Source organism: Pseudorca crassidens, chromosome 1, assembly GCF_039906515.1.
Source record: "Pseudorca crassidens isolate mPseCra1 chromosome 1, mPseCra1.hap1, whole genome shotgun sequence".
Classification (NCBI taxonomy): domain Eukaryota; kingdom Metazoa; phylum Chordata; class Mammalia; order Artiodactyla; family Delphinidae; genus Pseudorca; species Pseudorca crassidens.
The window spans coordinates 94,588,180-94,732,358 of NC_090296.1; the positions used below are offsets into that span (position 1 = coordinate 94,588,180).

The window sequence follows — 144,179 nt, forward strand, 5'->3', positions numbered from 1 at the left end:
CTCTGCATCTATTGAGATGATCATATGGTTTTTCTCCTTCAGTTTGTTAAGATGGTGTATCACGTTGATTGATTTGCATATATTGAAGAATCCTTGCATTCCTGGAATAAACCCCACTTGATCATGGTGTATGATCCTTTTAATGTGCTGTTGGATTCTGTTTGCTACTATTTTGTTGAGGATTTTTGTATCTATGTTCATCAGTGATATTGGCCTGTAGTTTTCTTTCTTTGTGACATCCTTGTCTGGTTTTGGTATCAGGGTGATGGTGGCCTCGTAGAATGAGTTTGGGAGTGTTCCTCCCTCTGCTATATTTTGGAAGAGTTTGAGAAGGATAGCTGTTAGCTCTTCTCTAAATGTTTGATAGAATTCGCCTGTGAAGCCATCTGGTCCTGGGCTTTTGTTTGTTGGAAGATTTTTAATCACAGTTTCAACTTCAGTGCTTGTGATTGGTCTGTTCATATTTTCTACTTCTTCCTGATTCAGTCTTGGCAGGTTGTGCATTTCTAAGAATTCCTTCCAGGTTGTCCATTTTATTGGCATAGAGTTGCTTGTAGTAATCTCTCATGATCCTTTGTATTTCTGCAGTGTCAGTTGTTACTTCTCCTTTTTCATTTCTAATTCTATTGATTTGAGTCTTCTCCCTTTTTTTCTTGATGAGTCTGGCTAATGGTTTATCAATTTTGTTTATTTTCTCAAAGAACCAGCTTTTGGTTTTACTGATCTTTGCTACCGTTTCCTTCATTTCCTTTTCATTTATTTCTGATCTGATTTTTATGATTTCCTTCCTTCTGCTAACTTTGGGGTTTTTTTGTTCTTCTTTCTCTAATTGCTTTAGGTGCAAGGTTAGGTTGTTTATTCAAGATGTTTCCTGTTTCTTAAGGTAGGATTGTATTGCTATAAACTTCCCTCTTAGAACTGCTTTTGCTGCATCCCATAGGTTTTGGGTCGTTGTGTCTCCATTGTCATTTGTTTCTAGGTATTTTTTTTATTTCCTCTTTGATTTCTTCAGTGATCACTTAGTTATTAAATAGTGTATTGTTTAGCCTCCATGTGTTTGTATTTTTTACAGATCTTTTCCCGTAATTGATATCTAGTCTCATAGCGTTGTGGTCGGAAAAGATACTTGATAGAATTTCAATGTTCTTAAATTTACCAAGGCTTGATTTGTGACCCAAGATATGATCTATCCTGGAGAATGTTCCATGAGAACTTGAGAAAGATGTGTATTCTGTTGTTTTTGGATGGAATGTCCTATAAATATCAATTAAGTCCATCTTGTTTAATGTATCATTTAAAGCTTGTGTTTCCTTATTTATTTTCATTTTGGATGATCTGTCCATTGGTGAAAGTGGGGTTTTGAAGTCCCCTACTATGAATGTGTTACTGTCGATTTCCCTTTTTATGGCTGTTAGTATTTTCCTCATGTACTGAGGTGCTCCTATGTTGGGTGCATAAATCTTTACAATTGTTATATCTTCTTCTTGGATCGATCCCTTGATCATTATGTAGTGTCCTTCTTTGTCTCTTCTAATAGTCTTTATTTTAAAGTCTATTTTGTCTGATATGAGAATTGCTACTCCAGCTTTCTTTTGGTTTCCATTTACATGGAATATCTTTTTCCATCCCCTTACTTTCAGTCTGTATGTGTCTCTAGGTCTGAAGTGGGTCTCTTGTAGACAGCATATAGATGGGTCTTGTTTTTGTATCCATTCAGCCAATCTGTGTCTTTTGGTGGGAGCATTTAGTCCATTTACATTTAAGGTAATTATCGATATGTATGTTCCTATTCCCATTTTCTTAATTGTTTTGGGTTCGTTATTGTAGGTCTTTTCCTTCTCTTGTGTTTCTTGCCTAGAGAAGTTCCTTTAGCATTTGTTGTAAAGCTGGTTTGGTGGGGCTGAACTCTCAGCTTTTGCTTGTCTGTAAAGGTTTTAATTTCTCCATCAAATCTGAATGAGATCCTTGCTGGGTAGAGTAACCTTGGTTGCAGGTTTTTCTCTTTCATCACTTTAAATATGTCCTGCCAGTCCCTTCTGGCTTGGAGTTTCTGCTGAAAGATCAGCTGTTAACCTTATGGGGATTCCCTTGTGTGTTATTTGTTGTTTTTTCCCTTGCTGCTTTTAATATGTTTTCTTTGTATTTAATTTTTAACAGTTTGATTAATATGTGTCTTGGCGTATTTCTTGTTGGATTTATCCTGTATGGAACTCTCTATGCTTCCTGGACTTTATTAACTATTTCCTTTCCCATATTAGGGAAGTTTTCAACTATAATCTCTTCAAATATTTTCTCAGTCCCCTTCTTTATCTCTTCTTCTTCTGGAACCCCTATAATTCGAATGTTGGTGCGTTTAATGTTGTCCCAGAGGTCTCTGAGACTGTCCTTAATTCTTTTCATTCTTTTTTCTTTATTCTGCTCTGCAGTAGTTATTTCCACTACTTTATCTTCCAGGTCACTTATCCATTCTTCTGCCTCAGTTATTCTGCTATTGATCCCATCTAGAGTACTTCTAATTTCATTTATTGTGTTGTTCATCGTTGCTTGTTTCATCTTTAGTTCTTCTAGGTCCTTGTTAAATGTTTCTTGCATTTTGTCTATTTTATTTCCAAGATTTTGGATCATCTTTACTATCGTTATTCTGAATTCTTTTTCAGGTAGACTGCCTATTTCCTCTTCATTTGTTAGGTCTGGTGGGTTTTTATCTTGCTCCTTCATCTGCTGTGTGTTTTTCTGTCTCCTCATTTTGCTTATCTTACTGTGTTTGGGGTCTCCTTTTTGTAGGCTGCAGGTTGATAGTTCCCGTTGTTTTTGGTGTCTGTCCCCAGTGGCTAAAGTTGGCTCAGTGGGTTGTGTAGGCTTCCTGGTGGAGGGGACTAGTACCTGTGTTCTGGTGGATGAGGCTGGATCTTGTCTTTCTGGTGGGCAGGTCCACATCTGGTGGTGTGTTTTGGGGTGTCTGTGGACTTATTATGATTTTAGGCAGCCTCTCTGCTAATGGGTGAGGTTGTGTTCCTGTCTTGCTAGTTGTTTGTCATAGGGTGTCCCGCACTGTAGCTTGCTGGTTGTTGAGTGAAGCTGGGTGCTGATGTTGAGATGGAGATCTCTGGGAGATTTTCGCCATTTCATATTATGTGGAGGTGGGAGGTCTCTTGTGGACCAGTGTCCTGAAGTTGGCTCTCCCACCTCAGAGGCACAGCACTGACTCCTGGCTGTAGCACCAAGAACCTTTCATCCACACGGCTCAGAATAAAAGGGAGAAAAAGTAGAAAGAAAGAAAGAAAGAAAGAGAGAGAGAGAGAGGGAGGGAGGGAGGGAGGAAGCCAGGCAGGCGGGAAGGAAGGAAAGAAAGAAAGAACTAAAGAAGATAAAATAAAATAAAGTAAGATAAAATAAAATAAAGTTATTAAAATAAAAAATAATTATTAAGAAAAAAACATTTTTTTTAAAAAGAAAAAAAAAAGGACGGATAGAACCCTAGGACAAATGGTGGAAGCAAAGCTATACAGACAAAATCTCACACAGAAGCATACACATACACACAAAAAGAGGATAAGGGGAAAAAATAATAAATCTTGCTCTCAAAGTCCACCTCCTCAATTTGGGATGATTCGTTGTCTATTCATATATTCCACAGATGCAGGGTACATCAAGTTGATTGTGGAGCTTTAATCCACTGCTTCTGAGGCTGCTGGGAGAGATTTCCCTTTCTCTTCTTTGTTCTCACAGCTCCCAGGGCTCAGCTTTGGATTTGGCCCGGCCTCTGCGTGTAGGTTGCCGGAGGGCGTCTGTTCTTCGCTCAGACAGGACGGGGTTAAAGGAGCCACTGATTCAGGGCCTCCAGCTCACTCAGGCGGGGGGCAGGGAGGGGTACGGAGTGCGGGCGTGACATTGCACCAGCCTGAGGTGCACCGTGCGTTCTCCCGGGGAAGTTGTCCTTGGATCCCGGGACCCTGGCAGTGGCGAGGTGCACAGGCTTCCTGGAAGGGGGGTGTGAATAGTGACCTGTGCTCGCACACGGGCTTCTTGGTGGCGGCTGCAGCAGCCTTAGCGTCTCATGCCCGTCTCTGGGGTCAGCGCTTTTAGCCGCGGTTCGCGCCCGTCTCTGGAGCTCCTTTAAGCAGTGCTCTTAATCTCCTCTCCTCGTGCACCAGGAAACAAAGCGGGAAGAAAAAGTCTCTTGCCTCTTCGGCAGGTCCAGACTTTTCCCCGGACTCCCTCCCGGCTAGCCGTGGTGCACTAACCCCCTGCAGGCTGTGTTCACGCCGCCAACCCCAGTCCTCTCCCTGCACTCCGACCGAAGCCGAGCCTCAGCTCCCAGCCCCACCCGCCCCGGCGGGTGAGCAGACAAGCCTCTCGGGCTGGTGAGTGCTGGTCGGCACCGATCCTCTGTGTGGGAATCTCCCCAATTTGACCTCCGCACCCCTGTTGCTGCGCTCTCCTGCGCGGCTCCGAAGCTTTCCCCCGCCACCACCCGCAGTCTCCACCCGCGAAGGGGCTTCCTAGTGTGTGGAAACCTTTCATCCTTCACAGCTCCCTCCCACTGGTGCAGGGCCCGTCCCTATTCTTTGTCTCTGTTTATTCTTTTTTCTTTTGCCCTACCCAGGTACGTGGGGACTTTCTTGCCTTTTGGGAGGTCTGAGGTCTTCTGCCAGTGTTCAGTAGGTGTTCTGTAGGAGTTGTTCCACGTGTAGATGTATTTCTGGTGTATCTGTGGGGAGGAAAGTGGTCGCCGCGTCTTACTCTTCTGCCATCTTCCTCTCGTCCTCTCAGTATTTTTATACATTATGAAATGGTCACCACTATGAGTCTAGTTACCATCTATCACCTTACAAGTTATCACAATATTATTGGCTATGTTCCCTGTGCTGTACAGAACATCCCCATGACTTATTTTGTAACTGTAAGTTTGTACCTCTTAATCCTCTTTACCTATTTTGCCCATCCTCCCACTCCCCTCTCCTTTGGCAACCACTAGTTTGTTCTCTGTATCTGATCTATTTCTGTTTTGTTATGTTTGTTCTTTTATTTTATTTTTTTAGATTCCATGTATAAGTGATATCGTATGGTATTTGTCTTTCTCTGTCTGAATTATTTCACTTAGCATAATTTTGAAGAATGAATTTAAGTTGGGCAAATAGAGAAGGGAAGAAGGACAAAACAGGCTAGAGATGAGCGGTGCTATGGCAGGGAGCAGGGAAGGAGAAGGTACCTCCCGGAAGCTGGAAGAAGGAATATAAGGTACAGTGTGGAATGGTGAGAGACAGGCCAGAGGGAATAGGCAGGGGTCAGATCATGGGGGGCCCTGTATGAACCATGCCAGCAAGTTTGTTTTTCACTTTGAAGGCAATAGGAAGCAACCGAAATATTTTAAGCAAGGGAGTGACATGATCAGATTTGTATGATAAACATATCACTGGGACTGAAGAGTCAAATATAGGTGCATTAACTAGCAGACTGGGAACAGGAAGAGCATTAGGGAAAGTGCTGCAGTAGTCTGGTTGAGGCATGATGGGGACCCAAATTAAGGCACAGGGCAGAGAGGAAGGAAGGGGTATAAGGAATATCAAGTGGGGAAAGGATTCGTATACACACACACACACACACACACACACACACACACACACACACATACATGCAATTGATTGATAAAATATTTTTTAAAACCTTGCCATCACTAATAAAGCAATAAAAAGTAAAATGGTATGCTGTTTCCTTCCATCAGCTTGATAAGGGTTTTTGTTTTGTTTGAGGGAATAAAGGAGCAGGAGACTTGGGGAAAGTTTGGATGTGTTGAGTTTGAGGTCACTGTGGGCCTCCAGGTGGAGACAATTGGTAGTTGGCTCTGTGGGTCTAGAGCTCAAAAGAGAAGCCTAGGCTACAGACAGAGTTTGGGAGTCCTCCATGGTAGGTGGTGGTCGGAAGCTTTGGAAGTAGGTGAAGTCACCAAGAGAGAGTCTACAGAGAGGCTGTAAGGCAAAACCCAGGAGAATACTGGCCATCAAGGTGAACAGAGGTTGAAGAGCAGTTGAAGGAGGCTGAGAAGGAATGGTCAGAGAAATAGGAGGAAAACTAGAAGAAAGTAATGTCATGGAAGCCAAGGGAGGAAGGAGTGACAAGAAGGAGGGATTGATGAAGAGTGCCAAATGTTGCAGTGAGGTCAAACAAGACTGACCTTTAGGCTGAAAAGTATGTATTGTATTTAGCAAACAAGTCATCAGTGACTTCTTTTATTTCACTTAATGTTCATTATTTATTTCATCCCTCTCCCCCATTTCCTTTGTATTAATTAACTCAAGTTGCTGTTCAATTCTTTTATTTTCCTTGTTAGTTTGGGAGCTGTACTCTTCCATTCTACCAGCTGCCTCCTTTGTGTCACTCAGTCAGACCCATTATATGAAGATGTGTCCAACTATTTCCTCCAGATTCTCTATTCTCCTGCTGTTCTTCCTCCTCTGCAGGATGAAATCTTTAGAATGCGTTCACTTCCCACTCTCACACAGCAACATGAGACCTGTGGAAAACTTTTACTTCCCCTCTTTCTTCTTCAGTACTTTTAGTTCCAGGTTTTTTCCCTTGAAATATGTCTCTTCTATTTTGAGCACTTCTCTTACACATTTCTAAATGGTCTTTTATTATCCATCCAAATATAACTAATTATTGTACAGATTCTTGCTCAACATTATTTGTTTTCTTTTCCATCCTCCCTCTATCCTGAAGCCTTTAAGCTGATTCATTTATTGTTTGGTTAGATCGTTTCTTAACATCTTTTTCTCTGATAAAAGATGTGGGTGACATGTCCTTTGAATCCTTGCATATCCTCAAATATATTCCTATCCCTCTGACAGGGGAGTAAGACCTTGCTACAGTATTCTCAGTATACAGGTTTTTTTTTTCTGGTAATCTTTGCATGATTCACTCCAGTCTTCTCTGCCTCAAGTGTTATAGATAAGAAAGTTGATGCCCCCATGATACTTCTTCCTCTGTAAGTAACTTGTACTTTCTTTCTGGAAGAGTATAGGTTTTCTTTTTATTCTCAGACCAGTAATTTACCAAGCTATGACTCATTTGTCTTGCCCACAACTTACTGAAACCTTCCAACCAGCAGACTCAGTCCTTTAATTTAGCTTGGAAATTTTACTTCCTATTACTTAAGTACTACCTCTTTTCCATCTACTTAATTTGTCTGCAGATCTTATCTTCTGGTTTCAGAAAGTCTTTTTATGCTCTACTGCAATCTTTACATCCTGATCTTATTTTTAAAGTTATCATTGTTCTCTACTATTGGTTTGGTTTCATGCAAGCCTCTTCTAAGTATTGCTCGTCCCTCTTATGGTAGTCTTTTCTTATGTCTGCTCTCTGGGCTCCGTTCCAGCCGCTAGGGTACCTTAAGAAGGAGCAGACCCACAAATGGTGGGTATTAGTCCCCTTATCAAGGCCACAGGAGGAAGACTCTCATTTCCCAGTTTTCTCACATCTCCTACTCTCAGGAACAAAGATAAACTCAGTGCACCTGTATGATTCCTCTCCCTCTCATCTAGCCAGGTCCCTTTGCCAGGATACCTACTGATGCCAGATACTGGTGCCTTCTTATGAACACAGAAGAAGGGGCAATTTAGAGATCAGGTGCTTACATGCCCAGCTTTAAGAAAGCCGGATGATTCCATTCAAGAAGTCATCTCAGAGTAATATCTGAGATGGATCCAGAGTAGGAAGACCTGGGCCCTCCTTCCCCCCACAAACACACCAATTCAGCAGCAATTCATGGACAGATTCTCTCAGTGAGAAATCCAGAAACCAACTGAAAGTCTCATGCACCCCAGGCAAACAGTAAGCCAGACTTGCTGAAGCTACTAGGGACACCCTTTTGCCAGAATTGCTACCCCCAGCACAGCTCTATATGATCAAGAAGAAAAACCTTAGCTCCCAGTTTCTCCTAGGAAGGAAAAGAGTTGTTTCACATGTCCAGTGCCCCAACTTTTCTGAGGGGGCTTCCCATAGAACTGGCTTCCATCTTGCCAGTCTTGGAGCTCTGATGTATCCAGCACAGTCTAACCACACAGAGGAGAACAGAGACAGCTATGTGGACTGGTAGATACCATGGCTTCTCCCCTCTACTCAGCACAGAGTGAACAAACAAAAGCCATAGCTGCCTGATTCTCCTTGGCAAGGGAAAGATTTCTTCAGGCTTCTAATACCACAACTTTCTGGGGGTTTCCTACAGGACTGGCATCTGACTTGCTTGTCTTGGAATGTTGATGTGACCTGGCAAAATCTAGCCACTTGGGGGCTAGTGAGAACAGAGAGAGATTTGGGCTGGCAGTCACCATAGTATCCTTTCATGTTTCAGCATAGAGCAAGCAGGTTTTTTTAAAAAACCCAGTTCCCAGATTCTCCCTGTGGAGCGAAGAAGTTGGACAGAGTGTCCAATGACCCTAGACACCTGGAGACTGCAAAGAACAAAAGAAATGGACTAGGTTAGCATGAAAGACTGAGAGGCCCTCAGAATTGCTGGCCAGGCTGACTGGTGGGAGTCTCCTCCTGTACAAGGCCAGTCTGCTTTGTCTAGTGCACAGACACTAACACAGAAAGCCAAGGAAAAGGTGTGCCAAACAATGTAACAACATAAATCTCCAGAGAACTACCCTAATGAAATGGAATTATATGATCTATCTGACAGAGAATTAAAAATAACTGTCATAAAGGTACTTACTGGGGTCAAGAGAACAATGCATGAACAAAATTATAATTTTAACTAAGAGATAGAAAATGTTAAGAAAAGGACCAAACAGGAATCATGGAGCTGAAGAACACAATAACTGAACTGAGAAATTTACTAGAGGAGCTCAGCAACTCACTAGATTAAATAGAAAAAAGGATCAGTGAACTCAAAGACAAGTCATTGAAAATAATTCAGTCAGAAGAGCAAAAAGAAAAACAGAATGAAAAAGAGTGTAGAAAGCTTTAGGGACTTATGGGACATTATTAAATAGACCAATAGATGCATTGTGAGAATCCCAGAAGGATCAAAGAGAGAATGGACTAGAAAGCTTATTCAAAGAAATAATGGCTGAATACTTCCCAAATATGGGGAAGGAAATAGACATCCAGATCCAAGAAACCCAAAACACATCAAATAAGGTGAACCAAAAAAAAAAAAAACCCACAAAACCCCACATTAGGCACATTATAATCAAATTGTCAAAAGTCAAAGACAAAGAATTTTAAAAGCAGCAAGAGGAAAGCAACTTGTCACATACAAGTGAGCCACCATAAAACAATCAGTGATTTCTCAGCAGAAACTTTGCAGGCCAAAAGGGAATGGTATGATATATTCATAGTGCTCAAAGGAAAAAACTGCCACCAAAAATACTACACCTGGCAAAAACTGCCCTTCAGAAATGAAGATAAGGGACTTCCCTGGCCGTTCAGTGGTTAAGACTCCACGCTTCCGCTGCAGGGGGGTGTGGGTTCGATCCCTGGTCGGGGAACTAAGATCCTGCATGCCGTATAGTGCAGCAAATAAAGAAAGAAAGAAAGAAAGAATTTCCGGACAAACAAAAGCTGAGGGAGTTCATCACCACTAGACCTCCTAATAATAAATGCTAAAGGGAAGTTCTTCAAATTGAAATAAAAGGGTACTAAAAACAACACAATAGTATAAGAAAGCATGAAAATCTTGGTAAAGGTAAATATATACACAAATGCAGAGTTCTGTATTACTGTAATGGTGGTGGGTAAATCATTTTTAATTCTCGTATATAAGTTAAAAAACAAAAGTACTAAAAATAACTATAACTAAAAAATATGTTAAAAGAGATACAACATGAATACATGTAAATTGTGACAACAGTAACATAAGGAGGGTCAGGAGAAGTTAAAGGGTGGAGTCTTTGTATGTGATTGAATTTAAGTTATCAGCTTAAAATAGATTGTTATAACTATGAGATATTTTATGTAAGCCTCAAAGTAACCATAGACACAAAAATACCTAAAGTTACACAAAAGAAAAAGGAATCAAGGCCTATCAATACAAAAATAAAAATCAACAAAATACAAAGTAAGACAGCAAGAGAGGAAAAAGACAGGCAAAAGAATTACAAGATTAACAGAAAACAATTAACATAATGGTCATAGGAAATCCTTCCCTATAAATAATTACTTTAAATGTAAATGGATTAAACTCTTCAATCAAAAGACAAAGAGTGACTAGATGGATAAGAAAACAAGACCCAACTACATGCTGTCTGCAAGAAACTCAGTTTAGATTAAGGGCATACGTAGCTGAAAATGAAGAGATTGAAAAAGATATTCCATACAAATGGTAACCAAAAGAGAGTAAAAGTGGCTAAGCTTCTATCAGACAAAATAAACTTTAAGGCAAAAATTGTTACAAGAGACAAATAAGTATATAAGATAAAAGTGTCAATCTACCAGGAAGATATAACAATATATATACATATATACACACCCAACATCAGAGCACTTCAACATATAAGTAAACATCAACAGAACTGAAGGGGAAAATAGAAAGCAATAGAAAAATGGTAGAATATTTCAGTACCTCACTTTCAATAATGGATAGAACATTCAGACAGAAGATTGATAAGAAAACATGGGACTTGAACAACACTATAGACCAAATGACCCTAACAGATATACACAGAACATTCTGCCCAACAGCAGAACACACATTCTTCTCAAGTACACATTGAACTTTCTCCAGGGTAGATCACATGTTAGGTCACAAAACAAGTCTTAACAGATTTAAGATTATTATCTTTTCTGACCACAATGGAATTAAACTAGAAATCAATACCAGAAGGAAAACTGGAAAATTCACAAATGTCTGGAAATTAAACAACACACTCTTAAACAACAATTAATTCAAAGAAGAGATCAAAAAGAAAATTAGAAAACTACCTCAAGACAAACAGAAACAAAATACAATATACTGAAACATACGGGATGTAGCAAAAAAAATACTAAGAGGAAATTTTATTGAGATAAATGCCTACACTATAAATGAAGGAAGATATCAAATAAAAACCTAACTTTACACCTCAAGAAAAACAATGAACAAACTAAGGCCAGAGTTAGTCAAAGAATGGAAATAAAGATTAGAGCAGAAATAAATAGAGTATAGAAAATCAACAGGAAAAAACAACAAAACTAAGAACTGGTTCTTTGAAATGATAAACCCTAAGCTAGACTAAGAACAAAAGAGAGAAGACTCAAATAAATAAAATCAGCAATGAAAGAGGAGACATTACCACCCATGCCACAGAAATAAAAGGATCAAAAGAGACTACTGTGAATAATCATACACCAACAAATTGGATGACCTAGAAGAAATTGGTAAGTTTCTAGAAACATACACTCATGTATGTTTCATGAGACTGAATCATGAAGACAAGAATCAAGACTGAATCATGAAGACATAGAAAATATGAATAGACCTGTAACTCGTAGAGCGATTGAATGAGTAATCAAAAACCTCCCAAAAAAGTAAAGCCTAGGACCAGACGGCTTCACTGGTGAATTCTACCAAACATTTAAAGTAGTATTAATGCCAATCCTTCTCAAAGTCTTCCAAAAGATTTAAAAGGAGGGAGCATTTCCACACTCATTTTATGAGGCCAACATTACCCTGATAACAAAGGCAGATAAAGACACCGCAAAAAAAAAAAAAAAAAAACCTGCAGGTTAACCTCCATGATAAATATAGATGTAAAAATCCTCAACAAAATACTAGCAAATTGAATCCAACAGCACATTAAAAGAATCATACACCATAACCAAATGGAATTTATCTCTGGGTTGCTAAAATCTTTCAACAGATGGAAATTAATTAATGTGTGCCACCACATAACAGAATAAAGGAAAAAAATCTCATGATTGTTGCAATAGATACAGAATAATATTTGACAGATTCAACATTCTTTCATGATAACAACCCCTCAACAAACTAAGAACAGCATAAAAGTACCTCCATATAATAAAGGTCATATACGAGAAGCCCACAGCTAACATCATACTCAATAGTGAAGAACTAAAGCTTTTCCTCTAAGATCAGAAACAAGGTAAGTATGCCTACATTCACCACTTTTAGTCAACATAGTACTGGAAGTCCTACCAGAGCAAATAGGTAAGAAAAGAAACAAAAGACATCCAAACTGGAAGGAAAGAAATAAAGTTGACCTTGTTTGCAGAAAACACAATTTTATAAATAGAAAACCCTAAAGACTCCATTAGAAACGGTTAGAATAAACAAATTCAGTAAAGATACAAAAATCAGTTGTGTTTCTATACACGAAGAGCAAACTATCTGAAAAGGAAATTAAGAGAACAGTCCCTTTACAATAGCACAAGATAATAAAATACTTAGGAATAAATTTAACTAAGGAAGTAAAAGACTTACATACTGAAAACTATAAAACTGGTGAAAGAAATCAAAGAAAATATACACAAATGGAAAGACAGTTTGTGATCACGGATTAGAAGACTTAATGTTGTTAAAATGTCCATAGTACCCAAAGTTATCTACAGATTCAATCCCTATCAAAATCCCAATGGCAGTTTTTTACAGAAATAGGATAAACAATTCTAAAATTCATATGGACCCACAAAAGACCATGAATAGCCAAATCAATCTTGAGAAAGAAGCACAAAGCTGGAGGCATCACACTTCCTGATTTCAACATATATTACAAAACTATAGTAGTCAAAACAGTATGGTACTGGCATGAAGACAGAAGTATAGACAATGAACCAGAATAGAGATCCCTGAAATAAATTCATGCATATACAATCAATTGATCTTTGACAAGTGTGCTGAGAAATACACAAAGGGAAAATTATAGTCTCTTCAACAAATGGTGTTGTGAAAACTGGATATATATATATATATAAAAGAATGAAATTGGACCCTTATATCATACACAAAAAGCAACTCAAAATTTATTAAAGACTTAAATGTAAGACCTGAAACTCTGTAACTTCTAGAAGAAAACATAGTGGAAATTCTTCATGATATTGGTCTTGGTAATGATTTCATGGATCTAACACAAAAAGCACAGGCAGCAGAAGCAAAATAGACAAGTGAGACTACATCCAACTAAAAAGCTTCTGCACAGCAAAAGAAACAATCAACAGAGTAAAAAGGCAACATATGGAATGGGAAAAAATATTTGCAAACCATATGTCTGATAAGGGGTTAATCTCCAAACTATATAAGGAACTCCTACAACTCCATAGCACAAAAACTAATAACCCGATTAAAGAAATGGGCTAACTACTTAAATAGACATTTCTCCAAATAATACAAACAGATGGCCAACAGGTACATGAAAAACTGCTCAGCATCACTAATCATCATGAAAATGCAAATCTAAACCATAATGAGATATCATTTCACACTGGCTATCATCAAAAAACCAAAAGTCAACAGTGTTGGTGAGAATGTAGAGAAACTGAAACCTTTGTACACTGTTGGTAGGATTGTAAAATGGTACAGCTGCTATGGTACAGTATGAAGTTTCCTCAGAAAGTTAAAAATAGGACTATCACATGATCCAGCAATCCCACTCTTGAGTATTCACCCAAAAGAATTGAAATCAGGATCTCAAGGAGATTTCTGCACTTCTGTGTTCATTGTAGCATTATTCACAATAGCCAAGATGTGGAAACAACCTAAATGTCCATCAACAGATGAATGGATAAAGAAAATGTGGTATATACATACAATGGAACATTATACAGCCTTTAAAAAAGAAAGAAATTCTGCAATATGAGACAACATGGATGAGCCTTGAGGACATTATGCTAAAAAGGCATTATGAAAAAAGTCATCATGAAAGACAAATACTACATGATTTCATTTATGTGAGGTATCTAAAATAGTCAAGTTCATAGAAACAAAGAGTGGAATGGTGGTTGCCAGAGACTGGGGATGAGCCAGGGAAGATGAAATAGAGAGTTACTAATCAAAGGATGTAATATTTTAGTTAAGCAAGATGAATACATCCTAGAGATCTGCTGTATAACATTGTACCTATAGTCAGCAATACTGTATCATATACTTAAAACTTTGTAAAGCAGGTAGAGCTCATGTTAAGTGTTTTTACCACGATAACATGTTTTGAAAGAAGGTAAAATGACACACAAGAATAATTCATTCCTAGTTGTTTTGTAAGATCGTGAAAAAAAGAATGAGAGAGAGAGAGAAGGATGGGAGAGATAAAGCCCAGTATCACAGCTGTGCACATCTCTTAGAAAAAAAGAAAAAGAAGTCATCGCAGTCAGGCTCTGTAGTCTGATCTGCACTCCCCCTGGCTGGGGACAGTCCTCCAATGCCTGGCTTCAGTCCCCTGGCTCTGTAGATGTAGTGCCATCTTCTCCAGTCTTGATATTGGCAGGAATCCCTTTTGGTCCCTCCCACTTAGCGTCTGGAGAGATGAGGCATATATAATCTTGCTTGTCACTCTGGCTTCTGATCCCAGGAAGAAAAGGTCCTGGGCTCTCAGACTCCTACTTAACCTTTCGTTCAGGTTCACTATTCATCTCTGAGATTCAGAGATGATGGTTCCACTACCTAGTCTCCAGGAAATCATATTCTGACATCATTGCTCTCTGTGAACCCTCCATAAAATGTTAGACTGGGGACTGGTTTCCTCTCCCTTGTGAAGCTCACACATTCTAGCATTCAGTGCTTACGCCGCCTTTGTTTTTAAGCCTTGGAGCCAAGTGCCACTCTAAGCCCTTTTCCATTTCATCAAATTGAATCCTTTCCCTGCCCTATTTTCCCCTACTTTCTGCCCATGATCTTGAGCATTCCTAACTGGCCAAAATTTGGGCCAAGAAGGTTCCCACTTTCAATGAAGAGGGCATGGATAAATGCTGGTGAGGTTACAACAGGATGATCTTGAGCAAGGCACTTAACCCCACCTGAGCCTTGCTTTTCCATCTGTGAAATGGTTGTAAGACTTACCCTGCTCACTTCACAGGCTTATTATGGGGTTCAAATGACATGAGAAAGTACTTTGGAAACTGAACTGCTCTACACATATAAAGCTTTGTTTTGTCCTTGCAAAAACAGCGGTTCAAGTTTCTTAAGTGTGGCTTTGCAGTATTATCTTACTTCCACGGATATAGCCATTTCAAAGCCAGTCTTGGAGCTCCTCTTCATATTTTTCCTTCAGCCTCTGAAAACAATCACTTTTTTTATGTACTGAAAGGCCATAACTCCAGATGAAAAAGAAGACTTTTCTCAACAGTCTGACAAGGTTACAATTAAGAGTCTACTAATGTTGGAATTTGGGGACCTGTCTGTCACTAATCAGGTGGAAATGTGGACATGGAGATGTGCCCATGTCCCCCTTCAAGGAAGGACTTGCTGCAGGGAGTGAGGTCAAGGTGTGCCTCAGCTTCAAGAGCTGCCTGGCCCAAGGCCACACCCTCCCCAGGGCAGCCCACATCTGCCCTGTGACCCAGAGAGAAGAGGGAGGAAGCCCAGTCATTCTGGCCTGACACAGGACACTGATGGGCAATGCTCAATCCAGAGCTTCCCAGTGGGCTGGCCAAGGCTTGGCAGAACTGCACTGAGTTGGACTTCTCCTTCTGCCCAATCCTACTTCCTCTTTCTTTCCTTCATAGGTGCTGATCCCTAATATATATCTTGCACCCCAAATTGTATCTCAGTATCTGCTTCAGGGAACCCAGTCTGTGACAATTGGCTACCATGTGCTAAAAGGGCAGGATGGGATGGGGGGGTATGTTTACCTGTAAACAAAGGAAACAAAGCACAGAAAGGGTAGAGGGGAAATTTGAGATAGCACTGCTGTACAACCTTGGATAGCTCCATGTCCAACAATAATTGGGCTGCTCAAAGGCCTAAGAAACTCTAACTATGATAGGTGGAAATCTGTTACCTGATCAACTTAGACCAAAATCTCATAAGGGAAGCAATATCATCTAGCCTTATTCCTAACCCTAGGCATAACCTGATGTGGTGGTCTCAGCCTGAAGCACCAAAGGCTGACTTCTCAGAAAATGCAAATATCTGCTGGGTATTATATAAAAATCCCAGCTAGTATCAAGATTAGCCAAATCATCTCAATGTTAGTTGCAGTTATATTTTTCAACTACCTTTAAATGTACAGTGAAAGAGAAAGTGGCACTTTCTAGAACTCAATGTTTTCTTATTTCATTTGGAAAAGTGGGTTTAAAGGCTGAGATTTAGCCTGGTGTGGGTCAGAGATCATACATAGTTTCTGTAGTGACAGGAGCCACTGCAAACCCTGCAAGAAAAGGTAATCTTTGAAAACGAAACACTGCCATCTGTCATCCACCAAACCAACCCCCCCCACACACACATACACTTAAAACCCCTCACTGGCTTCCCACTCCTCTAACAGTAAAGACCCCAGCCCTACAAAGTCCCACCCACAGAGACTGGCCCCTAACTCTGTCTCCAGCCTCATTTCACTCCCTCCCCTCCTTGCTTCCAGTGCTCTCCATGCTGCAGCCACATTGGCCTTCTTAATGGTTCCTCAAATAAGCCATGGTACCTCCTGTTATAGGGCCTCACACATGCTCTCCCCTCTGCCTGCAACTCTCCCACCCAAACTGTTACCTAGTTAATGACGACTCACCTTTAGTTTCCAACTCAAGCACCATCAGTTCCTCTGGGAAGCCTTCCCTGGCACCACACTCCACGTCTAGGACAGGTACCTCGGTGATATAATCTCACAGAATCACACTCCTTTATTTCAGGGCATCCATCTCATCATCTCATTTAGAATTATACCCTCTCATCTGTGAGTACTTGGTTTATCTGTCTCCCCTCTTAGACTGTAGGCTTCAGGAAGGCAGGAATGGTGTCTGGGTTTGCTCTCTATCTTATTCCTAGTTCCTGGCACAGTTCCTGGCAGATAGTAAGCACTCGATTTGTTGAATAAGTGGATAAATGAATCGTTAAATGAATGAACAAACAAGGAAAATGAGAGAATTTCTAACTTTGGTTGGGTGGCTTGAAGTTTCTTGGGGTTAAAATGTAGAAATGGGGAGTTAAAACCAGAGGTGGTTGGGCGGAAGATAGACGTACATGCTGGCAATTATTAGAGAGACTTTCTCCCTAACCGGTGGCAAAGAGGAAGGGTGGGGCTGGGGAGGCAGCAAAGCACCATCAGAAGTCACAACATAGCTGCCAACCTTTGGACCAAAATACCCAAGTGCCAGGCCTTAAAGTAAATGAAAATTATTCACTTCACAATCAGGAGAAAATGCCATGGAATTAAAGTTGGAGCATATTCTTGAATTGGATTGTATTCTCCAGGGCCCTAAAGTTAACCAGCTGGAATCATTTTCTAAGGACCATTCTATTTAACCTTTGGAAACGAAGCATCTGCCTTTTAATGGAAAAACTACTTCTCACCGTAAAGATAGCACATGATGTTCTTGGCTTCTTTGGTCTCCAGAAAAGGAAACTCAGATATCTCCCCATGTCCTCGCTGTATCTTGAACCCCCTATATCAACAAAACAGGCCAGATTAATAGCTAACTTTATTTTTTAATAATAAGTAGAATGTACCAGCTCATCCAGAGAATACTAGACAGGGCAGCCTACACAGACATATCAGCCTCTCAAAAAGTCTCAGGAGGCTTAGGAAGCCACAGATTGAAGCGCCCCACATAACCAATCTCAAAGTCACTGTATTCAGACAAAAGGCCAAGTTTACCACCCACTCAAAGTTCTGTTCCTTAAAAAGCATTGACAATCAATTAATCAAATATTACTACTTTGCACAAGTCCATGCTGTGATGGACACAGTGAAGAGAGGTCCCTTCCTTAAGCATACTATAACCCAACTAAAGAACTAAGATCTGGAAGAACTAAGAAGTTGGTCAACAGCACAGGCACAGTATATGGATATCAGCAAGTTCAGACAGCCCATAGCCAACCACACTAAAGTCCATTGAACATCTTCTACTGCCTGTGGGCTCTGAACCAGAAAGGGTGGGGATGTGTGTGTCAGGCTACTTTCACTCTCCTGACCATTAGACAGGCAGCCTTCCAAGGAAGGTGGGGCCTGTTCTGTGGCATAAGCAGGGTTTCATTCTTAAGCCCTACCACCACTACACACACATCATTTAACATAGCCTTGCCCTCACCATACAGCCTTTCATTCGTTTGTTAATTTGCTCATTTAACAGGTAATTATTGAATGGCCATTTTAAGTGAGGGACTGTGCTGGTTGTTGGGGGGAGACAGGGTTAAACAGGATGTGACCCCTAACCTCAGGAGCTGTGTACTCTGTTGTTAATGGTGGGCATTGGTGACAGATGGTCTGGCAATAGAAACTGTATGAATGTTAGGCTAAAGAGAAGCTCAGGAGGCTCCATGGGACTCCAACTGCTTACACTGAAAAAGCTGCTTGTCTTGTTCATTTCTGTACCTCCAACACCCATTACTGTGCCCAGCACACGGTAGGAGCTCAGTAAGTTTTTAGTGACATAATGAAAATCTTACTGGAGCCGACCAACCTCCAACTCTGTCTCTCCATGGCTTCTCCCCATTGGTCCTAAGCCTGACAGTTGGCATCCTATGCCTAGATGAAAAGAGATGAGGGCACATGGCAGTTCTTCCAATAGGTCATAATATGTTGGAGTTGGGAGGAACTGGACAACATTTTCTGTATCACCCCCATCCCCTCCCATACATCATGTCCCCATAGTTGAGGTCCTTCATGAACCACTTGGGCCTTCATGCTTTCCTGATTCCTCATCCTGGATGTTCTTTTAAGAATATGCAAGTTGGTCAATGTCCCAATTAAAACTCAGGAATCCAGACCTTGACACAGAACCTTGAAGCTCCAGCTGGCTCAGTGGCAGGGAGCCACCTCCTTCTCTGAGATAATGGGCTGTGGAAACCGCAATTTTGTCTTCTAGTTGTGGCTTCCCACACGACCAGGGCCTCCTGCAGGCCCTGGGGCCCCAGGGAGGCAGAGCCATTCTAGAGAAAGCTGAGAAAAATAGGGATGAAGAGGTCCTTGGAGGAGACTGAGAAGTGACCTCAGTCACTTGGGGGGGGGGGGGACAGTGGCCCTTGAGGCACAGCAAGCAAATGAGCTAACAGGAAATGGTGGGGGCTGTGAAGGGGTAGCCAGGAGGTATGAGGCAACTGCCCCCTCAAGTAAGACAGGCTAAGTAAGGTAAGGTCCAGCAGGGACCCAGAGTCCCAACCCTTCAGCCAGAAAGCACTTCAGAATCAGTCCAGAGTGGTCTTGGGACATGTCAAAGCCCCCCAGCTGGCTAGCAGCATGATAGGGTTTGAACCAGTTCTCCTGATTTCCACTCTGGAGTTTTTTTTCTGATCACCTTGCTACCTCCCAGATATGGGTCTCATGGGAGAGTTCTTGGCCTGTCACATCCTGAATAATCTCCCTTCACAGATGATTCCTGCTTGTCATGCAGGGCTGGGCTTTTCTGGATGGGTGGCTTTTTTAACCCTCCAATGCCAGCTGTTGCCCTGTCTCTAGCCATTCCCTTCCTAGGAAAGATCGAGTGGGGTCTTCAGTGGCCACATGAGGCCTTATGACCCTGGGGAGGAATGATAGGCAGCCTGGGACCCAGCCCAGCAGCAGACCTCCCAGGGACAGTGGGCACATGCCTTGGCATCTGGGCATGCTGATCCTTTTCTCCAGAGAGGGCAGTGTGGGGGGAGGAGGGGGTGGAATCCAGCGACTTCTCAGGCCATAAGAATTCCTGCTCTCCCCCTCAGTCTGACCCTCGTTCTGCCCGTCTGGGCCACGGCAATGCCCACGTGCAGGGCAGCGGGGGAAAAGGAAGGAGAGACGGGTTTGCTGGTTTGCTTGGCCGGGCACCAGGAGCGTGAGCCCTGCCCCCCTCCGCGGACTGTCTCCACTTGCTCCTCTCCCCCTCTCCGCCTGCCTGTCCCTCCGGGCTGCTCGGGCGCCACCACTACTGTCCCCAACCCGCCCCGCCAGCCAGGCCAAAGGGCGGCGTGACTCACGGCGCTGCCACCAGCCCACAGCTTGCCCACAGCGTATAAAGGCTGCGGGGTTGAAAGGTGGCAGAGCCTTGCCCGACCTGGCCCGAGGCGCACAGAGTATGGCCGGAGGCGCGGAGCGAGGCCGCGGGGACGCGGGCTGGGGGCTGCGCGGCGCCCTGGCCGCCGTGGCCCTGCTCTCGGCGCTCAATGCTGTGGGCACGGTGTTCGCGCTGTGCCAGTGGCGCGGGCTGAGCGCGGCGCTGCGAGCGCTGGAGGCGCAGCGTGGCCGGGAGCAGCGCGAGGACAGCGCCCTGCGCGCCTTCCTGGCGGAGCTGAGTCACGCACCTCGCCGGGCGCCCGCGCCACCGCCAGATCCTGTGAGCGCCGCGCGCAACAAGCGCAGCCACGGCGGGGAGCCGGCGCAGCAAATCCGCGCCGAGAGCCACGACATGCTGTTGATGATGACCTACTCCATGGTGCCGGTAGGCGGGGTCTCAGCTCCCCTTGACGCCCCCGCCGGGGTGAGCGGCGTACAGTGTGGGGAGAGAGCCCTAGACGCCCTCTCCTCCCCCGGCCAGACGGCAAGGTGCCGTGGGGAGAGGTCCTGGGTGTGAGCCCTCTGGGGAAGTCACCTTGGCAAGCACCTTAACCCTCTGGGGTCAGTTTCTTCATTGTTAAATGGGGGAGGGAGTGAAGGGGTAAGTCTTCCACCTCTGACGTCGTTCAGTCTGCAGATAAATGAGCGGAGTAGGCAGTGTTTTTAAGAGCCTGCTTCCTAACTTTGGACATAAGTTTTCACCTTCTGGTGTGCCAGGAGCCACAGCAGCCCCGGGCTGTGCCTGTGCAATTCGTAGGGGCCCCCTGAGAGCACGGAGGTAGCATTTCTGAGAGAGCGCAGGCTTCTTCAATAAAGGGATTCTTTCCCTGGCATGATCTAGTGGTCTGGCGTTTCACCTGGCCTCGGCTCATCAGCACAAGACTGCCGACCTAATAGTCTCTGTTTAAGTGAAAACAATCAGCCCTAATTTTACCAACCCCGGGAACTTTCTACGGAGAAACTTAATCTTGTGTCTAAAGTGCTTAAAAATAGTGGAAATCAACATAGCGCAATTTTCTTAAAACGCAATGTCAAAGCTGAGGTTCATCATATGGGCTCTAAAAAGTCTATGGAACTTCAGAAAATGTCAGCGTGTGCTCTCGCAGGCGCGTGCATCTAGGGAGAGTCCATAGCTTTTCGTTAGATTTTCAAAGGGGCTCCATTGCACTACCCCCAGAAGGTTTAAGAAACACTGCTGTTAAAAAAAGTATTTAAAGCAAAGCCTCAGAAATCTGTTTTCTAGTGTTAACTTTCTTTGCTTTTGCTGATTTTAACTCAGTAATTATACATTTAGATCACATTGCAGTTCCCCATTTCATTTCATTATCCGTTACAACCACTATGGTCTTATTTCACTTTAAAATTACAAAGATTTCAGTTCTGTCACCTCAAGTCAAGTGTGAGCCATATTTTGGAATCCTAGGTATTTGAAGATAAATCCACTTAAACCTGTTATAGAAGTTTAAAAATATCTTACATGAGCTGAAGTGCTTTTAAAACTACATGGAGGACTTCCCTGGTGGCCCAGTGGTTGGGAGTCCGCCTGCCAATGCGAGGGGGGAGGGGGGAGGGGAGGAGGAGGGTGGGGGAAGAGTTCGTGTCCTGGTCCGGCAGGATCCCACATGCGGCATAGCGGCTGGGCCCCTGCACCACGGCTGCTGAGCCTGCGCTCTGGAGCCCCTGCGTGAGCCACAACTAGTGAGCCTGGGAGCCACAACTGCTGAGGCCCGCGCGCCTGGAGCCCATGCTCTGAGGCAGGAGGGGACCCTGCAATGAGGGGCCCGAGCACCGCGGCTGAGAGTGGCCCCGGCTCGCCGCGGCTGGAGAGGGCCCGTGGGCAGCGGCAGGGACCCAACGCAGCCAAAAATCAATCAATCAATCAAGGAGTATTTTATATAAAAAAGATAAAGTAAAACTACATGGAAGTACTACACACTTCAAACACATCTTTTGAGAAAGATCACATTTTCCATTCCTGGATTCAGTTTTTACCCACGTTATCATTTAGAAATCTGGGCCCAAGCAAAAATTTCGAAAAAAAGAACTCTGTGAAACAAAGAGATCTCCTTAAGAGAATTCACTCTTTCTTGGCTCTCCACCACGCATTTTGAGAGGTTTTTGAAATCATCTGAGAAGGATGCATCTGAACATCAACATTTTATATTTTTAATCCTGCTTTTAAGGTAGAGGCTTATGTATCCAAATTGCATCCTGTTCGGTCGCTAACCCAAGAGAACGCAGAGACTCATTTCTGTGTCAATATGAAAGCTGATTTAACTACCACCACCTGCTCTGTTGCAAGTCAGCAGAAACATTACATTTGTCAGGCTGAGAAGCACTTGTAGATTATCCCCAACTCATCTTCCACTTGCAATGGGTGTGCTTTGACCTTTTGGAGTCACTGAGGGACTTTCTATGCAGGCCAGGAGAAAGCCACTATCATATTCCTCTTGGGAGTAGTTCTCAAACAGTAGGCTTAGGGATCACCTGGGAACATATTAAAAATGCAGATTTCAGGGCCCCACCCTCAGATTTGTAGAATTATAATCTCCAGAATTGGCTTCCTTCCTGATCCCCATTTCCCCCACCTTCCCAACCCCTTGATGAGTTTCATACAGGTGGTCTAGGTGCCACACTTTGAGAAAAGCTCCTCTAGCCCATGGCTTCTTTAATGCGCATGTGAATATTTTGGGGATCTTGTTAAAATACAGATTCTGATTCAGAAGGTCTAAGTTGGGGCCTGAGCTTCTGCGTTTGTAGCAAGTTCCCGCTGACATCAGTGCTGCTGGTCTGAGAAAAACACTTTGAATAACACCGTTCCAGAGCAGTGGTTGCACATTGAAATCATATGGGGAGTTTAAACATGACTGATACCTAGGCCCCACCTCCCAGAGATTCTGAATTAATTGATAGGGGTGGTGCCCACTCACCAACACAAAGGACCTTGGCATGCCTTCCTGATGACGGTCAGCTGTGTTAAGCATCGCACGCTCATCAGTTCTCCCTTGAGGCCTCTACTTTGGGCAGAGGAACCAACTTAATTGGTGAAAAGCCCTTTACATACTTTATTTTAGCAACACTCTCACCATTCACCTTTGCAGATTTTTCTCATTTTTACTCTCTGTTTTTCTCAGAACAGAGCATTATTCACATGAGGAAACAATTTTTAAGAACTTTCTCAGGGCACCTTGAGTAGAAAAGCTGCTAAGAGAACTATTTAGTGTACAGCATGGAGTTCAATGTGCCCACTTTTGAAGGTTGAAGTCTACACTTTCCCTTGCCCTTTTATATAGCACCAGTAGGTCTTGAATGAGGGTGAAATCAGAAGCCCCATGTCCTTAGAGATCTAGGAACAAAGAAGTAAGCTGTATGCAGACTAATTTCAGCATTTCAAAAAGTCTTCCAAAAAAGTCTTCTTAAGCCAACTGACACTTCTAAGTTCTGTGCTTTTGGCTGAAAGTACATCAACTCAGCGTGGTCATTCTGGTTAGCACAGTCTGACCGGAAACTGATTGGCAGCTGTAAATGACTTTGTTGAAAGGGCAACATAACTAATTATTACTTAAGTACAGTTAGTTTGGTACGGCCAAACACATTAAATCTTTAAAAGTAAGTGGCTACTTTGGAGAAAAGTAATAAAAGGGGCCCTGGGTACCAGTGAGTAATGGAACCCATCTGCCAGGAACTCCTGCAGGAGATGCTGCTTCTGTTTAGTCTCCACTCCCTCACCACCCCTCTTCTCCCTCTTCCTCTCATCAGTTGCTCTTTCTCACCCATTCTTCAGATCTCACTCTTATTGATGTTCTGGTAGCTTTATCATCCTCCCTGAAATCTTAGGTCGAGCACCCAAGAAAGTTTCACTTCTCACAATGTGCACCTTAACAAGCTTTAAATAGATCAAAGATTTACATTTAAAAAATGAAACTCTAAAATTGCTAGAAGAAAATATGAGTAAATTCATTTTTAATTTTGGAATGGGGAATACCTTTCTTTCAAACTATAACTCAAAAGCCTGAAGCAAACAATGAAATAAGTAAATTTAACCACATTTAAAAGGCACACACAACAACAAAACTGCATCACAAACAATAAAAACAAATGCATACACCATAAACAGAGGCAAAAGATAAATGACAAACTGGAAAGAAATATTTGCAGCTCATATCATAGGTACAGGGCTACTCTTCTGAATATATATAGCAGTTCTAGAAGTTGATTTAAAAAGATAAGAATTTAATAGGGAAATCTGCAACAGAAATAGGAATTCAGTAGGAGTATGGAACAGATAGTTCTCAGGAAAAGAAATACAAATTTCTCTTAAAAACACAGGAAAAGAACTCTTGATTCAAAAATGCAAATTACAACTGCTCTGAAATATAATTTTTACCTGTCAGAATGGCAACTGCAAAGGTTTGTCGACATATTCTGTTGGGGAAACTGAAGGGAAACAGACATGCTCTTGCATTGCTGTTTGGAGTGCAAAATGCTACAACCCATATGGAAGCCAATTTGGCAATACCTTTGGATTACAAACCCATTTACCCTCTGACCCAGTAATCTTGCTTGTGGGAATTTATCCTGCACAACAGACTTTATCACCTCTGAAATGACGTATGCACATGGTTATTCATTGCAGAATATTTGTAAAAAGAGAAGACTATTAACCTGTGTCCACTACAGGACTAGTTAAATAAACTGACCTATACATCCACTGGGATACGAGGTAGCTGTAAAACAAGAATAAGTAAATTCTCTGTGTTCTGCTATGGGAACAATCCCCAGGATATATTTTAAGTGACAAAAGTGTAAGGAAGAAGGGGGAAAAAATAAATGAAATTAACAAAAGTATTTACTTAGGGAGGGTGGGGATGAGGTGGGAATGAGCCTTTCACTGCATAGCTTTGTGCATCATTTTGACTTTTGAACCATGTGATTGTGTTACTCTTATCGTGAGTGAAAAGGCCATAAGCACAAGGTTGCATGGCAGCTGCCCCTGGGCTGGGGGCCATAGGGCATGGTAGGGACTGCTCCAGCCCACGGTTCATGTGCTGTGTCTATAGGGGAGGCTTTTGCTGTGGCTGCTGTATGAGAACGAGAGCCCAGTGTGCCTGATCTTTTAATTTTGTCAAGAAAAGTAAAAAATCTGACATTTTATGTGAAATCTCTTGGCTTTGAAGTATTGACAAAAATTCCCTCAAAATGTTTTTGAATTGACTGGCAGTGTGTTGGGCAAACAACACTCACATTGTTAGGGGCCATGTTAGGACTTCCAAGCTTAGTTTGCAGCAGGCTCACCTCATAATAATGAGTAGTTTTGAACAAAAATGGCTTTATTTAGTTCCAGCACAACCTCCACCCCCACCACTGATTTCCCAGCCTGGTTCTGAAAGGATAGTGGTATCTAGGCCATTGTTATCATTATTGGTGGTTAAATGGAGATGGTTTTTTGCATTCAGTTTGGTTTGGTTTGTTTCATTTTGTTTTGTTTCTGGCTGTCTCTAAACATTAACTCCACCTTCGGAGGATGGAGATTTCCTGTCACTATGGCTTTTCACAAACATGTGTTCTGAAGGTCATTCTCAAGGAGGAGATTCCAGCTATGTTAAGCAGTAATGCATTATAGCAAACAGAACTTTTCATGATGATTGCTATGAGGTACACTTATATGGATCTATGCATTATCTTGTTTACAGGGGACAAAAATTACATTACCTGTAGTTACAACTTCTGCTTGTATGGATGCTATATTTCCTTGAAGGAAAGGAAGGTAACCCCTGCCTTTCCCACTCGAACTGGGTCACTTCCAGGGTGTAAAAGCTGAGGATTTAGACCAGGGGTTAACAAACTATGGCCTAAGGTCAAATCAAGGCTGCTACTTGTTTTTGTGCAGCCCATGACTTAAGAATGATTTTTAAATTTATAAATGGATAGGAAAAAAAAAATAAAAAGAGGAATAATATTTCACGACACCTGAACATTATATGAAATTCAGGTTTCAGTAACCATAAATACAGTTTTACTGGAATACATCCATGCCCACTTGTTTATGTACTGTCTGTGGCTGCTTGACACATGACAACCGGAGAACTGAGTAGTTGCGCCAGAGACCATACGGCCCACGAAGCCTAATATATTTTCTGTCTTGTCCTTTGCAGAAAACTTTGCCAACCTCTCATTTAGACAGTGGTCCATGGGAACGGAGGGGTGCTAGGGATGGTTCCTTTGGAGAGCTAATTTAGTAAAATCAGGGTTCTTCTAGCATAGGGTTAACCCTGGAGTTTAAGACCTCCCACAAGGAAACAGAGCCCAGGACAGAGCTGCCCTGAGACTGTGGTTTCACTCTAGAGGGAGGCTGTGGGGCTGAACCAGCCCTTAAGCCTTTGCTCCCCATAAGCTGACTTCCCAAGTCAAGGGCAGTCAGTGTTAGGACAGCTTTTAGCCACCCATTTAACCCCACATCTAGGCCTTGTTTCACACCCCATCTATTCTCTTCAGTTGAAGGGGAGAAACATATACCCCATTAGGTCCTGTCACATGAAGTGGACCCTAATGAGAGCTCAGAGGCCTGATAGAGCAGAACAAAAAAAGACTGGGCAGCCAAAGTAATAACCCACACGGAGAGACTGGGAGGTGGGTTTCTGTGGCCTTCCTCATAGCAGCATGTGCACGTGGGCACTTGGGATGTCACACCTGACACTGTGGGGTTAATTTGCATGTTAGAAGCCATTTCCAGGTATCAAGGGTAAGAGAGAATTTGAAGCTACATCTCTGCTAAGACTGTGTCTGGTATTGGTACTGTGAACACACCCATAAACTTCACTCACATATCAGGTCATGATGGTATGTGAGGAAGACAGGAGAGAGTTGGCCCCTTAGCTACATCCTTCAGACACTTTCTTCATTGACACATATTTTGCACACATGAAAATAAAGCATTCAGTGTAGATGTACAGTTGTCATGATTCTCTAAGGATTTATGTGAGAAACAAATGGGTCAAGACTGAGCATCTGGACCCGTAGGGACAGGGAAGTTGTGTTGACCACATGAAAGGCATTAAACCATTTGGACCTGCTCTCAGGTCCTGTGGCTATTCAAAAGTTCCTAGCTTCTTTCTAGCCAAAGCAGCAGAGGTGAGGGCAACAGGAACAAGCCTGCTGAGCCTTTACAGCCTGAGCAGGATGGACCTGCTTGGGCCTGGTGAATTGTCCACTCTCATCTTTTTCTGCTGTTTCCCTGCCTTTCCTTCAACCTTCACTGCCACTGTGCCAAGGATAAAATGAACTCAAAGTCATGGTCCCCCCCTGGAAAAGTGCCACTCCACTCTGGGGAGACAGCAGAATCCCTCAGACCTGCCTGTCATTTTGTACCACTGCCCACTAGATGACAGGCTGAGATCCTTGGGCGGAGAGCCCTGTCTGGGTGAGTTGCAGAACAACTGCTCAGATCACGGGTCTTCCAATGCCAAGGGGCTGTTCATCCTCTGTAAAGCCCATGTCTCAGGATCCATCTTTGGCTGTTCCAAGCTCACCTCCACATGGCGCTACTGCCACCTTCAGCCATTGTGTTCCTGCCCTTAACTTGAGAGACCTGGGATTCCTTCTTCACAGTCAGGTTTGCAGCCCAATTCTCTCTCCCTGATGCTTCCCTGAGGTATGTTGTGGCAGTCGTCTGATGCACGAGTCAGACGGATTCTCATCCCGGGCCCACAGCTTGGTAGCTGGGTGACCTTGGGCCAGTCTTTTAATTTCCCCAACCCTCAGTTTCCTCCTCTGTAAGATTAAGATAATAGCATGCACTTCATAGGGCTGTTAGGAGGTTTAAGGGAAATAATGTAGGTAAAGGAGAGTGCCTGGTATAGTCAGATTTCCAGTAAGTGTTCATTGTTGCTGTTACTGAGATTAATCACTATGACTTTATCATGCAGCCCTCCTTGTCCAAAGCCCTCAGTATCTTGTTTCTGGGTTTACTCTTCATCTCCACTTTCTTCAGAATGCCAAGTTGTCTGATCATATGTGCTTTTATCAGCTGCTGCTTCGGGATCATATTTGGCCTTTTGAAGCCTAGGGTGGCATCACACCAACCTAAATCATCTTGTCATTGAAAACAAAACAGAATTAGCCTTGATATGGGAACAAGCCTTCTTCAACAGTTCAGGCTTTCCTGGGGCCTCACCCCTTCTTCATGGCCACTGATGACGAGGTTTGACACCCACTAGAAGAGAGTCACATTCACCCCATTTCTGACTGGCGTAGCTGTTGTTAACTCCTGCTGATTCCTGTTGGTGGCAGTCCTGAAAAAAGTTTTGGGTGCTTTCATTTGGAAAATTGACAAAATGTGAGTGGAAGGTAGAGCAAAAAACTTCTAAGAAAGGAGAACAATTTACTTCTTAGGGGTCTCATGTTCTCTAGGATGTAAGTACCTATGTGAGAACTATCAAAATAGTCTTTATATCTGATAAAACATACTTATCTGGAAAAAAAGACGTTTAAAAAAATCTACATTATTCAAACTCTCCTTCCCTCCCTCCCCCCGCACCAGAAAAAATCCTTGGCCAAATCTAGTTGACATTCAAGCTTCATTTACATGCATTTTATCTACAGACTAAAGGTCATGTTGTGTAAAACAAGATGATGATTTTAGGTTGTAATTCTTCTACAAAGGGAGCATTTTTCAGCCCATCAGTTGCTTTTTTTTTTTATGTAGCTCTTTGGGTTTTAATAGCTCTATATTTTAAGTAGATATAATTTACTTCTAGTCTGACTAAAGTTGAGACACAATTTTCTTTACTGAAAGGTAGAGTTAAAACAACAAGGCCAACTAAAGATCACTTAAAATGCAATTTGTTCTGAACACAATAGGTAGAATAACCCCTTCATCTTGCCACTCAGAAAGTTTCTTGTGCTTATCAAAGTGCTGGGAACTTTGGAGATCCTGCATTGGCTGTATGTAAAAACTGAGAAGGACTTGGAAATGCATTGTGGATAACTGTACCCAAGCTAAAATGATGAGCTGGCAGCTGCAAAATAATTCCCCAGTTTTTCAGTAATTTAGTGTGATTGGGGTCTGGAATCCTTTCTCTCAAAGGTAGAAAAGGCCTTCTCCCTTTAGGCAGCATTTGAGGACCTTGGAATCAATCCCTGTGAACAGGAAGACCTTTAGAGAAAAATCCTTTACAGTAAGCATCAGGGCAGTGACAAAGAGAGAAAATCAATCCTCACTAAAGTGATGAAGGCAGGTTTCATGGAGGAGACAGAACTTGTAATGGGCAATGAAGAGTTGGTGAGATTTGAGCAGGCAAGGAGGGAAAATCATTCCAAGTTCAGGTAATAACTTGAGCCAAGGTCTAGGGACAGGAATGAACGTAGTACAAGGCTTGGAAGAGCAAGAAGCTTTCCTGCACTGGGGAGTTTGGGCTGTGGGAGAGGAATTAAGATGGCTACATGAGAGAGAGCCTTGAATTTCTACTTTTGAAAAGTTGAGAATGAATCTGATGGGCAATTGGGAGAATTTTTCAAGGGGCAATCATGAAGAATGTGGTTTTATAGGACAGGTCTGTCTGTACAATGCAGGAAGGACTGCACAGGGGAGAGACAAGAGACAGGAAGAAAGTTAGGAAATTATTGCATTAGTCCAGGCAGGAAATGGTTCTGTCTGGCTAAGGTGATGGCATCAGAAATGGAGAAGATATAGATCCTAGAAATACCAAGAAATAAGGATGCATTGAAGTTGGGAACTAATTGGATATAAGAAAGAGAAAGGAGCCACCTGGTCCAGATCCATCCAAAGATGGTAGCATCATGGACAGAATTGAGGAACTTAAAGTGGGTTAGTTTAGAAGTGAGGATGCTAAATTTGTTTTGAGACTGAATATGAGAGGAAAAAGAGGGAAGGAAAACTGAAGGGTAAAAGAATATTCAAGGAAAGGAGAACCCATTTCTTCCAAGAAGAATTCTGTCTTCTCTATGAGAGGTCTTTACAAGTCTAAAAATTAAAAGGCAGACCCGAAAGCCTTTATGTGTGTTTACTCCTAGCTCCCCTCTTAGCTGTGTGACCTTTAACAGATCACTCAACCTCTCTGAATCTCAGTTTCCTCATTCTTAAGAAGGCAATGACAGTAGTATCTACCTTAGGTGTTATCATAAGGATTCAATTCAATAATCTATGTGAAGTCCTTAGCATGGTGCCTAGAACTCAATATATGTTAGCTTGTTGTTACTGATATTTAGTATTTCTCAAATCCTTCCTTTTTGTGCTTCAGGGACTTTTGAAGCCTTGTAATTAAAACAATGGAGATTGAATCAATAGAACTTGCCAGAGAAAGGGCAGGTTCTAGAATAACTCCAAGGTCTGGCGTCTCGGGTGCCATAAGGGAAACACACAGACTTCTAGAAAGAATGTTATTTCCCAGATAGTCATTTTTATGGTTCATGGGTTCAATATATATGCTTGGTATTGAATTTAGGGACGTTAATTATACTAAGGATAATTTGCAAATATTTTATTCATGTTCAAGGTGAACTCATGCATTTATCCTTTCATAGACCAAATCTTTTGAACCCCATAGGAACAGCATGTTTGTCAAACCAACAGTTCCATCCATCCAGTGTTCTGATGCTAACATCATCAACAATTATTTTGTGGGTGAGCATCTCAACCCAAGGGCATCCTCTAAATATTTTCTGGGCTAACCACTTGTAGCTATTCTCTGAGCGGAGGGAGAAGGAGACTGAGCAGGGAGTAGGTTGACAAAACATCTTCACAAATGTTTTTGCTATGTACAAAGAATGCCAAAGGGCAGAGTTTGGGATAATGGATTAATTTTTTGTCCATTCCCCCAACATTGGACAAGTTACTTAACTATGGTTTATGTATACTTTTCTGACTATAAGGTGAAGATAAGAATGCTTAGATAAAAATCAAAAATTAACTGAAGATGCTTCTTGAAGGAAACAATGTGAGCACAAAATATTGTTATTAACAGTTAGTGAGAGATTATTCCAGCAGTACTCCTGCTTCAGAAAACTCCATTAGAGACCTGGGGGAGACAAGTGATTCTTAGCTCACTTCAAAACACTCATCTCTTCCACCCCTAACCTCTTCTGCACTTATTGTCTGTATCACACAACTAAAACTTTGTTTGTGTACAGTTTTGGTCTCTAATTTGTCATCTTTGGTCACCTTGTCTCTTTAAATATATCTCCACTCTTCGCTAGACCTCTAGTGAGGTATTTGATGAATACCTCTTCACTCATAAAATGCATCCACAACTCAGCAAGGGCAAATATAGACTAAGGTATCTGACAGTCTCTGAACCTAGTTCCTTTTCATACTAAGAGTTTTGGAGGTGTGTGTTAGTTTCGGCATGTAGTTACTGAGCACCTACTATATCACAGGCACAACTGTGGGTGCACAAGAAACAGTATGAACAAACCATGCAAATCCCTGTCCTGTTGGGGCTTATGTTCAGTGGGGGAAGAGGGGAGGAGCTGACAAGAACCAAAGTAAGTAAATTATCTACAATATTAGAAAGTGATGAGTGCTGTGAAGAGCAATAAAGCAGCGTTGAGGACTAGGGAGCAGGAAGGGGAAGATGCAACTGGAAGTCTTCTGGGTGGGGAAGGCCTCACTAAGAAGGTGACATTTGAGCAAAAACTTGAAGGAGGTGAGGGAGTGAGCCATGTGGAAATCTAGGGGCGGGCTGTTTAGGCAGAGGGAACAGCAAGTGCAAAGACCCTGAGATAGGAGAGTGTCCCCAGAGCACAAGGAACAGCAAGAAGACTGGGAGAGGATAACTGGGGGAAGGAAAGACAAGAGGACCAGTTCAAGTAGGGCCTTGCAGGCTGTTGTAAAGCCTTTATGGGGAGTCTTTGGAGGATTTTAGGCAGAGGAGTGATATGATCTGACCTGCCTTTTCAAAGGATCACTATGATGGGACTAGACTCTCTGTGTGGGGAGGGTGGGCAGTGGTAGCAGGGAGGCCATTTATTTAGCTACTGCAGTAAAAAAAGACAGTGGCTGAGGCCAGGGTGGTAGCAGTAGATATCTGATATCTATATATCAGATATATCAGATATATCTGATGTCCAGCTGATGGAATTTGCTGACAGCTTGAATATGAGGGGGGGAAAAAAGGAGTTCAGTGACTTCAGGGTTAGTGGCCAAGCAGTGGAAAGATGGAATTGCCATTAATGAGATAGAAGAATTGCAGATGGAATAGTTTTGAGGGGAATATCAGGAGTTCAGTTTGGGGTATGTTGACATTGAGATTTCTGTTAGATGTTCAAGTGAAGATATTGAAGAGGCAGCTGAATACCAGAGTCTGGGAGGGAAGGAATTCCAGTTGGAGGTATACCCAGGAAATAGTGGAGATGCTGAGCATGATAATACTCATGACCTGGACACAGGGAGTTTCTAACCAAGAGTCTATCTACTTATTATTAAACCCAGATTATTTTCCTTAAAACTCTTGTATAAACAACAAATTATATTAATTAACTATATTGCAAGCTTTTTGTACCCAGAGATTGTCTTACCTTTATAAACATAGGGCCCAACTTATCAAGTATTTGTTAATGAATAAATAGGTACTTCTAAGTCGTCAGAAATACCTTGGAAAGAAGTTTAAAAGAAATCTTTCAGGGATTAGGTAATATGTAAGTCAGTATAACAGATGCTAAGCGCCTGTTCCAGGCAGTGTGGGTGCACACTGTGGTGATAGGAAAAACAAGAAAGGAGCCCTCAGGGAACTCATCAGCTAGTGGGAGGGGAAAATCCTCAAGCACATATGACAGAACGAAGGATAGTAAGACCCGAAGAGAAGTAAGAATAAAATCCAATGGGCAATCAAGAAAGGTTTCAAGAAGAAGGTGGCATTTGAGCTGAAACTTGGGAGATGGGCATGGCTTCAGAAAGGGAAAAAGGCCCTTGAACGGCAGGTGGTTCATTTTAGGTGGAGCATGATAGAGGGAGATGTAAGAAATGTCTGAAGTCCTGGCCTTCATTCTTGAAAATTATTTTGAATATAGAATTGAGAATGTTTCCCTTTTAGTACTTGAAAGACGTCACCCCACTATCTTCTCACTTGCCTGTTTGCAATGAGAAGCCTGCTGTTCTTGTCTTTGTTCCTCTCTGTGGGTTGTGTCTTTTCTTCCTCTGGCTGCTCCTAAGATTTACCCTTTACTGAATGTTTTAAGCAGTTTTATTATTATATGCCTTAGTGTCATTTTCTTCATGTTTCTTTTGCTTGTGTTTTGCTGAGCTTATTGGAAATGTGGGTTTATAGTTCTCATTAAAATTGGGAAATTTTCTGCCATTATTTCTTCAGATATTTTTCTGCCCACCCTGCCAGCCAGGGACTCTAATTACACATGTATTGGGCTACTTTAAGTTTTTCCACAGCTCACTGATGACCTGTTTGCTTTTTAAGTTTTTTTTCTCCATGTGTTCCATTTTGTCTAGTTTCTATTGTTATGTCTTCAAATTCATTAATCTTTCTTCTGCTCTTAGTCCCACTCAGTGTACTTTTCACCTCAGACATTCTAACTTTCATTTCTATAAATTGGAATTGGGTGTTTTTTAATATTTTTTAATTTGCTATTTAACATGTTCAGTCTTCCCTCTAGCTTCTTTTTTTTTTTTTGTGGTACGCAGTCCTCTCACTGTTGTGGCCTCTCCAGTTGCGGAGCACAGGCTCCGGATGCGCAGGCTCAGTGGCCATGGCTCACGGGCCCAGCCGCTCCGCGGCATGTGGGATCTTCCCGGACCGGGGCACGAACCCGTGTCCCCTGCACTGGCAGGCGGACTCTCAACCACTGCGCCACCAGGGAAGCCTGCCTCTAGCTTCTTGAATGTTCTCTTTCCTGCTGAGGAATGAAGAATTCATTCATTCACAGCTTACTATGTGGAAAGCTATTGGCTATGTGTTGAGGTTATAAAAATAAACAAGATATATACTTCCCCTCCCCAAAGTGCTTACAATTAGTGGGGAACAAACAAGTAACCAGGCGATGACAAGAGTGCCCTGATGGGAGAAGTGAGGGATGCTGTGGGGGAGATAAGAACATCTCCAACCTGAGATGGGGAAGAAAGACTTTTGGGAAAGCGACATCAGAGCTACCGCTAGAATGATATACGAAGTGTGAGAATGACTAGGAGTTTTGCAACTTTTTTCTGATTGTTAATGTTTCCATTATAGTAACTTGGAAAATACAGAAAGATATAAAAACTCTAATTTTAAAAGTGGTTTGCACGTCAATAAGTTAACAAAGCATGGTGACTTATGGAGAAATTACCCTGTGATCCTTTCTGGTTTTTTTTTTTTTTTTAATTGCTGAAGAATCATCAGGAGAAGAACAAAAAGAGCCCCACCTCATTAGTCAGGACTCTGTTCTCAAGGTCTGAGTTCTTAGGGAGTTTTCTGGGAGAGGAAAACAGAGAGAGAGAGAGACTGCAGGAACTGAAAGACGCTGGAACAAGCCCTTGTTTTTGATGGTACAGGGTAGAACTTCTCAAAGTGTGGGTGGGGGTCATCTTCATCAAAGAGACCTGGGAGCATCTGTTTAAAAATGCTGATGTCTGGGCTACATTCTGGATCTGCTGAGTCAGAATCAGTAGAGGTTGAGTCTGGAAATCTGTATGTAGATTACACTCTAGGTGATTCTAATACATCCTAAATTGGAGAATCATTGGCCAGATCAGGTGGGAGAAGATATTAGAGGCTTGGTAGTTTGATGTTTAAAAGAGGAGGGCCCAGGAGAGGGTTCAAGGTGGCAGCATAGGAAGATCCTGAACTCACCTCCACCTACAGACACAATAAATCTACAACTACATACGGAATAATTCCCTCTAAAAAGGACATGAAAACTGGATGAACAGAGTCTCCAGAACAAAAGGTAAAAGGACAACATCAAGGCGAACAAGAGAAACAGAAATATGGTCATGCCAAGGAAAAAAACCACACCCTAGCCATGGAAATCCACAATCGGGAAGGATCACAAAGGCAGAGTTTTTTCTGAGGAGCAAGGGATTTGAGCTCCACATGAGGTACCCCAGCCCTTAGATCATGCACAGGAGAGATGAGCACCCAAAACACCTGGCTTTGAAAACCAACAGGAAATATGTCCAGGAAAATTATGGAACTCCAGAGAACAGAAAACCACAGCTTAAAGAGCTCATGCACAGACTCACTCAACCTGAAAATCAGTGCAAAAACACCAGATTGAAAGTGCCTGGACCATAAGTGAGGGGGACCCACTTACAAATCTTGAAGTATCTGCCAAAGAGGCAGGAACCAGTTGGGACACTACCCTGGGACTGAGACACTGACGAGAGCCATTTTTGTGATCTCAGGCTGCCTTGCTAATACTGACACTGGAGGGCACCATTTTGGAAATCTCTATATAACCTGTTAGCATCAATGGCCAGGCCCCACCAAGAGCCCTGCCTACCCCTGTGCCTTGGCCAGGCCTTACAGCCAGCTGTGCAATAACTCATCCACCAGTGCATGGAAGCCACCGTGGCAGCCACACAGCCATTTCAAGGACTAGCCCCACCCACCAGCATACAACAGCCACCACAACCAGGCTGCACAACCATTCATGGGTCCAGCTCCACCCACCAATGTACCGCAGGAGTAGCTACAACCTGGACACAACAGGAGGGCACATGCAGCCCACATAGGGGACACCCCTGATTACTGGCACTGGTGGCCAGGTGGGATTGCACTTCTGAGCCTCACAGGACATCTCCCACATAAGGCTACTTCTTCAAGACTGGGAAAGGTAGCTGATACATAGAAACAAACACAGAAAATTAGGCAAAATGAGGAGACAGAGGAATATGTTCCAATTAAAAGAACAAGGCAAAACCTCAAAATAGGAACTAAGTGAAATGGAGATAAGCAATATACCTGATCAAGTGTTCATAATAATGATCATAAAGATGCTCACTGAACTCAGGAGAAGAATGGACAAATGCAGTGAGAATTTCACAAAAAGATAGAATATATAAGAAAATACCAAACAGAAGTTGTAAATGAATTGAAAAAAATCCACTAGAGGGGTTCAACAGCAGATTGGATGAGGTAGAAGAAGAAATCAGTGAACTGGAAGACAAAGCAATGGAACTCACCCAAACAGAGCAGCAAAATGAAAAAAATAATTTAAAAAAATGAAGAATACCCTAAGAGAACTTTGGGACAACATCAAGTGGAATAACATTTGCATTATAGGGATTCCAAAAGGAGAAGAGAGAGAGAAAAGGCCAGAATAATTATTTGAAGGAATTGTGGCTGAAAACTTTCCTAATCTGCAGAAGGAAACAGACATTCAAGACCAGGGAGCCTAGAGAGTTCCAAATAAGATGAACCCAAAGAGACACACACTAAGATACATTATGATTAAAATGGTAAAAGTTAAGGATAAAGAGAGAATCTTAAAATCAGCAAGGGAAAAACAACTTGTTAAATACAAGAAGAACCCCATATGACTATCAGCAGATTTTTCAGCAGAAACCTTATGGGCCAGAAGGGAGTGGCATAACATATTCAAAGTGTTGAAAGGAAAAAGCTTCCAATCAAGAATTCTCTACCAAGCAAGGCGATCATTCAAAATTGAAGGAAAAATTGAGTTTTCCAGTTAAGCAAAAGCTAAAGACATTCACCACCACTAAACTGGCTCTATAAGAAATATTAAAGTGACTTCTTTAAGCTGAGAAAATGGCACTAATTAATTATATGAAAACGTATGAAAGTAAAAGATTTCACTGGAAAAAGTAAATATTATATGAAACTGGTGGATAATCACCTATAAAGCAACCAGGAATGTTAAAAATACAGAAGTAGTAAAATTAACTACAATTAAAATAATTAGTTAAGGGATACATAAAATTAAAAGATTTAAAATGTCTCATCACAAGTATAAATGTGGAGGGGTGTAAAAATATAAAGTTTTGGAATGTGTTCACATTTAAGTTGCTACCAACTTGGAACAGACTGCTACTTACATAGGATGTTGTATGTGAACCTCATGGTAACCACAGGGGAAAAACTTACAGTAAATACCCAAAAGAAAATGAGAAATGAATTGAAATATACCGCTAAAGAAAACCACCAAAACACAAGGATAGAAAGAGAAGAAGAAAGGAACAAATAGGAACCACAAAAACAGCCAGAAAACAATTAACAAAATGGCAATAAGTAAATACCTATCAATAATTACTTTAAATGTAGATGGAATAAATTTTCCAATCAAAAGACAAAGTAGCTGAATGGATTGAAAAAAACAAACAAACAAGACTCATCTATAAACTGCCTACAAGAGACTCACTTCAGAAGTAAGTACACACACACACTACTATATTTAAAAAGGATAATCAACAAGGACCTACTGTATAGCACAGGGAACTCTGCTTAATGTTATGTGGCAGCCTGGATGGGAGGGGAGTCTGGGGGAGAATGGATATGTGTATGTGTATGTCTGAGTTGCTTTGCTGTGCATCTGAAACTATCACAACATTATTAATTGGCTACACTCCAGCATAAAATAAAAAGTTTAAAAAAAGTGCAACAAAAAAATAAGAAGAAGAGGTAAGATTTTTGGAAAAAAAAAAAAAAAACAGAAGAAGAAGTAAGTACACACACAGACCAAAGTTGAAGGATGGAAAAAATATTCTATGTAAATGGAAAAGAAAAGAAAGCTGGAGTAGATATACTCATATCAGACAAAATAGGCATTAAACAAAGACTGTAATAAAAGACAAAGAAGGGCATTAGATAATGATAAAGGGGTCAATCCAGTAAGAAGATGTAACATTTATAAATGTATATGCACCCAACAGAGGAGCACTAAGATATATAAAGCAAATAGTAATGGACTTAAAGGGAGAAATTAAAAGTAATATAATAATAGTAGGGAACTATAACACCCCATTTACATCAATGGATAAACCATACAGAAATAAAATCAATAAGGAAACAGCAGACTTAAATGACACATTAAACCAGATGTATTTTATTTTTTAACATCTTTATTGTAATTGCTTCACAATATTGTGCTAGTTTATGCTGTACAGCAAAGTGAATCAGCCACATGCACACATACATCCCCATATCTCCTCCCTCATGTGTCTCCCTCCCACCCTCCCTATCCCACCCCTCTTAGCACCGAGCTGATCTCCCTGTGCCATGCAGCTGCCTCCCACCAGCTATCCACTTCACATTTTAGACTAGATATATTTTAATACAATAGATGCAGAAAAAGCATTTGTCAAAATTCAACATCCATTAATGATAAAAAAACTCTCAACAAAGTAGGTATAAAAGGAACATACCTCAGCATAATAAAGGCCATATATGACAGACCCACAACTAACATCACACTCAACAACAAAAAGCTGAAAACTTTTCTTCTAAGATCATAAACAAGACAAGGATGCCCACTCTAACCACTGTTGCTCAACATAGTATTGGAAGTTCTAGCCATAGAAACTTGGCAAGAAAAATTAATAAAAGGTATACAAATAGGAAAGGAAGAAGTAAAAACTGTCACTATTTCCAGATGACATGACAATATACATAGAAAACCCTAGACTCTACCAAAAAATTGTTGGAACTAATAAATGAATTCAGAACAGTAGCAGGATACAAAATCAATATATAAAAATCTGTGGTGGGAATTCCCTGGCAGTCCAGTGGTTAGGATTCTGCGCTTCCACTGCAGGAGGCCCAGGTTCGATCCCTGGTCAGGAAACTAAGATCCCTCAGAGCTGCTTGGTGTGGGCAAAAAAAAAAAAAAAAATCTGTGACATATCTATACACTAAGAACAAACTATCCGAAAGAGAAATTAAGAAAACAAACCCATTAGCAATGCAAACCCAAATCAAAAAGAATAAAATACCTAGGAATAAAATTAACCAAGGAGGGGCTTCCCTGGTGGTGCAGTGGTTTAGAATCTGCCTGCCAATGCAGGGGACACGGGTTGGAGCCCTGGTCCAGGAAGATCCCACATGCCGTGGAGCAACTAAGCCCATGTACCACAACTACTGAGCCTGCGCTCTAGAGCCCATGAGCCACAACTACTGAAGCCCGTGCACTTAGAGCCCGTGCTCCTCTGCAAGAGAAGCCACCACAATAAGAAGCCTGTGCACCACAATGAAGAGTAGCCCCCACTTGCCACAACTAGAGAAAGCCTGTGTGCAGCAACAAAGACCCAACACAACCAAAAATAAATATAAATAAAATAAATAAATTTATATTAAAAAATTAACCAAGGAGGTAAAAGACCTATATGTTGAAAACTACAAGACATTAATGAAAGAAATTGAAGGAGTCATAAATAAGTGGAAAGATATTCTGTGCTCATGGATTGCAATAATTAATATTGTTAAAGTGTCCAAACTACCCAAAGCAATCTACAGATTCAACGCAATCACTATCAAAATGTCAATGGCAAATTTCACAGAACTTAAACAAATAATTCTAAAATTTGTACAGAACTACAAAAGACCCTGAATAGCCAAAATAATCTTGATAAAGAAGAACAAAGCTGGGGAAGTATCACATTCCCTGATTTCAAACTATACTATACTATACTATACTATACTATACTATACTATACTATACTATACTATACTGTACTATACTATACTATACTATACTATACTGATACTGGCACAAAAACTGACACATAGATCAGTGGAACAGAATTAAGAACTAAGAAATTAACCTACACATATATAGACAATTAATATATGACAAAGGAGGAGTAGGGAACATACAATGGAGAAAGACAGTCTCTTCAGTAAATATTGTTGTGAAAACTGGACAGCCATATGCCAAAAAAAAAAAGGAAGAAAGAAACTAGACCACTATCTTACACCATACACAAAAATTAACTCAAAATAGATTAAAGACTTGAAAGAAAGACCTGAAACCATAACCATTACTAGAAGAAAACATAGGCAGTAACCTGATTGACGTCAGTCTTAGCTATGTTTTTGTGGATCTTACTCCAAAGGCAAGGGCAACAAAGCAAAAATAAACAAATGGGACCAAATCAAACTAAAAAGCTTCTGCACAGCAAAGGGAACCATCAACAAAACGAAGAACAATCTACTGAATGGTAGAAGTTATTTGCAAATCATATATCCGATAAGGGGTTATTTTCCAAAATATATTTAAAAACTCCTACATCAACAACAACAAAAACCTGATTCAAGAAATGGACAGAGGATCTGAATAGACATTTTTCCAAAGAAGATACAGAGAAGGCCAACAGGCACATGAAAAAAATGTTCAACATCACTGGTTATCAGGGAAATACAAATCAAAACCACAATGAGATATCACCTCATGCCTGTTAGAATGGCTATTATTGAAAATACAGGTAATAATAAATATTGGGGAGGATGTGGAGAAAAGGGAACCCTTATGCACTGTTGGTGGGACTGTAAATTGGTGCAGCCACTATGGAAATTAGTATGGAGATTCATCAAGAAATTAAAAATATAACTACCATATGACCCAGCTATTCTGCTTCTGGGTATTTACCCAAAGAACACAAAAGCACTAATTTGAAAAGATATATGCACCCTTTTGTTCATTGCAGCATTATTTACAATAGCCAAGATATGGAAACAACCTAAGTGCCCATCGATGAATGAATGGATAAAGAAGATGGAATGGAATACTATTCAGCCATAAAACATTATGTAGTCATGCCATTTGTGATAACATAGATGGACCTTGAGAGTATTATACTAAGTGAAATTAGATGGAGAAAGACAGATACCATATGATTTCACTCAAGTGTGAAATCTTAAACAAAAAACCCAAGAAACAAAATAAAACAAACTCATAGATACAGAGAAGAGATTAGTGATTACCAGAGGCGAAGGAGGTTGGAGGGTTGGGTGAAAGTAGTCAACTGTGTATTGATGGATGGTAACTAGACTTATGGTAGTCTACTCTACTGTATACAGATGTTGAACTATAATACTGTACACCTGAAACACAAGTTTTTGAAAGGAAGAATTAGTTGAATTGTAGGACACTAAGTAAATAAATAAATAAGTGGGACCCAACCCTGGGACAGGTTGCATCCCTAACATCAGGGAGGGGGCTGCAGGTGTTTGATTACAGTGAGGATGAATTTTTTTTTCATATGTTTATTGGTGATCTGAAGTCATTGTGGGAGATTTTTCATGTTTTAACTCATTTTTTAATTTGTTTTTAAAAATTTTTTCTTACTAACTTACAAATACCTTTTATATAGAAAAACTATTTGCTTTTAGTGTATTACACATGTTGCAATATTTTTCCCTTAGTAATGATTATAACATTTATTGAGAACCTAAAACTTGCCAGGCACTATGCTAAGAGCATTACATATGTGTGTCAAAAAAGTTCTTATCCTAGTAACAACCTTATGAGGTAGTTGCTATTATTATCATTATTATGATTATTCCCATTTTACAGACAGGTCGCTGAGGCTTAGAGAGCATCCTGCTCAAGGACACAGAGCCAGTGAGTGAAGGAATTGGCACTCAGATCAGACTTAGCTGTATCTGACTCCCAAAACTCATGTTCTTTACACCACACCGTTCAGCCCTGGGTGTTATTTTTTAATTTTGTTTGCTGGGGGTTTTTTTGGTGGGAAGTATTTAAAATTTTCCATTTTCATGTAGTCAAATCTATAAAGTCCTTCATTTATGGGTTCTTCTTTTGCTTTTATGCTTAAAATGTTCTTTCCTACCTCAGGTCTCAAGATCAAATAGTTACCAATATTTTCTCATAGTTACATATAATTTCACTTGAAAGCTGTTCCATTACATTTGCATGTGTTTAAAATACACAGAGATAGAAAGAGCTTTTCCCCTTTAAGAAACAACTCGCCAGAATAAATTGTACAATTGCTGGGCTTGAAAATAGGCAATTCAATACAAAACAACTTCTTAAAGTTGGATTTGAACTTAGTAACTTGATTTTTAGCTGCTACTTCTTCTTATGATTGGGAGAGAACTGTGTCAGGATGAGATGCAGTATAAGTACATAAAACATCATGTTGTCTCCATGTTTGGGTCTATCTCCGACCTGGAGGAAGAAAGGTGTGAGCACAGGAGGTAGTGGGAGAAGGCGTTCTGAGCCTCCTCTGAGAGTGGCCCATCACTCCTGGTTCTGGAGCCGGGTCAGCATGTTAGCGTGAGGAGTCCAGGCTGTCAGCAGCTCCCAACTAAGCAGGCGACAGAAGGAAATGCAAAAGGACAGGCCATTCCTGAGAGGCAGCTGCTTGAACTGCAGACAGGACAAGGCTGAGAACTGGGGCTTGCTGGCACCTGAGGGGCTCCTGGTGGGAGAAGGGAATGGTTTAGGAAGAGAGTTATAATACCAATCGAGGCTTATATTTAATGGGTTAGGGCAATTATCAATTTATATCTGGCTATTTCTATAAATCCTACTCTGTTTTACATTTCGAAGCTAGTAATCAGGCTTTGATTAAAATAGTATGAATTGACGATTTTTTAAAAAGCAGAATCAGCTGATTTACATTCAAATCATGAGAAATCATGTTTATGTAACACTAGTACGAACACCAAAAAGCTGTTTTTATAAGGACTCCTTCATTTACTCCTCACAGCCACTCCCTGGGGTAAGTATTGCCATGAGTCCTGTTTTGTCAAGGGGCTGGGGAGCTAGTAGGGGATCCTGCTCAGCCAACAAGAAGCAAGTCACTCATCTCCCCCATCAGGTCAGACCTAAAGAAGGCCTCCAAGCACAGCCGGGGAAGGAATTGCTCCTTCAGGGACTTCTGTCATGCATTTTTAGGTGTCCCCAGGGTTAATAAATGTCACAGGGCTGTTCCCCCAGGCCCTGATCTGAGCTGAAAGTAATCTTGCCGGAGACACTGGGTGAGGGCATTTGCTGGAACTGCCCCTTCCAACTGGGATTGCTGAGGAGGCCTGGGCCCAGCCTGAGCTGCCTCAACTTCTGTGACTCCCCAGCCTTTGTGTGCAAGAGGGCTGGCCAAGGCTGTGGGTGGACTCTAAAGCAATACATGTTAACTGTTGGTTCAGCATTTTATTAGAGAATCCAGGCAATTACTGAGGCAGGGTGAGAAAGAGGGCAATGGGAGGCCGCACCGTCACTAGCAATTCAGTTCAGCCCTTGTAAGCTACTCAGGAAAATAAATGCCTTAGGGACAAGTAGTCTGAGACCCCTGCTCCTTGGAGGGCAGGCTGGTCTTCAACTCCATTCTGATCTACTTAGCAAAGCAGGAAGAGCTGGGGAATACCATGTTTTCCCTATGGCATTGCATTTTCATTGATGTTTGAGACTCCTTTTCATTCAGCACCCCAGTCTCTACCTGGCCAACTCAGCCCTAACCAGGTATTTCTACTTAAGACAGCATGAAGTGTTTCTGTTATTTTCTGTTAGCCATGTATCAGGGACCCTATAGGATAACCCTAGCATCTCCAAGCTCCTATTTTCTAAGGATTAGTGGAGTGTTTGCCAAAAAGTTTATCTTAAGCAAACGGGCACAAAGAGAAACAGGTAACCACATGCTAGATGTTCGGTTCCCATATACTGCTGGTGAAAAAAGGAATAATATCTTTGGTTGAAGAGCACATTCCCCTCCCAATTGATTGAGTAGTCAATAATGAAGTATTTATTGAATATCTACTATGTGCTCAATGCCATTCTAATGCTGGCAAAGGGACCAGATGAGTGAATGCGGTGTACAGGAAGAGTACGTCTCTACCAATAGGAGCCTATCTGGTTGAGGAGCCCGAAAAACATGACAGAGCGTGCCAACAAGCAGCCATGTGGTGATGCTGCTGGGCTGTAAAGGGGGCAGTTAGTGGGAATGGGTGTCTTTGGGGAAGACTCGTTAGGATTTAGCTGGGCTCCGAGGATACCAGTTTCAACTGACAAGAGCACTCGGCCCCAGGCCATTAGTGTGGGATGGCCAGGGTTTGTTCACTTGCGACAAATGCCTAGACCTTTGGCTGATCTTCCTGTGAAGCTGCAGGAAGAAGGTCGTGACTCAGTATTTCACCCCGTACATAGCAAACCCCACCTTCCTGTTGGGGTTTGCAGATTGTCATCACCACGTCTTGGTCCCAGTGTGAATTCCTGCCTTTCAGAGGGATGAGTCCAGGGTAGCTCACCGCAGCTTCAGACCCCATGAGGGCTTCCGCCAATACCTGTGGTCTAAACCTGCAGCAGCTGGGCCACCACATTCATAGCTCAATGTTTTCTAAAGGATCATTTGTGTACACAAAATAACAGCAATTTGCATAATTAAGGAGCACCATAAAGGGTATTCAGTTGTCTAAGAAAATGGAATTTAAGTTACAAAATAGGTCAGATCTGAAAGGTGACTTGGAATTTAAACATTGTTCCCCCCAGCAAACCAGAACCTGTACTTGGGGAACTTCAGAGGAGCCATGACAGGACACATTATTTTAGCAATACATAAACTGGTGATGACAGGCAGGTTTGCTCCCTTACTTTTTCGTGAATCAGTCCTGAGAGTAAAAGGTGAGAGGAAGGGAGTTCAAGAGGGAGGCCAGCCAACCACCTGAGGTTTTGTGTTCCGATGATCAGTGGCAGCACACGGCATTTAGCTCTATTCATTCTGATGAGAAACACTTTTGATTAAACCTTTCTCTTTTGCACAGAAGAGATTTCTTGAAGTTGATGCATAATCAACTGGTAAAAATCTAATATCTTATTCACATTCAAAGTAAACTAAAGCAAAAATTTGCATTTCCTGTTGAATTTCAGACAATTCCTTTTGCAAAGGCTAAATGGTATGAAAAAGTAGATGCGGAGGAAAAACAGGACTCTATTCTGGAACCAGCTAGGGGAGGCTGGGCCAGCTACTTCACTTGCTTTCTTTGGACCTCAGCTTTCTTATCCCTCCTCCCCTGACTCTAGGTCTCCAGGTGTCCCTCCCCACTTCCTCCCCTGATTCCTCCTGGGAGCAGAGTTTGAAATCATCTATCTAGTCCAACCCTCTCATTTTACAGATAAGTTAACCCAGACTAGCTTCATTCTATTTGTTTTTTTATTTGGAGGGTTGGCAATTTATGTGGGAAAAAGAAAAATCTCATGACTAATGAACAATTTGAAACTCACTAGACAGCTGTTCTAGTTCATTCTATGTCCATTTGTCTAGAAGCAACAGAGATCTGTCCAGGTTATTCCAAGTGATGGGGGTTATTGTGAAGGCATGATATTTGGATTCCCAGGAAAGCTGGATCATTAGACCCATCTTTTGGCTTCATATAATGCTTGCATGCTCTCTTCTCTCTCTCTGAATTATTAAAAGCATAGCAAAGTAAAATTCACCCATAATCCCAACATATCTTTTAAAACAATACAAACTAAGAAATGAAAATCCCCCTTTTATCTCCTGGTCTCAGTCTCCAGGAGAAAAAAAATCTGTTAATGGTTTGGTTCATGAGCCTTCCAACTTTTCTCTGTGCTTATCCAGACATATCTAAATATTCTTTTTCAACCAAAAAGTTGTATTGTGTTATATGGCTTGGGCTGCACCTTGCTTTTATCACTTAACAGTATGCCAAGGCCATCTTTCCAGATTAGTACATATAGATCTACTTCATTCTTTCTCATCTGTTTAACAAGTGCCTTACTGGTGAACATTTAGATTTTTTGCATGCCTTTGCCATCACAATGTTGCAATAAGCATTCTTGCCCAGATATCCTTGTATAAGCTTCCTGCAAGTGAGATTCCCAGTTCATAGCATTTTCTTTCTCATAGAGGCTGCCAAATTAGTCCCATCTATTTTTAGTTTGAATTAGATCCAGCTCAAGCCATCTGATGCCAGATTAGCAAGAAGTCCATTACTTTTCTTCAGGGGCCCCTTCCTTGCCCATGAATTTCCTAAGATCCCATGAGTCCTACTGATCCAGTGAGACCAGTTCTGTATCCAGAGAGAAAACTGGAAGGTCTGGTCAGGCCACTAATGGGACCCATTTTGGCTGTCTTTTCTCCCATTGCTGCCATATGTTGTCAAAGCTGAAAACAAGTCCCCATGCCTTATAAGGCATGGCAAAGACCAGTGATGATGGCCAGTGTGATTGGAGCAGAACAATGGGGGAGAGCAGGGGGAGATGGCCTCGACAAGGGGCAGGGCCACCTCCTGGATGGGTCCTGCCTGACACCCCCAGGACAATGAGCTCTAAGACCTCTTCCAGCTTCACCGTTCTCAAATCCTAAATCAAGATCTAGGAAGCCTTGTATACCAAATGTGACTCCTTAATTTGACAAGCTAGATTTTGTGACTTTCAATTTTGACTTTTCTTATTTTCTTCCAAACTCTTAATCATTATTATCAGGAAAAAAAAAAAAGTTTCTGATTTTCTTATGGCCATACCTTTTCATACCATGTTTTACCTTGGTACAATCTTATATAGACCATGTTTGTTAAAAGAATATTCCCGAGTGAAGATTAACACAATTTATCTAAATTAACTTTTAGCATATAAATGAAGCCAAAAGATCAGGGAATGAAAACTCCTTCTTCATCATTTTTTATAGAAGCTGTGCCAACTGCAGACCAGTGATGAGCATAAAAGAGAGAAAGGTTAATTTTCCCTATTGATGCTTCTGTTGTTTCTAACTACTCCTTCTGCTGTGATCCCCCAGGCAACAGATGAAGCATTGTGAAGCCTCTAATGGTCCTCTCAATGGACAATTATACATTTTTTAAGATGATAAATTTTGTAGTGCAGCTGATTGCATTAATTTATGAGCGTGACTAAACACAGTGTATCGAAATTTCTTCTGGTTACGTTAAGATACTCATCAGAGCCATAATAGAAAGTGCAGTAAACCTGGAATCAGGAAACCTGGAGCTGAGCCTGTCTTTTCCAAGACCAAGCTGTGTGACCGAATAAATGACCTCACCTCGCTAAGCCTCTCTGTTGCTATCTGTACAAAAGGGAGAGTTTCATGGCCCAATATACTTCAGCTCAGGGAGTGGTTGTGTCTGGGAGGGAAGGGTGTGTTTTCTGAGGGGCACCTGGGATGCTCTAAAGCCTTGCTTAGCTGAAGGTGGTGTATACATGTTTGTTTTATTATTCATCTTTAAACTGTTGGCACACCTTTCATATTTTTGTGACATGTATGATATATTTCACAATAAATTTCTAAAGCAGTTAGTAAGCACCTGCTGACACACTTCACAAAAAGTAAATACCGTACAAGTTTCCCTCTGGATCTCCTAGCAAACAAAATAAACCTAGGTAGAAGACAAAACAAATTTTCCCTTCAAACCAAAACATGTTCTTTTTACAAAGAGTTTAATTGAGAGAGAAATCAGCGAAAATTTTGAATAAAACAGAAGGGCCAATCATGCTTAGTATAGCTCCCTCTGACCCTGGCTCTCTACTGCTCCTTACTTGAGGAGGAGTTTTTAGGTTTCAGTTCTCCTTCTTAGGTTTCTCTCCAGAAATATTCTAGAAAGTCAAAGACAAAGAGAGAATCTGGAAAGCAGCAAGAGAGAAGCATAAAGTAGCATTTTCGTATGTACTACTTTTTTTATATAAATGAAAGGACACTATACATACTGTTCTGTACCTTGTATTTTTTCGTTTATCTTGGAGATCTTTCAATATCAGCTTTATGGATTTAAATTTACTCTTTTTCACAGTATTTCCTTATGTGAATATGCTACAATTTCTCTAACCAGACCTCACTGATAATTATTTAGGTTGTTTCTAGTTTTTGCTTTTGCCCACATTTTTGCAACAACCATCTTTGTACTTACATCTTCTCATGCATATATGAGTGTATCTGTAGAATAAATCTCAAAGTGTAATTGATGAGTCAAAATGTAGATCCATTTAAATTTTAGTAGATATTGTCAAAATGCCATCCAAAGAGGCAGTATCCCTTTACATTTCCATCAACACAATATGAGAGTGCTACTTTCCTGACACCCTTGTGAGAAGTGCTCTGTTATTCTTTTTATTAGCAAACCTAAGAAGTAAAAATAGTATTTCATTATTTGATGTTTTTCTTCAACTGTAAGTGAAGATAAGGCACTATTTTTTTTTCTTTGAACTTTCTGCCTGGTTCCAATGCCCATTTTCCTTTGTTTTTGTTTTTTTCCCTTTACTTATTGCTTTGTAACAGCTCTTTATATACAAGCCCTTTGCAATTATTTTTCTAAGTTTGTGTTTCTCCTTTGTTATTGTTTGTAATATTTTACCTCTTGCAGAAATTTTTAATTATTAGACAGTTGAATTTATCACATTTTTCCTATATATAGCATGAGGGTTGTTTCTTTCTTAGAAAAGTCTTTCCTACTCTAATACCATTATAAATATTTTTCCCAAGGTTTCCTTCAGTATTTTCACTAGTTTGTTTTTAACTTTGAATTTTTTGATTAATGGGGCTCACTTAACTTGTTTAGTGTAAGGAGTGCAATAGGGATCCATCTTTTTAATTTTTCCGCACATTTCTATCCAGCTGTCTCAACTCCATTTCCCAACTAATAATGTTTCTTCCCACAGTTTTGAAATGCCACATTATTTGGGTCTAAAAATTGCTCTATGTATAAATTTTAAATTCTTGGATGGTAAATTGATAAATTAACTAAGTCATTCCAGGCATATCCAAGGAACCATCAAAAGAGTAGCATAAATAGAGTTTGCTTATCATATGCCGGGCCCTGTTGTAAGAGTATTGCATGTATTCACTCATTTATCCACATAACCATGCTTTAAGTAAGGTAGGTACTGTTAACTCCATTTACAGACAAGGACACTGCAGCACAGAGAGGTTAAGTAATTTTCCCAAGGTCACACTGCTTGTGAATGGCAAAGCCATGATTAGAACACAAGCAGTTTGACTTCAGGATTCATGCCTCTATCTGCACTCTCTGCTGCCTCCACAAAACAGAAAACACTTTTGTGTGTGCTTCCTACATGCCAGGCACTGTTCTAAGAGCTTCACATATAACTCCACTAAAGCTTCACAACAATCCTAAGATGTAAGTACTACAAATATCCCCATTTTACAGATGAGCAAACTGAGGCAGAGTAGAACTATAGAACAGAAAGGGAGGGGGGAATGGTGTGAGCTGAGGCCGGAGAAGGAGGAATTTTGCTGTATCTTCAGAGCAGCAAGGAGTCACAAAAGTGTTTGAAGCAGGACTGACCTGATCAGATTTGGGTTTTGTGAAGCTCATTAGCAGCAGCGTGGAAAATGCATGGGGGGAGGAGTGTAAAGTGGTGTGTGAGAACCAGGTGTAAGGATGGTACCACAGTGCAGTGACCATGTATTCCAGGTGGCCATCCAGTGGCAAGTAGGCAGTGTCCACATGGCATGAGAATCACTCCTCTAAGGGCAGTTTCCACATGCCAGACATGGAGCTGCCTAACCCTCAAGACAGCTACTCATATAATCTACAATTTCAGAGGACACCAAAGTGTCAAGGAGTTAAGTACCTCACCCGTACTCACTCAGATAGTTAAGTGTTTGCTTCTGACTGCTAAGCTCACCAGCCCTCTTTATTCAGATTGAGCCCTTCAGACACTGTGGGGGCCAGCCTGGCTGTAGATTTGGTGATTCCTTCCCCATCCTCGGCCTTCTCAGAGTTTGGTAGAAATCAAGGAGATTCTGTTGACAATGTTGATAGATGAGCTGCAGATATAAAAAAAATCTTTAGATCTTTTAAGGGTTTCTTTTCAGTTTTAGGTTAACTTTTCCTCAGACTTCTACATATTCTCCTGAAGTTATTTTGTTAATTTTTATCATTGCTTTCTGCTTGTCTGAATAAAGGGCAAGTTCAGGGTCCACTGCCTACCATACCGCTATTAATGGTTCTCTCTTCCTGCAGATCCGAGTGATGGTGGACCTGTGCAACAGCACCAGGGGTATCTGCCTGACAGGTAGGCTGGCCGAGCACTGACCAAGAGCAGCTTATGTGGGAAACACATATGCTGGCCAAAGGGCTGGGGCAGAATGAACGCCTAGGAACTCCTTAGGTTATAAAAATATATGTTGGTTTACTTGTATACCAGATGTTTTCAATGGGCTGAAAATCAATAGTAATATAATTTTGAAAAATAATAATATTTTTGGTATTGCCACAGAAATACAGCCATGGAAAATAACTAGGTCTTGGGTAATTAGAAATATTGTGGTACCCTGAACTGAGGCCATTGATGTTTTCCTTATTTCCATTAGTTTTTTAAAGGGGAAAAGAAAGGAAAAAGACCTTGCTAAATAGTAGAGAGCTCTTACCAGAAGTAATTATTCCCCTATATCATACATACAGCTTGAATGGGAAGCTCTAGATGCAAACCGCTAATTAGTTAAGAAAATACTTTTTATGAAGAGTGCTTTGTGTGGTGCCTACTATGTGCTGGGTGGGACTGGAGGTTGGTCATACTCTGTCCCGCTCCACGCAGTGAATCAAGGACAAGTAGAAAGGAGGGAGGGAATTAACCTCAAGGCACGTCAAGCCTTAGGACCTGGAATGGCTGGTGGATGGGGCAGGGGAAGAGCACAGTGGTCTTTTGTCTTGTTTTCTTTTGGCTGCTCAAGGTCTTAGTTCCCTGACCAGAGATTGAACCCACACCCCCTGCAGTGGAAGCACAGTCTTAACCACTGGACCGCCAGGGAAGTCCCAGGGGAATGGTCTTGATGTGATTATTCCAGAGTCTGAGAGAGACCAGCCTCTTGTCTCAGGGCAGGGACGCCTGCCTCCTGCCCTTCAGAAGCTCATGTGGGGAGCACCTTTGCTGGCCAATGGTCCAGGGACAGAATGAATACCTAGGAACTCTTTAGGTTATGAAAATACGTGTTGGTTTGCTTTTACCATATGTTTTTACTGGGCTAAAAACCAATTATAATGTAATTATGAAAAATAATATTTTCAATATGGCCATGGAAAATAACTTGATCTTGGGTAATTAGAAATGTGTGGTACCTTGTGCTGAGGCCAGTCACCCAATTCATCACCCTCTGCCCCAGCCAGGCACTAACCAGGCCCAAGGATGGGCCTATGGTGCCTAATTTCAGACACTGCATTTCCTGCCTCTGAGAAGGGGGTGTAGCATTCTGAGGAAACAGAGGGAAATTATTTTTGCATTAAATGTGTATTATGGAGAGGTCCACATCCAGAGGGCAGAGTGGGAAGACCCTGAGCTCACTCCCTCCCAAAGACACACCGAAACTACAATTACTTATAGAACAACTATCTCTGAGAACCACCTGAAGACTAGCAGAACAGATTTTCTAAACTAAGAATAGAAAGCAAAGGACGCAGTGAGACAGGCAGGACTGACAGAGACACAGTCTAGTCCAACCCACACCCCCAGTGCAGCAACCCACACACAGGAGGGATGTCACAGCCACAGAGATTCCCCCTGAGGAGCAAGGGCTACAAGCCCCACATCAGGCTCCCCAGCCTGGGAGATGTGTACTGGGAAGACAAGCCCCCATAATGCCTGGCTTTGCAAACCAGTAAGGTTTACGTTTAGGCGAGTGGAAGGGCTGTGGGAGACTGAGACTCTCCTGAGGGGCTTTCACACACATTCATTCACTCTGACTCCCAGCACAGAGGCAGCAGCTTGAAAGTGCTTGGGTCACATGAGAAGGAGACTCACTGATGAATTTTAAGCCGTGTGCTGGAGGGGCAGGGTTCTGGGGATGGAAGCACTGGCAGGCACCATTTCTGTCACTGTCCATCAACCTGACTAACACTGTGTGCCCCACCCTGACTTTCCCCTGAGGACCCACTCCAGCTGGTCCCTCCAAAACACTTTCTGCCCTGCCCCAACCGCTGGGCAGCCCTGGCTGGCACCAGCATCCCTCCAAAGTGGCTCCCACTCCAGGGGGCCAGCCCCGTACCACAGAGCACCCACAATAGTCCCAGACTGGCCTCGAAGTCAGTTGCACTGAGGCCAGTCCCGTGCATCAGCATGCCCACAGCAGTGCTCTGGTGACCAGGGGGGATTGCACCACTGAGCCCCACAGGACACCTTTCACATAAGGCCACTCTTGCAAGACTAGGAGATTTAGCCAACATCCCTAATACATAGAAACAAACACAGAGAGTTAGGCAAAATAAAGAGACAAAGGAATACCTTCCAAATGAAAAAACAAGACAAAACATCAGAAAAGGAACTAAATTAAACAGAGATAAGCAATTTATAAGATAAAGAGCTCAGAGTAATAGTCATAAAGATACCCACTGACTCTAGAGAACAATGGATGAACTCAGTGAGAATTTCAACAAAGAGAAAGAAAATATAAAAAAGAACCAATCAGAACTGAAGGATACAATAATTGAAATGAAAAATACACTAGAATGAATCAATAACAGATTAGAGGATGCAGAACAGATCAGCAATCTGGAAGACAGAATAGTGAAAATCACCTAATCAAAACAATGAAAAGAAAAAGAATTTTAAACAATGAGATAATTTAAGGGACCTCTGGGTCAAGCAAACATTTGAATTACAGGGGTCCCATAGGAAGAAGAGAGAGAGAGAGAAAGGGACAGAAAGCCTACTTGAAGAAATAATATCTGAAAACTTCCCTAACTTGGCAAAGGAAATAGACATCCAAGTCCAGGAGGCACAGGGAATCCCCAGAAAGATGAACCCAAAGAGGCCCACACCAAGACACATTATAATTAAAATGTCAAAAGTTAAAGAATCTTATAAGCAGCAATAAAAAACTAGTTATGTACAGGGAACCCCCCATAAGACTACCAGCTGATTTTTCAGCAGAAACTTCATAGCCAGAAGGAACCCCTATGTTCATTGCAGCATTATTTACAATATCCAAAATATGAAAGCAACCTAAGTGCCCATTGATAGATGAATGGCTAAAGAAGATGTGGTATATATATACAATGGAATACTACTCAGCCACTAAAAAAGAATGAGGGCTTCCCTGGTGGCTCAGTGGTTGAGAGTCCGCCTGCCGATGCAGGAGACACGGGTTCGTGCCCCGGTCTGGGAAGATCCCACATGCCGCGGAGCGGCTGGGCCCGTGAGCCATGGCCGATGAGCCTGCGCGTCCTGAGCCTGTGCTCTGCAACAGGAGAGGCCACAACAGTGAGAGGCCAGCGTACCACAAAAAAAAAAAAAAAAAAAGAATGAGATTTTGCCATTTGCGGCAAAATGGATGGACCTAGAGGGTAATATGCTAAGTGAAATAAGTCTGACAGAGAAAGACAAATATTGTATGATTTCACTTATATGTGGAAACTAGAAAACAAAACAAATGAACAAACATAAAACAGAAACAGACTCACATATATAGAGAACAAACAGGGAGGAAAGGGGGGTTAGGGGGTAAGTGAAATAAGTGAGGGAGATTAAGGGGTACAAACTTCCAGTTATAAAATAAATGAGTCATGGGGATGTAGTGTCCAGCATAGGGAATATAGTCAATATTATTGCAGTAACTTTGTACTGTGACAAATTACTAGACTTATGGTGATCAATTTATAATGTATATAAATGTCGAATCACTATGTAGTGTACCTGAAACTAATACAATATTGTAGGTCAACTCTACTTCAATTTAAAAAAGAAAGAAAAAATCCTTTTATGGAGTAAATGCACAGCTCTCATGGACTTTAAAGATAACCACAAGACTTTGAAGCCATCTGAAGCTTGTGTTGGATCTCCTCAGTCTATGGCCCCAGGCTCTGGGGAGGTCCTGGTCACTTCACAGTGCACAGTGTGTGTGCAGTTGTAAGAAACCTCTTCTGCAATATTCTCCCCAGTACCTCTCGTTACCTGCTGTGTGTTAGGAGCTCAACTCTGGTTGAGTCTGTTGAATGACGAAACCTGTGATTTATGTAAGTGATTAATAGGAGTGGTGGGCTGGTAAGAAAGATGCTTCTCTGAGGAACTCTGTGTCCAGGTCTGACTCTTGTTCGCTTAGTTTAGCCTCAGAGAGAAAAGCCATAATCCTGTGGCTTCTTAGAAAATGCTAATTGAGTTACTCAAGTCACATTTCAGCCCTCACAGAAAATTAAATATCTTCAGAACAGCTTGATCCTTTATTCTGAAACCCTTGTGGCTTAAGCACCTTTCTTCCATCTCCGGGAGTCCCTTTTCAGCGTTCCCGTGTGTGATAGTAATGAGCGCTAGAGAAATGCTCAAATGGATGGAATTACAGGCACAAAAGCCCTGTTGAGAGGCACAGGAAAAGCCTCTTTCTTTCTGAATTTTATAGTGATAGAATGAGAGCCAAGCTGTTCAGTGAATGTGGGCTGGAGCTATTGAGACCACTTAGGAGAGACTGGCGGGATCGCATCTATGCTGGAAATGGGTTGAGGAGGTTATTCTTTGGCACCTAAAAATGCTTTTCAAATGCCAGCCCCTTCATTTTTCATGATAGCTTGAAATTGGGCCTCCTTTTACACAGAAAGCCCTTCAATTAAAACTTAGGTGTGAAAAGTGCAAGTTGAAAGGCAAGGAGGTACCTAGGGATAGGCCAAGCTGCCTGGATTGGGGGCGGGGAGATGACAGGACCCAGGACTGAATTGGGGAACTTCGGGGAGAGGGGCAGAGAGCCTTGGTCCAGAACTCCCAGAAAATGCCTTCAGGAAGGATTGCCAGGGCAGACCCTGGGCTTGGGGCCTGAGAACAAGATGTAGCTCCACACTGGATTCATCTTTAAAAAAGCAGGTGCATGTGACTTGAGGCTAGTCCAGCTGTGACCATGAAACCCCATTCCTGTCCCTTTCCCAGGACTCAGCTGTGGTTGCTCTGGGGACAAAGACAGATGCCGTGTAGTTTTGTGCATCTGGTGACCTCTCAGGTGAATAGTGAGGGCACTTCACTAGCTAGAGTAGTCTGGGGTTTTTGCTAGTGCAGAGTTTGTCAAATGACATGTGGTTTTCTGGATGCATCTTACCCCTGAGCCCAGGTTTCCTTGGGACCCCAGAAGCATATCTGCTGGAAGAGCAGATATCTTGAAGAAGGCAGGTCTTGGGTAATTCTTCACCTCCAGTGGCCTCCACGTAGGGGCTTGTTGGAAAATCTCTAAACCATAATATTGCTGAACTGCTTGTTGCAACAGAGTTGCTTGAAATCCACAGTGCCCATTCTCCTTGCAGCCACAAGACTCCAACCCAGTGATAACACTTCTTATCCTATTTCCAGGCAGACATCAATAGTGGATCACAGTTGCTGCCAAGCATGGCCTCGGGTCTCAGGTCATTCTTTTCTGGTGTTGCAGAAAGTTGTACTAATTGATTAGAATTGGCACTTGAAATAAAAGCTATTTGCTGGAACTTCCCTCGTGGTCCAGTGGTAAAGAATCCGCCTTCCAATGCAGGGGACACGGGTTCGATTCCTGGTCAGGGAACTAAGATGCCACGGGGCAACTAAGTCCACGCACCACAACTACTGAGCTCACACGCCTCAACTAGAGAGCCTGCGTGCTGCAAACTACAGAGCCCACGCACTCTGGAACCCACCCGCCACAACTACAGAGCCCACACGCCCTGGAGCCTGCACGCCACAGCTAAAGAAGAGAAAACCCGCACGCCACAACTAGAGAGAGAAAACCCACACGCCACAACTAGAGAGAAGCCCATGCACCGCAACAAAGAGCTCGCGTGCCGCAACTAAGACCCAACATGGCAAAAAAAAAATGAAATTAAAAACAAAAAAACGTATTTGCCATCCCTACTGTACTCATTTTTAAGGTTGCCATGGTCATAATCCAAAGTTGAAATGCACCAAATAAATGAGATTGGACCAAAGCTTCAGTTTAATGGGGGCATGTGAGGAAAGATACATACTTTCCCATGTCAGGTGCCCTGGGACTGGCAGAATAGCTGGCAGCAGGGGTGGTTGCAGAGGATGGACCAGCAACACAGAGGGTGGGAACTGAGGCCTCAAATCTGTAGACAGTTCAACCCTTGGTAAACAAATGGATAGGCCATTCTCAGAACAGCTAGTGTAGCTGATGATGTTCTCACTCAACTGGCCTCACTGAGCAAACTAGCAAGTTGTTTTAGTGTTGGTGGATTCGGGCTCCAAATGTGGATTCGGGCTTGGACCCTGTCAGGCCATCCCGTAAGGAAAGCCAAGCATGCCTGCCTCCCAAGGGAAAGAGGGGATCACCCCCACTCTGGCCAGAGCTCCTCTCTGGCACTGAAGCTGTGGCTCGCATGAATCCTGAGCCCCAGGGAGTCCTTGCTGGGAGCAGGAGTAGGAAAGAGTCAAGACTACAGACCTCGGAGGTGTTCCAGGCCTGGAAATATCAGGTTTATGAAGTTGCATCTTTCACTAGCTCTTCCTTTGGCAGCAGAACCAGGCCTTACTTTCTTTTCTTTTTTTTTTAACATCATTATTGGAGTATAATTGCTTTACAATGTTGTGTTAGTTTCTGCTGTATAACAAAGTGCATCAGCTATACGTATACATATATCCCCATATATTCTCCCTGTTGCGTCTCCCTCCCACCCTCCCTATCCCACCCCTCTAGGTGGTCACAAAGCACCGAATTGATCTCCCTGTGCTTTGCAGCTGCTTCCAACTAGCTATCTATTTTACACTTGGTTGTGTATATATGTCAGTGCTACTCGGTTACTTCGTCCCAGCTTGCCCTTCCCCCTCCCCATGTCCTCAAGTCCATTCTCTACGTCTACAACTTTATTTCTGTCCTGCCCCTAGGTTCGTCAGAACCATTTTTTTTTAGATTCCATATATATGTGTTAGCATACGGTTATTTGTTTTTCTTTCTGACTTAACTTCACTCTATATGGCAGACTCTAGGCACATCCACCTCACTACAAATAACTCAATTTCACTTCTTTTTGTGGCTGAGTAATATTCCATTGTATATATATGCCACATCTTCTTTATCCATTCATCTGTCAATGGACTCTTAGGTTGCTTCCATGTCCTGGTTATTGTAAATAGAGCTGCAATGAACACTGTGGTACATGTCTCCTTTTTCTTTTTTAATAATTTAACTTTTTTAAACATCTTTATTGGAGTATAATTGCTTTACAATGTTGTGTTAGTTTCTGCTGTATAACAAATCAGTTATATGTATACATATATCCCCATATCTCCTCCCTCTTGCGTTTCCCTCCCACCCTCCCTATCTCACCCTCCTAGGTGGTCACAAAGCACTGAGCTGATCTCCCTGTGCTATGCAGCTGCTTCCCACTAGCTAGCTATTTTACATTTGGTAGTGTATATATGTCCATGCCACTCTCTCACTTCATCCCAGCTTACCCTTCCCCCTCCCCTTGTCCTCAAGTCCATTCTCTACGTCTGCATCTTTATTCCTGTCCTGCCCCTAGGTTCTTCAGAACCTTTTTTTTTTTTTTTTTTAGATTCCATATATGTGTGTTAGCATACAATATTTGTTTTTCTCTTTCTGACTTACTTCACTCTGTATGACAGACTGTAGATCCTTCCACCTCACTACAAATAACTCAATTTCGTTTCTTTTTATGGCTGAGTAATATTCCATTGTATATATATGCCACATCTTTTTTATCCATTCATCTGTCAATTGGACACTTAGGTTGCTTCCATGTCCTGACTACTGTAAATAGTGCTGCAGTGAACATTGTGGTACATGACTCTTTTTGAATTTTGGTTTTCTCAGGGTATTGCTGGGTCTTATGGTAGTTCTATTTTTAGTTTTTTAAGGAACCTCCATACTATTATCCATAGTGGCTGTATCAATTTACATTCCCACCAACAGTGTAAGAGGGTTCCCTTTTCTCCACACCCTCTCCAGCATTTATTGTTTGTAGATTTTTGGTGATGGCCATTCTGACTGGTGTGAGGTGACACCTCATTGTGGTTGTGATTTGCATTTCTTTAATGATTAATGATGTTGAGCATCCTTTCACATGTTTGTTGGCAATCGGTATATCTTCTTTGGAGAAATGTCTGTTTAGGTCTTCCACCCATTTTTGGATTGGGTTGTTTGTTTTCTTGACATTGAATTGCATGAGTTGCTTGTATATTTTGGAGATTAATCCTTTGTCAGTTGCTTCATCTGCAAATATTTTCTCCCATTCTAGGGTTGTCTTTTCATCTTGTTTATGTTTTCCTTCACTGTGAAAAAGCTTTTAGGTTTCATTAGGTCTCATTTGTTTTTGTTTTTATTTCCATTTCTCTAGGAGGTGGGTCAAAAAAGACCTTGCTATGATTTATGTCATAGCATGTTCTGCCTATGTTTTCCTCTAAGAGTTTGATAGTGTCTGGCCTTACATTTAGGTCTCTAATCCATTTTGAGTTTATTTTTGTGTATGGTGTTAGGAAGTGTTCTAATTTAATTCTTTTACATGTAGCTGTCTAGTTTACCCAGCACTACTTATTGAAGAGGCTGTATTTTCTCCATTGTTTATTATTGCCTCCTTTATCAAAGATAAGGTGACCATATGTGCGTGGGTTTATCTCTGGGCTTTCTATCCTGTTCCATTGATCTATCTTTCTGTTTTTGTGCCAGTACCATATTGTCTTGATTACTGTAGCTTTGTAGTATAGTCTGAAGTCAGGGAGCCTGATTCCTCCAGCTCTGTTTTTCGTTCTCAAGATTGCTTTGGCTATTCAGAGTCTTTTGTGTTTCCATACAAACTGTGAAATTTCTTGTTCTAGTTCTGTGAAAAATGCCATTGGTAGTCTGATAGGGTTTGCATTGAATCTGTAGATTGCTTTGGGTAGTATAGTCATTTTCACAATGTTGATTCTTCAATCCAAGAACATGGTATATCTCTCCATCTGTTTGTATCATCTTTAATTTCTTTCATCAGTGTCTTATAGTTTTATGCATATAGGTCTTTTGTGCCCTTAGGTAGGTTTATGCCTATGTGTTTTATTCTTTTTGTTGCAATGATAAATCTATTTGGATTTTTTGGCTTCTTATTTTCCTCTACCAGCAAGGCTTTGGGAAATGTGTAGCCACTTCCTCTGTGGTCATTGATGTGCTAAGCAGGTCACTTGGGTCAGGCAACATCAGTTCTGACACCAATCCAGGGTGAAAAGGGAGGCTACTAAATGGAAATTAGAGATAAACATCTTCTCCTATGACTTGGAATGGCTGTGGTGGGAGGATCCAAGGAGTCAGGTTTTTCAGAAGCCTGTAGCCACTGGTCAGCGCCTGCCCTTGAAGACAGGAAGTGAGACTTACACTTCTTTATTGTTCACTCCCCATAACTCTGGTGCCTATATATCCTGTCTCGATTAAGATTCTATTGTTTGCTTGTAGCAGGGACCCATTAGAGCTTATCTGAGGAAAAGTGGGTGAGAGATTATAAATTATTAAAAAGATAGAGGGATGTATTTGTCAAGCTAGGTTTGGTCATGCTCTGGTAAAAATTAAACCTTAAAATCTCAGCGGCTTAACATAGCAAAGGCTTATTTCCCACTGCACAAAGTCCAGCGAAATTTGGGTGACTCTCCTAGGCAGTTCTGGGGACTCAGAGATCCAAGTGCTGCTGTCTTGTAGCTCCATCATCTGAGCACCAGGCACCAAGGTCACTCCCAAGGGAAGAGAGGAGAACAAAGGATGGCACCCATTGGGTGCTTTAAAAGGTCAGGCCTGGAGGTATCTCACTTCCCCACCCCCACCATGGAAGGAAGGCAGGGAAACGCAGTCTGTCTGTGGGTCCAGGAAGATGACAATGAAACCCAGTCTGGTGAAAACAAAGCTTGCCTCATGAGACAGAAGGGTATCTCACAGACAGACCAGGAGGGCAGTGGGAGCAGCCTGACCCAGGGAGCTGGAGCCAGGAACTGGAAAGCCACTGGGAACCCACACAGCTCCTCTCTCAGCCTTTCTGACTCTCTAGCAGACACCCAGTCCCTCATCTCTGCTTCTCTCTCCTTCATTTTCTTCTCTCTGCAGACTGACAGTTTTCACTGTGCATGGCCGTCCACAGACCTCTACTTTACATAAGTAAGGACATTGTGGGTCAACTTTAGACTGCAAGGAGAAAAAAATCTAAGTGGTTCAGCTCCTACCATGCATCTACCCAATTCTAATCAACTCCAGCTAGGAGTGTTGGGTGGGGTAATCACCCAACCATTTGCAGGGCCCAGTGCAAAATGAAAATGCAGGGTCCCTTGTTCATGAAGCAGGAAAAAGGCTTTTTCCTGTCGTCCACAACCTCTCTTGACCTGCCATGGTGGGGCTTTTTATTTGCTACTTAATGTTGTACTCCTTGAGGCATGGGCTACTCACCGCATGAGTACAGACCCTCACAGGCATAGGGGCTCCCTGGGACAAAAGCATGCAGGGCACACACCCAACGCTAGCCTCCCCTGCACTCGAGCCTGGGCCCCCACTGGGGTGGCAGGTGGCAGCAGACACTGATGGGGCAGGGAGTGGGGAGGACACGTCAAGGGGCACAGGAGCAGGCAGTGGAAAATCTGTCCTAGGGAGGCAGGGAGGAGATAGGAGGCAGGGCCACATACCAACCAAGACTCAAAGCCCCTGGGCCGTGCTCCACTGTCCCATCAGACTTCACTTACAAAGCACAAATTCAAAGAAAAAATGGTTAAGAATGTCCAAACGGCAACTGCAGAGCATTTAAACCCAAGCAGGGAGCTCCCTTCTTAGCATGGAGTCCTGTGTAGCTGCACTGCTGGCAGGCCCAGGAAACAGCCCTGCGTACAGTGTTAACATGAATGTGGCTGCCCACACGTGTTCCTAGAGGGTCTGTTATTCCAGAAGAGGAGAAGGGTCAGGAGCTAAAAAAAATTCTGAAAGATGGTTTGCTAAATAGCTAGTAGGCACACATTTGACATTTGACATTATTATAATGACTTATATTTGGGGCTTCTTCTGGGTGTAAGGGGCCGTGAGCAGCTCAGTTGGCGTCCCAGGATATTGGGACAGTCATCATCACTGTAGCACTCTGCTCCTGAGCTCTTTGGAACCATTTGTCATCCTTTCTCTTCTGAAATTCTCTAGCTTCAAGGCATGAGACCTGCTGGCTTCCCTCCTCCATCTTCAGATCACTCTCTCTTTCCTGGTGCTTCTTCTATCACCTGCCTCCCTCCAGATGGGGTATGTCCCCCTCTCTACATCCCCAAATTTGGCTCAGACATTTCACTCTTACCTGAAGGCTAGTAGCTCCCAATATTTCTAAGGTCAGGAACCCCTTTAAGGAGAGTGACTGACTCTTTTCCCAGAAATTTTTCACATCAGGTCGAGGGGACCCAGGACCAACTGCATCCCATGGTGCTTGGTAAAAATGCCAGTTCCTGGGCCTTACTCTAAATCCAAACCAAATCAGAATCTCCAGATGGGGCCTAGGTATCTGCATTTTTACAAGCATTCTAGTTGATTTTGTGGCCTCAAATGTGTAAAAACTGTAGCCATAGGGTATCAAGGATCTCAGGTCAGTCAGTGTCAAGAAACCCTAATCTAAACACTTCATCATAGTGATACCCTTGGCCATAACTAATGTGTCCTAAGTATACAGCTCCAGCCAGGCCCTCTCTCCAATACTCCACTGCATGGAAATGGTTATTGGACTGTCCTCTTTTTTTTAAATTAATTTTTATTGGAGTATAGTTGATTTACAATGTTGTGTTAGTTTCTGCTGTACAGCAAAGTAAATCAGTTATGCATATACATATATCCACTCGTTTTTAGATTCTATTCCCATATAGATCATTACAGAGTATTGAGTAGAGTTCCCTGTGCTCTACAGCAGTTTCTTATTAGTTATCTATTTTATATATAGTAGTGTGTATATTGTCAGTCCCAATCTCCCAATTTATCCCTCCCTGAGAACTCTTGAAACCTACTATATACAGTTGATTCTTGCTTGTTTACCTTTTTCTACCAATCTGCACATCTGAATTTGGCTCCATCTGCAGTCGGGACTGACGATTGATTGATTTCTTCTGACAGCTCTCAAAGGGCCATATCACCTCCTTACCAGGGCATGTGTGTGCCATCTGGCGGTAAACTGACCACACTGACTACAGGCTACACTGACCCTAGAAAATGCTGTGCCGTTTTCAGCAAATCATTTTTGCCCAACATAGGACTGTATGTATTGAAAGCATACCTTCAAACACTTATTCTTCCAAAAGTTTTCATGTCTGTCAAATAGGCTCATCAGTATCCAGGCTCAGTCGTCTGAGAGGCCTCCTCAGCTGTCTCCTACCCAATCAGACATGGACATGTCCTGCCCATTCTTCTGCTGAAATACCTCTCGAATGTCTAGCTCCCTCTAGAACTCTACAGTCACCAACCGCATTTATCTACAACCTTGTCCCAAACTTTAACTACAAAGATCCTCTGGATATTTTCTCCCTGCCCCACCCCCTTCCTTCCCTGTCTCTTTCTCTCTCTCATCTCATTCCCTAGTTCTATTCCACATCCATCTACGGAGAGGATATCAAACACACGCAGATATCAGTGTCATCCCCCGCTGCTTAAGAATCTACTGTAGCTCCGCACTGCCTTGCACATACCGTCTACACCCCTCCACTTGGTCTTTAAGTGCTGCTGCCCCACATCCCTCTGCCAAGTATACACTTCAGCCTCATCTCTACACACTCCAGCTGAGCCATTCTTCCTCCTTTCTCTCACCCTGAATCACGCAAGCTCCCACCCCTGTACCTTTTCTCCAGCTGGTCTCCTGCATGGGATGCCCAGCCCTCACCCCTGCAGCCATCTCAGGCCACTGTGTCTTCAGAGCCACAGCTCAAGGCTCACTCTCTCTGAGGGCCTTCTCTGACTGCCATGTGCCCAGACTTCCCCGGTACCTCTGTAGGGGTTTGCTTCTCTGTAGCTCCCTCATCTCATTGTGGTTTCAAAGTATTCACCTTCCTCAGATAGGTTGCAAACACAGCAGACACAAGGATCAAGATTTCTACTTATGGGAAGATTTTGGTGCACACAGAAGTGCTTAGTAAATGGTGGTTTTCTTTTATATATATATATATATACACACACATAGATATATATGTGTATATATATATATTCTTATTGGCGTATAACTGCTATTCAATGTTGTGTGTGTTAGTTTCTGCTGTACAACAAAGTGAATCAGCTGTATGTATACATATACCTCCATATCTCCTCCCTCTTGCGTCTCCCTCCCTCCCACCCTCCCTATCCCACCCCTCTAGGTGGTCACAAAGTACCGAGCTGATCTCCCTGTGCTATGCAGCTGCTTCCCTCTAGCTATCTATTTTACATTTAGTAGTGTATATATGTCAGTGCTACTCTCTTACTTCGTCCCAGCTTACCCTTCCCCCATAGTGTCCTCAAGTCCATTCTCTACATCTGCATTTTTATTCCTGCCCTGCCACTAGGTTCATCAGTATAAATGGTGGTTTTCTGAAGAGTCACAGGCTTGGATCTTTAGAAAGACCTACCCACTCCAATATTGGTGATTGTTATATGTGTTCCGGAGAAACAAAAGACCCTCAACTGTTCATGTTGCGACCTCACTGGCTTGTCCGAGTGCTTAAATGGAATAATTGACACTAAGACTATTTGTGGAAGCAAAATTATTGTGTTAGATTATGTGTAAATTATTCACGTGAACCCCTTAGATCCTTGGGTAATTACACACTAAGAAAGGTATCTGTTACCTGATCTGGGCCCTCGAGTTTTCTCAGGCTATTTTATGCAACAAAATAGAGACCAAGCAAACCAGCTTCTGCTCTCAATTCCCCTTGGTGGCCTAGAAGAGACAGGCTGGCTGGATGAGCGTGTTTGGGGCTGCTCCTGGGACACCTGGATCTCAGCCATGCAAAAGCAGCACTTCCTGACACCTACCTGTGCCAGGGCTTCACTAGTGCCCACCCACATTGTCACCAAACCTCATTTAATTACATTGATTGCTTGAGAGATGACTGATTTATGAGTCTATAGTGAAGCCACTTAGAAATTATTCTTAGTCCATTGGAACTTCAGCAAAAGTGGTTTTGATTGGCAAACGGGTCTTTGTTGAATTGTTTTTAAGAATCTTTGGGCAAATATACTGAGTTCTAAATAAAAGGCATGAGGTGGTTCCTTAGGGCCCATAGATGATTAGTACGTTTTAAGAGGGGGAAGGTGCTCTTTGTTTTTTGGGTTGTGGTGTTGGCTTCACTTTCTTCCATCTGTGGTTTATCATCTAAATTTCTTTTTCTGTTGTAGGACCACCTGGCCCAGCAGGTAAGAGCCCATGGATTTTCCAAGTTCATGGGAAGGATATGGGTGGCTGGCCCCCCAGGATCACTCATAAGGGACTGAGGCAGGGAAGGAAGAAGAGTCTGAAGGCAGCCTTGACTATCACTGTGTCCCCCTCCTCTCTGCCCCAATCACCAGCTCTCCTGTTCCCTCCCACTTGAGAACTTGCTGTCACCATTCCCCACCTGTCACTGCTTCAGGCGGGGGCAGGGAAGGTAGAGAAGGAAAAGAAGAAGCAGGAGAAGATCTGGAAGAGGCGTCAATGCCTGGCCAGTTTCACTGTCTAAAGGAAGTCATGTTAACTTCTGTTAAGATTTTTTTAAATGTTCCCATTTCCCGTGTTTTGATGCAGGACCTCCAGGAATTGGTGGGTTACCAGGACACAATGGATCAGATGGACGGCCTGGTCCCCAGGGCCCAAAAGGCGAAAAAGGAGCAAATGGAAAAAGAGGAAAAATGGGTATTTTGTCACTCTTCTAATTCATTTCCTTGTTTTTTGTCTCCATCATTGCATTTTGGATGAACCAAAGTTGGCACAGTGGGGGAAAAGTGCTGCATCTCTGAATGCAAGGCTGGTTAATGCTTGCCTGGAAGCTGCTGTGTTCTGGGGCAACAAGGGCCTTCTCTTTGGTCCAACCCTGATAAGATTTATATCCAGTCTGCCCGAGAGAAGCAGTATACCTGAGAGCTGATGTCCACTCCTCTGCTTGCTCTGATGCAGACAGACAGATGGAAGGGGCAAGAGTGAGCAGTCCTGGGGAGGGGCACTACACGGGCTGTGAAGGCTGTCTGTGCTGGTACCCCAAGTTCTCTCAAGGGTCGTTCCCGCCCGACCCTCTCACTGCCTGCTCCTGCCCAGCAGATTTTTGTGTTTGACTGAAAATCAGTTGACTGATACTGACCTCTAGGTTTTCCTGGCTGGAGGAATCACTAGAATGATTTGAGTAGAAAGGCAGCATCCAGGCTGACACTCAGGTTGTGTGGTCCCAGCTGTCAGGGTCTCCTGTCCAGGGGTCACAGGACTATTAAGAAGATGTGGCTGGCATCTCTGAGAGACCTCCTGTGCCCTGCTGTGAGTGGTGGCATTGCCACCACCCAAGCAAAGACCTGGAAACACCAAGGTGTCAGATGTGTCAGGGAGCAGTGACCAGCAGGGGCTCAGGTAAGGCCTGGCAGGGTCTGGGGGCTGGGGCAGGGTGAGTTCTGAGGGGCTCTGAGCACCAGTCCTGGGAAGTCCATGGGGAAGGCCGGGGCAGAGTCACCTGAAGAGAGCTGTCACATGGCACAGTGGAGGCTTGAGGGCAGGGGTTAGAGACTCCTCAGGACGCTTCAAGGAAGGCGTGGTTCTTAGCCACAGCTGAGGGTGGAGGCTCCACTAACCCTCTTATCTATTTTCAATCTCTTGGTTACACTGCCCTAACTCACCTGGACAGGCCCCAGGCTAGAAGAACCACTAGAACAACTCTTCCAGACAACACAGGAACCCCTTCCAGCGTTTCTGCTCTTAAACAATTTGAGTGAGAGCCAGTGGAAAGGGAGAAAATTGTTGAGGGGCTCTGCCACTTGCCAAAAGCCTGCATACCTGTGCTCCCAGGGGCAGCCTCTGTGAAAATGGGCCCACGCAGCCCATGTCAACTCCGTCCCCAGAAGTCCAGCAGTTACAGCCAGAACTGCAGAGCAGAATGGACCCTTACATGTCAGATAATAACTATAATTATAAATGAATATCAGCATCAGTTAATGATGACCGTCAGTGTTCAGGCACTTGGTTTATCCCAGAAAGACCCCAGAAATGTGATCCAGTCCTGAGGATTCAGTAATGAGTATTATGAGAGCCAACAGTGAGGGGGAGGGACCACCATGCAGCACTGGATGTGGGTCAGGTGAGAAAGGGGTAGCTACAAAAAGGTCTGAGACAGATCTCTAGCTTTGAAGAGATATGCTTAGCATGCAGCCCACAACCCAGTGAGGGCAGAAAAGAAAAAGTCTATTTATTTCTGTAAGACATATTTATGTGGCAGGTATTATTCTAGATGCTGGAGATCCAGAAATGAAAAAGCTGACAACATCTCTGCCCTCATGAGGCTGACATCCTAGTCTGGGCGGACGGACAATCAACAAGAGAAATAAGTAGAATATATTGTCTGTTATGCGGTGCTAAGTGCTAAACAGAAAAATAGAGCAAGGGGAAGGGATAGGAAGTGTGTAGGGTGGGGCGTGACTGTAGGCTGGGAGGCCAGGTGAGCCCCCTGAGAAGGGACCTTTGAGCAGACACCTGGAGGAGAGGAGAGCGCAGGTGGCGGACTGTCTGGGGGAGAGGGTTCCAGTGGAGCCTGTAAGTCCAGTGTACCTGCAGACGCTGAGGAGTGGCAGGGAAGCCAGCGTAGCCGTACAGAAAGGATGAGAGGTGAGCATGGTCAAGTTGAAACCAGAGAGGTAACAAGACCAAATCAGGTTAGCCCTGAGCATTTTAAGAACTGGGGTTTGTACTCAGACACCTGCCCTGCACACCTCCCTGGCAGCCACACAAAGGAGCCTGCAGGAGGGAAAGGAGGAGGTTTTGAAAAGGCTACCTCTATGAATAGGTTGTTGGAAGCATTACTCAGCCCTCGGCCAGCTCAGACTCTAGCCTGGACCATCCGACGCCAGAGCAAGGGCTGTGCTGTCCCCGTCACCCTGCCAAAGCCGCATAGCTATGCTTTCCCTCCCCTGATCCCTTCCTGAGCCCAGGATGGATTCCCATCCCACCCAGCAATCAACAGAATTGCAGGAAGTGGGAGGCAGGACGAGAGCTGGCAGGCCCACGGAGGGGAATTGGCTTTATTCCAGGAGCCATGAGAAGCCACGAAGGGGTTTCAGGTAGGAGAGTGACATGATCACATCTGCCTTTCTGTAATACCCCCGCCGCTGCTGGTGGGGGACACACTGGAGTGAGCGCACAGGCGCTGCTGTTAGGGAAACAGGGCAGAAGCTACTCAGCGTGAGGGCGGAAGGGATGCAGGTGGGGTGTGCAAAGGCCGATGAGCTGAGTGACATTTGGGGGTGAAATCAACAGGACTTGGGGGAAGGTAGATATGAGAAGGAAGGGGAAGGGGTCACCAAGACTGACTGTGAGATTTTCATCCTGCCTGACTGCTCTTCCCTGAGGTGAGGGGCCCCAGACCGGCTCAGGTCCAGGGAGACAGTCATGGCTCAGCATGGGATGTGCTGACTTTGAAATGCCTTGAAACACCCAGGAGGAGGGGGGCCTTGAAGATGCAGGTCTGCAGTTGGAGAAGTCCCTGGGGCTAGAGGTATACATTAGGGTGTCACCCAAGGCAATGGGCTTGTGGGCCAGGGTGCAGTCCCTTAGGGAGGGAGCTACCAGCAGAGGAGAGCCTGGGTCAAGCCCTGAGAAGTAACAGCGTCTAGTGACCAAGTAGAAGGGGAGGAGCCAGCAAAGGAGGCCAAGGACAGACTGAGCAGCAGGAAGAACAGCAGGAGAGGATGGGAACATTCATCAGCAAATACTTATTGAGAGGGTTCCAAGTACTAGTGGGGAAACAAAATAGACGTAGCCCCTATTGTGGAACTTTCCATCTTTGGTGGGGAGGCAGACATAAATAGTCAACGCAAATACATCTGTAATCACAATGTGAGGTGCACATTTGAAGGAAAGATCAGGGTGTTATAAGCTACAGTGCAGAGAGGGCGGGTCGGGAGGTAACGTCTGAGGTCAGACCTGAGGGATGAGGGCGAGGCAGAGGGTGGCCCAGGTGGAGGGCACACACCTGCCAAGGCCCTGCTGGGGCAGCTGGGGGAGGGGGCGTGCAGCAAGGTGAGATGGGAGGCGGGGGCCAGGCCCTTCCAGAGCCTTCAGGTTAGTGGTCTGGGGTCTCTCTGTCAGCCACAGGGACTCATGCAGGATGTGACCTGCTGGGCCAGGATCATGGCTGTGGAGAACGAAGAGCCGTCATTTCAGCTGAGAGTTCCAGGATCGTTAGTGGTTTGCCAGGCAAGGGGTGGGAGAGGGGAGGAGTGGGCGTGCGTTCCAGAAAGAGGGAACAACAAGTGCTATTACCAAAATCAGGAAAAAGAGACTGTGTTCCACAGAGATAGGACTGGGTTAGGCTGGACCATGCCCTCTAGCAGTGATCCTCTGGACAATAGTAAATAGCTGACATTTACTGTCAGGCACACTACCTAGTCCTCTCTACACTCACCTCATTTAGTCTTCACAACAACCCCAAGGAGATGGGTATTTTTACCAGCCATATTTTTCCCAGATGAAGAAACCTTATCTTTCTGTTTTCCAAACAGGTCAGGCCCACCCTTGTCCCAGGGCCTTTGCACTGCTGTGGCCCGGCCCTTCCTGAGGCCCGTCCTTCCCACAGAGCAGATCTCAGCTTATAAGTCACCTCCTCTTCAAGATCGTCCCTGACCTCTGTGTCTGGCCCCTGCCTCACCAACTCAGTCACATTCCCTGCTCTTTTCCAATAACATATCCCTCCCTGAAATTCTCTCCCAGTGTTGCCTGTTGATATGCTGATGGTCTGACTCCCTAGGGAGAACGTGAGGTCCATGAGAACCAGGCCATGTCACTCTCGCTTAGACTCAACCTCCAGAGCCTGGAACAGCCAGCGAAAGAGGGCAATCAAGTCATGGTTGAACTGATGGACGTAATTTGTCCAATGTCCAAAAGCTAATAAGTGGAGGAGGTGGGATTTGAACCCAGGCCTCTCTGACTCCTGGACCCCTGCTCTTAAACACGACTGCACTAAACGTCTAGGCTTGAGGGGGTCGGGCCCAAGCTGTGAGAGCGGCATTAGCCCGAGCCGAGGGAAGGAAGGCTGGGCCTTGGGAGCTAGTGCTGTTAATTGTCGAAGGATGATGCTGAGTCTGACCCTGAGTCTTCCCGGGAGGCTGGGAGAGCGCCAGCCCTTCAGAGAGGCCCGCAGGACGTGTGCAGGAACGCACAGTTCAATGAGTACTAACCTGTCAGGCAGAAAGAATGGTCCCTGCTCTCCTGGCAGAGGGGAGCCAGGAAAGGAGTTCCGGGAGCACCTGCCTCGAACCCCGACTGGCTCTGAGGCCTTGGGTAGGTCAGTCCCTCATCGGGCCTTGGTCTCCTCTGTACGCTAAGGAGGTTGTCTTCCAACAACTCTAGCATGGCTTCCGGTTTTTAAACAGCCTGCTCTAGTGTTTGCCTATGAAGGAGAGACTATTACTTGGCATAGCTCTCAGCCAACCCCAGCTGAGGCTCAGTAAATAATTAATGAGTGAAAAATGAAGGAATGCATGAATGAGAAGAATAGAACATAATTTCTGTCCATAAGAGCTTACAGTCCTGTTGAAAGAGAAGATATAGTGTATATACAGGATGAATTCAACAACTGGTTATTCTGATATGAAGATGCTTTATACTACACACCAGAGAATACTGCTGGAAGAAAAATCTGAACTTTGCTGTGCAGATAATGAACAAATAGGATCCAGTGTAGAGGACGGATTGTACAGTAGAGACAAGTGTAAAGGACAAGAGATAAGTGTGATCAACATCTTGGACACAAACAGAGGGGAGATGGGGAGGGAACTGCAGGGGGGAGAACAGAAAGGCCACGCTCGGAGGAACTTCTAAGGAGGCTGCCCCTGCGTATAAGAGGGGACCCAGGTGAGCCTGGGGTGGGGTCAGGGCCTTTAGCTCCATGTCTGCTGGAGGCCGCCGGGAGCCACTGTGGGCTCTTGAGAAGAAGACTAACCTGACGAAACCAGAGTTTAGAGCTTTAGACCAACAGTTGTTTCCAGGATATTGAAATATGAAGATAACCCTCAATGTCTGACCTTAGGGATGCTAAGAACAAGGGTGCAGTAGGCCAGAGCCAGAGCTTGAAGTCTTGGTTTGGGTCCCGGATCTTCCGCTTACTAGCTGTGTGCACTTGGGCAAGTTACTTAATCACTCTGTTTCCTTATCTGTAAAATGAGAACAGTCATAGTATCAGCCTCATAGTGTTGTAAGGAAGATTACATTAATTAATATATATATAAAGTGCTTAGAATAGGGCCTGACACATAGCAAGTGCTATGTTAGTGTTAGATATTACTGTTGTTGTTGTTTCCAAGGGTAAGAAGGAAATCTGAGTGGAAATGCCTGTATTTATTTGAAAACACCGACTTAGATTTAGAGAGAAGAATTGGACTTACATGTTGTCAATTATGCAACTAGCGTCTTTTTCGAAGTTTGACGTGCTATGCCTCAAAAGCAAGCATTTTCTTTCCCTCCATCTGCCTCTCACTTTCTCACTCAAGAGTTAATGCCTCAGTGTCTTCTCTAAGAATCGAATCTCCACCAAAACAGAAATAAACGCCCTCCTCCTTATTCATCCCAGTCTTGGGTCTGGGTTTTTCCCAACACCCTTGGCTCCGTTTCCTTTGCCTCAGTCGGTCACAGATGGTCCTGCCAAAAATAAGATGTCCTCCCTCACCCCTTGCAGTGAAGATGATGGCGTTGACCCCAGCTGGTCACACAACCCCAAACTCTAAAGCTGGGAAAACAGCTTGTTTTGAGTGGGCGCCACCGGGGAAGGAGAAGAGCAGAAAGCCACACCCAGCGCCCGAGCAAAGCAAGAGGAATCTGGCCTTTCTTTCCTGGCAGAATGTGCTGACTCAAAGCCTGCCAGGAATCACGGGACAACAATGCCGAGGTCCAGGCCACACAATGTTTAACAGTGTCCCTGTGCACAGCTGAGTCAGGGGAAGGTAGAAAGTGCCACATTCAAGTCCTCTGATGAGGTGGCGGTATACTTCTGACACACCATGGCCAGTGCGTGGCAAGACAAGGGAAAACTTTGTGGAGGCAGCAAAGACGGTACGTAGTCAAAACATCCCCTACCCTTTCTTAATGAAAGCTTAAAAATTATCATGCAGACATAGCTGAGAGTCAGAATACATCCATAAGCAAAGGTCCTTAATATCCTGAGCTTTAAACACCTGCCCCTGTGCAGGCTGCATTATAGCAGCTGCATTACAGTATGAACGTTTTTCTATTTCACACCTTGCCTTTTTGAGAAAGGGGGAAAAATGCATAAGAGGAAGGAATAAAAGAAAAGAAGGGGAAATAAAACGATGATGCAGAGAGGCTCTTTGTGACTAGAATAAATGCCTGAAAAAGAAACCCCTTAAGTAACTAGAAGATACCATTTCCCTGAGCATTGCTGAATGTAGGTCATGTGACACCTTTAGAAGGTATCAGTTATACTTGGTGCATTGTGCTGGCTGGACACTATGGCAACGTTCTCTTTTGTGTCCTTCAGATAATGTGCTAAATTGCCTATTTAAAATACTGACAAAAGAACATGTGCTCATGCAGAGGTCCCTGATTAAGAGAGGTCCCTGCTCTTCTTCACATCCTCTTCCACTGTGTCCCCAGCAACTCCATCAGTGCAAGATGACACCCAAGATCACCCCTGGCAGAGGCAGGGAACCAGGGGCTTCTGACCCCCATCTACAGCTGAATTGCATGGTTTCCACTGAGTTGTTTTTTTTAGTAGTTGGCTGAAATCTAGTGAATGTTTCTTTGTTCACCACATTTTTTAACAGTGATCAACACTTTAAGTTTCTTTCATATACTGCTGACTTCCTTGGGATGGTCTGTGTAGGGTGCCTTGAGTCTGGCAGTCCTTATCATTCCCTCGGCATAAGGGAAAGCTGCTAAGAGCTCCAGATGTATGTTTTAGGGAATAATGGCCTCCGATGGCAGTGCAGAGTATTCCAGCGCGATCTGTGGTGTGATGTGATATAATAACCTCCCCATTGCTGCAAGGGCTTGAAAGGAGCCAGTCGGGTGGTGGAGAGGGGCTTTCAGGGTTGGATGGGAGGTTAATTTAAGTGACCCCTAAGGTGCCTTCCGATCTGGAATTCTATGATTCTCTTCGGACAGCTGTATAGGAATCCTATGGGGCTGGTAGGAAGTTGGGGGTAGGGTTCAGAATTGGTCTTAAATCTGGGGGGAAGACAATTGCAATGGCACAGAATGACAATTGGAGAATGGGGATTGGCCGAGTTGATGGGGCACAGGAGAGGGGTGAATGGGCAGTCACTCAGCCAGAACCTATAAGAAGGGGCTTGGGACTGGCAAGGTAATTAGAAAAAACAATGAATGCTAAGCCCTCTTGGTTAAAGAGGTTGAGAGAAACTGAAGTTTTGCACTAAAACTTGCCTCTGGCTCTTCCCTATTGCCTGAAATCTCTGCCCCTTTGAAAAATATCTCTATTGAGCAGTATCTCCAGGAGGCTCTTGTCAAAATGAGCAAATGATCCCTGCAATAGGATATCGTATTAACTGATCCATATCTGGCAATACCTTTGCACAATAGTAAGTAATCACTTTCCCTCTCAGTGTGCCTAGGTGCTCATGAGTTCTAGCAACCTTTTTGTAGATTTTCTACATAAATAATCATGTCGTCTGCATATAAAGGCAATTTTAATTCATCCTTTCTAATCTGTTTGCCTTTATTTCTTTTTCTTTGCTTTATTGCACTGGCTAGAACCTCCAGTACAGTGTGAAATAAAAGTGATGAGAATAGATACCATTGTCTTTTTCCTGATCTTAGGGGGAAATCATTTAGTCTTTCATCATTAGGGATGATGTTAGCTGTAGGTTTTTTCATAGATGCCCTTTTTCAGATTGAGGAAGTTTCCTTCTATTCCTCTTTTTTTTTCATAAATTTTTATTTATTCATTTGTTTTTGGCTGCTTGGCTGCTTTGGGTCTTCATTGCTACGCGCGGGCTTTCTCTAGTTGTGGCGAGTGGGGGCTACTGTTCGTTGTGGTGTGCAGGCTTCTCATTGCAGCGGCTTCTCTTGTTGCGGAGCACAGGCTCTAGGCACACGGGATTCAGTAGTTGCAGCACACGGGCTCAGTTGTTGTGGCACGTGGGCTCGGTAGTTGTGGCTTGCAGGCTCTAGAGAGCAGGCTCAGTAGTTGTGGCGCACAGGCTTAGTTGCTCCGCGGCATGTGGGATCTTCCTGGACCAGGGCTCGAACCTGTGTCCCCTGCATTGGCAGGTGGATTCTTAACCACTGCACCACCAGGGAAGTCCCCTTCTATTCCTCATTTGATGAGAATTTTTATTAAGAATGGGTGTTGTATTTTATCAAATGTCTTTTCTGCCTCCACCAAGATGGTCATATAATTTTTTTCTTGCTTAAATTATTAATATGCTACATTACTTTGACTAAATGATTAAACTACTTTCAGTAGTTTAAACTACAGTTTAGAGACATCTGGCTGGGTAGTTAAACTACTTTCTGCTCAGTTTAATCCTTTTGAAGCTTGTTTTTAAGCTTTGTTATGATAGATCCACGGCAGCCTTGACTCTTGGGCTAATTTAGCCTCAGTACTAAGAGAAGACTTTCCAAGGACTCGACCTAACAGCGCACCATTCTCTGAGATCTCTCTGCTTTGACTGGTGGGAATGAGAACCTTTCCCTGTGCAAGCTCTGAGAGTTGTGTAGTGAGTGGCTTTCTTTTCATTCTTTTCCCTACCTTGTAGATTTTCACCCTGCACAGACTATTACTCTGACAAAGACTTGAGGAAACACCTCTGAAGTTCTCCAGAGCTCTTTCTACATGATTACCCCCTCTCTCATATTCTGTCTCATGAATCCTAGCCACCTTTATCTCCCCAAACTCTACTTTTTGTCTCCTCACCTCAGTGAAATTGGTGGGCCTTGTTTAGGTTCCCCGTCCCTGAGCTGCTGTGTGGAAACTACTATGAGCCGAGGCAATCATATTATGCATGTTGTTTGCTTCCTTTCTCCCAGGCATCAGAATACTAACTATGCTGCTGTCGTACAATGCTGAGATGAGTCACTGCATAGATCTTGACTATTCCTAGCTGTGGGTGGTAGGACTGTAGTTCCTATAGTGATGCCTCCCTGTGAGCAGAGACAGAGATTTCCTCCATTATATTTTGTTCACACTATCACCATCCCTTGTAATGCTTGTCCTAAAGCAGCTTTACCTGTTTTGCTACTTTGATTAAAAGCATTTTGCATTGGAATGTCACAGAAAAGGGCATTGGAGTTGGAATCAAGATTTTTGCTTCTCACTTAGCATCAACTGTAACCCCTGAGGCCTTAGTTCCGACTTCTGTAAAATGAGAGTAAGGATAACTGACCAGCCTACCACTCCCATGTTGTGAGGAATATACCAGATAATGCAGAGGACAACATCCACCCTTATGGTGCCAAACAAACCCCTCTGAGTTCTCAGTCCTTCCTGCTGGGGTGAGGAGGGCGTGGGGTGGGGGAGGGCAGACTTCCAATTAGGCTTTACCTTCTTTCTGCTCTTGCTGTGACTGTCCTTCTAGGGGTTCACTCCTCTCCAACCTGTTGGCCCAGCCAAATGTCTCTAAAAAGAATTCAACAGAACCACCTGGAGATACTATTCGTTCATGAATTGAGAACATGCTGCTGTCCTAAAATGGTTATGAAGTGTTATGTATTTGGTTTCTGAAGCTACTTCACCTTAAAAATACAAAGTACGATATTACAAAGTAGTTAGTGTGCCAGAATTCCCTGCACAACAGGCTAATAAATCATTTTTTTCTCAGGGCCACCTGGAGCCACAGGAACTCCAGGGGAAAAGGGAGACCCTGGTGAGCTGGGCTTGACTGGAAACGAGGGCCCAGCAGGGCAGAAGGGTGACAAGGGAGACAAAGGGGACGTGTCTAATGATGTACTTCCTTCAGGTAAGGGGCTGGCGCTCAGGCTCTCTCCCAGGGTGAATGGGCCCAGAACTTGGCCTGGCTTCTAGCACCAAGGCTGCTCCGGGTCTTCTCTCCTTAGCTGCCTATGTGCCCATCTGTTTCTCAGCATGTTTTAGAGTTCTGTGCTTTCAACAAGGAGAGAACCATGCATGTAAGCCCAATGTTTGTTGGTGAGACCAAATCTGATATCTAAGCATGAGCAGTTGAGATAATGCAGGTCTAAGTGTCATGGCTGGATGGATTTCGGATGAAGGAAGCTTTCTTTTTCCAAATAGCTATTAAATCCAGCACAATCCAGAACAAGACAAGTAAGCGAGCAATTTCAAATACCTCAGAGGACAACAGACAGAAAGCACAGCTTCAGAGTTGAGCTAGAGCCATCCTCAGGCCCTTATCCTAAGACTTTTGACATAGAATTGGGGGAGACATCGTTGCTGATCTTCTTTTTCTGGTTTCCAGCCCAGGTTAAAAACAGATAATTGCTGTCTATGGGGGGGGAGGTGGAGGCACAGCAAGCCTCAGAAAGACAATTACATGGTGGAAAGAGTAGGCGACAGCTGATGGTCATGGCACAGAAAGAGACAGAAGAATTTTAAAAGCACACTACTTTGGAGACCATTTATACCATAAAAACATAACTATCCTATTAATGTGGTCAATAAGCATTTTTTAATATCAGAGAACACCATTTATGAATTAGGGATTTTGGTAGTAGCTGGAAATAGGAATATGAAAATGAGTTAAGACATAATATCTGTCCTCAAGAAGCTAGGATGATAGATGTTCAGAACAATGACCCTGAATCAGTTGCGCATCCAGCCATTCAAAATTTATTGAGCATCTGCTATTTGCCAGGTACTGTGCTAAGACCAAAGCACCAAGGAAAGATCAAATTAGGTTTAGCATGCTTTGTTTAACAAACAGGGAAGTTGCCATGCAAAATACGTAAAATGTAATAAGTGTTTTGACAGGATCATATATATGTGAATATACTTTGAAAATATAAGGTCATGTTATACTCAGTTATACGGGAAATCTACACATCCAGAATACCACACTCCCCTATACTACCAGACAAGTGAGGGTGACCACAAACCATTCAGGAAAGCAACATCTCTGAGTGTACCCCAGTTCTAGAGAACAGGCCAGAGCTAAGTGTCCTCTTGGCCAGAGAGCAGAGAAGGAATAGGAGGGTTGGATTGTGTTTGCCCTGCCTGCAGATCTCTGCCCCTTCCACAGTGGGCTTAGACCCACTGTTAGCCTCTGTGACCCCTGCTTGCCCACTCCAAAGCAACTGAAAGTGCTTATTTGGTGGGGCTGGGAGGAGGCAGCTAAAGAGATCTTAGATCACCAGTCAGCCCAGGAAAGGAGGGTAGAACAAAAGGACTGAATATCCCAGCCTAGCGACATCTTTATGAAAGTTCCATAACCAATGGCCCCTGCAAAGGGCTGTACCCACACTGGCCACCTGAAGCTGGAAGTGTGTAGGGATTCCACCTGCTGATGTGTAGAGAATCCAACTGTCCGAGCACTCACCCCGATGACTTCAGTGGATTCTCACAAGTCAGGACAGGGAGTATGAGACAATCTGGAAATGAAGAACCAGTCTCGGAGGGTTAAGCTGCCTGCCCAAGGTCACAGAGCAGGACAGGAGCCCCTGATTTCTTCTACCACATAGAGGCATGTTTCTCATACCTGACATCTTAGGAAGAAAACATCTTAGGAAGAAAACATCTTAGGCAGTTTTTAAAAATACAGATGACCAGCTTCCCCACCATTTTGATCTAATTGATCCGGGAGGGGGCCCAGGCATTAGAATTGTGTTTGAGCCCCTTGGGTGATTCTAATAAGTAGTCAGGGTTGAGCCTTCCCAACATCAGCCAATGAAAAAAGGTTGAGCTTAGGAGCAAGACACCCCTAAGGGTGAGTCCCAGCACTATTCCAGTTGTGACCTGGGGCAAAGCACTGAACTTCCCTGAGACTCGGGTCACTGCGGAACCGCTGATACTATCTCACAGAGTGGCTGAAAAGGACAAAGGGGAGGAGATTTATAAAATTCCTAGCACAATTTCTGGCACATAGTTGGAACTCAGCCCCTGCTATGGGTGCTCCCTCGACTCTGTGTGAACAAGTGCTGGAGGACATCTGTGTCTGGGAAGGGGGACTCAGCAAGCCTTCCTGGAGATGCTGGGTCCCCTTCTCCCTTGTTTGAAGCCCATCTCTGCCAATGGCTCTTTAATCAACCCCCATCCCTTCTTCTCTCTCTCTTTCTCCAGGTGCCAAAGGTGACCAAGGCCCACCCGGCCCACCTGGGCCCCCGGGCCCTCCGGGTCCCCCAGGGCCCCCCGGAAGCAGAAGATCCAAAGGCCCTCGTCAGCCAAACATGTTCAACGGCCAGTGCCCAGGTCACCCACCCCTGCCCCAGGGAACCACCTCTTCAGTTAATGATCCCAAACTCTCAGGCTTCACCCAGGCTTTGTGACCAGATTTGTTTTAAACAGAGGGAAATTTTGCCCAAAGTGAGTGTCCCCACCTTGCGACATGTTCCTGGGAGGCCTGAGCAGTCTGCCTGGGGTGAGGACTGGCGGCAGGTTTAGAATTGGGCCTCCCACCCCCTGGCCTCATCCCTCTCCCTTCACTTATCACCAGACTCTTTGCTCCTCCCTGCCAGATCCGCCATCCCTGGAGCATGAAGGGCTTGACTGATGCTGGGGAGATGGAGATGATGGGGAGATTCAGATCGGCTAACTTCCCACAACACCCCAGTACTACCATGACCACCACTAATGTTGATGTTCCAGGCACAGGGCTAAGCGCTCAGTTCATTTAATTCTACAACAGTCCTATGATATAGGAGTCGTATTCTTACCAGTTTACAGATACAAAGCTGAAACCCCAGGGAACTACATAGCCTGTCCACGGTCACTCAGTTAGTAAGTGACAGAGCTAGGATTCAAACCCAGATGTGCCTGCTTGTAAAGCCCCTGCTTAGAGCATCTTCCTTTCAGAGACGGAAGTCCACACTTTGAGAATAAGGCAGTCAAGGCCAAGGGACACCTGGTCTCTGGCAGGCCTGGACGGTTTGTTCTTCGGCCAGTTGTTACAGGGGTGGCCATGGGGTTGAAAGCTAAGGAGAAATCAAGGGCCCTATTAACGGGAAATCCTTCTAGGGTAGAGCTAGAACTTCTCCCTACAGTGGTGACCGGGGACTAATTCACCTAACTTAGGCCGTGAGAAAGCACAACTTGATGCCTTGCTTCCTGGCAGAGAGGAGGGTCCTGACTGGAGTTTCTTTGTCACTTGCTGTGGATTTCATTGCCACTTTCTTAAACCGTCTTTCATTCTGTCTGGTGCACTGTTCTTTCTGGAAGACATTTGGGGAGCACACACAGTCAGAGTGGGTGAATCTGAGCTTTCAAAGATGTTACCACCCCCAGTAAATGGAGCCTAATTACATCCTGCCCAGCAGTTATCTGCCTGTTAAATCACCACAGAGCTGCTTCCGCCCCGGGTCAGTGCCACCCCCTCCATTAGCATCACCCTTTGTTCAGCCTCCCTTGGACTGTGAGCTCAGTGGGAACCTTCCCCCGAGTGGAGGCGAGGTCTGACCTTGCTCTTTGGGAATTCTGATTTGCCAGAGGCTCTGTCAGCAGCGAGAGGGGTGCTGGAGAGGTGCTCTCCTCCACCCCGCCTGTCCACCAAGAGGCTGGTCTGCAGGGGATGGGCTCCAGGGTTGTGAAAACTGCTTTAAAAGAGAGCCCATTATCTTCCACTCTTCCTCCTGGAAATGAGTCCTCCTTGCACCCAGCATCTGAACTTGACCCTCTCTCCTGCTCCAACTCCCTTGCTTTAACCCCCATCCCACTCCCACAGCCTTAGAAGCTGGTGGGCGCTACATGACTTAATGAGGGCCTTTTCTTCAGACTAAGAATGGGAGGGTCTCTCTGTCCCCCTCTTGTGCAAAGCCCAAGCCCCTAAGAGGAAACTCCAGACGAAACCCAGGACAGCAGCATTGCGTGGTGGTGGGGAAGTCTAACAGATCCCGAGACTGCTCTCTTTGGGTGACAAAGGGCTTCAGAGAGACACAGGCTCATCCAGCTAAAGGAAGATTAGAGACCACGGAGGGTCCTGCCTCCTTATTTTGCCGATAAAGAAACCTCTCTAGTTTATTCTGGGAGTTTCCCTAGTGACAGTTGAGGTGCTCCTTTCTATCAAGCAACCACAGGGTGATTGGAAATCCTCAGAATTTGTCTAGGGAAGTGGGCCTGGCCTTTCTCAGAAAGCCTGATTTGCCCCAACCTGCCCCCAGGTAGGGGGTCCTTACCCCCAGGCAGTCCACTCCCTCTCATCTTCACAATGACCATATTCCTCCCTGCCTCCTGTCCTGCTTCTGCCACCCCGAGCCACCTCTCCACCAAAGGTCTGAATTAAGCCTGTTTGCTAAGGGGAACAATGACAAGCCAAGGAGGATGATTTTGAGCTCAGTTGTAGCCTCAAACCAACTATGGATCAGGTGCCCCTCAAGGACCTGGGTCCTACAGGCCTTCAAGCAGAAACAGGTGGGAAATGGGGTGGGAAGGGGCTCAAATCTCTCTGTGCTGGGCTGCCTCTAGGCTCCTTCTTCCTCTGTGATTCTACTCCCTGGCAGTTCAGGAAGACAGGGTAAAGTGGGTCATCCCATCATGAGACTGCTCCCTCATCCCCATCAGCTTCCCTGAAAGTGAAAATCCCTCCAGAAAAATGCAGACTGTGATAGATTCCCACTGGCCCAGAGGGACCAGGAACATATCAGTAAGCCTGTCTTTCTCCCAGGTTGCTCAGGGCTTGGATGGCTGACTCAGGTGACATTTTCCTGATTGTAGTATCTTAGCAACTATTGTCATGGAACGCTTGTTGGAAACTCCCCGGGGAGGGGAAAAAATTTGGAAGTGTATGACTTGGGGCTTAAAAGCAAGCAAGCAAAAACCTCGGTGAGCCTATTGTAAAGGATGCTTATGGAACTAGAGTCTGGATTGAGGTTATGTAACCAGTTATAAAGCTATATATATCTCACTGTGCCAACTAGTTTGCTCTGATTATCATTGTTGTTGTTTTAGGTGAGACGTGTGCTGTACCAAATGATGATACCTTGGTTGGAAAAGCTGATGAGAAAGTCAGTGAACACCATTCCCTGCAAGCAGGTACAGAAACAAAGCATCCTGTTTTAAAATTCAGAAATCAGATGGCTAAAAGTCATAATTGGTAGGTGGGTAACTTTCCTTTCTCTTCTTTTGGTAGAATCCATGATCACGTCCATTGGAAACCCAACACAAGTTTTGAAAGTTAAAGAGACGTTTGGGACTTGGATAAGAGAGTCTGCTAACAAGAGTGATGAACGGATCTGGGTTACTGAACATTTTTCAGGTGCTTTCACTTGGCGGATGATCCATATCTGTGTTGTAATTGTACCTTTCATCAGTTGCCCCCTTTCAGGCTTATCCTATTTCTGTGTCTGAAGTCCCTGCTAATTGGTGTAACAGACTTGCTCTTTATTTTAGAAAGCCCAAATGAGTAGGCAGAATACTTTTCTCAGTTGAGCACACTGGTGACAAGACTTGCAGTTCAGGTCACAGGGGCATGACCAGGGCACCCTCAGTGTAGCTTATTCCAATTTTCAGCAAAGTGTCCAGAAGGAAACAAATAGCATTATGACTTATGGGTTTATAAACCCCAAAAACCGTAATGTGGAAGAAATGTCGGAGACAAATTCTTCTGCATGGTCTATCTTTCTTTAAGGAGAGTACTTTTGGCCACTTTTCTAAGATATCCGTGGGCAGAGAGCCCAGGGGAGAGGGTGAAGTGTCATCTTGCAGGTCTGCTGCATCTGAGCATGACCCTGGTCACACTGCCTCAAAGGAATGTGGTCTGGAATTGCCAGTGGTAGTAGCAGTGGCCCCATGACAGAAGAGGCCTGGCCATACCTACTAGTCAGAGCAATAGCTGAGATACGCTGCTTCATTTCATCAAGGCTCACACGTCAGCTGGCAGTGACTGCCTGGATGACCAGCTGAGAAGGATTCTGTGGCTCAAAAGGAAAGAACAAGGTCATGAGTCAGCATGGCCACTGTGGAGTGCAAGAGGCAGAAGGTGACTGCACGGTGCTCTTCCCGATACAGGCCTATGTCAGCCTGATAGAAAATGTTATAAAATCGTAGGGGAGAGGGTGATGCCGTTTTCCTGGGAGGATCAAAGCCAACTCTGTGGTTACTATGTTGAAAAGATGGTTCGGAAAAAGAAACAAAACTGAGTTATTTGTAGTGAGGTGGCAGGAGCTAGAGTCTGTCATACAGAGTGAAGTAAGTCAGAAAGAGAAAAACGAATACCGTACGCTAACGCATATATATGGAATCTAAAAAAAAATGGTTCTGAAGAACCTAGGGGCAGGACAGGAATAAAGACGCAGACGTAGAGAATGGACTTGAGGACACGGAGAGGGGGAAGGATAAGCTGGGATGAAGTGAGAGTGGCATTGACATATATACACTACCAAATGTAAAATAGCTAGCTAGTGGGAAGCAGCTGCATAGCACAGGGAGATCAGCTCGGTGCTTTGTGACCACCTAGAGGAGTGGGATAGGGAGGGTGGGAGGGAGACACAAGAGGAGGGGGATATGGGGATATACGTATGCATATAGCTGATTCACTTCGTTATACAGCAGAAACCAACACACCACTGTAAAGCAATTATACTCCAGTAAAGACGTTAAAAAAAAAAACTAAAAAAAAACGATGGTTTGGGAATCCATAGAAGAGAATTGGCCTTTGAGTTTAAGAGCCTGAGACTCTTGAAAGTGGACAGCACCCTTACAGGACATCTCACTCTCACCTTCCATCCTTTTAACTTCCTCCCCCGACTCACTGCCAAGCTGTGATTGCCTTTCGCTGGCTTCCCTCCTGCAGGCCTCAGGGTGAAGGAATTCCAGGACCAGCCCTCACTGCTGAACGGCAGTTACACGCTCATCCACCTCCCGCACTATTTCCATGGCTGTGGGCACACCGTTCACAACAACTCTCTCTACTACCACAAAGGAGGCTCCAACACCATAGTGAGGTGAGTCCCCTGGGGCCCCTGGCACCCTCCTCTCTGCCCCACAGCCCATCCTTCAACGACTTAGGGGAAGGGACTGGTTCCATCATCTTTATGTCCCCAGGGGTGACACACAGCCAGAGATCAGTGAGGGTTTGCTGACCAAATGAACCACAGGACACGATGAGTGAGCCCCATATCTGCATTTATTGCCGGTCTGGACACCAAGAGTAAGGTCAGGGCCAGAGAGAAGGAGGCCTGGAGTGATAACAGCAGGAGCTTTCTCATCCTTTGGGAAAGGAAGCAGTGGAACCCTGAGCTCCCTCTAGCAGGAAGGTATCATACCCTGAAATCAGTTTTGCTCTGAAAAATGTTGGGTATGAAGAATTTCATGTCACGGCTGAGATCACCGAGGACTAGAGACTGCAAGGCAAAGTCAGGGTTCCCGCCTTCAGATCGCTCTGTCATCCTGACGGAGCCCTCGCCAGGCCACCTCCCCTGCTCCCTCCGCTTTCCCACGGGGAGGGGAGGTGGCCACACGGGTAGTCGGTGCCCAGGGCAGCAGCCCAAGCTTCCTGGCTTCACACAAGAATTGCTGAAAGTTGTCTGCATGGCTCCGGAAGAAATTGAGTTCTGGGCTTTAGAGGCAGAAGCAGGTCATCTTGGGCAAATCAAGAGGGCAGTGAACTCAAGTTCCAACTCTCCTGCCTACTTACTCGTGGCCTCAGGGGAGAGACTCCGCCTCCTATGATCTCCATGTCCTCATTAAAAATGCAAAGGCGGACCAGAGCCTCTGCAGCCCTCCACTCTGAAATGACAATTCCAGTGTTACGAAAGCCATGGTCCTCGTCATTCCAAACAAGAGACAAGGATCTTGAGGGAGGACTGGGTCCCTTCTCTCTCTCCCTCTGTGAGATCCAGCTTCAGCAACCTTGTTGGTGCTGCAGAGCTAGGCTAGGATTGGGGCAGGTCTCCTAGTACATCGTGCAGTTAAACCAGCCACATTAGACACACGTGTCAGCCGTGGCTGCAAGCATCCCCTCCTGTGCCTCTTACCCCCCTCTACTGGGCTTCTGCACTACCTCGTCATCTGGACAGCATCTTGCGCTAACAGAACAAGATAACTGACCCTCCTCTCGTTGAGAGGCCCTCTCTCCCCAGACACACTCCTTTCTGTGACATTTGTTTTCATTCAATCCTGTGGCTCCCGGGGACCGCTGTTACATGGGGTGGTAGGAGGGGAGCTCTGGGGTAAATGAGCCCAAAGGAGGACTGGCCACCCTAAGAAAGAGTCTTCTAATGACACTAAGTTTGCGTGAGGCACTGGTTAGGAGACCTATGCTGGGGCCCTGCTCCAGTGCCAGGCCACAGACTGGGAGGAGAAGGAGAGGCAGACTGGAATTAGACGCTTTTTTTGCTGGGAGAGGCAAGCCTCATCAAGGAATGCAGTTGTAGGTGCCAGTACTAGTCAGGAACCCAATGGCAGTCCTGAATCCCGGGCATTCAGAGGAAGGAGAACCCCGAGAGCTGAGATGGGCAAGCAGGGCCTTCTCAAGCCCTCACTCTTGTTTCTTTTCAAGCTTACTTCAGGGTTTCTTGATTGGTTTCAAGGTCGCTATGTTCCAGTGCATACCCGCAGCTTCACACCCTTCACAGTTCTTCTGCTGCTCAATGGCGCCCTCTAGTGTTTTTTCTTTTCCTTTATAAAGCCTAAAGTTCCTGAATTTTCATTCCTGCAGTTGAATCATAATCCACTTTTGATATGATCTAGATGTGGAGTCTGCCAAATCAGACGGTCTCTGGGAGCTGAGGGGCATGGGCTTTCATGCCGTCACTTCATTGATCCAGTCACTTACCAGACAAGAAAAATGACGTCACAGCCATGACTTTGCTGCTTTGCTTCTCAGTTGGTGACTTCCTTCGTTGAGCCTCCTGTGAAACTTTTGTCTTAAAACTCCAGCATGGAGTAGACGAAGAACCCCCAAACTTGGAGTCAAAAGCCTGAGTTTAAACTCTGGCTCTGATACTTACCTGTGTTCCTGGGCCAGTCACTTCTCCTTTTCTCATTAGTAAAATGAAACGACTGGACTAGATTATCTTTTAAGGCCCCTTGCAACTTTGAGAGGGCATTTCAGGAGGTCAGCAAACACCTGAGGATTCAGGAGGTTAAGGAATTTTATCGGGGTCACATGGCTAGTAGGTGGACACTGAGATGTAGTCACCATCCTCTACATCCTTGCTGCTCACAGCACTGCAGATGGAACAGTAGAATGAGCACAACCTGGGAACTTACTAGAAATGCAGTATCTCAGGCCCCACCCCAGTTTAATGGAGGAGCCTAAAAAACCACTCTTGTCCACAAAAATGGTGGCTCATATCTACTTTTTTATACATTTCAGATTTGAATTTGGCAAAGAGACATCCCAAACTCTGAAGCTTGAAAATGCCTTGTATTTTGATCGAAAATACCTCTTTGCAAATTCCAAGACGTACTTCAATTTAGCTGTAGATGAAAAGGGCCTTTGGATTATCTATGCTTCCAGTGTGGATGGCTCGAGCATCCTTGTCGCACAGCTGGACGAGAGGACCTTCTCTGTGGTGCAGCACATCAACACCACGTACCCCAAATCCAAGGCTGGCAACGCCTTCATTGCCCGAGGGATCCTCTATGTCACGGACACCAAAGATATGAGGATAACATTTGCCTTTGATTTGTTAGGAGGGAAACAGATCAATGCAAACTTCGATTTAAGAACTTCCCCATCTGTTCTTGCCATGTTATCATACAATATGAGAGACCAGAATTTATATTCTTGGGAAGATGGCCATTTAATGCTTTATCCTGTACAGTTTTTGTCAGCTACATTAAACCAGTGATGGTATGCATTCTATTCCCCTCAGTAAATTTCAGCTGTTCTCTGGTACCATGCATATCCCAATAGAAAACTTGTCTTTAAGGGTGGTCAGGTACTTAGCTGTCATAATCACATGACATGGGTATTTATATGGTTGGTGACCCACTTTTAATTCAGATTCTGTAGGAGAAAATAACAGATTGGAACTCAAAAATGACTGATATTTGGTGATTCCTTTACAAACTAGCTGGGCAAGTTACCTCTCCCTCTTTAGGTTTTGTTTTCCCCACTGGTAATTTGAAAGGGCTGGCTAAGATGATAGGTAAGATTTCCTCAAGTTGTAGGGAATTCTGTGATTCTTAGTTGTTGCCGCTCTCACAACTTTTACATATTTGGTTTTGTTTTTTTGGTTTTTAGCTACATGCTGAGCAATTTTACCTCTGAGTTGATCAGCCTGATTGCTTGAGCAACAAATTCCTTAGTGATGACTTGGTGCCTTGGAAGCTGCACTGACCCCTTAAGGCTGCTGAGGTACCTTATTACCCCTAATGTATTACCTTTCTCTGCATCTGCACCTGCTGCCAGATCACCAGAGTGGCCATTATCCTCAGCTCCTGATTACCACTCCAAGATTAGCAAAAGCCAGGAACAGCTACCTGCTCGTGTTTCCTAATGAAACAGAAACAGGCCCTTCCAGGTTCCTATCAATTTTTGATCATGCTGATACGCAGGTTGGGTCATAAACATTGAATCCTCAGGTCTTGCAGGGTTCTTCTGCCACAGATATGGATCTGCTATCAGAGTAAATTCTGTGCTAGTGGGCATTACTCTGGCGAGAACCTTGGGAAGCACTTTGCAGTTTTCAGAAGAGAGGCACCATTCGTGGTTATTATCTAGAAGAGGGATGAGCAAACTATGACCCTCAGGCCAAAGACAGCCCATCGTCTGTTTTTGTAAACAAAGTTTTATTCCACACGGTCACAGGCATTTGGTTATGTATTATAGTATATGACTACTTTTCCTCGACACTGGCAGAGCTGAATCACTGCGAGAAAGTTGAGTAACAGCCCAAAAAACCTAAAACATTTACTCTCTGGCCCTTTACAGCAGAAGTTTGCCAACCCCTGATCTAGACTATAAAGTGAGCCTGATTCTTGAAAGGGCTTATTCACCTGAGCCTGTTTGTTATATTTTGTTTTGTTCCAGATGAAAAAGTGGTCATTTATATGGCTTGAGTTTTTGGTAAAGAAGAAGGGTGAGAACAGCATAAAATTAAGTGGCCCTCCCAAAAAGTAGTTAATGAACTGTTCTTACCCTAATATAATTTTAAAGAATGTGATCTGGTTCCTTCGGATGCAAGGAGAAAATATAATTTAACCTGCTCCTAAATGCCCTTAGATACGCATATTTTCTGCCAATTCAGTTCTTCGAACATCCTTCAGCCCAGCACTGAGGCCCAGGCAGCGCCACTGAGAGTCGAAAGGAATCTGGAAAGTTTCTGCGGTCCTGCAGCCAGGAAAGAGACCTAGGGAAATACTTATGTAAAGATTTTTCAGCAACTTGCCCTCACTGAGTACATGAATGTATTGGGGGGAGAGCTTCTGAAACTTTTTCACTGGAGCCAAATCGATTCTCAGTGGCCCTGAGTCCTGGTTTTATACCTTATTAATAGAAGCATTTTAAAACTTAGGGAATGTACAGATTTAAATATTTAAATCTCCCCACACCCTGCATAAACGTAGGCAGCTATTAGGGAATTTATTATTGTTGTGTTCTCAAAATAATGGGTATTTGAAACTTTTTTCCTCACTTTTTAATTAGATTGGTTGTGCCATGTCATCACAGCTTTTAAAAAATACTCTCTTCAGATTCATGTTTTATAACAAAGTAAAATAGAGTTTCATGTTCAGGATCAATGTGTTTAATATATACTAGTCTTCTTTTAAACTATTTAAAAATATGCATTGCTGTTTCTGGACATAGGGGACCTGAATATGTATATAATTTCATAGTGATAGTTGTAATAGTAATATATACAATACTAATTGTATATACAGTAGCAGCCAAAAGAGGTTACTTATTGAGTTAGCACATATTTCTTTTAGAAAAAAAGTTTTAGAAACCCTAGTCTTTATATTTGAACTATCTTAGCACCCTTAATTTTTGGTAAGGAATCATATACTCACTCACTCACATATACTCACATATAGCGAAGTTTATACTGGGATTTCTCTCTCTCTCTCTCTCTCTCTCTCTTTTGCTATGGCAGAGTAATATAAGGACAACTGAGTTTGACCAACAAACAAAAATGAGTAATTTCATAATAAGGGTGACAAGTTTGTCTTTACAGAGTGAGAAGAAATCAGATTTTACTAATTCTTTCCTGCAAACAGTGTTTGATTTAAAAAAAATAAAAGAGAGAAAGGTTTGAGCTCACTGCTAAAATAGAATGTACCACCTAATGTTTTTAAGTCAAGATATCATTTTAGCAGTTTACATTGTCACTTATAACCAAAGTTACTTTTAAAGCACTTTCCAAATGTTTGCACTTCTGATGTCAGAATCAAACCAGATAATTCTCTAATTCTTCTTTAATCTAAAGCAGATAGCTTCCCACCAGGAAGTAAATAAAACCACCCCTCCCAACCTCAAATGTGGGTGAACCCTATTTCAAAGCATTTTCTTGCAAACTGATAATGTGTCCTATTGAAGCCATGTGGTGGTTATGGGCTCAACGTATCACTAAGCACAGGTGTTACGACAAAGAAAGAGTCCTGGGGGAAAAGTTTTAAAATGAGGAATTCCGATCTTAGGTACCTTCACAGTCTCTTACCTTCCAAGTTTGCAAGATAAAAAAGTCAAACGAGACACCAAAATGCTTGAAGAACCAGGTGTCATTTTATAGCTGCGCAGACTACACTTTGGCTGTGACTGGCTGTTCACAAACCAGATGAAGGAGAAGTTCGTGATCAGGCTTTTCAGTCTTCATGAAGCTGCTGTGACCTGGTGTACCACACTGCATTCAAAGCCATAATATCCAGTCTGTAACGACAGATTCTGAACTATTCTGAACAACAAATGAATCATGGTGAATGTCTCGTTTTTGGTTGGAATTTATTTGACTTTAATCTAATTAGTCAATAAAAATAATCATTGCTGAACACAATCACGTGTTGAAACAAGTGTAGTGTTATCTTTACCTCTTATTAATTTACATGTAACATTTAAAAGAAATAACAACCAAAAACCAATATTGTGGTAGAGTTATATTTGTTGCTCCTCTGTTCAAACTCTCACAGTTTGCTAGCTCTTTTGAATATTGAAAAAAATCATTGATATGGACTATGTTTTCTCTATAGGAAAACATGAAAAAGGTACAACTAGTTACTAAAACTAGATACTTACAGACATAAATGCAATGAATATTTGCTAACTTATTGGCTTAGGTGAGGCAACTACAAAGGACATGACTTTTTAGGCTAAAAATAAAGAAGAAGAAATTTTTTAAATTGGATTTGTGTGAATTTGGGCAAGTCTCTCAATCCCTCAGAGCCTCTGTTTCATATGTAAAATGTGGATAATAGTACTATGTACCTCCTTTGATTTTTCTATGTGAAATGAGAAACGCTCTAAAAATTATATGATTCTTAATAAATTATAAATGCAACTTTTATAGTTCATCCCTACAGGGAACCAGGGTGACCCTGTTATTCTTACAGCCTTATTCAAGGGCTGCAGAGATGAGTGAGGGGCACAGCATCAACAGTTTCTATCTATTGGTCTGTTTGATGAGGTAGTTAACACTTCATGTCACCAAAAAATAGTCCCTTAGTCACACAACAAATTTACAATAAAACTGCCCTCAAATAATGAAAAAACAATTCAAGGACCTGCTGCCTTGATCTACACAGCTTCTTTATAACCTTCCCTAGAAGTGTCTCTGTTACTGGGAGGCCCACGCATGCGCTAATGATGACTTTTGTCTTTAAAATAATACAAAGCAAAAAAGAAATAAAAGCCCATGAAGAACATAGCCTTGCCCCTTTAATTGAACCATTCAGACCTTGCATGGGATGTTAACATATCCAATCTTATAGCTGTTCACTCTGAGATTTAAAATAAGAAAGAAATTAACTTGTCTTCCTACCTTTCCCTCCAAGCAATTTGCCATGATCAGTCTCAAAAACTGAGCTACTTGAAAAGTGGTGGTTAAACTACTTTCTAAAATCTAAAAAATTAATTTTAAAATTGCTGAAGTCTTGTGTCTAGCAACCTGGCATGGTCAGTGTCCCAAACTCATTTGCCAAGAGGCCACATACACAATCACAGGATTACAAATGGTCAACACTAGATAGAACCTTCACAGAATACCCACTCCAACCCCCTCTCATTTAAAAGCCTAGAAAAGTGAGGCCAGAGAAGATTCACCCAACATCACAGCTTAAGTGCCAAGGTAAACATGAGACACTGTTTGCTGACTTTATGATCAAGTTTTCCACCTAACTCTGCCACTTTCAAAGGAAAGATCTGGTCTCTGTAACAGGAAAGAGAAAATAATTAACTTTGAAGATTGTTTCAAAAGGCATTCCTTTTTGAAAAGCTCTATCTAGAGGAAAATGCCAAATCAAGCCTAGTCAGGCAGAGAACACTCCCCACCAAAGAATTTCTCAACAGTCATCACCTTCTGACTGTTGGTAGATAAGCATGCTGAAGCAGCACCACCTGTTACTCTAAAAACTGCCCCACCACTGGACAATCCTTCCCGCCCAAAGTTTTAGAGACATCAACACAACTACTGCCTGTTGTTTACCAGCTATGGGCCATGGTCTCTTCTAGGCAATCTGAACACATTATTTCACTTAATCATAGATGCTCAAGTGGAAAAGTCCTTAAATATCATCTGTTCTCTCTGCTCAATGTTTTAATCCTCTCTCCAAGCGTAGTAGACACTGTGATGCACTCACCGCATGGATTCCACTTCAGGAAAGACTTTCTGCCCCTGGTGCTGGGAGTGCTGTTGGCATTATAGCCTTCAGCCATCAGTCCCTTCAGGAATTGCCTCGTCTGCAGAGATCCCCTCCATCCAGAAAGCACTCCCTCATCCAATGACGGATCAGTGTGAGTATAAGGGCCTGGACAGCTCAGCCCAACTTGGAACTACTCTAAAGGGCCATTCTAGTGCCAGAGATCCCCAGGGCTCAGCCAAATCTGTCACTGGACCTGCATCACAGACTGACATTTCCTTCTGCCCTCTTGCTTCCTTCTCCTCCAATCATTCCAAAGGTACTGATAAAAAGGGCACTCTTTAATGACATCCTACTAGCTAAACTCCATCTCAGAGTTTGCTTCCTGAGGAACACAACCTGTTGTAGAGATACTAGGTGAAATACAGGATGCCCAGCTAAATTTTAATTTCAGGTAAAGAACAACAATTTTTTAAGTATATAAATATGTCCCGGATAAGGCATGGGATATACTTACACTAAAAAATTTTGTTTTTCCGAAATTCTTACTTAACTGAGAGTCCTGTATTTACATTTACCAAGTCTGGGAACCCTAACCATATGTGGTCCCAGAATGAAGCCACTGATGGGGCTTTGGAGCTGAGTGCTTCACCACCCTGTTTGCAATAAGGACCTCATGGCTGAGAGTAGATTGAGCACAGATAGCCACTGGAACAATGTGGTGGTCCAGTCATTAGAACTTTCATTGGTGGGAAGCTGGACTTGGTATAGCAGTGGAAAGAAATACATCAGCTAATGTTTTATATCAGGTGTTTGAGATCATGGAGAAATAGGGACTAAAAGGATAATGAAATCAGGTGGCTATTGCTAAGCTTGATTGACCCTCTAAAAGGAAAAAGATAATAAAAAGCTGAGAGCAATTAATTGCCAACTGAAAGCTATGTGGGAAAGCTCAGGGCCTCCTTAGCAGTGCACAAAAAGGCTCTTGTCTCCTGAAGTAGAAGGGCAGAAAAAGCTGAGGACCAGACCCCAGTCTTGAAGATCAGCTCCAAAGAAGCTTTTTGCCACGCTCCAAAGAAGATTAACCTCCCAACAGAAGAAAGTCGCTATACCCAGGTGAGGACCTGGCCAGAGGAAGATTGGGACTCTGCCATTTGGGATGGAGATAATCTGGGTCGGCAGTTTCCAAGTTGCAGTTTGTGTAGTGTTTGTGGTCATTTAGAAACAAGGGGGAAGTTCAAGGATGCATTAAATCAAGCTTGTTGGCAAATTTTTTTCTGTGAAAGGTCTGATAATAAATATATTAGGCTTTGTGGGGCACGCGGTCTCTGAACTGTTGCAACTCCTGAACTCTGCTGTTGTGGCTGAAAACACTCAGACAGTACGCCAATGAGTAAGCATAGCTGATTCCAATACAACTTATGGACACTGAAATTTGAATGTTATCATTTTCATGTGTCACAAAATGGTTTTAACTATTTAAAAACATAAAAAGCATTCTTAGCTTGCAGACTGCACAAAAAAGGTGTGGGCCAGATTTCACCTACACCTGGTTTCAAGTTGCTGAAACCTGGTGTGATCTTGTGATTTATAATAAGAAATATATATTAGTCTTTGTCTCCTTTCTGGCACGGAGCTCCTAGACCTCAGAATTTCTTGTGATGAGAGCCATAAAGGTGTCTTTTGTTGTTAATGAAGTGACTTTTGGAAAGCCCCTAGCATAGGGTAACATAGCATAGTGGCAGGTTGCCATTATCGCCAACCATGATTAGAGGGTTGGAACTTTCAGTCCCACACCAACCCCTGGGGAGGGGAGAGGGGCTGGAGGTTGAATCAATCACCAATGATTTAATTATGTAGTCATAATTTAATCAATCATGCCTGTATAATGAAGTCTCCATAAGAAAACCAAAAAGACAAGGTTTGGAGAACTTCTGGGTTGGTGAACGTGTGGAGATTTGGGGACAGTGGTGCCCTCAGGGCATGAAAGCTCCAAGTCCTTTTTCCATACCTTGCCCTATGCTTCTCCTCCAACTGGCTATTCCTGAGTTTTATCATTTTATAATAAACTGGTGATCTAGTAAGGAAAATGTTTCTCTGAATTCTGTGAGATGCTGTAGCAAATTAATCAAAACCAAAGAGGAAGTCATTGGAACTTCTGATCTATAGCCGGTTAGTCAGAAGCACAGGTAACAATGTGGACTTGCAATTGGCATCTGAAGCAGGGGCAACCTTGTAGGACTGAGCCTTTATCCTGTGGGCTCTCATGCTATCTCCAGGTAGATAATGTCAGAATTGAGTTGAATTTTAAGACACCAACCAGTATCCAAGAATTTCATAGTGGGAGAAAACTCCCACACATCTGGTGTCAGAAGTATTGTGTGTTGTAGGAGTGTGAGAGTAAAGGGGAAATGTGGAAAACTGAGTTTTTCCTTATTCACCTGGGTTAAGTCATGCCACCCCAAATGGTACTTTTTTTTACATATACATATATCCACTCTTTTTTAGGTTCTTTTCCCATAGAGTTCATTCCAGAGTATTGAGTAGAGTTCTCTGTACTATATAGTAGGTCCTTATTAGTTATCTATTTTCCAAATGGTACTTATATTTAAGAACATTTTACTCCTACAGGATGGGGGTCATTGTGTCAACTTAAAGATTGTTGCACAAACAGGATACAATGCTTCATTTTCTCCAAAGGAATACCACAGTGGTTGGCAACATCAGTGTCATCATCATAGTTCACATTTATTAAGTACTGACTATGTGCCAGGTGCTGTACTAAATGCTTCACATGTATTAACTCATGTAATTCTCATGGGAAGCCCATAAGGTACAAATCTTATCCCCATTTTCCAGATTAAAAGAGAGAAATTCACTCACTCTCACTCGGTTTGTAAATGGTAAAATTAAGATTCAAATTCAGGCAGTCTGACACAAGAGCCCACACTGTTAGTAACTATTCTTCACTGCCTCTCAGAAAGAAGCTTAGTATTCCTCCATTCTTTCCAGCTCCTTTGACCCTTCTAGTACAGTAGCAAGGGCTAAAGGCACACCCACATGAAGGAGGTTCGACGAGTCCTTTTCTGTCTTACTTGGTTGGCCCCATTCCTAGGAGTCTGGCATTGAAATACGTATTGGCAACCTGATCCATTGGGCAGAAGATGTAGCTATCTTTCTGCTTGCTAACTCTCTTTGCACTGTATCCCTCTTTTTGCTCTCCAGGTGTACTCTGGCTAATATTAACATAGGCCCTCCAGCTTTCTTTTGATTCATATTAACATGGTATATCTTTTTCCATCCTTTTACTTTTAATCGGTAGGTATCATGTTAAAATATTTTTTTGTAGGCAGCATATATTTAGGTCTTGCTTTTTTCCCCAATCTATTTCTGTCTTTGAATTGAGGTAAACAAGGGACTAGTAAACTATGGCCTGCTGTGCTGCCTGTTTTTGTAAATGTTTTATTGGAACACAGCCACATCTATTTCTCTATGTATTGACTGTGGCTGCTTTTGTGCTACAACAGCAGAGTTAGGTAGTGACAACAGAGACTTTATAACTTGCAAAGGTAAAATATGTACTATATGGCCTTTAAGAAAATGTTTGCTGATCTGTGGTTTACAACATTTATGTATGATGTAATTGTTGATATGATTGGTTTAAATCTACCATCTTGCTATGGTCTCATCTGTCTTTTGTTCCTTTTTTTCTCTCCTTCTGCTACCTTGTGGACTAATGAAAACTTTTTTATAATTTCACTTTACTTCCTTTCTTCGCTTATTAGTTACATTATTTTGTGTTATTTTACTTTAGTTTATACTGTTTATCACAGTCTATCTTCAAGCAATACACCATTTTACACATAGTGTAAGAACTTTTTGACAATATACTTTCATTCTTCTCTCCTACTCTTTGTGATATTTTTGTCATGTATTTCACCAGTACATAGGTTATAAAACCAGAAGTATATTTTTATTATTTTTGCTTCAAGCAATCAATTGTCTTTTTTTTTATTGGAGTATAGCTGTTTTACAATGTGTTAGTTTCTGCTGTACAGCAGTGAATCAGCCACACGTATACGTATATCCCCTCTTCCTTGGATTTCCTTCCCATTTAGGTCACCACATAGCATTGAGCAGAGTTCCCTGTGCTATACAGTCGGTTTTCATTTGTTATCTATTTTATACATAGTAGTGTATATATTCAGTTGTCTTTTAAAGAGATATAAATAGTGAGGTAAAAGTCTTTATATAATTTATCTATATAGTTACCGCTACTGGTGCTCTTCACTCTTTTGTGTAGATCCAAACATCCATCTGGTATCATTTTCTTTTGGTTTCAAAGACTGACTGCCTTTACATTCCTTTTACATTTCTTATTGTACAGATCTGCTGGTGACATTGACCTTTAGCACATTTAAGTCTTTATTTCACATTTGGGGGGAACAGGCAATCATTGGTTTGGTTGGTTTTTTCCCCTCCAGTTTTATTGAGATATAATTGACATATAGCATTAGTTTTAGGTGTACAACATAATGATTTGATAAATGTATGTATATGTATATATAATGCAAAATGATTATCACAGTAAGTTTAGTTAACATCCATCACCTCACATAGTTAAAACTTTTTTTTCCTTGTGAGAAGTTTTAAGATCTACTGTCTTAGCAGCTTAAAAAAATGTAATACAGTATTATTAACTATACTCAGCATGTTGTACATTACATCCTCAGGACTTATTATATAAATGGAAGTTTGTATCTTTTCAACACCTTCTTCTATTCCCCCACCACCACAACACCCTCCTCTGGCAACCACCAGTCAGTTCTCTGTATCTATTAGTTTGGGATTTATATTTTCCACTTTTAAGAAATCATATGGTACTTGTATTTCTGTCTGACTTATTTCACTTAGCATAATGCTGGTGAGGTCCATCCATGTTGTCAAAATTGGCAAGATTTCATTCTTTTCATGGCTAAATAATATTCCATTGTATGTATATCACATTTTCCTTATCCATTCGTCTAACAGTAGACACTTAGGTGGCTTCCATATCTTGGCTGTTGTAAATAAGGCTGTAATGAATATAGGGGTGTATATATCTTTTTGAGTTAGTGTTTTCATTTTCTCAGCTAAATACCCAGAAGTAGAATTGCTGGATCATATGGTAGTTCTATTTTTAATTTTTTGAGGAACCCTCATACTGTTTTCCATAGTGGCTGCACAAATTTACATTCCCACCAACAGTGCAAGAGTGTTCCTGCTCCACATCCTCACTAACACTTGTTACCGCTTGTCTTTTTGAAAATAGCCATTCTGAGAAGTGTGAGGTAATATCTCATCATGGTTTTAATTTGCATTTATCTGATGATTAGTGATGTTCAACATATTTTCCTGTACCTATTGGCCATCTGTATATCTTCTTTGAAAAAATATCTACTCAGATCTTCTGCCAATTTTTAATCAGTTTTGTGTTTTTTTGCTATTGAGTTTGTTCTTTATTTATTTTGGATATTAATCCCTTATCAGATGTATGATTTGAAATATTTTCTCCCATTCAGTAGGTTGCCTGTTCATTTTGTTAATGGTTTCTTTTGCTGTATAGAAGTTTTTCAGTTTGATGAAAAACTTGTTTTTCATTCCTGTTTGTTTTTGCTTTTGTTGCCTTTGCTTTTAGTGTCAAATCCAAGAAAATCATTGCCAAGACCTATATCAAGGAACTTACCACCTATGTTTTCTTCTAGGAGTTTTATGATTTCAGGTCTTATATTCAAGTCTTTAATCCATTTTGAGTTGATTTTTGTGTATAGTATAAGATAGTAGTCTAGTTTCATTCTTTTGCATGTTGCTGTCCAGTTTTTCCAAAACCATTTATTGCAGAGACTGCCTTTTTTCCACTGCCTATTCTTGGCTCCTCTGTCATAAATTAGTTAACCATATGTGGTTGGGTTTATTTCTGGGCTCTCCATTCTGTTAACTTATTAACTTATCTCTCCATTAACCTACGTGTCCGTTTTTATTCCAATACCATACTGTTTTTATTACTATAGCTCTGTAATATAGTTTGACATCAGTAAGTGTGATGCCTCCAGTGTTGTTCCTCTTTCTCAGGATTGCTTTGACTATTAGGGGTCTTCAGTGGTTCCATATAAATTTTAGGATTATTTGTTCTATTTCTGTGAAAAGATGTCCTTGGAATTTTTATAGGAATTTCAATGAATCAGTAGGTTGCTTTGTGTAGAGCAGACATTTTAACAATATTGATTCTTCTAATCCATGAGCACAGAATTTATTTGTACCTTCAATTTCTTTTTTTTAATTTTTCTTTTATATTGGAGCATAGTTGATTAACAGTGTTGTTAAACTAACAGTGTTAGTTTCAGGTGTACAGCAAAGTGATTCAGTTATACATATACATGTATCTATTCTTTTTCAAATTATTTTCCCATTTAGGTTATAACAGGATACTGAACAGAGTTCCCTGTGCTATACAGTAGGTCCTTGTTGGTTTTCTATTTTAAATATAGTAGTGTGTGTGCATGTCAATCCCAAACTCCCAATCTATCCCTCCCCCCAACAATTGCCCCCGATAAGCATAAGTTCATTCTCTAAGTCTTTGAGTCTGTTTCTGTTTTGTAAATAGGTTCATTTGTATCATTTTTTAAATTACACATATAAAAGATATCATATGATATTTGTCTTTCTCTGACTTACTTAACTTAGTGTGATAATCTCCAGCTCCATCCATGTTACTGTAAATAGCATTATTTCATTTTTTATGCCTGAGTAATATTCCATTGTATATATGTACCACACTTTTATACATATATCTGTTGACGGACATTTAGGTTGCTTCTGTGTCTTGGCTATTGTAAACAGCGCTGCAATGAATATTGGAGTGGATGTATCCTTTCGAACCATGTTTTTCTCCAGATATATGCCCAGGAGTGGGATTGCTGGATCATAGAGTAGCTCTATTTTTAGTTTCCTAAGGAACATCCATACTGTTCTTCATAGTGGCTATACCAGTTTACATTCCCACCAACAATATAAGAGGGTTCCCTTTTCTCCACACCCTCTCCAGCATTTATTGTGTGTAGACCTTTTGATGATGGCCATTCTGACCAGTGAGAGGTTGAATCTCATTGTAGTTTTGATCTGCATTTCTCTAATAATTAGTAATGTTGAGCATTTTTCATGTACCTCTTGGTCATCTGTATGTCTTTGGAGAAATATTTATTTAGGTCTTTTGCCCATTTTTCAATTGGTTGTTTTTTTGATATTGAGCTGCATGAGCTGTGTGGAAATTTTGGAAATTAATCTAGGTCTCATTGTTTGCAAATATTTTCCTTCATTCTGTGGGTTGTCTTTTCATTTTGTGTATGGTTTCTTTTCCTCTGCAAAAGCTTTTGAGTTTAATTAGGTCCCTTTTGTTTATTTTTGTTTTTATTTCCACTACTCTAGAAGACAGATCAAAAAAGATATTGCTGAGATTTACGTTGAAGTGTGTTCAGCCTATAATACTCTAAGAGTTTTATAATATCTGGTTTTACATTTAGGTATTTAATCCATTTTGAGTTTATTTTTGTGTATGGTGTTAGGGAGTGTTCTAACTTCATTCTTTTACATGTAGCTGTCCAGTTTTCCCAGCACCATTTATTGAAGAGGCTGTCTTTTCTCCATTTTATATTCTTGCCTCCTTTTCAAAAATAAGGTAACCATATGTGCGTGGGTTTATCTCTGGGCTTTCTATCCTGTTCCATTGATCTACATTTCTGTTTTTGTGCCAGTACCATACTGTCTTTATTACTGTAACTTTGTAGTATAGTTGGAAGTCAGGGAGGCTGATTCGTCTAGCTCTGTTTTTCTTTCTCATGATTGCTTTGGCTCTTCAGGGTCTTTCGTGTTTCCATACAAATTTTAAAAAATTTTGTTCTAGTTCTGTGAACAATGTCATTGGTAATTTGATAGGGATTGCATTGAATCTGTACATTGTCTTGGGTGATGTAGTCATTTTGACAATATTGATTCTTCCAGTCCAAGAACATAGTATATCTTTCCATCTGTTTGTGTCATCTTTGATTTCTTTCATCAATGTCTTATAGTTTTTGGAGTACAGGTTTTTGCCTCCTCAGGTAGGTTTATTCCTAGGTATTTTATTATTTTTGATGCAATGGTAAATGGCATTGTTCCTTTAATTTCTCTTTCTGATCTTTCATTGTTAGTGTATAGAAATGCAACAGATCTCTGTATTTATTTTGTATCCTGCAACTTTGCCAAATGCATTGATGAGCTCTAGCAGTTTTCTGGTAGCATCTTTAGGATTTTCTCTGTATAGTATCATGTCATCTGCAAACAGCGACAGTTTTCCTTCTTCTTTTCCAATTTGGATTTCTTTTATTTCTATTTCTTATCTGATTGCTGAGGATACAATTTCCAAAAATATGTTGCATAACAGTGGAAAGAGTGCACATCTATGTCTTGTTCCTGATCTTAGAGGAAATGCTTTCAGTTTTTGAGAATGATGTGAGCTGTGGGTTTGTCATACATGACCTTTATTATGCTGAGGTAGGTTCCTTCTATGCCCACTTTCAGGAGAGTTTTTATCATAAATCAGTGTTGAATTTTGTCAAATTTTTTTTCTGCATCTATTGAGATGATCACATGGTTTTTATTCTTCAAGTTGTTGATGTGGTGAATCATGCTGAGTGATTTGCAGATATTGAAAAATATTTGCATCCCTGGGATAAATCTCCACTTAAATCATACACCACTTGATCATGGTGTATGATCCTTTAAATGTATTATTGGATTCAGTTTCCTACTGTTTTGTTGTGGATTTTTGTATCTATGTTCATCAGTGATATTGGCTGGTAATTTTCTTTTTTTTTTTTGAGGAATCTTTGTCTGGTTTTGGTATCAGGGTGTTGGTGGCCTCATAGAATGAGTTTGGGAGTGTTCCTTCCTCTGCAAGTTTTTGGAATAGTTTCAGACGGACAGGTGTTAGCTCTTCTCTAAATATTTTTTTTTAATTTTTAAATTTTATTTATTTTTTATACAGTAGTTCCTTATTAGTCATCAGTTTTATACACATCAGTGTATACATGTCAATCCCAATTGCCCAATTCATCCCACCCCCACACCACTTTCCTCCCTTGGTGTCCATACATTTGTTCCCTACATCTGTGTCTCAATTTCTGCCCTGCAAACCAGTTCATCTGTACCATTTTTCTAGGTTCCACATACATGCATTAATATACAATATTTGTTTTTCTGTTTCTGACTTACTGCACTCTGTATGACAGTCTCTAGATCCATCCATGTCTCTACAAATGACCCAATTTCGTTCCTTTTTATGGCTGAGTAATATTCCATTGTATATATGTACCACATCTTCTTTATCCCCTCATCTGCCGATGGGCGTTTAGGTTGCTTCCGTGACCTGGCTGTTGTAAATAGTGCTGCAATGAACATTGGGGTGCATGTGGCTTTTTGAATTATGGTTTTCTCTGGATATATGCCCAGTAGTGGGATTGCTGGATCATATGGTTATTCAATTTTTCGTTTTTTAAGGAACCTCCATACTGTTATCCATAGTGGCTGTATCAATTTACATTCCCACCAACTCCCTTTTCTCCACACTCTCTCCAGCATTTGTCATTTATACATTTTCTGATGATGCCCATTCTAACTGGTGTGATTTGCATTTCTCTAATAATTAGTGATGTTGAGCAGCTTTTCATGTGCTTCTTGGCCATCTGTATGTCTTCTTTGGAGAAATGTCTAGTTAGGTCTCCTGCCCTTTTTTGGATTGGGTTGTTGGTTTTTCTAATATTGAGCTGCATGAGCTGTTTATATATTTTGGAGATTAATCCTTTGTCCGTTGATTCATTTGCAAATATTTTCTCCCATTATGAGGGTTGTCATTTCGTCTTGTTTATGGTTTCCTTTGCTGGACAAAAGCTTTGAAGTTTCATTAGGTCCCATTTGTTTATTTTTGTTTTTATTTCCATTACTCTAGGAGGTGGATCAAAAAAGATCTAGCTGTGATTTATGTCAAAGAGTGTTCTTCCTATGTTTTCCTCTAAGAGTTTTATAGTGTCCGGTCTTACATTTAGGTCTCGAATCCATTTTGAGTTTATTTTTGTGTATGGTGTTAGGGAGTATTCTAATTTCATTCTTTTACATGTAGCTGTCCAGTTTTCCCAGCACCACTTATTGAAGAGACTGTCTTTTCTCCATTGTAGATCCTCGCCTCCTTTGTCATAGATTAGTTGACCATAGGTGCGTGGGTTTATCTCTGGGCTTTCTATCTTATTCCATTGATCTATGTTTCTGTTTTTGTGCCAGTACCTTATTGTCTTGATTACTGTAGTTTTGTAGTATAGTCTGAAGTCAGGGAGCCTGATTCCTCTAGCTCCGTTTCTTTCCCTCAAGACTGCTTTGGCTATTCGGGGTCTTTTGTGTCTCCATACAATTATTAAGATTTTTTATTCTAGTTCCATAAAAAATGCCATTGGTAATTTCATAGGGATTGCATTGAATAGATTGCTTTGGGTAGTATAGTCATTTTCACAATATTGATTCTTCCAATCCAAGAACACGGTATATCTCTCCATCTGTTGGTATCATCTTTAACTTCTTTCTTCAGTGTCTTATAGTTTTCTGCATACAGGTCTTTTGTCTCCCTCGGTAGGTTTATTCCTAAGTATTTTACTCTTTTTGTTGCAGTGGTAAATGGGAGTGTTTCCATAATTTCTCTTTCAGATTTTTCATCATTAGTGTATAGGAATGCAAGAGATTGCTGTGCATTAATTTTCTGTCCTGCAACTTTACCAAGTTCATTGATTAGCTATCGTAGTTTTCTGGTGGCATCTTTAGGATTCTCTACGTAGACTATCATGTCATCTGCAAACAATGACAGTTTTACTTCTTCTTTTCCAATTTGTATTCCTTTTATTTCTTTTTCTTCTCTGATTGCCATGGCTAGGACTTCCAAAACTATGTTGAATAATAGTGGTGAGAGTGGGCATCCTTGTCTTGTTCCTGATCTGAGAGGAAATGCTTTCAGTTTTTCAACATTGAGAATGATGTTTGCTGTGGGTTTGTCATATATGGCCTTTATTATGTTGAGGTAGGTGCCCTCTATGCCCACTTTCTGGAGAGTTTTTATCATAAATGGCTGTTGAATTTTATCCAAAGCTTTTTCTGCATGTATTGAGATGATCATATGGTTTTTATTCTTCAGTTTGTCAATATGGTTTATCACATTGATTGATTTACGTATATTGAAGAATCCTTGCATCCCTGTCATAAATCCCACTTGATCATGGTGCATGATCCTTTTAATGTGTTTTTGGATTCTGTTTGCTAGTATTTTGTTGAGGATTTTTGAATCTATATTTGTCAGTAATATTGGTCTGTAATTTTCTTTTTTTTGTACCATCTTTGTCTGGTTTTGGTATCAGGGTGATGGTGGCCTTATAGAATGAGTTTGGGAGTGTTCCTTCCTGTGCAATTTTTTGGAAGAGTTTGAGAAGGATGGGTGTTAGCTCTTCTCTAAATGTTTGGTAGATTTCACCTGTGAAGGCATCTGCTTCTGGACTTTTTTTGTTGGAAGATTTTTAATCACAGTTTCAATTTCATTACTTGTGATTGGTCTGTTCGTATTTTCTATTTCTTCCTGGTTCAGTCTTGGAAGGTTATACTTTTCTAAGAATTTGTCCATTTCTTCTAGGTTGTCCATTTTATTGGCATAGAGTTGCTTGTAGTAGTCTCTTAGGATGCTTTGTATTTCTGTGTGTCTGTGGTAATTTCTCCTTTTTCATTTCTAATTTTATTGATTTGAGTCCCCTCTCTCTTTTTCTTGATGAGTCTGGCTAATGGTTTATCAATTTTGTTTATCTTCTCAAAGAACCAGGTTTTTGTTTTATTAATCCTTGCTGTTGTTTCTTTTGTTTCTATTTCATTTATTTCTGCTCTGATCTGTATGATTTCTTTCCTTCTGCTAACTTTGGGTTTTGTTTGTTCTTCTTTCTCTAGTTCCTTTAGGTGTAAGGTTAGATATTTTACTTGAGATGTTTCTTGTTTCTTGACGTAGGCTTGTATATCTATAAACTTCCCTCTTAGAACTGCTTTTGCTGCATGCCATAGGTTTTGGATCATCTGTCTTCATTGTCATTTTTCTCTAGGTATATTTTGATTTCCTCTTTGATTTCTTCAGTGATCTCTTGGTTATTTAGTAACTTATTGTTTAGCCTCCATTTTTTTTGTGTGTTTTTTATGTTTTTTTCCCTGTATCTCATTTCTAATCTCATAGCGTTGTGGTCAGAAAAGATGCTTGATATGATTTCAATTTTCTTAAATTTCCTGTGGCTTGATTTGTGTCCCAAGATGTGATCTATCCTGGAGAATGTTCCATGCTCAGTTGAGGAGAAAGTGTAATCTGCTGTTTCTGGATGGAATGTCCTATAAATCTCAATTAAACCTATCTGGTCTATTGTGTCAATTAAAGCTTCTGTTTCCTTATTTATTTTCACTTTGGACAATCTGTCCATTGGTGTAAGTGAGGTGTTAAAGTCCCCCACTCTTATTGTGTTACTGTCAGTTTCCTCTTTTTTAGAGCTGTTAGCAGTTGCCTTATGTATTGAGGTGCTCCTATGTTGGGTGCATATATATTTATAATTGTTATATCTTGGATTGATCCCTTGATCATTATGTGGTGTCCTTCCTTTTCTCTGGTAAGATTTAAAGTCTATTTTATCTGATATGAGTATTGCTACTCCAGTTTTCTTTTGATTTCCATTTGCGTGGAATATCTTTTTCCATCCCCTCAATTTCAGTCCGTGTGTCCCTAGGTCTGAAGTGGGTCTCTTGTAGACAGCATATAGATGGGTCTTGTTTTTGTGTCCATTCAGCAAGCCTGTGTCTTTTGGTTGGAGCATTTAATCCATTCACATTTAAGGTAATTATCAATATGTATGTTCCTATGACCATTTTCTTAATTGTTTTGCATTTGTTTTTGTAGGTGTTTTTCTTTTCTTGTGTTTCCCACTTAGAGAAGTTCCTTTAGCATTTGTTGTAGAGCTGGTTTGGTGGTTCTGAATTCTCTTAGCTTATGCTTGTCTGGAAAGCTTTTGATTTCTCCATCGAATCTGAATGAGATCCTTGCCAGGTAGAGTAATCTTGGCTGTAGGTTCTTCCCTTTCAACACTTTAAGTATCATGCCACTCCCTTCTGGCTTGTAGAGTTTCTGCTGAGAAATCAGCTCTTAACCTTATGGGAGTTCCCTTGTATGTTATTTGTTATTTTTCCCTTGCTGCTGTCAATAATTTTTCTTTGTCTTCAATTTTCACCAGTTTGATTACTATGTGTCTTGGCATGTTTCTCCTTGGGTTTATCCTGTATGGGACTCACTGCACTTCCTGGACTTGGGTGGCTATTTCCTTTCCCATGTTAGGGAAGTTTCCGACTTTAATCTCTTCAAATATTTTCTAGAGTCCTTCCTCTCTCTCTTCTCCTTCTGGGACCACTATAATGTGAATGTTACTGTGTTTAATGTTGTCCCAGAGGTCTCTTAGACTGTCTTCATTTCCTTTCATTCTTTTTTCTTTATTCTGTTCCACAGCAGTGAATTCCACCATTCTGTCTTCCAGGTCACTTATCCATTCTTCTGCCTCAGTTATTCTGCTATTGATTCCTTCTAGTGCAGTTTTCATTTCAGTTACTGTATTGTTCATCTCTGTTTGTTTGTTCTTTAATTCTTCTAGGTGTTTGTTAAAAATTTCTTCCATCTTCTTGATCTTTGCCTCCATTCTTTTCCTGAGGTCCTGGATCATATTCACTATCATTACTCTGATTTCTTTTTCTGGAAGGTTGCCTATCTCCACTTCATTTAGTTGTTTTTCTGGGGCTTTATCTTGTTCCTTCATCTGCTACATAGCCCTCTGCCTTTTCATCTTGTCTATCTTTCTGTGAATGTGGTTTTTGTTTCACAGGCTGCAGGATTGTAGTTTTTCTTGCTTCTGCTGTCTGGTGGATCTTCTCTAAGTGTTTGCTAGAATTTGCCTGTGAAGCAATCTGGTCCTGGACTTTTGTATGTTGGCAGTTTTATTTATTTTTAAAACATCTTTATTGGAGTATAATTGCTTTACAATGGTGTGTTAGTTTGTGCTGTATAACACAGTGAATCACTGCACATACACATATATCCCCATATCTTCCCCTTCTTGTGTATCTATCACTACCCTTCTAGGTGGTCACAAAGCACTGAGCTGTTCTCCCTGTGCTGTGTGGCTGCTTCCCACTAGCTCTCTATTTTACACTTGGTAGTGTATATATGTCCATGCTACTCTCTCACTTCGTCCCAGCTTACCCCCAAAAGCCCTTATGGGGGTTATGCTGCAGACAAAAAACCCATAAGTTTATGTCTCAGTACATCCATTCCCACATCTGGTTACTAGGGCAAAAGAGCCTGCCTGGGTGTAATGTTCCAACTTGTAAATTAGAATGGAATGTGCCAAGAAAAAAACCCATATATTTATGTCTCATTATTTCTTGTTGATTTTCTTAATTTAATTTTTGTTATCACAGAAAATTTGATTACAATGTTTTGTTTGTTCTAGGTGTTCAAGATATAGTTATTTTACACATATATATGTATCTCTTCATCTTCGGATCCATTTCCCATGTGGGTTATGACACAATGTTGAGTAGCCTCCTCTTGGTATTCCGCAGGTCTCTGGCGCTTATATACTTCACATGTGTTGATATATCTCTATTTACCAATATCCTAATTTATCCAATCCTCACACCTTTGCATTTGGTTCACCATACGTTTGTTGATTGAATCTTTGATTTCCTCTTTCTCTGTGGAAAAATCTTCATTGGTATCCATTTTTAGGTAACACAAATAAGTGATATCATAGGATATGTGTCCTTTGCTTTCTGACTTACTTCAAGTTGTGATTACCTCTAGACTCGTCTATGGTGCTGCAAACGGCATTGTTCCATTTTTTTCCTCGTGAATATTCCACCTGTACATGTACCAGTTCTTCTTTTCCATTCATCTGTTGATGGACTTTTTGGTAGCTTCCCTCTCTTGGCTATTGTAAAAGTGCTGCAGTGCAGTTTTGCCTGCCTGTGTCTTTCTAATTCTGTCTTCTTAGGTCATAGTCCCAGGAGCGGGCCTGCTGAATCACATGGTAGCTCAATGTGTGCCTTTTAAAAGCACCTCCATTCTGTATTCATTAGTGGCTCTTACCAGTTTAGTCCCACTTAGAGCTGAGGGTACACATTTCTCCACAGCCCCTTCAGCATTTATTGTCTGCAGAAGTTTTGCTGATGGTCATTCTCACCGGTGTGAGCTGATACGTGTTTGGAGACTGAATTTGCATGTCTTTAATAATTCCTAATGATGAACATTTTTCCACGCCTTTTTGTCATTGTTAAAAAAAAAAAGTTCAAGTAAAATATACCTGTTGAAATTGTCTTCTTAAGACCTTGCCCCCTTTTGCATTGTTTGGTCGATTTTCGACCCCAAGGTTTTTTTTGAGGGCGCCTGTTACTTACAGGCTTGCAATTGTTGTTAATATTTAGTGACCGTTAGCACTTGGTTGAAAGCTGCTGCTGTGGGAAACGGCCACACCGCGGCAGCGTTTCTCCATTCCCAATTCAGTTTACTAGGGCAGCAGAGCTTTCCTGATAGTCATGTTCCTAGGTTGTCAATTAGAATGGAATGTGCCAGGAAAACCCCCATCAGTTTATATCTGAGTACATCTTCTTCGTTGTGTGAATTTAATTATTTTAATCAGGGTAATGATTAGAATACTATTTGTTCTAGGTGTACACAATCTCTCATTTGTACATTATATGTATCTATTCATGTACACATCCTCTTCTCATGTAAATTAATACAGAGTGTTCTGTAGACCTCCCTTGGTATACGGTCGGTCTTTTTGTTATATGTATTTAATATACATTGGTATACGTGTGGTAAGCCTAATCTTAATTTATCCATTTCTCCCACCTTTCCCTTTAGATAACCATAGTTTGTTTTCTAAGTCTGTGAGTGTCTTTCTCCGTGGAAATAAGTTGATTTATGTCAGTTGTTAGATAACACCTATAAGTGATATCATAAAATATTTGTCTTTTGCTTTCCGACTAAACTTATGTTCTGTGATTATCTCTAGGATCATCTATGGTGCTGCAAAGAGCAGTGTTTCATTGTTTTCCATGGCTAATATTCCATTGTGTGCATGGACCACTTCTTCATTTTCCATTCATCTGTTGATGGACATTTTGGTTGCTTCCATGTCTTGGCTTTTGTGGATATTGCTGCAGTGCACCTTTGCCAGCCTGTGTCTTCTCGACTCTGGTCTTCTCAGGTGAAAGGCCCAGTGGTGGGCCTGCTGGATTGAATGGTATCTCAGTTTTTACTCTGAAACGCAGTTCCTTTCTGTTCTCATTATTGGCTCTTACCACTTTACATATCACCAGCAGCTAGAGGGTACACAGTTCTCTAAGACCTCTTCAGCATTTATTGTTTTTAGACTTTTTGCTGATGGCCATTCGACTGGTGTGTGTTGAAACCGTTTTGTAGATTAGATTTGCATGAGTCTAATAATTCCTCATGTTGACCTTTTATCCATTTTCCATTTTTTTTAAAGAGTGTGTAAAACTTACCTCTCATACGAAATTCTTGAAAAATTTGCTCTCATTTGAGTTTTTTTGGCCACTCCTTACCTCAGAACCTATTTTTGAGGGCAGGTGTCCTTTACAGCCCTGAGTCCTTGTGGATATTAAGTGACCGTTAGCCGTGATTTAAAGCCGCTCTTGCGGGAAACTGTCAGAAGGCGGCAAAATTTCTACATTTACAACTCAGGGTACTTGGGCAACAGAGCCTTCCTGGAAATCGTGTTAGTAGGCTGTAAATTAGAGTGGAATGTGCCAAGGCAAAGCCCCAACAGCTTATATCTCCTTACTTCTTCTTTGTTTTTAAATTTAATTTTTATCAGCAAATTTGATAAAAATGTTGTGTATCTTCTAGTTGTATAGAATCTGGCTCATTATATCTATGTATCTATCCATCTTTGGATCATTTCCCATGTACATTATTACAGAGTGTTGAATAGACCTCTCTTGGTATTCCATAGGTCTTGGGTGATTATATGTTTCATATGTATTAGTATAGGTCTGTCACCCCCATATCCTAATTTATCCATTCCTCACACCTTTCCGTTTGGTTAAACGTAATTTTGGATTCGTAATCCATGAGTGGCCTTTACTTGGAAATAATCCATGGGTATCATTTTTTAGGTAACACCTATAATTGATACCATAGGATATCTTTCTTTCAGTTTCTTTCTTACTTTAAGTTGTGTGATTATATCTAGGTCCTTCTGTGGTGGTGTAAACAGCACTGTTTCATGGTCTTCCATGGCTAATATTCCATTGTGTAGATGGACCAGTTCTTGGTGCATTCCTCGGTTGATGGACATTTCGGTGGCTTCCAAGTCCTGGCTGAGGTAAATATTACTGCAGTGTAGGATTGCCAGCCTGTGTCTTTTTGATTCTGGTGTTCTCAGGCGATAGGCCCAGAGGTGGGCCTACCAGATCATATGGTAGCTCAATTTTTACCTTGAAACGCACTTTCATTCTGTTCTCACCACTGGCTGTTACCAATTTACATCCCACCAGCAGCTAGAGGGTCCACAGTTCTCTAAAACCCCTTCAGCATGTACTGTTTGTGGACTGTTTTGCCAATGATCATTCTGACTGTTGTGAGATGAATGTTTTTATACATTGGATTTGCATGTCTTTATTAATTTCTGATGTTGAGCATTTTTCCATGCCCTTTTTTTAAGTTAAAGAAAAAGAAAAAAAGAAAAGAGAAAATGTGTGTAAAATATGCCTCTTGAAATTTTCTTCTTGAAAGATTGCCCTGCTTTGAAGTTTTTGGTTGCTTTTCGACCCCAGAAATTTTTTGAGGGCCGGTGTCATTTACAAGCCTGCAATTGAGGTGAAGTTTAACTGGCCATTAACACTGGGTTTAAAAGTGCTGTTGCAGGAAGGCCAAAATGCTACAGGATTTCTCCATTCTCAAATCTGGGTACTAGGTCAACAGAGCCTTCCTGGAAGCTGTGTTCCAAGCTTGTAAGATAGAATGGAATGAGCCAGGAAGAACCCCCGTAATTTTATGCCTCATTACTTCTTGTTCGTTTCTTTAATTTTTTATCACAGGAAATTTGATTATAATTTTTTTTTGTTCTAGATGTGCAAGATGCATTTGTTTTACACCTATACATATATCTATTCATCTTGGGATCCATTTGCCATGTAGGTTATGACAGTGTTGAGTAGTCTTCTCTTGGAATTCCGTAGGTCTTCGGTGACCATATATTTCACATGTGTTTGTATGTCTCTCTTAACCCCAATATCATAATATATCTTAGGATCTTCACAACTTTCAAATTGGTTAACCATAAGTTTGTTTAATAAATATGTGATTGCCTTTCTCTGTGGAAATATCTTCATTCGTATCAATTTTTAAATAGCACCTAAAATTGATATTATAGCATATGTGCCTTCTGACTTACTTCAAGTTGTGTGATTACCTCCAGACTCATCTATAGTTCTGCAAACTGCATTGTTTCTTTTTTTTCCTGTGGCTAATATTCCATGTGTACCCGTGCCAGTTATTCTGTCCATTCATCCCTTGATGGACTGTTTAGTTTTTTCTATATCTTGGTTATTGTAATACTGCTGCAGTGCAGTGGTGCCTGCCTGTGTCTTTATGTTTCTGTCTTGTTATGTTATTGGCCAGGGAGTGGGCCTGTGGGATCATACAGTATCCCAGTGTTTACCTTGTAAAGGCAGCTCCATTCTGTTTTCATTAGTGGCACTTACCATTTTACAAGCCACTTAAAGTTGAGGGTATGCATTTCTCCACAACCCATTCAGGATTTATTGTTTGTATTTTATTGCTGAAGGTCATTCTGACCGCTGTGATCTGATACATTTTGTGGTTGGATCTGCGTAAGTCTAATAATTTGTTATATTGAGCTTATAGACATGTCCCTTTTTTTTTTTAAGAGTGAGTATAGCTTACGTATTCAAATGGCTTCTTGAAGTACGTGCCATATTTTGAAATTTTTTGACCATTATCTCCCTCAACCCATTTTGTTGACAGGTGTCATTTATAGCCCTGCAGTCCTTGTGAATATGAAGTGACCTGTAGCAAAAGTTTTAAAGCCTCTGTTGTGGCAAAAGGCCACCAGGCGGCAGCATTTCTACATTCCCCACTCTGTTTACTGGGGACACAGTACCTCCCAGGAAGTAGTGTTCCTTGGTTGTAAAATAGAGTGGATTGTGCCCGGATACACCCTGAAAGCTTATGTCTCCTTATTTATGGTTGTTTTTTATATTTAATTTACATTTTTTAAAGGAGTAATATTTCTTTGTGTACATGGACCACTTCTTCTTTGTGGATTCATCTCTTAATGGACATTTTGGTGGTTCCAAGACTTGGCTAGGGTAAATAGTGCTGCAGTGTAGGATTGTCAGCCTGTGTCTTTTTGACTCTGGTCTGCTCAGGTGATAGGGCCAGTAGTGGGCCTACCAGATCATATGGTAGCTCAATTTTACCTTTAAACGCACTTCCTCCCTGTTCTCACTACTGGCTGTTACCAGTTGACATCCCACCAGAAGCTAGAGGGTACACCGTTCTCTAAAACCCCTTGAGCACTTATTGGTTAGAGATTTTTGCTTATGATCATTCTGACTGTTGTCAGGTAAAAGTTTTTGTAGATTGGATTTGCATGTCTTTATTAATTCCTGATGTTGAGCTTTTTCCATGGCCTTTATTGTTAAACCAAAAAAAAAAAAAGAAAGAAAAGAAAAAATGTAAGTTAAATATGCCTCTTGAAATTGTCTTCTTGAAAGGTTGCCCTCTTTTGAACTTTTTCGTCGATATTCGAAACCAGGGTTGCTTTTGAGGGCAGGTGTCATTTACAATGCTGCAATTCTTGTGAATATTAAGTGAGCCTTAGCAGTGTGTTTAAAGCTGCTTTTTCAGGAAACGGTCACAAGGCTGTGGCATTTATCCATTCCCACATCTGGTTACTATGGCAAAAGAGTCTTCCTGGGTGTAATGTTCCAACTTGTAAATTAGAATGGAATGTGCCACAAAAACCGCCGTATGTTTTAGTCTCATTACTTCTTGTTGGTTTTCTTAATTTAATTATTGTTATCACAGCAAATTTGATTACAATGTTTTGCCTGTTCTAGGTGTGCAAGATGTGGTTCTTTTACACATATACATATATCGATTCATCTTCGGATCCATTTCCCATGTGGGTTATGACACAATGTTGAGTAGTCTTCTCTTGGTATTCCATAGGTCTTTGGTTCTTATATATTTCACATGTGTTGGTATATTTCTGTTTACTCCAATATCCTAATTTATCCAATCATCACACCTTTGCATTTGGTTAACCATACGTTTGTTGATTGAATCTTTGATTGCCTTTCTCTGTGGAAGAATCTTCATTGGTATCCATTTTTAGGTAACACCAATAAGTGATATCATAGGATATGTGTCCTTTGCTCTCTGACTTACTTCAAGTTGTGATTACCTCTAGACTCGTCTATGGTGCTGCAAACAGCATTGTTCCATTTTTTTCCTCGTGAATATTCCACCTGTACATGTACCAGTTCTTCTTTTCCATTCATCTGTTGATGGACTTTTTGGTAGCTTCCCTCTCTTGGCTATTGTAAAAGTGCTGCAGTGCAGTTTTGCCTGCCTGTGTCTTTCTAATTCTGTCTTCTTAGGTCATAGTCCCAGGAGCGGGCCTGCTGAATCACATGGTAGCTCAATGTGTGCCTTTTAAAAGCACCTCCATTCTGTATTCATTAGTGGCTCTTACCAGTTTAGTCCCACTTAGAGCTGAGGGTACACATTTCTCCACAGCCCTTTCAGCATTTATTGTTTGCAGAAGTTTTGCTGATGGTCATTCTCACCGGTGTGAGCTGATATGTGTTTGGAGATTGGATTTGCATGTCTTTAATAATTCCTAATGATGAGCATTTTCCCTTTTTGTTGTTGTTAAAAAAAAAAGTGCGAGTAAAATATACCTGTTGAAATTGTCTTCTTAAAACCTCGCCCTCTTTTGAATTGTTTGGTCGATTTTCGACCCCAGGATTTTTTTTGAGGGCGCCTGTTTTTTACAGGCTTGCAATTGTTGTTAATATTTAGTGACCTGTAGCACTGGGTTGAAAACTGCTGTTGTGGGAAACGGCCACATGGTGGCAGCGTTTCTTCATTCCCAAATCTGCTTACTAGGGCAGCAGTGCTTTCCTGGAAGTCGTGTTTCTAGGTTGTCAATTAGAATGGAATGTGCAAGGAAAAAAACCCATAAATTTATGTCTCAGTACATCTTCTTTGTTGTTTTAATTTAATTTTTTAAATCAGGGTAATGTTTAGAATATTATTTATCTAGGTGTACACAATATGGTTTATTTGAACATTATATATATCTTTATGTACAGATCCTCTTCCCATATAAATTAATACAGAGTGTTCAGAACCTTCCTGGAAGTAGGTTTCCTAAGTTGTAAAGAAGAATGGAATGTGCCAGGAAAAACCCCATAAGTTTATGTCTTTTTACTTCTTGTTCATTTTTTTAATTTGATTTTTATTTTTTAAAATAACAAATCTGTTTACAATGTTTCATTTGTTGTAGTTGTGAAAGCTGTGGTTCTTTGATACATATACATATATCTATTCATCTTCGGATCCATTTCCTCTGTGGGTCATGGCACAATGTTGAGTAGTCTTCACTTGGAATTCCACAGGTCTTTGGCAATTATATATTTCACATGTGTTCGTATATCTCTGTTAATCCCAATATTCTAGTGTATACAATCCTCACACCTTTCCATTCAGTTAACCATGTTTCTTTAATGAATCTGTGGTTGCCTATCTTTGTGGAAATATCTTCACGGGTATCGGTTTTCAGGTAACACCTATAAGTGATACCATAGGATATGTATCTTTTGCCTTCTGAATTACTTCAAGTTGTGTGATTACCTGTAGACTCATCTATGGTGCTGCAACCAACGTTGTTTCAGTTTTTTCCTTGGCTAATATTCCATCTGTACATGTACCAGTTCTTCTTTGGCCATTCATCTTTTGAAGGACTTTTTGGTTGTTTTCATTTCTTGTCTATTGTAATACTGCTACAGTGCACGATTGCCTGCCAGTGTCATTCAATTCTGTCTTCCTAGATCATAGGCCTAGGATGGGCCCACTGAATCATATGGTAGCTCAAAGTTTACCTTTTAAATGCCCTTTTTCTGTTTCATTAGTGGCTGTTTCCAGTTTACGTCCCACTTAAATTTGAGAGTATGCATTTCTCCACAACCACTTCGGCATTTATTGTTTGTAGATTTTTGCTGATGGTCATTCTCACTGGAGTGAGCTGATACCTTTTTGTCATTGAATTTGCATGCGTCTAATAATTCCTTATATTGAGATATTAGCCATATGCTTTTTTTTTAAAGAGTGAGCAAAACTTACATATTCAAATTGTTTTCGTGTAGTATGCGCCACATTTTGAATATTTTTCGTTATTACCTCCCTCAAGATATTTAGATGGCAGGTTTCATTTACCACCCTGCAGTGATTGTGAATATGAAGTGAGCATTAGCACAGCTTTTAAAGCTGCTATTGTGGGTAACAGCCACAGGGTGGTAGCATTTCTACATTACACACTCTGGTAGGGAAACAGAATCTTCCTGAAAGTTGTGTTCCTTGATTTTACATTAGAGTGGAATGTGCCCGGATAAACCTCCAAAGCTTATGTCTCCTTCCTTATGTTTGTTTTTTAAATTTAATTTATATTTTTTCTTGGAGTAATATTCCATTGTGTATATGGACCACTTCTTTGTGCACTCATCTGTTGATGGACATTTTGGTTGCTTCCAAGTCTTGGCTGTGGTAAATATTGCTGCAATGCGGGATTGCCAGCCTGTGTCTTTTTGATTCTCCTCTTCTCAGGTGATAGGCCCAGCAGTGAGCCTGCTGGATTGAATTGTAGCTCAATTTTTACCTTGTAAAGGCGCCTCCATTCTGTTTTCATTAATGGCTCTTACGAGTTTACATCCCATTTAGAGCTGAGGGTATGCAATTCTCCACAACCCCTTCGGCATTTATTGTCTGCAGAATTTTTGCTGATGGTCATTCGGATACGTTTTTGTAGACTGGATTTGCATGTCTTTAATAATTCCTAATGTTGAGCACTTTGCCACGCCTTTTTTGTTGTTGTTTAAGAAAAAGAAAAAAAGTGGAGGAAAATACACCTTTTGAAATTGTTGTGTTGAAATGTCCTGTTTTCAATTTCTTGGTCAATTTTCGATCCCAGGATTTTTTTTTGATGGCTGGTGTCATTTACAGGTCTGCAATTATTGTGAATATTAAGTAACCATTATCCCTGAGTTTACAGCTGCTGTTGCGGGATATGGTCACAAGGCTGCAGCATTTCTCCATGCTCAAATCTGGTTACTAGGGCAACAGAGCCTTCCTGGAAGTCCTGTTCCTAGGTTGTAAATTAGAATGGAATGTGCCAGGAAAACCCCCATAAGTTTGTCTCATTACGTCTTGTCCGTTTTTTAAAATTAAATTTTTATTTTTTATCACAGCAAATTTTATTACAATGTTTTGTTTGTTCTAGGTGTGCAAGATGTGGTTATTTTACACATATACATATATCTATTTATCTTCGGATCCCTACCCAATGTAGGTTATGACACTGTTGAGTAGTCTTCTCTTGGTATTCCGTAGGTCTTTGGTGATTATATATGTCACATGTGTTTGTATATTTCTGTTAATCCCAATATCCTTATTTTTCCAATCCTCACACACCTTTCCATTTGGTTATCCTTGAGATTGTTGAGTGAATCCGTGATTGTCTTTCTCTGTGCAAATATCTTCAGTGGTATAAGTTTTTAGGTAATACCTGTAAGTGATTTCATACGATATGTGTCTTTCGTTTTCTGAGTTATTGCAAGTTGTGTGAATACCTCTAAATTCATCTATGGTGCTGCAAATGGCATTGTTTCATTTTTTTCCTTGGCAAATATATCATCTCTACATGTACCAGTTTTTCTTTGTCCATTCATCTGTTGATGGACATTTGATTGCTTCCATGTCTTGGCTATTGTGAGTATTGCTGCAGTGCACCTTTGCCGGCCTGCGTCTTCTTGATTCTGGTCTTCTCAGGTGAAAGGCCCAGCCGTGGGCCTGCTGGATCGAATTGTAGCTCAATTTTTACTTTTCAATGTAGCTTCTTTGTGTTCTCATTATTGGCTGTTACCACTTTACATCTCACCCACAGCTAGAGAGTACAGAGTTCTCTAAAACCCCTTCAGCATTTAGTGTTTGTAGACTTATTGCTGATGGGCATTCAACTGCTTTGTGTTGAAACCTCTTTGTAGATTAGATTTGCATGAGTGTAATAATTCCTGATGTTGAGCTTTTATCAGAATGATCACCAGCAAGAAAGTCTACAAACAATAAATGCTGAAGGGGTTTTAGAGAACTGCGTACCCTCTAGCTGCTGGGGCGATGTAAACTGGTAATGGCCGAAGGTGAAAACAGAATGGAGGTGCATTTAAAGGTAAAAACTCAGCTACCATATGATCTGGTAGGCCCAAGACTTGGCCTGTCACCAGAGAAGACCAGAATCCAAAAGACAAGGGCTGGTAATCCTGCACTGCAGCAATATTTACAGTAGCCAAGACTTGGAAAAAATGAAAATACCCATCAACAGATGAATGCACAAAGAAGAGGAAGTCCACGTACACAGTGGAATATTAGCCTTCAAAAACAATGAAACACTGCTCTTTGTAGCACCATAGATGAGCCTTGAAGTAATCAGAGAATGTGAGGTAAGTTGGAAAGCAAAAGACAAATATCCTATGATATCACCTATAAGTGTTATGTAACAACTGACACAATTGAACTTATTTCCACAGAGAAAGACACTCACAGACTTAGAAAACAAACTATGGCTATCTAAAAGGAATGGTGGGAGGAATAGAAAAATTAAGATTAGGGTTACCATACATATACAAATACCTATCAAATACATATATCAAAAAGACCGACCATATACCAAGGGAGGTCTACTGAACACTTTGTAATAATTTATATGGGAAGAGGATCTGTACATGAATATATAGATATAATGTACAAATAAACCAGATTTTGTACACCTACAACAAACAGTATTCTAATCATTACCCCGATTTAAAGAATTAAAACATCGAACAAGAAGTAATGGACATAAACTTACGGGGGGTTTTCCTGGCACATTCCATTCTAATTTACAATCTAGGAACACGACTTCCAGGAAGGCTCTGCTGTCCTAGTAACCGTATCTGGGAATGGAGAAATGCTGCCGCCTTGTGGCCATTTCCCACAGCAGCAGCTTTAAACCCAGAGCTAATGGTCACTTAATATTCACAATAATTTCAGGGCTGTAAATGACATTTGCCCTGAAAAAGCATCCTGCGGTAGGGAATGGCCAAAAATTCAAAACACGCAAACGTTTTCAAGAAAACAATTGAAAGAGGTAAGTTTTATTCACTCTTTTATTTAGGGGAATAAAAGGACAGGGATAAAAGCTCAATATCAGGAGTTATTGGTCGCATGCAAATCCAAACTACAAAAAGTTATTACCACCCAACATTCAAAGTGCCATCAGTAAAAAGTCTACAAACAATGACTGCTGAAGGGGTTGTGGAGAAATGCATACCCACTATGCTGTTGGTTGCATGTAAACTGGTAACAGCTAATAATGAGAACAGAATAGAGCTGTGTTTAAAATGTAAAAATTGAGCTACCATATGATCCGGCTGATCCAGTAATGGGCCTATAACCTAAAAAGACCAGAATCGGAAAGACACAGGCAGGCAAACATGCACTGCAACAATATTTACAATAGCCAAGACATGCAAGCAAACAAAATGTCCATCAACAGATAAATGGACCAAGCAGCAATGGTACATGTATCTAATGGATTATTAACCTCGGAAAAAATGAAACAGTGCCGTTTTCATGGCCACACATGAGCCTAGAAATAATCATATTATGTGAAATAAGTCGAAAGGGAAAAATAAATACCGTATTATATCATTTATACATGTTATCCTAATATTGTTACCAATGAACATATTTCCACAGAAAAAGACACTCACAGACTTATAAAACCAACTAATGGTTAACCAAAATGAAAGGTGGGAGGAATGGATTAATTAAGATTATGGGCTTAACATACATATACTCATGTATGTTATATGTATATAAACATATAAAATATAAAAATTATATAATCACTAATACATATAAAATATATAATCACCAAACACCTACCAATTACCAAGGGAGGTCTACTCAACACTCTGTAATAACCTACATGGGAACAGGATCAGAAGATGAACAGATATATATATATGAATAATTGACCAGATTCTATACACCCAGATAATCATAACACTCTAATTAAATAAACTCCGATAATCTTTGGGGGTTTGTCCGGGCACATTCCACTCTAATTTACAACCAAGGAACAAGACTTCCAGGCGGGTTCTGTATCCCTAGTGACCAGAGTGGGGAATGTAGAAATGCTGCTGCCCTGTGGCCGTTACCCGCAACAGCAGCTTTAAAACCTGTGCTAATGATCAGTTCATATTCACAAGGAATGCAGGGCTGCAAATGACACCTGCCCTCAAAATGTCTTGAGGGAGGTAATGGCCTAAAATATTCAAAATATGACACATACTTCCAGAAAACTATTTGAATAGGTAAGATGTACTCACTCTTTAAAAAAAAAACGACATGGCTAATATCTCAATATAAGGAATTATTAGACGCATGGAAATCCAACTACATAAAGGTATCAGCTCACACCAGTCAGAATGACCATCAGCAAAAAAAACCTGCAAACAATTAAATGCCGAAAGGGCTGTGGAGAAATGCATACCCTCAACCTAAATTGGGACGTAAAGTGGTAATAGCCACTAATGAAAACAGAATGGAGGTGTCTTTAAAGGTAACACTGAGCTACGATATGATCCAGCAGGCCCACTCCTGGGCCTATAACTTAAGAAGACAGAATTGGAAAGACACAAAACTGACTGCAGCAGTATTCCAATAGCCAAGACATGGAAGCAACCAAAAAGTCCATCAACAGATTAGTGGACAAAGAAGAACTGGTACATGTACAGATGGAATATTAGCCAAGGAAAAATATGAAACAATGCCATTTGAAGCACCGTAGATGAGTCTAGAGATAATCACACATAACTTGAAGTAAGACAGAGAGCCAAAGACATATATCCTGTGATATCACTTATATCTGTTACCTAAAAATTGATACCAATGAAGATATTTCCACAGTGAAAGGCAATCAGAGATTCATTAAAGAAACTTATGGTTAACCAAATTGAAAGGTGTGAGGATTGGATAAATTAGGATATTGTGGTTAACAGAGATATACAAACACATGATAAATATATAATCAGCAAAGACCTAGGGAATACCAAGAGAAGACTACTCAACATTGTGTCATCACCTACATGAGAAATGGATCCTAAGATGAATAGATATATGTATATGTGTAAAAGAACCACATCTTGGACACCTAGAACAAACAAAATATTGTAATCAAATTTGCTGTGATAAAAAATAGAAATTAAATTTAGAAAAACGAACAAGTAATGACAAATCAACTTATGGGGGTTTTTCCTGGCACATTCCATTCTAATTTACAACCTAGGAACACGACTTCCAGAAAGGCTCTGCTCCCTTAGTAACCAGATTTGGGAATGGAGAAATGCTGCAGCCTTGTCTCCGTTTCCTGCAACAACAGCTTTAAATCCAGTGTTAATGGTCACTTAATATTCACAATTGTTACAGGCCTGCAAATGACACCTGCCCCGAAAAAATTAATCCTGGGGTCGAAAATCGACCACAAAATTCAAAAGAAGGCAACCTTTGTAAAAGACAATTACAAGAGGCATATTTTACTCACATTTTTTCTTTTCTTTTCTTTTTTTAACAATAAAAGGGCATGGAAAAATGCTCAACATCAGCAATTAATAAAACCATGCAAATTCAGCCTACAAAAACGTTCACCTCACAATAGTCAGAATGATCATCAGCAAGAGTCCACAAACAATACATGCTGAAGCGGTTTTAGAGAACTGTGGACACTCTAGCAGCTGGTGGGATGTAAACTGGTAACAGCCAGTAGTGAGAACAGAAAGGAGATGATTTAAAGGTAAAAGTTAAGCTACCATATGATCTGGTAGGACCACCGATGGGCCTATCACCTCAGTAGACCAGAATCCAAAAGACACAGGCTGGGGGAACGGGGACTGTTGAGGGTCCAGGTTAGGGTACGACAGAGGTTTAGGGTTAGAGTACGTGTTAGGGGACGGGTTAGGATTGGGGACGGGTTAGTGTAAGGCTTCAGGTAAGGGTTAGGCTTAGGAACGGGGACTGTTCAGGGTCGAGGTTAGGGTACCACAGAGGTTTAGGGTTAGAGTACGTGTTAGGGGACGGGTTAGGATTGCGGACGGGTTAGGCTTAGGAACGGGGACTGTGGAGGGTCCACGTTACGGTATGACAGAGGTTTAGGGTTACAGTACGAGTAAGGGGACGGGTTAGGATTGGGGACGGGTTAATGTAAGGCTGCGGTTAAGGGTTTGGCTTAGGAACGGGGACTGTTGAGGGTCCAGGTAAGGTTACGACAGAGGTTTAGGGTTAGAGTATGTGTTAGGGGACGGGTTAGGATTGGGGACGTGATAGTGCAAGGCTTCATGTAAGGGTTAGGCTTAGGAACGGACACTATTTAGGGTCCATGTTAGGGTACAAGTGAGGTTTAGCATTAGAGTACTTGTTAGGGGATGGGTTAGGATTGGGGATGGGATAGGCTTAGGAACGGTGACTGCTGAGTGTCCAGGTTAGGGTACGACAGAAGTTTAGGGTTAGAGTACATGTTAGGGGACGGGTTAGGATAGGGGACCGGTTAGTGTAAGGCTTCGAGTAAGGGATAGGCTTAGGATGGGGACTGTTGAGGGTCCTGGTTAGGGTACTACAGAGGTTTAGGGTTAGAATACGTGTTAGGGGACGGGACAGGCTCAGGAAAGGACTGTTGAGGGTCCAGGTTAGGGTACGACAGAGGTTTAGTATTAAGGTACGTGTTAGGGGACGGGTTAGGATAGGGGATGGGTTAGGCTTAGGAATGGGGACTGCTGAGGGTCCAGGTTAGGGTACGACAGCGCTTTAGAGTTAGAGTACGTGTTAGGGGACGGGTTAGGCTTAGGAACGGGGACTGTTGAGGGTCTAGGTTAGGGTACGACAGAGGTTTATGGTTAGAGTACGTGTTAGAGGATGGGATAGAATTGGGGACAGGTTAGTGTAAGGCTTCGGGTAAGGGTTAGGCTTAGAAATGGGGACTGTTGCGGGTCCTGGTTAGGGTACGACAGAAGTTTAGGGTTAGAGTACGTGTTTACAGATGGGTTAGAATTGGGGACGGGTTAGTGTAAGGCTTCATGTAAGGGTTAGGCTTAGGAACGGGGACTGTTGTGGGTCCAGGTTTGGGTATGATATTGGTTTACGCTTAAAGTACGTGTTAGGGGATGGCTTAGGATTGGGGACGGGTTAGGCTTAGGAACGGGTACTGTTGAGTGTCCAGGTTAGGGTACCACACAGGTTTAGGTTTAGAGTAAGTTTTAGGGGACGGGTTAGGATTGGGATGGGTTAGGCTTCGGAACGGGGACTGTTGAAGGTCCAGGATAGGGAACGACAGAGGTTTAGGGTTAGAGTACGTGTTAGGGAACAGGTTAGGATTGGGGACGGGTTAGTGTAAGGCTTCGGGTAAGTGTTAGGCTTAGGAACGGGGACTATTGAGGGTCCAGGTTAGGGTACGACTGAGGTTTATGGTTAGAGTACGTGTTAGGGGATGGGTTAGGATTGGGGACGGGTCAGGTTTGGGAACGGGGCTAGTTGAGGGTCCAGGTTAGGGTATGACAGAGTTTTAGTGTTAGAGTACGTGTTAAGGGACGGGTTTGGATTGGGGAAGGATTAGTGTAAGGCTTCGGGTAACGGTTAGGCTTAGGAATGGAAACTGTTTGGGGTCCAGGTTAGGGTATGATAGGTTTAGGGTTAGAGTACATGTTAGGGGACGGGTTAGGATTAGGGATGTGTTAGGCTTAGGAACGGGGACTGTTGTGTGTCCAGGTTAGGGTATGAGAGAGGTTTAGAGTTAGACTACGTGTTAGGGGACGGTTTAGGATGGCGGACAGGTTAGGCTTAGGAATGGGGACTGTTGAGGATCCAGATTAGGGTATGACAGAGGTTTAGGTTTAGAGTACGTGTTAGGGGATGGATTAGGATTAGGACGGTTTAGGCTTCGGAACGGGGACTCTTGAGGGACTAGGATACGGTACGAAAGAGGTTTAGAGTTAGAGTACGTTTTAGGGGATGGGTTAGGATTGGGGACGGGTTAGGCTTCGGAACGGGGACTGTTGAGGGTCCAGGTTAGGGTACGACAGATGTTTTGGGTTAGAGTACGTGTTAAGGGATGGGTTAACATTGGGTACGGGTTAGCGTAAGGCTTCTGGTAAGGGTTCGGCTTAGGAACGGGGACTGTTGAGGGTCCAGGTTTGGTTATGGCATTGGTTTAGACTTAAAGTACGTGTTAGGGGACGGGTTAGGATTGGGGACGGGTTAGGCTTAGGAACGGGGACTGTTGAGTGTCCAGGTTAGGGTACGACAGAGGTTTAGGTTTAGAGTACATGTTAGGGGACAGGTAAGGATTGGGACAGTTTAGGCTTCGGAATGGAGACTGTTGAGGGACCAGGATAGCGTACGACAGAGGTTTAGAGTTAGAGTACGTGTTAGGGGATGGTTTAGGATTGGGGACGTGTTAGTGTAAGGCTTCGGGTAAGGGTTAGGCTTAGGAATGGAAACTGTTGGGGGTCCAGGTTACGGTATGACAGAGGTTTAGGGTTAGAGTTCGTGTTAGGGGAGGGGTTAGGATTGGGACGGTTTAGGCTTAGGAACGGGGACTGTTGAGTGTCCAGGTTAGCGTACGACAGATGTTTAGGGTTAGAGTACATGTTAGGGGACGGGTTAGTATTGGGGACGGGTTAGTGTAAACCTTCGGGTAAGGGTTAGGCTTAAGAACGGGGACTGTTGGGCTTCCCTGGTGGCGCAGTAGTTGAGAGTCCGCCTGCGGATGCAGGGGACGTGGGTTCGTGCCCCGGTCTGGGAGGATCCCACATGCCGTGGAGCGGCTAGGCCCGTGAGCCATGGCCGCTGAGCCTGCGCGTCTGGAGCCTGTGCTCCGCAACGGGAGAGGTCACAGCAGTGAGAGGCCCGTGTAACGCAAAAAAAAAAAAAAAAAAAAAGAACGGGGACTGTTGAGGTTCTGGATTAGGGTACGACAGAGGTTTAGGGTTAGAGTACGTGTTAGGGGTTGAGATAGGCTCAGGAACGGGGACTGTTGAGAGTCCAGGTTACAGTATGACAGAGGTTTAGGGTTAGAGTACATGTTAAGTGACGGGTTAGGCTTGGGAATGGGGACTGTTCAGGGTCCAGGTTAGGGTACGACCGAGGATTATGGTTAGAGTACATGTTAGGGGACAGCTTAGGATGGAGGATGGGTTAGGCTTAGGAACAGGGACTATTGAGGGTCCTGGTAATGGTACGACAGAGGCTTAGTGTCAGAGTACGTGTTAGGCGACGGGTTAGGATGGGGGACGGGGACTGTTGAGGGTCCACGTTAGGGTACGACAAAAGTTTAGGTTTAGAGTACATGTTAGGGGATGGGTTAGGACTGGGGATGTGTTCATGTAAGGCTGCGGGTAAGGGTTAGTCTTAGGAATGGGGACTGTTGAGAGTCCAGTTTAGGGCATGACAGAGGTTTAGGGTTAGAGTTCATGTTAGGGGTCGGGTTAGGATTGGGAATGGGCTAGGCTTAGGAACGGGGACTGTTGAGGGTCCAGGATAGGGTACGACAGAGGTTTAGGGTTAGAGTACGTGTTACGGGATGGGTTAGGATTGGGGACGGGTTAGTGTAAGGCTTCGGGTAAGGGTTAGGCTTAGGAACGGGGACTGTTGACGATGCACTTTAGGGTACGACAGAGGTTTAGTGTTAGAGTACGTGTTAGGGGATGTGTTAGGCTTAGGAATGGGGACTGTTGAGGGTCCAGGTTAGGGTACGCAGAGGTTGAGGGTTAGAGTTCGTGTCAGAGGACGGGTTAGGATTGGGGACGGGTTAGGCTTAGGAACGGGGACTGTTGAGGGTCCAGGTTAGGGTATGACAGAGGTTTATTGTTAGAGTACGTGTTAGGGGAAGGGTTAGGATGGGGGACGGGTTAGGCTTAGGAACGGGGACTGTTGAGGGTCCAGATTATGGTACGACAGAGGTTTAGGTTTAGAGTACGTGTTAGAGGAAGGGTTCGGATTGGGGCGGGTTAGTGCAAGGCTTCGTGTAAGGGTTAGGCTTAGGAACGGACACTGTTGAGTGTCCAGGTTTGGGTACGAGAGAGATTTAGGGTTAACATAGTTGTTAGGGGACGGGTTAGGATTGGGGATGGGTTAGGCTTAGGAACGGGGACTGTTGAGGGTACATGTAAGGGTACGACAGAGGTTTAGGGTTAGAGTATGTGTTAGAGGATGGGTTAGGATTGGGAATGTGTTAGTGTATGGCTTCGGGTAAGGGTTAGGCTTAGGATCGGTGACTGTTGAGGGTCCGGGTTAGGGTACGACTGAGGTTTAGGGTTAGAGTACGTGTTAGGGGACGGGTTAGGATTGGGGACGGGTTCGGCTTAGGAACGGCGACTGTTGAGTGTCCAGGTGAGGGTACGACAGAAGTTTAGGGTTAGAGTACGTGTTAGGGGACGGGTTAGGATTGGGGACGGATTAGGCTTAGGAACGGAGACTGTTGCGGGTCCAGTTTAGGATATGACAGATGTTTAGGGTTAGAGTACGTGTTAAGGGATGGGTTAACATTGGGGATGGGTTAGTGTAAAGCTTCAGGTAAGGGTTAGGCTTAGGAACGGGGACTGTTATGGGTCCTGGTTAGGGTACAACAGAGGTTTAGGGTTAGAGTATGTGTTTTGGGATGGGTTAGGATTGGGGACGGGTTAGTGTAAGGATTCGGGTAAGGGTCAGCCTTAGGAATGGGGACTGTTGAGGGTCCAGGTTTGGGTATGACATTGGTTTAGGCTTAAAGTTCGTGTTAGGGGACGGGTTAGGATTGGGGACGGGTTAGGCTTATTAACGGGGACTGTTGAGTGTCCAGGTTAGGGTACGACAGAGGTTTAGGGTTAGAGTACGTGTTAGGGTATGGGTTAGGATTGGGGACTGGTTAGTGTAAGGCTTCGGGTAAGTGTTAGGCTTAGGAACGGGGACTGTTGAGGGTCCAGGTTAGGGTACGACTGAGGTTTAGGGTTAGAATACGTGTTAGGGGACGGGTTAGGATAGGGGATGGGTCAGGCTTGGGAACGGGGCCAGTTCAGGGTCCAGTTTAGGGTACGACAGAGTTTTGGTGTTAGAGTACGTGTTAGGGGACGGGTTAGGATTGGGGATGGATTAGTGTAAGGCTTCAGGTAAGGGTTAGGCTTAGGAATGGAAACTGTTGGGGGTCCAGGTTAGGATATGACAGAGATTTAGGGTTAGAGTACGTGTTAGGTGACGGGTTACAAGTGGGGATGGGTTAGTGTAAGGCATCGGGTAAGGGTTAGGCTTAGGAACAGGGACTGTTGAGGGTCCAGTTTAGGGTAAGACAGAGGTTTAGGGTTAGAGTACGTGTTAGGGGACAGGTTAGGATTGGGGACGGTATAGGCGTAGGAACGGGCACTGGTGAGGTTCTACCTTAGAGTAAGACAGAGGTTTAGGGGTAGAGTATGTGTCAGGGGACGGGTTAGGATTGGGGACGGGTTAGGCTTCGGAACGGGACTGTTGAGTCTCCAGATTAGGGTACGACAGAGGGTTAGGGTTAGAGTACGTGTTAGGGGACGGGTTAGATTGAGGATGGGTTAGGCTTAGGAACGGGGACTGTTGAGGGTTCAGGTTAGGGTATGACAGAGGTTCAGGGTTAGAGTACGTGTTAGGCGATGGGTTAGGATTGGGGCGGGTTAGTGCAAGGCTTCGTGTAAGGGTTAGGCTTAGGAACGGACACTGTTGAGCGTCCAGGTTAGGGTACAAGAGAGATTTAAGTCTAGAGTACTTGTTAGGGGATGGGTTAGAATTGGGGACGGGTTGGCTTAGGATTGGGGACTGTTGACGGTCCAAGTTAGTGTATGATAGAGGTTTAGTGTTAGAGTACGTGTTACGGGACAGGTTAGGATTGGGGACGTTTTAGTGTAAGGCTTCAGGTAAGGGTTAGGCTTAGGAACGGGGATTGTTGAGGGTCTAGGTTAGGATCCGACACAGGTTTGGTGTTAGAGTACGTGTTACGGGACATGTTACGCTTAGGAATGGGCACTGTTGAGGGTCCAGGTTAGGGTACGACAGAAATTTGGGTTAGAGTACGTGTTAGGAGACGGGTTAGGATTGGGGACGGGTTAGTGTAAAGCTTTGGGTAAGGGTTATGCTTAGGAACGGGGACTGTTGAAGGTCCAGGTTAGGGTACGACAGAGGTTTAGGGTTAGAGTACGTGTTAGGGTCCAGGATAGGCTCAGGAATGCGGACTGTTGAGGATCTAGGTTACAGTACGACAGAGGTTTAGGGTTAGAGTACGTGTTAGGGGTCGGGTTAGGATTGGGGACGGGTTTGGCTTAGGAACTGGGACTGTTGAGTGTCCAGGTTAGGGCACGACAGAGGTTTAGGGTTAGAGTATGTGTTAGGGGATGGGTTAGGATTGGGGATGGAGTAAGCTGAGGAGCGGAGACTGTTGCGGGTCCAGGTTAGGATATGACAGATATTTAGGGTTAGAGTACGTGTTAAGGGATGGGTTAGCATTGGGTACGGGTAAGTGTAAGGCTTCGGGTAAGGCTTAGGCTTAGGAACGGGGACTGTTGTGGGTCCTGGTTAGGGTACGACAGAGATTTAGGGTTAGAGTACATGTTTCGGGATGGGTTAGAATTGGGGACAGGTTAGTGTAAGGCTTCGGGTAAGGGTTAGGCTTAGGAACGGGGACTGTTGAGGGTCCAGGTTTGGTTATGACATTGGTTTAGGCTTAAAGTACGTGCTAGGGGACGGGTTAGGATTGGGGACGGGTTAGGCTTAGGAACGGGGACTGTTGAGTGTCCAGGTCAGGGTACGACAGAGGTTTAGGTTTAGAGTACGTGTTAGGGAACGGGTTAGGATTGGGATGGTTTAGGCTTCAGAACGGGGACTGTTGAGGGACCAGGATAGGGTACGACAGAGGTTTAGAGTTAGAATACGTGTTAGGGGATGGGTTAGGATTGAGGACGTGTCAGGCTTCGGAACGGGGACTCTTGAGGCTCCAGGTTATGGTGCGACAGATGTTTAGGGTTAGAGTACGTGTTAAGGGATCGGTTAGCATTGGGTACGGGTTAGTGTAAGGCTTCGGGTAAGAGTTAGGCTTAAAATTGGGGACTGTTGAGGGTCCAGGTTAGGGTACGACAGAGGTTTAGGGTTACAGTACGTGTTAGGGGACGGTTTAGGATTGGGGACTGGTTAGTTTAAAGCTTCAGGTAAGGTTTAGGTGTAGGAATGGGGAGTGTTGAGGGTCCAGGTTAGGGTACCACAGAGGTTTAGGGTTATAGCTCGTGTTAGGTGATGGGTTAGGCTTAGGATCGAGGACTGTTGAGTGTCCAGGTTAGGGTACGACAGAGGTTTATGGTTAGAGTACGTGTTAGGGGATGGGTTAGGATTGGAGACAGGTTAGGGTTAGGAACGGGGATTTTAGAGGGTCATGTTTAGGGTACGACAGAGGTTTAGGTTTAGAGTACGTGTTACGGGATGGGTTAGGCTTAGGAACGGGGACTCTTCAGGGTCCCGGTTAGGGTACGACAGAGGTTTATGGTTAGAGTACATGTTAGGGGACAGGTTAGGATTGGGGACGGGTTAGGATTAGGATCAGAGACTGTTGAGGGCCTAGCTTAGAGTAAGAGGTTTAGGGGTAGAGTATGTGTTAGGGGACTGTTTAGGATTGCGGACGGGTTAGGCTTAGGAACGGGGACTCTTGAGGGTCCAGGTTAGGGTACGACAGAGGTTTAGGGTAAGAGTACATGTTAGAGGATGGTTAGGATTGGGGCGGGTTAGTGCAAGGCTTCGTGTAAGGGTTAGGCTTAGGAATGGACACTGTTGAGGGTCCAGGTTTGGGTACGAGAGAGATTTATGGTTAGAGTAGTTGTTAGGTGATGGGTTAGGATTGGAGCTGGGTTAGGCTTAGGAACGGGGACTGTTGAGGGTCCAGGTAGGGTATGACAGAGGTTTAGGGTTAGAGTACGTGTTAGGGGAAGGGTTAGGATTGGGGACGGGTTAGGCTTAGGAGCGGAGACTGTTGAGTGTCCAGGTTAGGGTACGACAGAGGTTTAGTGTTAGAGTACGTGTTAGGGGAAGGGTTAGGATTGGGGCGGTTTAGTGCAAGGCTTCCTGTAAGGGTTAGGCTTAGGAACGGACACTGTTGAGGGTCCAGGTTTGGGTACGAGAGAGATTTAGGGTTAGAGTAGTTGTTAGGGGACGGGTTAGGATTGGGGACGGGTTAGGCTTAGGAACGGGGACTGTTGAGGGTCCAAGTTAGGGTACGACAGAGGTTTAGAGTTAGAGTACGTGTTAGTGGATGGGTTAGGATTGGGAACGGGTTAGTGTATGGCTTTGGGTAAGGGTTAGCCTTAGGATCGGTGACTGTTGAGGGTCCGGCTTAGGGTACGACTGAGGTTTAGGGTTAGAGTACGTGTTAGGGGACGGGTTAGGATTGGGGACGGGTTCGGCTTAGAAACAGGGACTGTTGAGTGTCCAGGTGAGGGTACGACAGAAGTGTAGGGTTAGAGTACGTGTTAGGGGACGGGTTAGGATTGGGGACGGATTAGCCTTAGGAACAGAGACTGTTGCGGGTCCAGGTTAGGATATGACAGATGTTTAGGGTAAGAGTACGTGTTAAGGGATGGGTTAACATTGGGGACGGGTTAGTGTAAAGCTTCGGGTAAGGGTTATGCTTAGGAACGGGGACTGTTGCGGGTCCTGGTTAGGGTACGACAGAGGTTTAGGGTTAGAGTATGCGTTTCGGGATGGGTTAGGATTGGGGACGGGTTAGTGTAAGGATTCAGGTAAGGGTTAGGCTTAGGAACGGGGACTGTTTAGGGTCCAGGTTTGGGTATGACATTGGTTTAGGCTTAAAGTACGTGTTAGGGGACGGGTTAGGATTGGGGACGGGTTAGGCTTATGAACGGGGACTGTTATGTGTCCAGGTTAGGGTATGACAGAGGTTTAGGGTTTGAGTACATGTTAGGGGATGGGTTAGGATTGCGGACGGGTTAGGCTTCAGAACGGGGACTGTTGAGTGTCCAGGTTAGGGTACGTAAGAAGTTTAGTGTTAGAGTACGTGTTAGGGAACGGGTTAGGAGTGTGGACGGGTTAGTGTAAGGCTTCGGGTAAGGGTTAGGCTTAGGAACACGGACTGTTGAGGGTCTAGTTTAGGGTACGACAGAGGTTTAGGGTTCGAGTACATGTTAGGGGATGGGTTAGAATTGGGGACTGGTTGGCTTAGGATCGGGGACTGTTGACAGTCCAGGTTAGTGTATGACAGTGGTTTAGTGTTAGAGTACGTGTTACGGGACAGGTTAGGATTGGGGACTGTTTAGTGTAAGGCTTCAGGTAAGGGTTAGGCTTAGGAACTGGGATTGCTGAGGGTCTAGTTTAGGATCCGACACAGGTTTTGTGTTAGAGTACGTGTTACGGGACGGGTTACACTTAAGAATGGGGACTGTTGAGGGTTCAGGTTAGGGTACGACAGAAGTTTAGGGTTAGAGTACATGTTTGGGGACGGGTTAGTGTAAAGCTTTGGGTAAGGGTTATGCTTAGGAACGGGGACTTTTGAAGGTCCAGGTTAGGGTACGACAGAGGTTTAGGGTTAGAGTACGTGTTAAGGTTCAGTATACGCTCATGAATGCGGACTGTTGAGGGTCTAGGTTACAGTATGACAGAGGTTTAGGGTTAGAGTACGTGTTAGGGGACGGGTTAGGATTGGGGACGGGTTCTGCTTAGATCCTGGGACTGTTGAGTGTCCAGGTTAGGGCACGACAGAGTTTTAGGGTTAGAGTACGTGTTAGGGGGCGGGTTAGGATTGGGGACGGAGTAGGCTTAGGAACGGAGACTGTTGCGGGTCCAGGTTAGGATATGACAGATGTTTAGGGTTAGAGTACGTGTTAAGGGATGGGTTAACATTGGGGACGGGTTAGTGTAAAGCTTCGGGTAAGGGTTAGGCTTAGGAACGGGGACTGTTGCGGGTCCCAGTTAGGGTACGACAGAGGTTTAGGGTTAGAGTATGTGTTTCGGGATGGATTAGGATTGGGGACGGGTTAGTGTAAGTATTCGGGTAAGGGTTAGCCTTAGTAATTGGGACTGTTGAGGGTCCAGGTTTGGATATGACATTGGTTTAGGCTTAAAGTACGTGTTAGGGGACGGGTTAGGATTGGGGACGGGTTAGGCTTAGGAACGGGGACTGTGGTGTCCAGGTTAGTGTACAACAGAGATTTAGGGTTAGAGTACGTGTTAGGGTACGGGTTAGGATAAGGGACGGGTTACTGTAAGGCTTCGGGTAAGTGTTAGGCTTAGGAACGGGGACTGTTGAGGGTCCAGGTTAGGGTACGACTGAGGTTTATGGTTAGAATACGTGTTAGGGACGGGTTAAGATTGGGGATGGGTCAGGCTTGGGAACGGGGCCAGTTAAGGGTCCAGGTTAGGGTACAACAGAGTTTTAGTGTCAGAGTACGTGTTAGGGGTCGGGTTAGGATTGGGGACGGATTAGTGTAAGTCTTCGGGTAAGGGTTAGGCTTAGGAATGGAAACTGTTGGGGGTCCAGTTTAGGGTATGACAGAGGTTTAGGGTTAGAGTACGTTTTAGGTGACGGGTTAGGAGTGCGGACGTGTTAGGCTTAGAATCGGGGACTGTTGTGTGTCCAGGTTAGGGTACGACAGAGGTTTAGGCTTAGAGTATGTGTTAGGGTCCAGGATAGGCTCAGGAATGCGGACTGTTGAGGGTCTAGGTTACAGTACGACAGAGGTTTAGGGTTAGAGTACGTGTTAGGGGACGGGTTAGGATTGGGGACGGGTTCGGCTTAGGAACTGGGACTGTTGAGTGTCCAGGATAGGGCACGACAGAGGTTTAGGGTTAGAGTACGTGTTAGGGGACGGGTTAGGATTGGGGACGGAATAGGCTTAGGAGCGGAGACTGTTGTGGGTCCAGGTTAGGATATGACAGATATTTAGGGTTAGAGTACGTGTTAAGGAATGGGTTAGATTGGGGACGGGTTAGTGTAAGGCTTCGGGTAAGGGTTAGGCTTAGGAACGGGGACTGTTGAAGGTCCAGGTTTGGTTATGACATTGGTTTAGGCTTAAAGTACGTGCTAGGGGACGGGTTAGGATTGGGGACAGGTTAGGCTTAGGAACGGGGACTGTTGAGTGTCCAGGTTAGGGTACGACAGAGGTTTAGGTTTAGAGTACGTGTTAGGGGACGGGTTAGGATTGGGCCGGTTTAGGCTTCAGAACGGGGACTGTTGAGGGACCAGGATAGAGTACGACAGAGGTTTAGAGTTAGAGTACGTGTTAGGGGATGGGCTAGGATTGGGGACGGGTCAGGCTTCTGAACGGGGCCTGTTGGGGCTCCAGGTTATGGTACGACAGAAGTTTAGGGTTAGAGTACGTATTAAGGGATGGGTTAGCATTGGGTACGGGTTAGTGTAAGGCTTCGGGTAAGGGTTAAGCTTAAAAACGGGGACTGTTGAGGGTCCAGATTAGGGTACGACAGAGGTTTAGGGTTAGAGTACGTGTTAGGGGAAGGGATAGGTTTGGGGACGGGTTAGTGTAAGGCTTCAGGTAAGGGTTAGGCTTAGGAATGGGGAGTGTTGAGGGTCCAGGTCAGGGTACGACAGAGGTTTAGGCTTATAGTTCGTGTCAGGTGATGGGTTAGGCTTAGGAACGAGGACTGTTGAGTGTCCAGATTAGGGTACGACAGAGGTTTATGGTTAGAGTACGTGTTAGGGGATGGGTTAGGATTGGAGACAGGTTAGGGTTAGGAACGGGGATTTTAGAGGGTCATGTTTAGGGTACGACAGAGGTTTAGGTTTAGAGTACGTGTTACGGGATGGGTTAGGCTTAGGAACGGGGACTCTTCAGGGTCCCGGTTAGGGTACGACAGAGGTTTATGGTTAGAGTACATGTTAGGGGACAGGTTAGGATTGGGGACGGGTTAGGATTAGGATCAGAGACTGTTGAGGGCCTAGCTTAGAGTAAGAGGTTTAGGGGTAGAGTATGTGTTAGGGGACGGTTTAGGATTGCGGACGGGTTAGGCTTAGGAACGGGGACTCTTGAGGGTCCAGGTTAGGGTACGACAGAGGTTTAGGGTAAGAGTACATGTTAGAGGATGGTTAGGATTGGGGCGGGTTAGTGCAAGGCTTCGTGTAAGGGTTAGGCTTAGGAATGGACACTGTTGAGGGTCCAGGTTTGGGTACGAGAGAGATTTATGGTTAGAGTAGTTGTTAGGTGATGGGTTAGGATTGGAGCTGGGTTAGGCTTAGGAACGGGGACTGTTGAGGGTCCAGGTAGGGTATGACAGAGGTTTAGGGTTAGAGTACGTGTTAGGGGAAGGGTTAGGATTGGGGACGGGTTAGGCTTAGGAACGGAGACTGTTGAGTGTCCAGGTTAGGGTACGACAGAGGTTTAGTGTTAGAGTACATGTTAGGGGAAGGGTTAGGATTGGGGCGGTTTAGTGCAAGGCTTCCTGTAAGGGTTAGGCTTAGGAACGGACACTGTTGAGGGTCCAGGTTTGGGTACGAGAGAGATTTAGGGTTAGAGTAGTTGTTAGGGGACGGGTTAGGATTGGGGACGGGTTAGGCTTAGGAACGGGGACTGTTGAGGGTCCAAGTTAGGGTACGACAGAGGTTTAGAGTTAGAGTACGTGTTAGTGGATGGGTTAGGATTGGGAACGGGTTAGTGTATGGCTTCGGGTAAGGGTTAGCCTTAGGATCGGTGACTGTTGAGGGTCCGGCTTAGGGTACGACTGAGGTTTAGGGTTAGAGTACGTGTTAGGGGACGGGTTAGGATTGGGGACGGGTTCGGCTTAGGAACAGGGACTGTTGAGTGTCCAGGTGAGGGTACGACAGAAGTGTAGGGTTAGAGTACGTGTTAGGGGACGGGTTAGGATTGGGGACGGATTAGCCTTAGGAACAGAGACTGTTGCGGGTCCAGGTTAGGATATGACAGATGTTTAGGGTAAGAGTACGTGTTAAGGGATGGGTTAACATTGGGGACGGGTTAGTGTAAAGCTTCGGGTAAGGGTTATGCTTAGGAACGGGGACTGTTGCGGGTCCTGGTTAGGGTACGACAGAGGTTTAGGGTTAGAGTATGTGTTTCGGGATGGGTTAGGATTGGGGACGGGTTAGTGTAAGGATTCAGGTAAGGGTTAGGCTTAGGAACGGGGACTGTTTAGGGTCCAGGTTTGGGTATGACATTGGTTTAGGCTTAAAGTACGTGTTAGGGGACGGGTTAGGATTGGGGACGGGTTAGGCTTATGAACGGGGACTGTTATGTGTCCAGGTTAGGGTATGACAGAGGTTTAGGGTTTGAGTACATGTTAGGGGATGGGTTAGGATTGCGGACGGGTTAGGCTTCAGAACGGGGACTGTTGAGTGTCCAGGTTAGGGTACGTAAGAGGTTTAGTGTTAGAGTACGTGTTAGGGAACGGGTTAGGAGTGTGGACGGGTTAGTGTAAGGCTTCGGGTAAGGGTTAGGCTTAGGAACACGGACTGTTGAGGGTCTAGTTTAGGGTACGACAGAGGTTTAAGGTTCGAGTACATGTTAGGGGATGGGTTAGAATTGGGGACTGGTTGGCTTAGGATCGGGGACTGTTGACAGTCCAGGTTAGTGTATGACAGTGGTTTAGTGTTAGAGTACGTGTTACGGGACAGGTTAGGATTGGGGACTGTTTAGTGTAAGGCTTCAGGTAAGGGTTAGGCTTAGGAACTGGGATTGCTGAGGGTCTAGTTTAGGATCCGACACAGGTTTTGTGTTAGAGTACGTGTTACGGGACGGGTTACACTTAAGAATGGGGACTGTTGAGGGTTCAGGTTAGGGTACGACAGAAGTTTAGGGTTAGAGTACGTGTTTGGGGACGGGTTAGTGTAAAGCTTTGGGTAAGGGTTATGCTTAGGAACGAGGACTTTTGAAGGTCCAGGTTAGGGTACGACAGAGGTTTAGGGTTAGAGTACGTGTTAAGGTTCAGTATACGCTCATGAATGCGGACTGTTGAGGGTCTAGGTTACAGTATGACAGAGGTTTAGGGTTAGAGTACGTGTTAGGGGACGGGTTAGGATTGGGGACGGGTTCTGCTTAGATCCTGGGACTGTTGAGTGTCCAGGTTAGGGCACGACAGAGTTTTAGGGTTAGAGTACGTGTTAGGGGGCGGGTTAGGATTGGGGACGGAGTAGGCTTAGGAACGGAGACTGTTGCGGGTCCAGGTTAGGATATGACAGATGTTTAGGGTTAGAGTACGTGTTAAGGGATGGGTTAACATTGGGGACGGGTTAGTGTAAAGCTTCGGGTAAGGGTTAGGCTTAGGAACGGGGACTGTTGCGGGTCCCAGTTAGGGTACGACAGAGGTTTAGGGTTAGAGTATGTGTTTCGGGATGGATTAGGATTGGGGACGGGTTAGTGTAAGTATTCGGGTAAGGGTTAGCCTTAGGAATTGGGACTGTTGAGGGTCCAGGTTTGGATATGACATTGGTTTAGGCTTAAAGTACGTGTTAGGGGACGGGTTAGGATTGGGGACGGGTTAGGCTTAGGAACGGGGACTGTGAGTGTCCAGGTTAGTGTACGACAGAGATTTAGGGTTAGAGTATGTGTTAGGGTACGGGTTAGGATAAGGGACGGGTTACTGTAAGGCTTCGGGTAAGTGTTAGGCTTAGGAACGGGGACTGTTGAGGGTCCAGGTTAGGGTACGACTGAGGTTTATGGTTAGAATACGTGTTAGGGACGGGTTAAGATTGGGGATGGGTCAGGCTTGGGAACGGGGCCAGTTAAGGGTCCAGGTTAGGGTACGACAGAGTTTTAGTGTCAGAGTACGTGTTAGGGGTCGGGTTAGGATTGGGGACGGATTAGTGTAAGTCTTCGGGTAAGGGTTAGGCTTAGGAATGGAAACTGTTGGGGGTCCAGTTTAGGGTATGACAGAGGTTTAGGGTTATAGTACGTTTTAGGTGACGGGTTAGGAGTGCGGACGGGTTAGGCTTAGGATCGGGGACTGTTGTGTGTCCAGGTTAGGGTACGACAGAGGTTTAGGCTTAGAGTATGTGTTAGGGTCCAGGATAGGCTCAGGAATGCGGACTGTTGAGGGTCTAGGTTACAGTACGACAGAGGTTTACGGTTAGAGTACGTGTTAGGGGACGGGTTAGGATTGGGGACGGGTTCGGCTTAGGAACTGGGACTGTTGAGTGTCCAGGATAGGGCACGACAGAGGTTTAGGGTTAGAGTACGTGTTAGGGGATGGGTTAGGATTGGGGACGGAGTAGGCTTAGGAGCGGAGACTGTTGTGGGTCCAGGTTAGGATATGACAGATATTTAGGGTTAGAGTACGTGTTAAGGAATGGGTTAGATTGGGGACGGGTTAGTGTAAGGCTTCGGGTAAGGGTTAGGCTTAGGAACGGGGACTGTTGAGGGTCCAGGTTTGGTTATGACATTGGTTTAGGCTTAAAGTACGTGCTAGGGGACGGGTTAGGATTGGGGACAGGTTAGGCTTAGGAACAGGGACTGTTGAGTGTCCAGGTTAGGGTACGACAGAGGTTTAGGTTTAGAGTACGTGTTAGGGGACGGGTTAGGATTGGGCCGGTTTAGGCTTCAGAATGGAGACTGTTGAGGGACCAGGATAGAGTACGACAGAGGTTTAGAGTTAGAGTACGTGTTAGGGGATGGGCTAGGATTGGGGACGGGTCAGGCTTCTGAACGGGGCCTGTTGGGGCTCCAGGTTATGGTACGACAGAAGTTTAGGGTTAGAGTACGTATTAAGGGATGGGTTAGCATTGGGTACGGGTTAGTGTAAGGCTTCGGGTAAGGGTTAAGCTTAAAAACGGGGACTGTTGAGGGTCCAGGTTAGGGTACGACAGAGGTTTAGGGTTAGAGTACGTGTTAGGGGAAGGGATAGGTTTGGGGACGGGTTAGTGTAAGGCTTCAGGTAAGGGTTAGGCTTAGGAATGGGGAGTGTTGAGGGTCCAGGTCAGGGTACGACAGAGGTTTAGGCTTATAGTTCGTGTCAGGTGATGGGTTAGGCTTAGGAACGAGGACTGTTGAGTGTCCAGATTAGGGTACGACAGAGGTTTATGGTTAGAGTACGTGTTAGGGGATGGGTTAGGATTGGAGACAGGTTAGGGTTAGGAACGGGGATTTTAGAGGGTCATGTTTAGGGTACGACAGAGGTTTAGGTTTAGAGTACGTGTTACGGGATGGGTTAGGCTTAGGAACGGGGACTCTTCAGGGTCCCGGTTAGGGTACGACAGAGGTTTATGGTTAGAGTACATGTTAGGGGACAGGTTAGGATTGGGGACGGGTTAGGATTAGGATCAGAGACTGTTGAGGGCCTAGCTTAGAGTAAGAGGTTTAGGGGTAGAGTATGTGTTAGGGGACGGTTTAGGATTGCGGACGGGTTAGGCTTAGGAACGGGGACTCTTGAGGGTCCAGGTTAGGGTACGACAGAGGTTTAGGGTAAGAGTACATGTTAGAGGATGGTTAGGATTGGGGCGGGTTAGTGCAAGGCTTCGTGTAAGGGTTAGGCTTAGGAATGGACACTGTTGAGGGTCCAGGTTTGGGTACGAGAGAGATTTATGGTTAGAGTAGTTGTTAGGTGATGGGTTAGGATTGGAGCTGGGTTAGGCTTAGGAACGGGGACTGTTGAGGGTCCAGGTAGGGTACGACAGAGGTTTAGGGTTAGAGTACGTGTTAAGGGATGGGTTAACATTGGGGACGGGTTAGTGTAAAGCTTCAGGTAAGGGTTAGGCTTAGGAACGGGGACTGTTGCGGGTCCCAGTTAGGGTACGACAGAGGTTTAGGGTTAGAGTATGTGTTTCGGGATGGATTAGGATTGGGGACGGGTTAGTGTAAGTATTCGGGTAAGGGTTAGCCTTAGGAATTGGGACTGTTGAGGGTCCAGGTTTGGATATGACATTGGTTTAGGCTTAAAGTACGTGTTAGGGGACGGGTTAGGATTGGGGACGGGTTAGGCTTAGGAACGGGGACTGTGAGTGTCCAGGTTAGTGTACGACAGAGATTTAGGGTTAGAGTATGTGTTAGGGTACGGGTTAGGATAAGGGACGGGTTACTGTAAGGCTTCGGGTAAGTGTTAGGCTTAGGAACGGGGACTGTTGAGGGTCCAGGTTAGGGTACGACTGAGGTTTATGGTTAGAATACGTGTTAGGGACGGGTTAAGATTGGGGATGGGTCAGGCTTGGGAACGGGGCCAGTTAAGGGTCCAGGTTAGGGTACGACAGAGTTTTAGTGTCAGAGTACGTGTTAGGGGTCGGGTTAGGATTGGGGACGGATTAGTGTAAGTCTTCGGGTAAGGGTTAGGCTTAGGAATGGAAACTGTTGGGGGTCCAGTTTAGGGTATGACAGAGGTTTAGGGTTAGAGTACGTTTTAGGTGACGGGTTAGGAGTGCGGACGGGTTAGGCTTAGGATCGGGGACTGTTGTGTGTCCAGGTTAGGGTACGACAGAGGTTTAAGGTTAGAATACGCGTTAAGGGATGGGATAGGATTGGGGACGCATTAGTGTAAGGCTTTGGTAAGGGGTAGGCTTAGGAACGGGGACTGTTGAGAGTCCAGGTTAGGGTATGACAGAGGTTTAGTTTTAGTGTACGTGTTAGGGGACCAGTTAGCATTAGGGACTGGTTTTTTTAAGGCTTCAGGTAAGGGTTAGGCTTAGGAACGGGGACTGTTGAGGGTCCAGGTTAGGGTACGACAGAGGTTTATGGTTACAGTACGTGTTAGAGGATGGGATAGTTTTGGGGACGGGTTAGTGTAAGGCTTCGGGTAAGGGTTAGGCTTAGGAATGGGGACTCTTGAGGGTCTAGCTTAGAGTATGACAGAGGTTTAGGGGTAGAGTATGTATTAGGGATCGTTTAGGATTGGGGACGGGTTAGTGTAAGGCTTCGGGTAAGGGTTAGGCTTAGGAATGGAAACTGTTGGGGTTCCAGGTTACGGTATGACAGAGGTTTAGGTTTAGAGTACGTGTTAGTGGACGGGTTAGGATTGGGACGGTTTAGGTTTCGGAACGGGGACTGTTGAGGGTTCAGGATAGGGTATGACAGAGGTTTAGGGTTAGACTACGTGTTAGGGGATGGGTTAGGATGGGGACGGGTCAGGCTTTGGAACGGGGACTGTTGAGGGTCCAGGTTAGGGTATGAGAGAGGTTTAGGGTTAGAGTACGTGTTAGGGGACAGGTTAGCATTGGAGACGGATTAGTGTAAGGCTTCGGGTAAAGGTTAGGCTTAGGAATGGAAACTGTTGAGGGTCCAGGTTAGGGTACGACAGAGGTTTATGGTTAGAGTACGTGTTAGGGGATGGGTTAGGATTGGAGACAGGTTAGGCTTAGGAACGAGGATTTTAGAGGGTCCTGGTTAGGGTACGACAGAGGTTTAGGTTTATAGTACGTGTTAGGGGATTGGTTAGGCTTAGGAACGGGGACTGTTGAGGATCCATGTTAGGGTACGACAGAGGTTTATGATTAGAGTACGTTTTAGAAGATGGGATAGGACTGGGGACGGGTTAGTGTAAGACTTCAGGTAAGGGTTAGGCTTAGGAATGGGGACTGTTGAGGGTCCAGGTTAGGGTACGACAGAGGTTTAGAGTTAGAATACGTGTTATGGGAAGGGTTAGGATTGGGGTCGGGTTAGGCTTAGGAACGGAGACTGTTGAGGGTTCAGGTTAGGGTATGAGAGGTTTAGGGTTAGAGTACGTGTTAGGGGAAGTGTTAGGATTGGGGCGGGTTAGTGCAAGGCTTCGTGTAAGGGTTAGGCTTAGCAACGGACACTGTTGAGGGTCCAGGTTTGGGTACGAGAGAGATTTAGGTTTAGAGTACTTGTTAGGGGACGGGTTAGGATTGGGGACGGGTTAGGCTTAGGAACGGGGACTGTTGAATGTCCAGTTTAGGGTACGATAGAGGTTTAGGGTTAGAGTACGTGTTAGGGGACGGGTTAGGATTGGGGACGGATTAAGCTTAGGAACGGGGACTGTTGCGGGTCCAGGTTAGGATACAACAGAGGTTTAGGGTTAGAGTACGTGTTAGGGGATGTGTTAACATTGGGGACGGGTTAGTGTAAGGCTTCTGGTAAGGGTTAGGCTTAGGAACGGGGACTTTTTCGGGTACTGGTTAGGGTATGAAAGAGGTTTAGTGTTAGAGTACGTGTTTCAGGTTGGGTTAGGATGGGGACGTGTTACTGAAAGGCTTCGTGTAAGGATTAGGCTTAGGAACGGGGACTGTTGAGGATCCAGGTTTGGGTATGACATTGGTTTAGGCTTAAAGTACTTGTTAGGGGACGGGTTAGGATTGGGGACGGGTTAGGCTTAGGAACGGGGACTGTTGAGGGTCCAGGTTAGGGTACGACAGAGGTTTAGGTTTATAGTACGTGTTAGGGGATGGGTTAGGATTGGGGACGGTTTAGGCTTCGGAACGGGGACTGTTGAGTGTCCAGGTTAGGGTACGACAGAGGTTTAGTGTTAGAGTACGTCTTAGGAGACGGGTTAGGAGTGGGGACGGGTTAGTGTAAGGCTTCGGGTAAGGGTTAGGCTTAGGAACGGGGACTGTTGAGGGTCTAGGTTAGGGTACGACAGAGGTTTAGGGTTCGAGTGCATGTTATGAGATGGGTTAGAATTGGGGATGTGTTGGCTTAGGATCGGGGATGGTTGATGGTCCAGGTTAGGGTATGACAGAGGTTTAGTGTTAGAGTACGTGTTAGGGGATGTGTTACTATTGGGGCGGGTTAGTGCAAGTCTTCGGGTAAGGGTTAGGCTTAGGAACGGTGACTGTTGAGGGTCCAGGTTAGAGTATGACAGAGGTTTAGGGTTAGAGTACGTGTTAGGGGACGGGTTAGGATTGAGGACGGGCTCGGCTTAGGAACAGGGACTGTTGAGAGTGCATGTTAGGGTACGACAGAGGTTTCGTGTTAGAGTACATTTTAGGGGACGGGTGAGTATTGGGTACGCATTAGGCTTTGGATCGGGGACTGTTGAGGATCCAGGTTATAGTACGACAGAAGTTTAGGGAGAGAGTACGTGTTAGGGGACTTGTTAGGATTGTGGACGGGTTAGTGTAATGCTTCAGGTAAGGGCTGGCTTAGGAACGGGGACTGTTGAGGGTCCATTTTTGGGTACGACAAAGGTTTAGTGTTAGAGTACGTGTTAGGGGACGGGATGGGATTGGGGACGGGTTAGTGTAAGGATTCTGGTAAGGGTTAGACTTAGGATCGGGGACTGTTGAGTGTCCAGGTTAGGGTACGACTGAGGTTTATAGTTAGAGTACGTATTGGGGATGGGTTAGGCTTAGAACGGGGACTGCTGATGGTCCAGGTTAGGATACGACAGAGGTTTAGGGTTAGAATACGTGTTAGGGAATGGGTTAGCTTTGGGGACGGGTTCGTGTAAGGCTGCGGTAAGGGTTAGGCTTAGGAACGGGGACTGTTGACGGTCCAGGTTAGGGTATGACAGAGGTTTAGGGTTAGAGTACATGTTAGGGGTCGGGTTAGGATTGGGGATGGGCTAGGCTTAGGAACGGGGACTCTTGTGGGTCCAGGATAGGGCACGACCGAGGATTAGGGTTAGAGTACGTGTTAGGGGACGGGTTTGGATTGGGGACGGGTTAGTGTAAGGCTTTGGTAAGGGTTAGGCTTAGGAACGGGACTTTTGAGAGTCCAGGTTAGGGTATGACAGAGGTTTATGGTTAGAGTACGTGTTAGGGGATGAGTTAGGATTGGAGACAGGTTAGGCTTAGGAACGGGGATTTTAGAGGGTCATGTTTCGGGTATGACAGAGTTTTAGGTTTAGAGTACGTGTTAGGGGATGGGTTATGCTTAGGAACGGGGACTCTTGAGGGTCCAGGTTAGGGTACGACAGAGGTTTATGGTTAGAGTACGAGTTAGGGGACAGGTTAGGATTGGGGACGGGTTAGGATTAGGATCGGAGACTGTTGAGGGCTTAGCTTAGAGTAAGAGGTTTAGGGTTCGAGTGTGTTTTAGGGGATGGTTTAGGATTGCGGACGGGTTAGGCTTAGGAACGGGGACTGCTGAGGGTCCAGGTTAGGGTACGACAGAGGTTTAGGGTTAGAGTACGTGTTAGGGGTAGGGTTAGGATTGGGGACGGGTTAGGTTTAGGAACAGAGACTGTTGATGATCCAGGTTAGGGTACGACAGAGGTTTAGGGTTGGACTACGTGTTAGGGGATGGTTAGGATTGGGGCGGGTTAGTGCAAGGCTTCGTGTAAGGGTTAGGCTTAGGAACGGACACTGTTGAGGGTCCAGGTTTGGGTACGAGAGAGATTTAGGGTTAGAGTAGTTGTTAGGGGATGGGTTAGGATTTGAGACGGGTCAGGCTTAGGAACGGGAACTGTTGAGGGTCCAGGTAGGGTACGACAGAGGTTTAGGGTTAGAGTACGTGTTAGGGGAAGGGTTAGGATTGGGGACGGGTTAGGCTTAGGAACGGAGACTGTTGAGGGTCCAGGTTAGGGTATGACAGAGGTTTAGGGTTAGAGTACGTGTTAGGGGAAGGGTTAGGATTGGGGCGGTTTAGTGCAAGGTTCGTGTAAGGGTTAGGCTTAGGAACGGACACTGTTGAGGGTCCAGGTTTGGGTACGAGAGAGATTTAGGGTTAGAGTAGTTGTTAGGGGACGGGTTAGGATTGGGGAAGGGTTAGGCTTAGGAACGGGGACTGTTGAGTGTCCAGGTTAGGGTACGACAGAGGTTTAGGTTTAGAGTACATGTTAGGGAACGGGTTAGGAGTGTGGACGGGTTAGTGTAAGGCTTCGGGTAAGGGTTAGGCTTAGGAACACGGACTGTTGAGGGTCTAGTTTAGGGTACGACAGAGGTTTAGGGTTCGAGTACATGTTAGGGGATGGGTTAGAATTGGGGACTGGTTGGCTTAGGATCGGGGACTGTTGACAGTCTAGGTTAGTGTATGACAGTGGTTTAGTGTTAGAGTACGTGTTACGGGACAGGTTAGGATTGGGGACGGTTTAGTGTAAGGCTTCAGGTAAGGGTTAGGCTTAGGAACTGGGATTGCTGAGGGTCTAGTTTAGGATCCGACACAGGTTTTGTGTTAGAGTACGTGTTACGGGACGGGTTACACTTAGGAATGGGGACTGTTGAGGGTTCAGGTTAGGGTACGACAGAAGTTTGGGGTTAGAGTACGTGTTAGGGGACGGGTTAGGATTGGGAACGGGTTAGTGTAAAACTTTGGGTAAGGGTTATGCTTAGGAACGGGGACTTTTGAAGGTCCAGGTTAGGGTACGACAGAGGTTTAGGGTTAGAGTACGTGTTAAGGTTCAGTATACGCTCATGAATGCGGACTGTTGAGGGTCTAGGTTACAGTATGACAGAGGTTTAGGGTTAGAGTACGTGTTAGGGGACGGGTTAGGATTGGGGACGGGTTCTGCTTAGATCCTGGGACTGTTGAGTGTCCAGGTTAGGGCACGACAGAGTTTTAGGGTTAGAGTACGTGTTAGGGGGCGGGTTAGGATTGGGGACGGAGTAGGCTTAGGAACGGAGACTGTTGCGGGTCCAGGTTAGGATATGACAGATGTTTAGGGTTAGAGTACGTGTTAAGGGATGGGTTAACATTGGGGACGGGTTAGTGTAAAGCTTCGGGTAAGGGTTAGGCTTAGGAACGGGGACTGTTGCGGGTCCCAGTTAGGGTACGACAGAGGTTTAGGGTTAGAGTATGTGTTTCGGGATGGATTAGGATTGGGGAAGGGTTAGTGTAAGTATTCAGGTAAGGGTTAGCCTTAGGAATTGGGACTGTTGAGGGTCCAGGTTTGGATATGACATTGGTTTAAGCTTAAAGTACGTGTTAGGGGACGGGTTAGGATTGGGGACGGGTTAGGCTTAGGAACGGGGACTGTGAGTGTCCAGGTTAGTGTACGACAGAGATTTAGGGTTAGAGTACGTGTTAGGGTACGGGTTAGGATAAGGGACGGGTTACTGTAAGGCTTCGGGTAAGTGTTAGGCTTAGGAACGGGGACTGTTGAGGGTCCAGGTTAGGGTACGACTGAGGTTTATGGTTAGAATACGTGTTAGGCACGGGTTAAGATTGGGGATGGGTCAGGGTTGGGAACGGGGCCAGTTAAGGGTCCAGGTTAGGGTATGACAGAGTTTTAGTGTCAGAGTACGTGTTAGGGGTCGGGTTAGGATTGGGGACGGATTAGTGTAAGTCTTCGGGTAAGGGTTAGGCTTAGGAATGGAAACTGTTGGGGGTCCAGTTTAGGGTATGACAGAGGTTTAGGGTTAGAGTACGTTTTAGGTGACGGGTTAGGAGTGCGGACGTGTTAGGCTTAGGATCGGGGACTGTTGTGTGTCCAGGTTAGGGTACGACAGAGGTTTAAGGTTAGAATACGCGTTAAGGGATGGGATAGGATTGGGGACGCATTAGTGTAAGGCTTTGGTAAGGGGTAGGCTTAGGAACGGGGACTGTTGAGAGTCCAGGTTAGGGTATGACAGAGGTTTAGTTTTAGTGTACGTGTTAGGGGACCAGTTAGCATTAGGGACTGGTTTTTTTAAGGCTTCAGGTAAGGGTTAGGCTTAGGAACGGGGGCTGTTGAGGGTCCAGGTTAGGGTACGACAGAGGTTTATGGTTACAGTACGTGTTAGAGGATGGGATAGTTTTGGGGACGGGTTAGTGTAAGGCTTCGGGTAAGGGTTAGGCTTAGGAATGGGGACTCTTGAGGGTCTAGCTTAGAGTATGACAGAGGTTTAGGGGTAGAGTATGTATTAGGGATCGTTTAGGATTGGGGACGGGTTAGTGTAAGGCTTCGGGTAAGGGTTAGGCTTAGGAATGGAAACTGTTGGGGTTCCAGGTTACGGTATGACAGAGGTTTAGGTTTAGAGTACGTGTTAGTGGACGGGTTAGGATTGGGACGGTTTAGGTTTCGGAACGGGGACTGTTGAGGGTTCAGGATAGGGTATGACAGAGGTTTAGGGTTAGACTACGTGTTAGGGGATGGGTTAGGATGGGGACGGGTCAGGCTTTGGAACGGGGACTGTTGAGGGTCCAGGTTAGGGTATGAGAGAGGTTTAGGGTTAGAGTACGTGTTAGGGGACAGGTTAGCATTGGAGACGGATTAGTGTAAGGCTTCGGGTAAAGGTTAGGCTTAGGAATGGAAACTGTTGGGGGTCCAGGTTAGGGTACGACAGAGGTTTATGGTTAGAGTACGTGTTAGGGGATGGGTTAGGATTGGAGACAGGTTAGGCTTAGGAACGAGGATTTTAGAGGGTCCTGGTTAGGGTACGACAGAGGTTTAGGTTTATAGTACGTGTTAGGGGATTGGTTAGGCTTAGGAACGGGGACTGTTGAGGATCCATGTTAGGGTACGACAGAGGTTTATGGTTAGAGTACGTTTTAGAAGATGGGATAGGACTGGGGACGGGTTAGTGTAAGACTTCAGGTAAGGGTTAGGCTTAGGAATGGGGACTGTTGAGGGTCCAGGTTAGGGTACGACAGAGGTTTAGAGTTAGAATACGTGTTATGGGAAGGGTTAGGATTGGGGTCGGGTTAGGCTTAGGAACGGAGACTGTTGAGGGTTCAGGTTAGGGTATGAGAGGTTTAGGGTTAGAGTACGTGTTAGGGGAAGTGTTAGGATTGGGGCGGGTTAGTGCAAGGCTTCGTGTAAGGGTTAGGCTTAGCAACGGACACTGTTGAGGGTCCAGGTTTGGGTACGAGAGAGATTTAGGTTTAGAGTACTTGTTAGGGGACGGGTTAGGATTGGGGACGGGTTAGGCTTAGGAACGGGGACTTTTGAGGGTCCAGTTTAGGGTACGATAGAGGTTTAGGGTTAGAGTACGTGTTAGGGGACGGGTTAGAATTGGGGACGGATTAGGCTTAGGAACGGGGACTGTTGCGGGTCCAGGTTAGGATACAACAGAGGTTTAGGGTTAGAGTACGTGTTAGGGGATGTGTTAACATTGGGGACGGGTTAGTGTAAGGCTTCTGGTAAGGGTTAGGCTTAGGAATGGGGACTTTTTCGGGTACTGGTTAGGGTATGACAGAGGTTTAGTGTTAGAGTACGTGTTTCAGGTTGGGTTAGGATGGGGACGTGTTAGTGAAAGGCTTTGCGTAAGGATTAGGCTTAGGAACGGGGACTGTTGAGGGTCCAGGTTTGGGTATGACATTGGTTTAGGCTTAAAGTACTTGTTAGGGGACGGGTTAGGATTGGGGACAGGTTAGGCTTAGGAACGGGGACTGTTGAGGGTCCAGGTTAGGGTACGACAGAGGTTTAGGTTTATAGTACGTGTTAGGGGATGGGTTAGGATTGGGGACGGTTTAGGCTTCGGAACGGGGACTGTTGAGTGTCCAGGTTAGGGTACGACAGAGGTTTAGTGTTAGAGTACGTCTTAGGAGACGGGTTAGGAGTGGGGACGGGTTAGTGTAAGGCTTCGGGTAAGGGTTAGGGTTAGGAACGGGGACTGTTGAGGGTCTAGGTTAGGGTACGACAGAGGTTTAGGGTTCGAGTGCATGTTATGAGATGGGTTAGAATTGGGGACGGGTTGGCTTAGGATCGCGGATGGTTGATGGTCCAGGTTAGGGTATGACAGAGGTTTAGTGTTAGAGTACGTGTTAGGGGATGTGTTACTATTGGGGCGGGTTAGTGCAAGTCTTCGGGTAAGGGTTAGGCTTAGGAACGGGGACTGTTGAGGGTCCAGGTTAGAGTATGACAGAGGTTTAGGGTTAGAGTACGTGTTAGGGGACGGGTTAGGATTGAGGACGGGCTCGGCTTAGGAACAGGGACTGTTGAGAGTGCATGTTAGGGTACGACAGAGG

The 144,179-nt window shown here is 43.4% G+C and overlaps 1 protein-coding gene across 2 annotated transcripts; it reads left to right on the top strand.

Annotated features, from left to right (window-relative positions):
• Window positions 1–19,938: 19,938 nt before the first annotated feature.
• GLDN (gliomedin) lies at window positions 19,939–88,643 on the top strand. 2 transcript variants are annotated; one of them, XM_067746980.1, is made up of 11 exons: window positions 19,939–20,493; window positions 49,979–50,030; window positions 64,258–64,275; window positions 64,643–64,750; window positions 74,881–75,018; window positions 77,313–77,441; window positions 80,133–80,216; window positions 80,314–80,439; window positions 81,976–82,126; window positions 84,502–84,981; window positions 85,375–88,643. In XM_067746980.1, the coding sequence occupies exons 1-10, from the start codon at window positions 20,131–20,133 to the stop codon at window positions 84,977–84,979; spliced, it is 1,647 nt and encodes a 548-aa protein (XP_067603081.1). In that variant the 5' UTR covers window positions 19,939–20,130; the 3' UTR covers window positions 84,980–84,981; window positions 85,375–88,643. The 2 variants fall into 2 exon arrangements, with proteins under 2 accessions (XP_067603081.1, XP_067603091.1); XM_067746990.1 differs by lacking the exon at window positions 64,258–64,275 and having other exon boundaries at window positions 84,502–88,123.
• The last annotated feature ends 55,536 nt before the right edge of the window (window positions 88,644–144,179 follow it).

Bases quoted from the DNA above. Each gene is read 5' to 3' on its own strand.
- GLDN (XM_067746980.1), top strand. From the start codon at position 20,131: ATGGCCGGAGGCGCGGAGCGAGGCCGCGGGGACGCGGGCTGGGGGCTG. The intron at 77,442-80,132 runs GTCACCCACCCC...TTGTTGTTTTAG, and splicing joins GTTCAACGGCCAGTGCCCAG to GTGAGACGTGTGCTGTACCA. The intron at 80,440-81,975 runs GTGCTTTCACTT...TCCCTCCTGCAG, and splicing joins GGTTACTGAACATTTTTCAG to GCCTCAGGGTGAAGGAATTC.